Source organism: Sorex fumeus, unplaced genomic scaffold, assembly GCF_029834395.1.
Source record: "Sorex fumeus unplaced genomic scaffold, SorFum_2.1 ptg000199l, whole genome shotgun sequence".
Taxonomy (NCBI): Eukaryota; Metazoa; Chordata; class Mammalia; order Eulipotyphla; family Soricidae; genus Sorex; species Sorex fumeus.
The window spans coordinates 1,100,625-1,238,223 of record NW_026606256.1 but is presented as its reverse complement, the minus strand read 5'-3'; the positions used below and the strand labels follow the sequence as shown (position 1 = coordinate 1,238,223).

Sequence of the window (137,599 nt, the reverse complement as noted above, 5' to 3'; positions counted from 1 at the left end):
TGTTCCCCCTGGCCCCGTGGGGATCCCTGCAGTGCCACATCCCTTGCCCAATGCGAACGCTACCCACATCCTGGTACCTCTAGGTTCCCCTGCCCACCAAGTGTGGGCCACATCGCTCCCAGACTTGCCACCTCTCAAACCTCTGGCCACCTGGCCTTTTCTTCCCCCCACTCGAGGTCCCATGGTATTGAGAGGGACGTGTCAGTATTTCCGGATTTCTGTCATCGGCGGGGCTGGACGACCCGCAGGCCTCAACCACACAGAGCACCCAGTCCAGCAGCAGTGACGGTCACCGGTGGAGGGTAGGGCTGTGGCTCAGACGCACAGTGCTTGTAGGTGTGAGACCCTGAATTGGATACCCCATACTGCAAAAAAAAAAAAAAAAAAAGACAACGTGTGGGGAACCCCCCAGACAGTGGAGAGGGTGTGAACCAGGGGGCTGGGATGGAAGCACCACGCAAAGAATAAGGCAGGGAATAGTTACAGCACCCGGGCAACACAGAGGGTGGCCCGAAGAACAATCGTGGCCAATTCCACGCCAGAGTGGCAAGAGAACCATAGTTCAATATTGCTTTGCCATATTAACATATTAACCAACTTACCCAGAAACCACCCCAGTGCTCAGTTTTCCCATTAGGATATCTCTCTAGTCCGGCAATAAATACTCTTCATTAAGTATCATGGGCGGAGGCGATGACATTTTGAGTCGCGGAGGTTGTGGCAGGCTGTAATGTAGCCTTGAGACCTTGGATTAAACCCCCAGCACTGCAAGACCCCACAGTACAGCTGCGTCACCCCGGTGGCCCCCAAGTACGGCCCCAGTAGCAAAAAAAAAGAAAAAAGAAGTTCGGAGGGGCCAGGAACGGAGCTCAGCATTTGCACACTTGACTTGCCCAAGAAGGTTCGCCGTAGGCCCACATCATTTCTTTGACACATTCTTACAGGGACCCAATCCCAGACCACACATTGGGCAGAGGGGCGGGCAGGTAGGCGCGACCGGATTGGGCAGCTCGGCGCGGGGCGGTGCGGAAAGGCGCGACCGGTTTGGGCAGCTCGGCGCGGGGCGGGGCGAAAGGGCACGATCGGATTGGGCTGCTCGGCGAGGGGCGGGGCTGAAAGACGCAACCGGATTGGGCTACCCGGCGCGGGGCGGGGCGGAAAGGCACGACCGGATTGGGTTACTCGGCGTGGGGCGGGGCCTCGTGGGGAGGCGGGGTCTCCGGAAGCCGGCGCCGCAGTTGCCAAGGGAGATGTCGCGGGGTGGCGGAAGGGGCCGCGCGGCCGCCGGGCCGACCGCGCTGGCGGCCCCCGAGCCCCGCTGTCGCGGCTGGTTCTTCATTCCCGAGGTGCCTTCCGCCACCTTCTTCACCGCGCTGGTCTCCCTCGTGGTGTCCGGGCCCCGCCTGCTCCTGATGTCGCGGCCCTTGGCGCCCTCGAACCTCTCGCTCAAGATCGAGGCGCTGCGCAACTGGCAAGGTGAGTGGGTGGGGGGCGGGACCTGGACCCCCAGGCCTCTGGGGCCAACCCGGGTTTCACCGCCGCCACCCCGCGCCCTCCGTCCGCATCATCGCCAGTGCCCCCTCCTCCAGGACCTCCCCAGAGCCCCAGACTCGTCATCCCTGGCATCCTTCTTGCGCCCGGTGTGCGCCCCCCACAGACCGGTGCATCGCTGGTCAGCCAGTTTCATGCGTCCAGCCTTCACCTCCCAGCCAGCCTTAGCACCAGCCGCCACTGAAAGAATTAGCTCCCTTGCCTTCCCCGGGGACACACTCACACCTCGGGACCTGGACATTTCGCATACGGACACGAGTCCCAGAGTCCCAGAGCCCCAGCAGGGCATCTGGGCTTTGCAGAGCCTTTTGCTTGCTCTGGGGGAAAGAAATGTTTCAGATCAATTCAATATAAACATCTGCTCAAGGAAGACTCCTAGTCACCGATTCTCTCCAGGGGAAGGGATGCGGGGGAGGGGGTAAGGGAAATTGGTAGCGTGGTTCCGGCATGACCTGTGCACACCTGCTGGGTGGCCTTTGATTAATGCCCATGAGGGAGAAGAAGCTGGGGCTGGATTAGGGGTGCTGGAAGGGGAGGCTATGAAATCCAGATTCTCTTTTCAATTGCATGATATTCCGGATTGGGGTGTATGTAACCCACGCTTCTAGAATGTTCTCAGAAGTCTTCACTTTAGGGAAGGAGTTAACCACTAGTGTCGTGAATGGAAAATATTGAGGCCTTGCAGAGAAGGCCTGATGAGGGGTGGCTGGCTCACAACCTGTGACCCTAACCCGAAGCTGCCCCCACCCCCACAGCCACCTTGAACTGACATACAGCTGCACATTGACTCAGGCTGATGCAAAATGCTTGTGGAAGGCCACAGCCACTCACAGACCCTTCAGTGACCTTGGGGAGGGAGATAATCCTGTTTCTTTCCACTGAGGAGGCCCCTTCCCCAGCCCTTTAGGTTGCTGAGTTCATAATTTCTGCCACCTCTCTCTTTCTCTCTCCCTCTCTCTCTCTCTGCACCCCCCCTCCCTCCATCCCTCCCTCCTTTCATATAGTGCCCTGACCGCACTGTAGCACTGTCCTCCCGTTGATCATCGATTTGCTCGAGCGGGCCCAGTAACATCTCCATTGTGAGACTTGTTGTTACTGTGTTTGGCATGTCAAATACATCACGTGTATCTTGCCAGGCTTTGCCGTATGGGCAAGATACTCTTGGTAGCTTGCCAGGCTCTCCGAGAGGGGTGGAGGAATCGAACTCAGGTTGGCCAAGTTGGCCGCATGCAAGGCAAACGCCCCCTCTGTGCTATCACTCCAGGGCCATAAAATATACATCAGAAATAACCACTTGAGAGGCTGGAGCGGCAATACATCACATAAACTGCCTGCCCTGTACATGGCTGACTGTGGCTCAATCCCTGGCACCCCATATTGTCCCCCAAGTCTGCCAGGAGTATGCCCTGAGCAATGCTAGGATGGCCCCCAAACAAAACAAAACAGAAAAGAAAAAGAAAAAAAAGAACCACTTGAGGGAAAAGACCATTTTCCGGTTTGAAAGGCCTGCCTCCACTTGGAGGTCTCACTAAGACTCAGGACATCTATCTGAGTTGCCTCTATGATTAGCCTCAGTTCTACTATCTGTAGAGTTGCAAGGTCATTAACAGTCCCTCTTTTCTGCTCCTGAACAGCCACTATGGAAGGAGGGGCCGGGATTACCGCCAAGGAGCCTGGCACACAAGACAGTTAAGTGACACCTCTCAGTGCAGCCCTGACGTGGTTAGTATTAATTAACACTCAGACTGCCAGGTGAAATAGGTTAGTATTCAGACCAGAAAGCCGCCGGGCCCGGCCATGGCTCGGTAGGTGCATGCCTTGGCCTGCCTTGCATGCATGCATGTCGCATGCAATGAGGCCCCAGGTTCAACCCTCAGCACCACAAAGAGTGGTGAATCTGCTTAATTTCACGAAGCAGATTCAGAAACCATGGCGTGCGCAGACCACCTCATCTGTTTTCCCCCTGGAAGTGGGCTCCGGGTCTGGGAAAAAGGGCTTAGACATTCAGGCCTCAGCACTGAGCCAGGAGTCCTCTGTGGCTGGCATCCCCTGCCAGTCCTACTGACTTCTGTCGGCGCCCAGCTCTGTCCCCTGGGCACCGCTGCAGGGTGACCTGGTCCTCTCCCCGAGCACCCACTGCTGCCCGCAGGCCTCTGACCAGTTCTTTCTGCAGTTTACAGGCTGGTCACCTACATCTTCGTCTATGAGAACCCGGTGTCCCTGTTCTGCGGGGCCGTGATCATCCTGCGCTTCGCCGGCAACTTCGAGAGAAGTGTGGGCACCGTCCGCCACTGCTTCTTCACAGTGGTCTTCACCCTCATGACTGCCATCATCTTCCTGTCCTGTGAGACCATCTTCTCCCTGGTCGAGCTGGGTGAGCTGGAGGCCGCCATCGGCTTCAGCCCAGTGGCCTTCGCCATGATGGGCGTCACTTCTGTCCGCAGCCGGATGCGGAGGACTGTGGTGTTGGGCGTCTTCGTGCCCACGGTGCTGATGCCGTGGCTGCTGCTGTGCGCCTGCGCCTTCATCCCCCAGACCTCCTTCATGGGGAACTTCTGTGGCCTCTGCGTCGGCATCGCCTGTATCCTTCCCCCCGCGGTGGCCCCAGAGGCCGGTCCGGCGCAGGGCACAGTAGACTGTGTGTAGGGCTGTGTGTAGGCTGGCCCGGTCACAGGTCACAGGGTGCCAACTTCTGATTTGACACCATCTGGGTGGGGTCTGCCCTTTTCTCTAGGCACAGATTCCCTCCTCTGGAAAAAATCGGCAGAGTGCTGGGGGCTGGAGCAATAGCACAGCGGGTAGGGCATTTGCCTTGCATGCGGCCGACCTGAGTTCAAGTCTCAGCATCCCATATGGTCCCCTGAGCACCGCCAGGAGTAATTCCTGAGTGCAGAGCCAGGAATGGCCCCTGTGCATTGCCGGGTGTGACCCAAAAAGCAAAAAAAAAAAAAAAAAAAAAAAAAATCGGCAGAATTCCAATATTCTGATGAGATTTCTTTTATTTTTTTCTTGTGGTCTAGAGTATGAACATTTGACTAATGACGATGAGTTTGTTGGAAGGCCCTGAAGTACCCATTAGCCAGTGATGTTCCCTGGAAACACTAGGAAGCAGACTGATTTGGTTATTGGTTTGGTTTCGTTTGATCTTTTTTATCAAGGTATTTTTTTTTTATATATATATATATACAATTGAGTCTGGCGCCTTAGACCATTCGGCCATCCTGACACCCTGGAGCGATAGCACAGCAGTGGGGCATTTGCCTTGCACACAGCCAACATGGCTGACCCGAGTTCAATTCCTTTACCCCTCGGAGAGCCTGGCAAGCTACCGAGAGTATCTCACCCACACGGCAGAGCCTGGCAAGCTCCCCGTGATGTATTCGACATGCCAAACACAGTAACAACAAAGTCTCCAATGGAGACGTTACTGGGCCCACTCGAGCAAATCGATGAACAACGGGAGGACAGTGAACAGAATATACAATTGAGGCCACAAAGGTAGGTTATAAACATAAATTTACCATCAGAGGCTTATCAACTCAGACTGGAGACTTTACACAGATTTGGGCGATTAGGAAAAATAATTCTAACATACAAAGTGGGTTATGTTTTTTCACTTTTCCTTTTTTTTTCTTTGCCTTAGGGGCCACATGTGGCAGTCCTCAGGGGTTACTTCCAGTTTGGTGCTCAGGGGTCACTCCTGGAAGTACTGAGGGGAACGTGTGGTGCTGGGCTTCACCTGAGCTGCCCACTTGCAAACCCTTTGAACCACTTTCCTGGTCTGCGGGTTACTTTTTTTTTTCTTTTTTGGCTTTTTTGGTCACACCCAGCGATGCTCGGGGCTTACTCCTGGCTCTGTGATCAGGAATTATTCCAGGCAGGGCTTGAGGGCCATTTGGGATGCTGGGGATTGAATCGGGGTTGGCCACGTGCAAGGCAGATGCCCTCCCCAGTGCACTATAGCTCCAGCCCAAGGATTACTTTATTAAACATCAGAATTGATAGTGTTGTTGGACAAGGTATAGTCCTAAATCTCTCCAGTAAGTGACCCTGATAAACTGTCAGAGTAGCTAGTAAATCAGTCACATAGCTCTGTGTATCTCATTTTAAATTTAATTGATTTCAAGCCTTTTTTGTTTTTTGTTTGTTTGTTTTTTGCTTTGTGGGTCACACCCAGCAGTGCCCAGGGGTTACTCCTGGCTCTGCGCTCAGGAATTGCTCAGGAATTACCCCAGCGGTGCTCAGGGGACCATATGGGATGCTGGGAATTGAACCCCGGTCGGCCACGTGCAAGGCAAATGCCTTACCCGCTGTGCTATTGCTCCAGCCCCCTCAAGCCTTTTTTGACTAATTAGAAAACTGAAAGCTCTTAACGTCCCCATGAGCAGACAGTTAAGCTGCTTCTTACATGTTTTGATAAGCTGTTTTCATTATCTGGCAAGCCACCCGTGATGTATTCGATATGCCAAACACAGTAACAACAAAATCTCCAATGGAGACGTTACTGATCACTCAGTTTAAAATGTTTTCTCGTTGTCATGGGATTTCATTTTTGATCCAAAGGTAATTCATAAATCACTTGCTTATTTTCCACATGCTTGGCGATTTCCCCATTTCTTTCCAGTTTTTAATTATCACCAATTTTATTGATGTGGGAGAGAGAAGATGGTAGCACTGCAGCACTGTCCTGTGGCACTGTCCTTCCATTGTTCATCGAGTTGCTCAAGTGGGCACCAGTAACGTCTCCATTGTGAGACTTGTGGTCACTATTTTGGCATATCGAATACACCACGGGGAGCTTGCCAGGCTCTGCCGTGTGGGCAGGATACTCTTTGTAGCTTGCCAGGCTCTCCGAGAAGAATCCAACCTGGGTTGGCCACGTGCAAGGCAAGAGAAGATGGTAGTCTTAGAAAAATAAATGTAGCAGGGCTACATGAGTGATAGTATAGCAGGTAGGGTCCTTGCCTTGTATGTGGTTGACTGGGATTTGATCCGCAGCACTATATATGGTCCCTCGAGCTGGCCTCTTAGTCTCAGGACTCTGGGGTGGGTGACAGGACCAGCCCCCCACTGCAGAGGGGAATTGGGGGCCCACGTTCTCTAGCTGTGCCTCATTTTACTTAACCCGCCCACCCCAGACGGCATCTCCTACTGCTACTCAATTGATGTCTCTGAGCGCATGGCCCTGAAGCTGGACCGGAAGTTTCCTTTCTGCCTGATGAGGAAACTGTCCATGTTCAAGTACATCTCCAGCAACTCAGCAGAGAGGAATGCCGACAACTGCAGGCGGTGAGTCCGGGGAAGCGACGTGGACAGGACCCTGAGTCCAGGCGAGCGGAGTGGGGAGTGGGGCAGCCGTCGGGGAGATGAGGGAAGGGGGGCTGAGCCTCCTGCGTCCCCCCACCTTTCCCTCCAGGCCACACGCATGGTCAGGGTCTCACTCCCTCCCGCACTGCCCTGGGCCTGGGCCCTACTGAACTTGGCCAAATGAGGGATGGAGTGTGGAGATGCAGACGCTGCATCTGGCCTGAAAATCACGAGCAGTCATTCCTGGAGATTCACTGTGTGGGCGACAGCCAGAGCTCAGGGGTATTGCGCCTGCCTGGCTCCGGACGGTGGTTCCCGGAACCCAGGGAGGGTCTCAGGGGCTCGCCAGCTCCTCAAAACGGATGGTGGGCATCACCCCAGCGCACGCCCTGGGGCACTGGGAGCCCCCTCTCCAAGGCTGGCAGCCTCACACCCACGTGCGGCTCGGGCGGTTGGGGGGGTCTTCCCTGCTGCCTGCCCCCTCAGACCCCACTGCCTACGGCAGGCACGTAAGACTGCCGGGGTGTTTCAGAGTAGGGAGGAGTGGGGGTCCTCAGTGGAGCAACCGTGCTTGCAGGGGCATCAAGAGGTCTGCCAGGCACTTCTGTCTCCTTGCAGCCTCTGGCCAATCTCCCAGGAGGCCCAACCCCCGCATTAAACCTAAAGATCCCCAGACGCACCTGACTTCAGTGTCTGGCCGTTCTTCCCCTGCAAGGCTACTTGGTGGTTGGCTTTTGCAGTGCTGGAGCCAGCCCAGACCCCACATCTGACAGGCAGGTGGTCCACACCCAGTCCCCCCCCCCCCCCGTGGCCAGGTGTGTCCGTCACCTAACACCAGGGCTCCTGCTGTCCTATGCGGAACGTGGTCCAGTGGCTTGGAAGAGAAAACACATAGATAAATGCGCCTGTTCTGGCACAGACACCCCCACAGCTGCAGGGGGGCTCGGGGCTTTGTGGGGAGCGTGTCGGAGCAGCTCAGGCTGGCCCGAGTCCGTTTCTCCTGCAGGTCCTGCCCACAGAGTGGCCGGGCTATGGGGTGTGACTGGCCACACACACCTGTTCTGTAGGGGTCTGGAGACCCCATGTGCAAAGCTGGGGAGAAAGCAGCCCTGGGGGGCGGGGCCCTCCACACAGCAGGCTCTTCCCCGGGTTGAGAGGACGCCCTGCCTTTCCCCGTTCCACGCAGGGGGCTGCATGCCTTGTGATCCCTGATTGACATTCTGTCTCTTGTTCTCTTGCAGGCTCAATCCCCCCCCTGGCTCCTACCCCACGCAGAGCAGCTGCTCCAGTGCGCCCCTTGGCTACCCGCTGCAGGCGCAACTCTCCAACGGGGCCAAGGCTGCCTCCCTTCCGGTCCCCGTTCCCGGGACCATGCCCAGCCTGCCTCCCTACCAGCCTGCCTCCAGCCTGTGCTATGTGCAGAACCATCTTGGCTCAGCCCATAACCCCTCGGGGGTCCACCCAGCTTCTGGCGGAGCCTCCCTGGGGGTGCAGCCCCCTGCCCCCCTCAACTGCCCTGGTGTGGTGCCTTCCCGGAATCCGGCTGCTGCAGGGGCTGCGCAGGCTCCAAGGAACATTCCAGGGCTGGCTGTGATCCCCTGAGCCACTCCCTGGGGCCCCCGCTGCGCCCCCTGGGGGTCCTTGACCGCGTTATTCTTGGGACACATCTGTGCCATGCCAGCCCCTCCTCCCCTGGTCCCCTCTGTCTCAGGACCACTCTCGTGGGGGACAGGGACACCTGGCACTGTGACTGTGGCTCGCGTCCCCTCTGTTGTGTGTTTGCACTGCTCAATTCTCTCTCTGTGCCTGTGTCTGTGCCGCCCGTGTGGTGTTTCTCCTGCACCAGCTGGGCCTGGTGTCTGAGACCTTTGTATAAAGAGACTGCGTCCTCCACTAATGTCCATGTCTGTGGCCGGCCACCACTGAGAGGGCCCTGGGAGGGGGCTGTGGGTGCTAAGGGGAGCCGCTGGGGTGCTTAGGGGTGCCCGGGCTGTGAGCACTGCCCAGTGGCCTGGAAGCAGGAGACGAGAGCAGCCCCAGCTCTGCCCGTCTGACCCCTGGACTGGGCTCACCAGGATCCCTGGGGCAGGTGAGCCCAAAAAGTATCGCCTGGGGTTCCCTCCCCCATACCATGGGCTCGACAGGAAACACCCCGAAGGTAGCCATAGCGCTGGACCTTCCTCTCCCCCAGAGTGGGGAGTCCCAGCCTGACTTTCTGGCGGGTCCCAGAGTTTGGAGATGCTGAGGGCCCCAGTACTTAGCACACCAGCCAGGTGGGCCGGAAGGGACAGAAATCCGGGGGGGTGTCTCACTGGGGCTGGGGATGAGGATGAAAGGGGGCCTCTCCCCGAGGTCCCCAAGTAGCCTGGCCTAGGGGTGCTCAGAGGAGAGTCAGCCCCGACACTTCCACCAGCATGACTCTGGGTTCCAGGGCATGGGATGAGTGTGGGGGGCCCTGCACCCTGAATCTGAGTCTTAGCCTATGTCCTGGATGTCCCTGGGTGGGTCCCCAGCTGGCCCGTGGAGCCCACTGAGGGGATGCTTTCTCCCAGCTGCAGTTCCCAGCCATGGCCCATGCACTTGTTCCCAGAGCCACCAGGTTCTCAGGCCCCGAGCCGGAGGAGCCAGCGGCTCCATGAGCTGGAAGCTGGTTCCCCATAAGTATCTGTCACATGAATAAAGGGACAGGTGTCCCCTGCCCCGGGGGTGAGGGACGGAGAACTGAACTTCATAAGCGCCACACAGTGCTTAGGGGGCGGCCAGCTGGGCTTGGAGAGTGAGCAAGCTGGGGGCAGTGCACAGCCGGAGCTCTGCCGGGATGGAAGGAGGAACAGACCAGTCGCATCCTCTGGACACAGCACGTGAGGCTGGAGGAAGAGCTCCACTTTCTCCCCACAGGCTTCGAGCCTCCCCTAAGTACCAGGCAGGCAGGAGCTGCTGGGCCAAAGAAGTTTCCAGAGCTGGGGCTGGAGCGATAGCACAGCGGGTAGGGCGTTTGCCTTGCACGCGGCCCACCCTGTTCGATTCCCAGCATCCCATATGGTCCCCCGAGCACCGCCAGGAGTGATTCCTAAGTGAAGAGCCAGGAGGAACCCCTGTGCATCGCTGGGTGTGACCCAAAAAGAAAAAAAAAAAGTTTCTAGAGCTATTCCCATTTCACGGTTTGGCCAGCAGGGGGCAGCAGAGACGCGGTATCGCGCAGCATTCCCCCTCATCCTTTGCACTAGCTGCGATGAGGAAGAGGAGGGAGCCCCAGCTCTGCTTGGGATGCCCTCAGGGGGCCTGGCGTGAAAGGGGCCCGCCTGGGAGAGCCAGAGGAGAAACGGGCTTCCTGGAAGGGCCAGGAGGAGGAGGAGGAGGAGTGGGCATCTGGGCCCAGGGGCCCACTGGGAGCACAGCAGGGAAAGAGGCGGCTGCTCCCAGGAGCGCAGGGTGGGAAGGGCAACCCTGCAGGATAAGGATCCAGAGGTGGGCTGGCCTGGGGGGCTGGCCCGGAGGCTCATCTAGGTTCTCCCTCCTGCCCCTGAAGCTTGGCTCCTTGGGGACCCGCACGTTACCCCCAGATCTCGCTGGGACCCGCTTCCTCCTGGGGGTCCAGTTCCAGCCGCAGAAGAGCCAGGGGCCTGGAATGGGCAAGTCCAAGCGGGAAAGCGGAGCCCAGCTGGCCCCGGGGAGCAGGAACCGCAGGTAAACCCACAGCTACCTGGCACAGGCAGCACTTGACGTTTCGGACTCACCGAGCTGGGTGCTCGCCTCCATATCCATGCAAGTTCACGCAGGCGACTCACCTCCAGGTCGCACTCGTGCGGGAGGAGGACACACGCCTACGTGCCTGTCTGCACACAGCCACGCGGTCGCACACACCTGCGCATGCGCACACACACCCCCACGCACCACGAGCGTGCGCAGCGAGCTGAGGCCGCCTCCCCTCTGACCCAGCCAATCTCACACCCCACCCCCTGCCTGCCTTTCCCCCAAACACAGTCCACATGTGGCCTCGGGAAGGGAGAGGTGCAAAGGGTCAGTCAGCAGCAGGTGGCTGGCCTGCTTGGCGGGTGAGAGGTGAAGGAAGCCCTCCGGGTCCGAACATGCCAGTGCAGGGACCCGCATGGGAGACAAAGTTGGAAGGGTGTGACCCTCCCGCATCGGACAGGGACGGCAGGGCCCGGTTGGCCTCTGGGTGGCCAAGTGGCGCTATCTCATGGTCAAAAGCCAGGAGCCCAAGGAGATCCTACCTCCACTTCCATCTCCCCAACCCCACCCATTGGCTGGCCCTCTCCCTGGTCAGCCCACCTGCAGCCCGATGCCCCGAGAGGAGAGCAGAGAGCATCCCTTCTATCAGCCTCCCCTCTGCCTCTCACCTTCGCACTCCTGCAGAAAACACGCCCTCTGCACGATTTCAGTGAAAGCTCACCCTTCCTCCCTCCTTTCCTTTTCCTTCCTTCCTTCCTTTCTTCCTTCCTTCCTTCCTTCCTTCCTTCCTTCCTTCCTTCCTCCCTTCACTCTTTTCTTCCTCCCTCCCTCCCTCCCTCCACTCCTTCCTCCCTTTCTTCCTCCCTCCTTCCTCCCTTCCTTCCTCCCTCCCTCCCTCCCTCCATCCCTTCACTCCTTCCTTCCTTTCTCCCTTTCTTCCTCCTTTGCTTCCTTCCTTGCTTCCTTCCCAAACTAAGGATCCAAACTATGGGCACAGAGGAATGGTCCCTCTCAGGAACCCCAGCCTGCTCCTGGCCTCACACATGCCAGGGCAGGCAGTCTGAGAGCCCAGGTGACCAGCCAAGTTCCAATCCCCCACCCCCACCCCCACTGCCCTGATCATCACAGCACCTCCCTGTGCCCTTTGATCAACAGACTAATGGGGCTTGCAGGGGTCACAACTGGGTGTTTTCATGTGCATGCAAGATAAGCAGCCCCAACCTCCAGGCTGTCTCCTCGGCCCCTGCAGAGATCCAGCCAGGCCTGGGTGGGTCTCCCCCTCCCAGAAGGCCACTTGCAGGGACCCAGGGACACAGGCAGGGAGAAGATGACCACAAGACAGAGACAGAGACGCAGGAGAAGTGGGACAATGATGCATCCACAAGCCAAGGACACGCTGAGCTCGGTGGAGGGCCCCGAAGGAAGGAGGGATGAGGATGGTCCTTCCCTCTTGTCCTCTGAGAGAGGAGGGCCCCCACCACACTTCAATTAACACTTCTGAGCCCCAGATCAAAGTAAGGATCAGCTGCCCCAGCATGGGGTGCCTTGTTCCAGAAGCTTCTCCCAGCAGTCGCATTCCATCAGTGCTGGAGCTCAGAGCAGGATGTGGAGAAGGGCGTTCTGGGGTCCCCAGACTGAGCCAGCAGGTGTGTGGCCTGGCCAGGTGTGAGTGGGGTACAGGAGTATGCAAGAGAGGGGCTGGAGCGATAGCACAGTGGGTAGGGTGTTTACCTTGCACGTGGCCAACCTGGGTTCGATTCCCAGCATTCCATATGGTCCCCCAAGCACCACCAGGAGTAATTCCTGAGTGCAGAGCCAGGAGTAACCCCTGTGCATCGCCGGGTATGACCCAAAAAGCAAGGAGTGTGCAGGAAAGGCTGAAGGGGCCCACTACAGGAGTTTGGACTCGATCCTGCAGACGGTGGACACATTTCCATGGGGTCCCTGCCCTTCTTACTGGCGGGGGGCCTGCAGGGAGTGAGCAGGGTGGAAGTGGGCCTCCCGGAGCCGCCCTGGACATCACCCGGACCTCCGTGTGCCTGAGGTGCATGTGGAGCAGGGGTGGCTGCCACGTGACAGGCTGGCTCGTGGCCGCACGCTGGGCCGGGGGCATTCCTGTGGTCAGCAGATTAGGAACCTGAAACTCCCCAGCCACCTGTTGGTACTTTGTTGTTCTCTGCCCCTGGGTGTGTGCTGGTGTCTCTGGCTCCAGGTGCACAGAAGGTTCCCTGCCAGGGGTGGGTGAACCCGACACTTTCACCCCAAGGATGCTGAGTCTGGGCTCCAGCTTGCCCCAAGGCCATGCCCCAAGGCTCTGCCATCTGGCCTTGAAGCCCAGCGCACCTCCCTGTCCTAACAAAGAAGGCTGCAGTCGTCACATCCCCTCCCCCCCACCCCCCCACCCCCCCATCCGCGTCCCCTCAACCCTGGGTTGCTGGTAGGAGGGAGAGGGATCAGGATTCCAGTGGGTTAGGGGAGCCCCCGAGGGATGAAGACTCACTGTTGGGGGAGGGGTGGGGAGGGGAGGGTGGTCTGTTCTTCCAATATGGGCATTAGGTGGGAAGCCTGGAGGGGCCACTCAGCATCAGCCAGAACAAAGGCCCTTCTGCAAGGTGGCGGACCTGACCCCTGAGACTGTCCTGGAACGGCCTCCTGGGGTACTGAGATGAGGGTGCCAGCCACGCCCTGCCAACCTCCAGTCCCCATGCAGCCCTGCACTGGTCTCTGTCCTTCCTGGCGTCCAGCAGGGCCCCGACAGGCTGGGGGAGCTGCCCACCGTGGGCCCACTCCCAGGCTTGCCGGAGGAAGTCTGCCCTCCCTTCACCTGCCCCCCCTCCCCCCCACCACACCTCCACCCGTCCCTCCTGGCAGGGGTGAGGCTGCTTCCCTGAGAACCAGGCTGGAGGGGTCGGGTTGCAGGGAGGGGGCTGGCTCAGGTTACCCCTGGCCCCGGGAAGTGGCTCAGGTTAGGTAACTGGCAGCAACCTCAGGGGACCAGCCCCAGGCCTGCTGCTATCCTGCTAAGCCACCTCAGGAACAAGGGGCCTTGTCCCCTCACTGCTCCCCTCCCCCCCCCCCCCACCTGGCTGTGTCCCCAGGCCTGTCATTCTGCCTGGGAGCCGCAGCACAGGATCAAGCACCTCCTTAGCCCCCTGCTCTGCCTGGGCCAGGCCTGTGTCCACGCGGCTGCCAGCAGAGCCACGTGTATCTGCGCCTGTGTGCTGGCGGGGCTGTGGCTCGCATGTGCAACTGTGTGTGTATACAGTACGTCAGTCCACACAGACCATGTGCACATGTGTGTGCCTGAATATGCGTACCTGCCCGTGTGTGCACGTAAGCCTGTGTCTATGCATGTGCACATGTTGTGTGTGCCTGTGTGTGCGTGTGTGTGTTCATCTGTGTGTGCATGTGACGATACGTTGGTGCAGTGTGTGCTGTTCCATGTATACCAGTCTGCACACATGTGATGCCGTGTGCATGCATCTACTGCCTGTTCATCCATGTGCACACATGAGTGCTTCCGTGTGAATGTTCATGTGTTTCTCCATCCATGCGTGTACATGTGTGCATGTGAGTATACTGTGTGTTGTCTGCGTGTTCACACGTGTGTGTGTCTGTGGGGTGAGGGCCGGGCTCCTTGTGGTCCCCAGGAACCCCGGCCTCCCTCTCCGCTGCACCCCTTCCCTTAGGAGGGGCCCTTCAGTCCAAGGAAGGGCCATACTCCACAGGTGCACATGTAAAACCACCGTCCCTGGCTGTCCTGGGGGCCACCAGCCCCCACCAGTGCCTGCCTGCCCCCAGCCTGGTCTATGGGGAGCATTTGTGCAAACTTCCCAGGAGCCAGACATCTGGTGACCCCTGTATTGTCACAGAAATGACTGCTGGGTCCCAGACAGGGCTGTTGGCTGCAGGACACTACCCAGGCCAGAGCGTCAGGGCCAGCCAATGTCCCCCAGGAGTGCTCACCTGCAGGTCCAGCTACAGAAGTGAACTCCCTTCTGCTCCTCTGTGAGCCCTCGTGAAGGCCTGATCAGGAGGGGACACACTCCTCAGGCCCCGGAAGGCACCTCCCAGCTGTCCCTGGAGTTCACCTCCTGCTTCCCTGTCCCCTCAGAGGTACCTACGGGGTCCCCCCAGGTGCAGAATGGCTCCCAGGCCCTTGTCCCTCCCTTCCTCTAGTCCTCACACCCCTTGTCAGCCACCGCCAGGCTTCCCCTTGTGCCCAGAGCGGCCCAGGTTCTTCATGCCCGGGCACAGGATAGGTGCCCAGCCTTGGTTGGTAAACCTCATGCCCAGACCCTGCTCCCACGCAGCTAGGCCGAGGCCAGGGAGCTAAGCAAAGATTCAACTCCAATTGGGAAGAGAGACCGAGGGTAGGAGCTATAGGACAGCGGGGAGGGCGTTTGCCTTGCCTTGAAGGCGGCCGACCCAGGTTCCATCCCTGGCATCCCACATGGTCCCCCAAGCACTGCCAGGAGTAATTCCTGAGCATCGCTGGGTGTGAGCCAACAAAAAAAAAAAACCTTTAAAAAAAGCTGTAGGTTGAGCCTGGCTGGCTGAGCCCCAAAGCCCCGGCTCCTGCCACAGCATCTCAGCTGTAGGCCCAGGAGCAGAATGGTCCTGGGCCCTGGGCAGACCTGCACAGCCATGGCCCCGGCCCCTATCTGGACTGGGTCACTTCCAGCCTCCTCCTCCCCGGGGAGCTCATGTGCACCTGTCTGCACACATGTGATGCCATGTGCCAGCATCTACTACCTGTTCATCCGTGTTTCTTCATCTTTGAAGATGAAAGATGAAACTTACTCGTTTCTAAGATGGGGGACTGGGCCCCAAGGGTGCACCCAGACAAAAGGAAAGGGCATGGGGAAATATCTCGAAAGCACCCCACACAGCTGTGGGAGGGAAAGGGCCAGTCAGGCCCAGGACAGAGGCAGGACACAAGCCCTGGTGCTTGACAGAAGCCCCCTCTCCCGCAGTGAGAGTGTGTGCATGTGTGTGGGTATGTGTACACATGTGTGTGAGTGCATGTGGGTCCATGTGCATGGGTATGTGTGCACGCATGCGAGGGTGCATGCATGTGGTATGTGAGCACGTGTGTCAGATGCATGTATGTGTGTCTGCATGGGTGCATATGTGTGCAGTGCCTGGTGCATACATATGTGCCCACCTGTTTACACATGCATGTGTGTGCACAGGTGTCTGTGTAGGTGTGCCCGCGCATGTATAGTGAGTGGAACCATGTGCATTGCTGTGCACGCAAGCATGCACATGTGTGTGCAGTGTGCACGTGTGCTCCCGGGAGTGCTGCCAGGAGGAGGCGGCTGAGCCCCAGGCACTGCAGTGGGGGGCACTCTGCTTCTCTGAGTGGTCTTGGCCTCCAGCCATCAGCTCAGCTCATGGGTGGCTCCAGGGTTTCTGCTGGCACCTCCATGGGCCTTCTAGAAGCTTCCCCCACTGCAGGGCAGAAGAGAGCAGCGGCAAGGGCGGAGGCCACATGGACCAACTGTCCATCCCTCTTCCTGGCACCCTACCCCAGTGTCAGGGACCCCAGTCCAAGACCTCTGGGGAGGCCACAGTCAAGGGGAATGAGGACTGCTCAGCTGGTGGACAGCTGCGGGAACCCCGTTTCAAAGATGAAGAAACTGAGGCCGGGAGGAGAAAGCGACTCCCTCAGGTTCACCACCCACAGTATGGGGGGGTTGACAGTGTGGGGGCCCGCTCAGGTCACCAGGGTCCAGCTGCCCCTTTGGAGCACCCTGACAGGCTGTCTGACCCTTCACAGGCTCCTCTTCGCGGGGCTGGTGTCCTGATAGTCCTGATTCCTCAGTCCCACGGGGAAAAGAGCTTCTGGGCCACTTCAGTCCAGGCCCACTCTTGGGCCCGGGGCCTGGCTTCCTCCTCCAGAAGCATTCCCTGGTCACTCTCTGCCCACAGCCCTCAAGGGTGTCTTCCTAGTTGAGCCCCTGCAGTATTGGGTGCCCAGACTCCATGTAAGGTTGGGGAGGGGGGTGCGATCCAGCATCCAGAACCAGCAGTGTCAGCGTCACCTAAGAGAAGTGGGAGACCCTGGGTAGAAGCAGAATGTTCTGTGGACAAGCCCCTAAGGCCAGTGCTCAGGTCAGAGGAACAACAGACTCCAGGCCCAGAAAATTCCCAAACTCTCTGAGTTGGGGCAGAATTTCAGCAGATCTCAAGTCTCCCTGGATCTCATCTTTGTCCTGGGCATCACCCCCAAGTGCTCAGCCCTGGGTCAGAGCAGTAGCATAGCAGGGAGGGCACTGGCCTTCCATGTGGCAGACCCAGGCTCAATACCCGGCACCACATAATATTCCCTGAGCATAGAGCTAGGAGTGAGCCCTGAGCACCAAAAATTCAAATCCAAGCAATCAGGAACTCTACCTTACCTTGGGCTGGAGCGATTGGATAGCGGGGAGGGTATTGCCTGGCATGCGGACAACTTGGTTTCAATATACAGTATCCAACAGGGTCCCCAGAGCCCACCGGGAGTCACTCCTTAGTGCAGAGCCAGGAGTGACCCCTGAGCATCGCTGGAAGTGGCCCCCAAACAAACCCCCACCCAAAAGAAAGAACGAAAAACTCTGCCTTATCCAGAAGGGAAGGCCATTCTCGGGGTCAAAGTTCTGTTAAAACAGGGGTCTTCTGGGGCTAGGGGAGCATCTCAGCTCTCTGGCCGCAGAATGGGGTGAGGGACCCTGTTCCCCAGGATCAATATCCTCTGCAGTGAGGGCTGCTGGAACCCCTGGAGGGGATGGGAGCAGGGACCAGGCTCTGGAAGGGGGGAACCGCAGCTCACACACCCCAACACCCCCCGCCCTTCTCCCCTGACCTTTGTGTCCCCTCAGGGTGCCCCAACCCTAGCCTAGCCTGGCATGAGGGCTGGAAGTGGGGGGTGGAAGCCTGAAGCCAGGCAAACCAGCCTCCCTGCCTGCCCCCTGTCATTTCCGGAGCTTTCTGGAAGCACAGGAGCAGCTCTGAACCACCAGGGACCCCCTCCGCCCCCCCTCCCCCCCTGCTCCCAGGCCGGGACTTGAGTCCCAGTAAGAGAAGCTGTTTCGGGACTAGATCGATAGCACAGCGGGTAGGGCGTTTGCCTTGCACGCCGCTGACCCGGGTTCGATTCCCAGCATCTCATATGGTCTCCCGAGCACTGCCAGGAGTAATTCCTGAGTGCATGAGCCAGGAATAACCCCGGTGCATGCCGGGTATGACCGCTGTGGGGAGTTCAGCCATCTGGCCGCCCTTGGGCTCAGCGCCTTTGTTCTGGCCAGACCCAGCAGTGAGTAGCCCTGGATCATTCCCCGCAAATGCCACGGCCGTGGCACATCCTTGATCTTTGCAGCTGCAGCACCATCTGGTGACCTGCCAGCAGCTGCCTCTTGGGAATCTCTCCCTGTGAGCTTGGCAGCCCCCTCGGACGGCTCCTACGCTGGGTCCCTCCCTCGAGTCCTCCCATGCTACGAGGGACGCCTGCTGGTTTAGAGCGCCCCCCCCCCAGTCCCACCACTGACAGACCACATTATCTTGAGCAAGTCACGCCCCCTCTGAGCCTCAGTTTCCCCTCCATAAAACTGGCTGTTTGCAACTATGGCCTGGACCTGTGAGCCACAGAGAGATGGGGCAGAGCATTTTGGGGTGGGATTTTTTTTTTTCCTGCAAAAAGTTTTACTTGTGGGGCTGGAGCGATAGTACAGTGGGCAAGGCGTTTGCCTTGCATGCGGCCGACCTGGATTCCATCCCCCGCATCCTATATGGTCCCCTAAACACTGCCAGGAGTAATTCCTGAGTGCAGAGCCAACAGTAACACCTGAGCATCGCCAGGTGGACCCAAAAAGAAAAAAAAAAAGTTTTACTTGTGTCCATTGGGCCTGTGAATGCAGAGGGGTTTGGGGTGGTTAAAGCACTGCTGGGGGGTGGGGGTGGGGGGAATGAGTGAATTAAGCAGAAACCCTGAGCCCAGGGGTGTCTTGAGAACACGCCCCTGCAGCCCCTGGGCTTGCCGAAGCCTGTCAGAGACCACCTTGCCCACCTGAGGTTTCTCCTGGGATCTCCAGTCAAAATGGGACAAATTCTGGGTCCCCTGCTTCGGGGACCTTCAGCTGCAGGAATGAAACTCCAAATCTAAGTGGCTTCCTGAGCGAGACTGTGACCTCCCCGGAAAGCAGAGGTGGGGGGGCTAAGCCTGGAGCCTCCAGAGTTGGGTATGGGGGGGCATACCATGCCCCCTGGGAGCTGGCACCTCTTAGGCGGGACCTTGCCCACTTGAGGTATTTCCTGTCCCTGCGCCCCTTCTCTGCTGCCATCCCCAGCCCTGGCCCTCACTCCTGTGGCCACATTTGGGATTTCAAGGCCATGGGGAACAGGGACTGTGAATCAGCCAGAGGGACTTAGGGACACGGGCTTACACGATGGGCCTGGAGACAGGACAGCCCTGGGGTTGTCTGGGTGAGGTAAGCAGAGCCCTGGGGGAAGGAAGGGCGGAAGGGCTAGTTGAACAGTCATCTTTCCGCTCGTTCACTCCCTCACCCATCCACCCATCCGTCTGTTCATCCATCCATCCACTCATTCATTTATTCATTCCTCTATCGTCTATCCATCAACCATCCATCTGTCCAACCTTCATCCATCCATTTATCCATTCGTTTTCATCCATCCCCCATCCATACCCCACCCATCCAACATCTTTCCATCCCCCATCCATTCATTCCCCCATCCATCCATCCCTCATCCATCCATCATCCTTGAATCATCCATCCATCCATCCATCCATCCATCCATTCATGAGCACCTGAGTCAATCTTGGAGCGAGGGTTAGGATTGTTACAAGGAAACTGAAGCACCCTGAACCGCTGTGCCTGAGTAAGTGGGGACTGTCCTCTGTCTGGCTTCCCCCACATCCCAATGCCCCAAAGAGAGGCCAGCTGGGGTGGCCCAGCATCCCAAATGGGCCTCACTCCCTGATCCTGACCAGGTCATCCCCTGTCCTTTCCCCTCTCCACCCCCTCTTTCGCTCCCCATTTCATCCTCTCACCCCCGGCCCCATCTTTCCCTGCCCTCTCTTCCTCAACCCTCCCCTCTTCACCCCTTCCCTCCCCTCCCCTCTTCTTCTTCTCTCTCTCTCTCTCCCCCAATCTCACCCTTTCTTTTCCTATTCTCCTGTCTTTCCCTTCCCTCTCCTCCCCTCCCTCTCTCCCCTCCCCACCCCTCCCCTGCCAATCACCCCCTCCTCCCCTCCCTTCTCCCCTGTTCTTTGACTGAGATGGGAAGTTCTGTGAGCCTTAGCCAGAGGCTTCTGTGGCAGCAGCTCCCAGCTCCCCTTCAGTGCTGGGGAGACGCCTCTCGCCTCTCGGACACCCCATGCACACCCCTAATCCCTCTCACCACGCCTCTTGGCTCCATAAAAGGCCACCATGGGGCTCCAGCCCTGCAGAGCCGGAACAGTCACCAGCACTGCTCCTGTCTGGGCACCCACACCCTAGCTGCTCAGGTGGGTGCCTCCTGAAACACGGGCGCAGGCGGGGGCAGGGGCCACAGCAGGCGGGACAGAGGGGAACAGCCGCTGCTCACACCAGCCAGCCAGGCCGAGCTGGACCCTGAGGGCAGCTGGGCCGGCAGGGGCTGGGAGGGCTCTGCCAGGCCACCAGGCCTCTCAGCTGCAGCCAGGGGTGGGGGAGGAAGCAGGAGCACCTGGAGGGGCAGTGAGAACCGTCACAGGAGAAGGGAATGGAAAGTGCTAGTCCCAGCCCTGCCCTCAATTTGCTGTGTGACCTTGGGAAAGTGTCTCAGCCTCTCCAGTTTGAGTAGTTCCTGGTAAAACGGGGTGCTTGTGGCTGCTGATCTGTTTCCTCTGTGCTGACAAACTCTGCTTCCAGCCCTTTGAAATGTTCTTCTCCACATTTGCCGCCTCTTACCACATCCTGCTATCATTTCTGACTTCTGCTTCCAAGCTCCCCAGTCAAGGACTGACCACCCTCCAGGGGCCTTGTGGGGGACATCCATCTTCCATCTGGCCTGGGGGCAGGTCAGACATGTGCTTTCTGAGAGAAGTGGAGTGTATGGCTAAGGCCAGGGGGCTCCGGCAGCTTATCACGGACAGTGGAGCCAGGGGCGGCTCCAGTCCACCCTTTCATTTCTCTGGCTCTGCACATCTTCCTGGTGCTTCCGCAGGGTGAGGATCTTTGTGAAAACGTGTTGGTTCCTGGAGGCCAGGGCGGGCACTCCAGAGCTAGGGGACAGACATGGCCGTTGGGAGCCCAGGATCGATCGTGGTACCTTCCTCTCCCCTGCGTCCCCAGGAACAGCCTTAGCAAAAGCAGAAACTAGTCAGACCCCAACATGACTGGGGTGGCCCCCATACAATGCAAGCCTAGGTTGGCTGCTCCTTGTTTCAGATTTATTTTGGGCTTGGGGGGCCACACCCAGTGATGCTCAGGGCTTACTCCTGGCTCTGCGCTCAGGGATCACTCCTGGCGGGGCTCTGGGGACCATATGGGATGCCGGGAATCGAACCCGGGTGAGTCTTCCCCTTTGCTCTCTCCCCAGCAGCCCTTTGTCTCTTGAGTGGACCCTGTGACACAGTGCTCAGGAGCTCCTCAGCTTAATGAGGCTTGGGGATAGGTGTAAGGGATCCCTTCTCCAGGGCAGGGGTGCAGAGGGGGGCAAGTCTTAGATGGTGGGCCGGCCGCCAGCAGCCACCTGCTGCCAAGAGTGAGGACCCAGGGGCTGGAGCGATAGTACAGTGGTGGGGGCAGGGGGTTACATTTGCCTTGCACGCAGCTGACCCGGGTTCGATCCTGGCATCCCATATGGTTCCCCCAAGTATCGCCAGGAGAAATTCCTGAGTGCAGAGCCAAGGGTAACCCCTGAGAATTGCTAGGTGTGATCCAAAAAGAAAAAAAAATTTAAAAAAGAGGGCAAGAGGGCGTAGCCAAGACTCTCAAGAGTGTCTCGGGAGGTGGCGGTGGGTCACGGGTGGGAGCCCAGAGTCAGGAGTAGGCACAGGGGTCACAGTCAGGGATTACTGATCCCTCCTGAAAAACATGTTCTGGGGAATGAGGCCAGAGTAGTTTCCTGTTGTGTGGCAGCCCTGGCTCCTGGCAAATCTGGCAGAGCCCGTGATGCCAACCATGATGCCAACACAATGAATTAATCCCTCCCCACCCATCTGCGTGGGGGGCCCGATTGGGTTTCCTTCCGTGTGGACTCTTCCCCAACCTGAAGCTAAGTCAAGTTCCTCCAACAATCCTCGGGGCACCGGGGGCCTGAAAATACTGTCCTGAAAGTCAAAAAGAAATTGAAGAGATCAGGGACCAATGTCTCCCACCAGGGTGCTGAGCTGGGCCTCCTGATCCACTTTCACACTTTTATTCAGCTTTGGCTGGAGACAGCTGAGCGGGGGTGCACTCTGCACCCCGCCCCTGTCAGAGCATTCCCCGCTCCCTCCCATCCCCACAATCTTCCTGCATTACCAGATTTGTTCATCTTTATTATTTTGCTTGGGCTGGAGCGATAGCACAGCGGGTAGGGCGTTTGCCTTGTAAGTGGCCAACATAGCCGACCCAAGTTCGATTCCTCTGCCCCTCTCGGAGAGCCTGGAAAACTAACGAGAGTATCTCGCCCGCATGGCAAAGCCTGGCAAACTCCCTGTGACGTATTCGATGTGCCAAATGTATTCGATATGCCAAACACAGTAACAATTGTCACAATGGAGACGTTACTGGGTCCGCTCAAGCAAATCGATGAACAACGGGAGGATAGTGACAATGATTATTTTGTTTGGGTTTTTTTGGGGGGGGGCACCCCCAGCAATGCTCAGGAATAGCTCCTGACTCTGCTCTTGGCTGCGTGCAAGGCACCCTCCCCACTGTCCTAGCGCCCCGCCCCAGATCTGTTCAGCTTTAGAACTCAGAGAATGTAAGAGCATCAAGGCAGACAGTTCCTCTCTTTGGTTCATTCAATCCTCAAACCACTATGTATGTTGGGGTTGTGGGGGGTGGAGGGTAGCTGGTGAGCTTTCCCCGATTCACAGACGAGAAACTGAGGCCCAGAGCTGGTATTGCCAGCTTGCGGTCAGTGGCCAATGACACAGGGTGGCAGAAGCCGTGGGATTTCCATTTTCTGCTCCCAGTCACTGGCATGTGGCCGTTCAGGTTAAACAACACGACAGTTTGGCCAGTACAAAAAAACAAGAACAGGGGCTGGAGCGATAGTACAGCGGGTAGGGCGTTTGCCTTGTACGCAGCCTACCTGAGTTCGATCCCCAGCACCCCATATGGTCCCCCAGCACCGCCAGGAGTAATGCCTGAGTGCAGAGCCAGGAGTAACTCCTGAGCATCGCTGGGTGTGCTCCCCCCGCGCGCCAAAAAAAAAAAAAAGGCAACAAAACAAGACCCCCCCCTCCTTCCTGCATAATCAGATTTGCAATATCAGATTTTTTTTTTCCTCCAAAAGGGTCTTGAGGCCCATCAACCCTCCCAAACCCTGTTTGGGTCCTGCCAGGGCTCCCTGGAAGTGCAAGGCCAGATGTGAGGCCACCCTTCATGATGCGATGTTTCTCCTTAGCCCCTCCTGGCTCTTTCTGCCCCAACAGGCCTTTGCCCCCACTCCTAGAGGTGACAGGTCGATAGGTTTGACCAGCTTGGCGTCTCTGTAAGTCGGGGGGGTGTGGGAAACGGTCGGCTTAGGCTGCCTGGCTCATTCCCTGCACATCAGTCTGATGTTTACTTCTGTTCAGGGTATCAGACTCAGTCCCGTTGCCCTGGGCACATGTCCGCTCCTTCAAAGCTGGTCAGAGATTTGGCACTGGCACGCATGCCCTGAAACCACAGTGGCATCCGCTGGGAGGAGGCCTGTGCAGGACCAGGAGCAGGCCCTGGGGAGAGGCAGGGCGCTGGAGTTGGGGCAGGGTGGCAGGAGAGAATCCAGAGCGCAAGACACTGGCCTTGTGTGTGGCACACCCCAGTGTCATCCCTGGCACCGTGGATGACTCCCGGAGTATTGAGCACAGAGCCAGGAGTCAGCCCTGAACGCCACCAGATATGGCTCCTATCCCCTTCCTCCCCGCTCAAAAGAGAATCTGATGTGGGTTGGGATGGCGCTCATCCATGCAGGTCACTTGCAAGTTATGATACCTCGGCTGCCAGCCCAGCACCATATATATCCCCAGATTAGAAGAAGACTTTGAGATGGGGGTGGGGGGGGAGGTGTTCAGGCAGAAGGTTCACAAGGTGGGAACCTGAGAATCTGTGGGGGTTCGGGATGGGGGCTGGGAGATTCGGGGGTTTTGCTTTACGTTTGGGCCACACCAGGTGGGGTTCAGGGCTTATTCCTGGCTCTGAGCTCAGGGATCATCACTTCTGGAGCCCTATGGGGGTCCTGGGGGGGATAGGAAGTCTGGGTGGGGCCACTGTGTCCACTCAGCACCTGATTCAGGGGTTCAGGGGTCCAGGGCAGGCACCCACCTCCTGCCCCCTGGCTCTGCACCCAGGTGTTCCTGTTCAGAGCCCCTCACATCTTCCTTAAGCCCCACACCCTGGGGCTGTAGGAGGGGGAGCTGGGAAGTCCCCTCCCCCCATGGGGAGCACTGTGACCAGGGGTCACGTTCTGCTGTTGGGCCCTGAGAGTGACCATCTCCTCATTTTATCACCAGGTTCGAGGGGACTCAGTCCCCAGAGTGACCTGTGGGTCCAGCTGGTACCCCCCCCTCCCTGTCGGTCAGTCCCTGCGTCAAAACAGGGCAGAGTCCAGGTCCCCACCCAGCGTGGGACCGTCACCCCTTGGAGGTGTCTGTGGGGCTGAAAGGGGTCCCTGGCCCTGGCCCCAGCCTCGTGCCTTCAGATTTCAGGGGGGTTGTCTCTCCCAAGAGCTTCCGGTTTGGATTTAGGGGCCTCGGGGAGGTAGGATGAGGGTAAAGTGCCTCCCTTGCTTGTGGCTGACCCGGCTTTGACCCTGGCACCCCGTGAGTGCCCTCCCCCAGCCCCCCCTGAGTGATCCCTGAGTGCAAAGCCAGATTCCCAGCACCCTGGGGTGCTCCCCAGAGACAAACTAAAGGAGATTTGGGGGAACCTGAACTTGGGCCTTGGCTCACTTACGCAGTCCTGGGGACACGGGGGAGATGCACTGTCCCAGCCCAGCTGGGCTCCAGAGACCATGGCGCCCCCAGGCCAGGGCAGGCACTCTCTGCTCCGTGCCCACCTGGAACAAGGGCACTGGGTCGGAGCTGCTCACGGGCGCTCCTGGCACCTAGCAATGGTGGCAGCTAAGTGGGTTTGTCCCCCACGCAGGGTCCTCCCTGCACACACAAGGGTTGGAAACAGGGCGGGTTGCCATGGCAACAGTGCAGCATCTGCGCCCAATGTGGTACTCTGCAGGTTCTCTGCAATTTTTTTTTTCAGGTCACACCCGGCGATGCACAGGGGTTACTCCTGGCTCATATACTCAGGAATTACTCCTAGCGGTGCTCAGGGGACCATATGGGGTGCTGGGAATTGAACCCTGGTCGACCGCGTGCAAGGCAAATGCCCTACCTGCTGTGCTGTCACTCCAGCCCTTCTCTGCAATCTTGAGGAGGGCAAAGGTCTGCATTTGGCAGTGCTTAGCTGGGTGTGTGGAAGGAGGGAGGGAGGGAGGGGAGGGCTTGCCTTCCCCGCCTGCTCCTTCGGACACGGACATGCTATTGGCCCTGGCAAAGCCAGAAAGAACTGAAATGTTGGTTGCATAACAGAGAAAAGGAACAAAGAAGGGGGTGGGGGTGTCCGGGTGATTCAGGGGACAGGAAAGAAGAAAGGATCAGGTCCCTAAACCCTCCTCAAGTGCATGAACCCCACAGACTCGCCACTTCCAAGGGCACATGGGACGCCCTCCAAGGTGACCCAGCTGGTGGGAGCTTGGCAGAGCCCAGATTGAAATTGTGAAGTGCAGTTACCAAAGGCCTTGCTGTGTTGAACTCCCGACGCAGTTCAAGAGGCGCAAGAGTCTGGCGGGGTGCCAGGGCAGGGGAGCGCCGGACGGTTTCGGACCCTCCTCTTCGTCTGCCTCTGAGCCAGGCTTCCAGGGCACTGGCCATACCCCACTTCGGGTCGCGTTCACCCCAGTCAGATGGGTGATGCTTCTGGAAACAGTTCAGTTGAATACTGAAGCTTTTGTTCGTTTCTTGTTTGTGTGGGGGCCACACCGGCAGTGCTCAGGGCTCAGTCCCAGCTCTGTGCTCAGGAATCACGCCTGGTGGTGCTGGGGGGGGGGGGGGGTCACCCTATGGGATCCCAGGGGTTGAACCTGGGCGGGCTGCATCAAGGTTAACACCCTCCCCGCAGGACGATCACTCTGGCCCTGGGAATTGAAGTTCCTCTCAAGGTTCTCTTGTGGTCTGGATTCTCAATTCTGATCTGGGGGTTGGGGTGACGTTCTCCCATTGAACAGTATCAATGTGATTGACGTCAGCAGCGCGCCCCCCTCTTCCCCCCTCCACCAGACTGCCCTTTGAGACGTCAGCAGCGTGCCCCCCCTCTTCCCCCGCCCCCCACCAGACTGCCCGGAGAGGCAGTAACCCTCCCAGCTCAGGGCACCTCCCAATGGATGGGGCCGGGTCTTCAAGGCCTCCCCACCCCACCGCTGGCCAGCTCCCCCTGTGGCCACAGCCTCTGTCTGCTCTCCTGGCGCTGAGCAGCAGCTGAGAATGAAAACGGGCACATCTGGGAGCTTCTGCAGGGAGATTCGAGCAGGGACTCCAGCTCTGGCGAAGAAACAGTCTTTGTTCCTGGGGGCCACAGCCAGAGGATTCAGTCCTATTTCCTCGTCTGTAAAATGGGGCAAGACTGAGGCCAAGGGGCTGGACAATAGTATAGTGGGTAGGGCGTTTGCCTGGCATGCGGCCGACCTGAGTTCGATCCCCAGCATCCCGTATGGTCCCCTGAGCATGACCAGCAGTAATTCCTGACTGCAAAGCCAGGAGTAACCCCTGTGCATCGATGGTGTGACCCCCTGCCCCTGAAAAAAATAAAGCAATAAAAAAAAAAAGACTGAAGCCAAGTGCTCAGGGCCGACTTCAGATGGGAGGCAGAAGTTGCCACCAGAGGGACTTAAAGACCCCAGAGCTGGAGCTGGAGAGATAGCACAGCGGGTAGGGCGTTTGCCTTGCACGCAGCCGACCCAGGTTCGATTCCCAGCATCCCATATGGTCCCCTGAGCACTGCCAGGAGTGATTTCTGAGTGCAGAGCCAGGAGTAACCCCTGTGCATCGCCGGGTGTGACCCAAAAAGAAAAAAAAAGACCCCAGAGCTGTGTCTCCTGGGAGCACCGCCCTCTGCCCCCATCTGTCACCCTCCTGTGATTGTCAGCAGAGACTCTTGAGAGAAGTCACAGAAACAGGATTTCCTCCCCCGCCCCTCCCCCTGCTAGGTACTAGCAAAAAAAAAACGAATTTCTTTTCTTCTTTTTCTTTTCTTTTCTGGGGGAAGGGGCACCCGGGCACTGCTCCGGGCTTGCCGCTGGGGCCTCCGGGGACGGAACCTGGGTGGGAGCCCTACCTGTTGTTGCTCCAGCCCTTGGAGACTGATTTCTTAATCCAGCAATTTGGCTAAAGCTCTGCTCTGGATAGTAGTGGATGAGGAATTTGTCCTTTGATCTCCAAAAGAACATTTTGTCCTCTGGTGACTGCCTCTTTGGGTCTCTTTACAATTGGAGCCACTGGCAGGGGGACAGAATCTGCAGACTCATTTCCCCTGCAAGCTCAGGGAAAACTTCCCTGGGAGAGGGCTGGCGCTAGGCTGTGGCCTGCAGGGCAGATTGCCGGAGCGACAGGCGTTCCCCTCCACCCCATCCCTCTTCTTCTCCCCCTCTCAGGCACCAGCTTGGCTTTTCCTTCTACGAGAGGACCGAGAGGACCGTCAGCCTTTGCAGGCATGCATGGAGGAGGCATGCCCGGGGCTGGGTTTCCAGTGGCCTGAAAGACTTTACAAGATCCTGTGATGGGGCTGCAGCAATAGTACAGCCAGGAGGGTGTGGGCCTTTATGCAAGGCCAATCCCGGTTCAATCACCAACAACCCATATGGTCCCCCCAAGCACCGCCAGGAGGAGTTCCTGAGTGCGGAGCCAGGAGTAACCCCTGGGAGCATCGCTGAGTGTGACCCAAAAGTCCAAAACCAAAAACAAACAAACAAAACCCCTGTGATATTAGAAGAATAAGTTAGAAGAGAGTGCCAGGGGGATAGTACAGCAGGTAGGGCATTTGCCTTGCATATGTCTGACCTGGTTTCAATCCTTGGCATCCCACAGGGTCCCCTGAGTTCCAGCAGGTGTGATCCCTGAGTGCAGAGCCAGAAGTAACCCCTGAGCACCGCAGGGTGAGGCCCCAAAATGGGCGGGAAAAAAAGCTTCATGTGTAGGGATGGAGCCACTGAAGAGATAGTACAGTGAGTTAAGGCAGTTGCCTTGTATGTGGCTGACTCTGGTTCAATCCCGGCATCCCATATGGTCCCCTGAACACCGCCAGGAGTGATCCAGGAGCACAGAGCCAGGAGTCAGCCCTGAGCACCACTGGGTGTGGCCCCCACACCAAAATAATTAAGTAGAAGCAGGGCCCTGTCCTGTGCTGTCCCTCTGCCCCGTGTGTCATGAATCTGGGGGGTGGGGTGATGTAGGTAGGGGGGTAGTGTCTGCAGTGGACAAGCGGTCTATTTCCCGGTGGACCCTGCTGTCATTCGGGGAGTGATTTCCCAGTGGACCCCTTCCTTAGGCCAATAAGCCTCAAAAGGTTCCTTAACTCAGCTGCCTGACCCCCACATGAGACCAGCTTCCTTCTTTCCCGGGCAGCGGCGCCAACTGCCACCATGAGGCAGGCCATGGACAGTGCTCAGCAATCCTGAGCTGAAGGGCACAGGGCAATGTCATGCAGTGACCCTGGCCCAGCCCTCCCCAGTCCCTGTCGTGCCATCCCACAGGCACAGTTCCTGATTGTCATTCAGTGATTCCCTCCTGGTGGCCGTCACGGAGGGGCTGAAGACGTCATAAGCAGGAGATGGTCTGGGCCTTGGGGCCTGCCTGAGGATGACAGTTTTCTTTCTTTCTTTCAATTTTTTTTTTTTTTTTGCTTTTTTGGGTCACATCTGGTGATGCTCAGGGGTTACTCCTGGCTCATGCACTCAGGAATTACTCCTGGTGGTGCTGGGGGACCATATGGGATGCTGGGAATCAAACCCGGGTCGGCTGGTCGGCCACATGCAAGGCAAACACCCTACCTGCTGTGCTATCGCTCCAGCCCCAAGATGACAATTTTCTGGGGACCGCACAGAGAGGCTATGGCCTGTTCATGAAGAGCTGGTGCCCATGGAAGAGGCCAACGTCTATGACGGCTCAGAGGGGGAGGTGCCCAGGGCAAAGGGAGAATCCTGTCTCCTAGGATGGAAACAGAGAGAGTGAGGAGAAAGACCCTCCAGGTCAAGATACATACAAAGCTATGCCAGGACCACGGTGCTCTCGGCCCGGGAGGTGCCCCCAGCCCATGCTCTCTGTCCCATTCCCCTGCTCTGAGAAACGCAAACACGGGGAAGAAACACCTGCAGCAGAGGCCCAGGGGGCGGTTCTGGGGGGCCTGGGGAGCACGAGGTCCCAGAAAAAAACAAGAGGTTTTTTCTTTCAAAGCAGGTCATAGGAAGGAAGGAAGGATAGTATAGTGGTTAAGATGCTTGCCTTGAATGTGGCTGACCAGGGTTCGATCCCCGGCACTCCATACGGTCTCCTGAGCACTGCCAGGAGTGATCCCTGCTGGGTGTGGCCCCCCGCAAAAAATATTACAAAAACAGAACAATGAATGGAAAAGTCGTGATTCCTTAGCTCCTAGGAAGCCAGGAATGTTTTTGTAGCCGGCGCCAGTTGTTTGGATAAAAGGTAAAAGGTAAAGGCCCTCCCGTTGATCGTTGATTTGCTCGAGCGGGCCCAGTAACGTCTCCATTGGAGACTTTGTTGTTACTGTGTTTGGCATATCGAATACTCTCGGTAGCTTGCCGGGCTCTCCAAGAGGGGCGGAGGAATCGAACTCGGGTCGGCCATGTTGGCCGCTTGTAAGGCGAACGCCCTACCGCTGTGCTATCGCTCCAGTCAGGATGGCCGAGTGGTCTAAGGCACCAGACTCAAGTTGTTTGGATATTAGAAATATATTTATGGGGGCTGGAGCGATAGCACAGCGGGTAGGGCGTTTGCCTTGCACGCAGTCGATCTGGGTTCAATTCCCAGCATCCCATATGGTCCCCTGAGCACCACCAGGGGTAATTCCTGAGCACAGAGCTAGGAATAACCTCTGAGCATTACCGGGACCCAGAAAGATATATATGCATGTATGGGATTTAGATTAACAAAATGGAAGATGAGGAGGGATGGAAGGAGAATGTTCCAGCCTCTTCCTTTCCAGAGGTCCCACGCACAGGCAGCGACGCGCATTCTCACTCCAGACAGATTTCCGCGCCCCTCCCTCTGCTCTGCTCCCCCTCCCCTGCTCTCTTCCCCTTCTCTCCCTTCCCTGCTCTCTCCCTTCGCTGTCTTGGCCAGTGCAAGTGCTCAGCTGTGTCTGGTGCTCATGGCTGTGGTCAGCTGGAGCGCACCCATTCCACCCTCAGCAGGGGGTGCTGGTGCCAGAAGGGAGCTTGCAATCTCTTACCTGCCGGCACTGTACTGGAACCACATCCGGGATGCCTAGATGTCTGGCTGCACCCACAGTAGCTCACTCTCCATTCTGCCTACATCTCTGTTTATCTCAGACTAGAGCGATCAGTCCTGGGCTTCCTTACTTATTGCTCCTAGACGTGGCAAGCATCAGTCACTGTGACTGTTTCCACGAAAAAATATCACCTCTGACATGTTGGGTCATTTTTTTTTTTTTGCTTTTTGGGTCACACCCGGCAATGCTCAGGGGTTACTCCTGGCTCATTCACTCAGGAATTACTCCTGGCGGTGCTCGGGGGACCATATGGGATGCTGGGAATCGAACCTGGATTGGCCATGTTGGCCGCGTGCAAGGCAAACGCCCGCCCTACTCGCTGTGCTATCGCTCCAGCCCGGGGTCATTTTTTTTTTTTTTTTTTGGATAAGGAAAGGGGTTGGGTGACTCCCAGGAGCTCAGGGGCTACTCTTGGCTTTGTGCTCAAAGATCACTCCTAAAGGTGCTTGGGGAACACGTGAGGTCAGGGATGGAACCAGGGGTCAGCATGTGCATGGCAAGGGTTTTACCCCCATCCTTTCTCTCCAGCTCCTTGATCAAGCTTTCATGCCAATTCAGCCAAGTTCCACTAAAGTGTGAGCGTGAAAGAGTTTCCATTGATTATATTGTGTTAATGTGTTTCCCCTTTCTGGGAACTAAGGGGTCCTTCCCTTCTTTCTCCCATCTGTGTTTGTCTTCTTCTCATCATTTTTTTCTGCCAAGGAAATCATTAGGTTATTTTTTTTTTTTTTGCTTTTTTTGGGTGGGTCACACCCAGCATTGCACAAGGGTTACTCCTGGGTCATGCACTCAGGAATTACTCCTGGCGGTGCTCAGGGAACCATATGGGAGGCTGGGAATGGAACCCAGGTTGGCTGCGTGCAAGGCAAATGCCCTACCCACTATAACTCCAGCCCCCAGTCCTTAGGTTATTGAATAAGCATGAAAATTTCCTCCGAGTTTGTCATTTGTTATTAACAGGTCTGTCGCATATCAAGTTGGAATTTTTTTTTTTTTTGCTTTTTGGGTCACACCTGGAAATGCACAGGGGTTACTCCTGACTCATGCACTCAGGAATTACCCCTGGAGGTGCTCAGGGGACCATAGGGGATACTGGGAATCGAACCCGGGTTGGCAGCATGCAAGGCAAACGCCCTACCTGCTGTGCTATTGCTCCAGCCTCTCAAGTTGGAATTTTTATGTTTGTTTGGGGGCCACACCTGATTATGCTCAGGGTGACTCTTGGGTCTGTGTTCAGGGGTGTCAGGGATCAAACCTGGGTCAGCTGCATGTACTATTGCTCTGGCCTCTGGTTATGGAAGCAGTTCTGGCTTCCGGGGTTTGTGTCAAAACTCAAAAGCATCTTGAAGAGTATGAACACAGATTCTCCCATAAGTTGTCGTACAAGTTTGAGGTTTCTTTTTCTTGTGTGTGTGTGTGTGTGTGTGTGTGTGTTTTGGGTGCCATACCTGGTGATGCTCAGGGGTTTGTCCTGGCTCTGCATTCAGAAATTACTCTTGGCAGTGCTCAGGGTATCATATGAGATGCCAGGATTGAATCTGGCCACGTGCAAGGCAAGCACCTGCATCCTACTCACTGTACTATTGTTTCAGCCCTTTTAAAAGTATTTAACTTGGGAATGGAGCAAAATAGTACAGCGGCCGACCCGGGTTCTATCCCAGCAGCCCATATGGTCCTCGGAGCTCTGCCAAAAGTGATCCCTTAGCACAGAGTCAGGAATAATCCCTGAGCACCTCCGGGTGTGGCCCAACCCCCCCAAAATTAAGCTATTCTCTCTCACTTCTCTTCTCTATGTATCTTTCTCTCTTTCTTTGCCAGGGAGTCACACCCTGTGGTACTCAGCTTAGGGATCACTCCTGGCAGTGCTTGGGAGACCATATGCAGAGTCAAAACTATGGTTGAGGGCTGGAACAATAGCACAGTGGGTAGGGCATTTGCCTTGCATGCGGCCAACACGGGTTCGATTCCCAGCATCCCACATGGTCCCCTGAGCACCGCCGGGGGTAATTCCTGAGTGCAGAGCCAGGAGTAATCCCTGTGCATCTCCGGGTATGACCCCAAAAGAAAACAAACAAACAAACAAACAAAAAACTATGGTTGACTTCGTGCAAGGCAAGTGCCTTACCTCAAGGACTAGCTTTTGAGCCCTCTAACCTAATTTTCCCTCCGGAGCTGGTTGGTGTACATTGAGGGGGCAGGGGAAAGGGAAAGAAACGAAGGGCAGTGACCTACCTTCTGCCTAAGTCGGGCACAAGGGAGCCTTCATGGTCAGTGGGTGGAAGGGCATCTGCAGGTGGCACCCACAACCCAGGTCTGCCCCAAGTAGGGAGATATGTCCACGCCAGGGTAGAGATTGTATTTCTTCCCAAAGCCTTGAGAAGGTGGGAGGGAGCGTCAGAAATCTGGATGAAGGATCTCTCCACCCACTCTCCAGATGTCCAAGGGAGGAGGAGGTGTGCCCCACTCCAAGGACTATTACATTAATCAAATCTGGTAGAGGGACTGGTTTGATGGGGTGGATCTCAACTAGCTCCTGGGCATAGGAAGTGTAAAACTGGGGCCACTCAGAGCCCCCCAGCAGCCACTTGCTTCCACAATCCAAAATCCCTGCCATCTCCCTGGCTTGACTCCACTGTCTCAGGACGGACCTCGCCAAAATATAATCTGCTGAAAATTCTGGTATGCAGGTATTGTGACTGAAATATCCACGCTTTCTTGGGGTTGGGATGGGCTACCTCCCCCCCCCCATCTCCCTGTACTTCTGGAAGCCTTGGCAATCAGAGCCACACCCCAAAGCGGCCACCCAATTGAAAAGCTACTCCAGCTTTACTGTCCTGATAAAAATACTGAATGCCCTGTACAAACACCATGACCTCTTAGCACCTGTATTGCAAACCATAATGCACAAAAGGAAAAGGATAGAGAGAGAGCAAGAAGGAAAGTGCCTCCCATAGAGAGAGGCGGGGGATGGGGGTTGGGAGATGGGGGACATTGGTGGTCAGAAATGTACACTGGTGGAGGGATGGGTGCTAGATCACTGTATGACTAACTGTATGACTGAAATCCAACTATGAAATGCTTTGTAATGGTCTATCTCATGGATATCCAATTAAAAAAAAATTTTTTTTAAATGTAATATAGGGCCTGGAGCAATAGCACAGCGGTTGGGCATTTGCCTTGCACGTGGCCGACCCAGGTTCGATTCCCAGCATCCCATATGGTCCCCTGAGCACTGCCCGGGGTGATTCCTGAGTGCAGAGCCAGGAGTAACCCCTATGCATAGCCGGGTATGACCCAAAAAAAGCAAAATAAATAAATAAATAAATAAATGTAATGTAGGGCTGGAGAGATAGCACAGCAGGTAGGGCGTTTGCCTTGCATGCGGCCGACCCAGATTGATTCCCAGCATCCCATATGGTCCCCTGAGCACCGCCAGGAGTAACTCCTGAATGCAGAGCCAATAGTAACCCCTGTGCATCGCCAGGTGTGACCCAAAAAGCAAAAAAAAAACCAATGTAATGTAGGAGTTCATGCCCAATTCAATCAGCTTAATCAATGGCTGAATAAATAGCAGTACTCCTACATTCACACTGTCACTGTCCTCCCGTTGTTCATCGATTGTCTCCAGCAGGCCCAGTAATGTCTCCATTTTGAGACTTGTTGTTACTGTGTTTGGCATATTGAATACTGTCACAGATAGCTTGCCAGGCTTTGCCATGCGGCGAGGTACTCTTGGTAGCTTGCCGGGTTCTCCAAGAGGGGCGGCGGAATCTAACCCGGATCAGCCGCGCTGGCTGCGTGCAAGGCAAACACACTGCCGCTGTGCTATCGCTCCATCGCACTCCTACATTAAAAATAAAAAAAAAACTGGGGCCACCGAAATGACCTATGACCTGACCAGGGGAGGCCTTGACTACTGTCCAAGTTCTTCCGTGGTTGCGTTGTTCTTGTTTTTTTAATGATGTTAAGTGGATTGTTAGAGAACTGAGTTACATTGTGATAAAAACAATAATGATGGTCATGCTGACAATCCAAGGCCGGGTATTTCTAAAAGGAGATAAATTTCAGGAACTCGGGGTGCATCACCTAACCCTCATAACTCTATCAACATCATCACAGAAGGCGGAGGGGGGCCTCTTTCTTTCTTGCAGAGGCTGGGCAGTGCGCTTCCAAGCGGGGCCCAGGAGGTCCAGGGGCGACCACCAACCCTCCGCCTGCCAGTGGGCTCCAGCCAGGCGGTTCCCGAACCAGCCCGGAGGTGCTGGGGAGCTGGGCTGCTCGGGGACCGAGCAGGCGCCAGGACTCGGCCCGAATCAGGCGCGTTTTCAGGGGCGCGCCTCAAACCCCGGTGCCATCTCACGGCCCTCATCCTGGAGTTTTCAAACACACTCGACCTGCAGCTCCGGTCTGCTCCCGGTTCCGCCACTTCCCCGCCCACCGGCACTGCCCCACCTGAGCCGGCCCTGAGCCGGCCCGCATTCCATCCTGTCCTCCCGCGCGGCGCCGGGAAGGACCTCGGCGGCCAGTGGCCTGCGGCCCGTTCATCGTCGGGTGAGGGGGGCCGAGGGGGGGGAAGAAGACGCCGCGGACACGCTCGATCGCCCCCTCGGAGGCCGAGGCGCAAAGGCCCGAGGCAGCGGCCGAGAGAGCCGGGCAGCAGTCGGGCGGGGACCCGGACACGCCAGCGCGCCGAGTAGGACGTGCGGACTCGGGCGGCCGCCGAGGGGCGTGACCGGCGCAGCCGGGGGGCGTGGCCTCCGCCGGGGCTGTACCAAGAGAGCGGGCCGTGGGGGCCGCCGAGCTCCGGGCGCGGCGCGCGCAGCCTGCGGGCGCGGGGTGGAGCCGCGGCGGCCCCGCCCCCACCCCCGGCCGGCGAGGGCGGTGGTAGCGGCCGGGGGGGATCTGGGCCTGCGTCCTGCGCGGGGCTCGAGAGAGCTGCCCGGCCGCCCGCGGTGAGTGTACGCGTCCGCGGGCGCCCGGGCGCGGGGCGGCTGGGTTCGGGGCCCGGCGTGCCGGGGGCGCCGGGGACGGGTGGGCTCCCGGGCTGGGCGTGGGGATGGGTCTGCTGCGCGGGTCCCGCCTCGGTCCTGCCCGTCCAGCCCACTCCTGAGGCTGCGGCTCGGGAGCGCCGAGGATTCAATCCCCCGCCCGGCAAGGGCCCCTGGGCCTCGGCTTCACCATCTCCGAGTTCTGCCGCTGTGCCTCAGTTTCCCCGCAGGAAGCTTCCTGTTGCCGTGGACGCGCGTGGCGGGTTCTGGGGACTCGCTCTGCGCCGTCGGGGGCGACCCGGGGCTGGGGGGTGGTGACAGGTGCCTTGGTGGCTACCGCCTGGTCTTTGCCTGACTAACGTCACCCTTAGGTCCCAGGAGGTCACCGGGTAAAAGGTCGCGGTCCCCCGGGGAGGTGCGGGGTGCCGTCCAGGAACTCGGCCTTTGGCCTTTGCTCTCTGCGGCCAGGCCCCTCCTCTGATCTGGACTGGAGCAGGGGGCCTTTCGGGGAAGGGAGCGGCCACCTCTCTTACGCCCATCAGTTTCTTTGGGGGTGGGGTGCTGCTGGAATGTGGGTCGGTGGACCCCTTCCCGGGAGTAGGGCGCGCACCGCCTGTGTACCCCCAAACGCTGAGGGTCTGATGCTTCAGTGGGAGTTCCTTTCGGGGGGCGCCTTTCAGGGGGTCCCCTCTCCAGTGGCCCTCCGTGCGTTGCTGCCGGTCCTGGGTGCTCCTGTCTGAACCATCCCTAGGTTCTGCCTGTACAAGTGGCCGGGGTGGCCATGGGCTCCTGGTTGATGTGTCCCCCTACTCCTTCTTCGGGCTTCTCTAACGCAGTCGCGCTGTGCTCTTGAGAGAGGGGCCAGGGGTCCCCCACATTCCATGGTCCCTGAGGTAAAAAAACTCTTGGCACCTTCGGCGTCCTCACGTGTTCTGGGATCAGGATCCGGAGTAACAGCTCCCGGCTACCTGCGGCCAAAATTCCCCAAGGGGTTCCCAAAATTCATCCTTTCTGGCACTTGCGGAAAAACACCTCAGGGAGGAGGCAGAGATAAGGGGAGCCCCAGGGATATCCTTCAGCGCCTGGAAGTGACCCCATCAGGCCTGAGCAGGCCAGCAAGCAGGACCTGCTGGTGACTCGGGATGAGTCTCCTTGTTCTTGAAAATCAGGCTGAGTCAGATCAGTCTGTGTTCTGGGGAGGTAGGACTAAAGTCAGGACAGTTAAACCCAGGGAACTTTCAGGTTAGTAAGAACTTAGCTTTTCTGGGGCTGGAGTGATCCTTACTTGCCATGCACACTGTCCACCAGGGTTCCTTCACCGGCACCCCATATAGTCCACTGAGCTCCGCCAGGTGAACCCTCCACTCGCCTCTAAAAAAAAAAAAATTGAGTTTTGAGTTTTTAAAAAAAGGGGGGAATTTAAAAAAAAAAAGAATTTAGCGTCTCAGCAACTTGGTTTTGCCCCTTGCCATGGAAGCCTCTTAAGTTCTGCTACCTTTCGTGCTCCGTGGCGGAAGACCCTCCAATCCTGGCTTTGCGCTGCCAGCCTGGCATGCACCCTGGCACCCCGGACTTGGTGTGTGTCAGTTCACTTCAAAACCAAGATCAGTGCCCAGAGCGATAGCACAGGGGTTAAGGCCTTGTATGGGGCAGGCCTGGGTGCAAATCCTGATATCACACGGGGTCCCCCAAGCACCACTTGGAGGGATCCCTAGGCACTGCCAGGTGTGGCTCAAAAACAGAAGATCAGGAAAGAGTGAAATGAAAAATGACCGGATTTATGAAAATGTACATTTTCTGTTTGTGAAACTATTAAGTGCTCATATATATACACATACATATGTATATATACATATATGTGTATATGTACATGTATACACATATGTACTTTCGTACACATGTATATCCAAGTTATACATACAAGTTTTCTTTATGTTTTGGGCCACACGCGGCAGTGCTCAGAGTTTACTCCTGGCTTTACTCTCAGGGATCACTCCTAGTGGTGCTGAGGGGATCCTATGGGATGCCAGGGATTAAACCGAGGTCATTCATGTACACGGCAAGCACCTTACCCTCATAACTATCCCTCCAGCCCTCAGGTGCTCAATATTTTTTTTAAATTACAAAAATATAGAATGTAGTGAATATCCTGCATAATCCCTTACAGTGAGACCAGAAAAAATAATCCTTACTGGTTGTGAGGACATTTTCGAGATATCTTTGGTCACATATAAAAATATTTTTTATTACTCACTTTTTTCTTTTCCCGAAAATTAACAATCACTGTCACTGTCATCATCATCATCGATTTCCTCGAGCAGGCACCAGTAACGTCTCCATTCGTCTTCGCTCTGAGATTTTAGCAAGTGCCACATTGGAGGCTCTTTCAGGGTCAGGAGATTGAGACCCATTATTGTTACTGGGTTTTGGCATATCGAATACGCCACGGGGAGCTTGCCAGACTCTGCCGTGCGGGCAGGATACTCTCGGTAGCCTGCCGGATTCTCTGAGAGCGAGAACTAGGCCCGAAAATTCACAAACATGAGAAAATTAAAAACAACATGAGGGGTGCATAGGGTGGGTGTTCAGGGACTGTTTCTGGGCTCTGTGCTCGGGAGTGATCCCTGGTGATGCTTGGGTAACCATATATGCTATGCCAGGGACTTTGAATCTGGGTCATGCATGGTTGATGTAGCTGTGTGCAAGGCCTTACATGCTGTATGATCTCTCTGGCCCCTCAGACATTTTTAATTCAGTAAACTTTATTTGGCTTTTTGTTTGGTTTTGTTTTGGGGCCACAGCGGGCAATGCTCAGAGGTTACTCCTGACTCTTCACTCAGGAATCACTCCTGGTGGTGCTTGGGGACCTTATGGGATGCTGATCCAGCCTGGGTCGGCCGCGTACAGGGCGAGCTCCCTCCCTGCTATGCTATCACTCCGGCCGATGGGGCTGCTTTCTGTTACCTAACATGATGTCTTCCTGCATCATGAAGGAAAGACGCATCCCCTCTCAAAGGAAAATAGTTACCAACAAATGACAGAATATTTAAGTAACCAAAATGTTTTGGTGGGGGAAATGCATGTAATTTGCGTTTTTTTTAATTCTGCTGCAGTGAGTATATTCTAGAAGTACATGAACTACACAGCGGATATCCTCCCTAAGCTTGCACTTAGATCTCTCTGTGGAGGAAAATCCTACAGAGAAGAGCGTGTGTGCAGAAGTGGTGTGATTAAATGGCAATAGATTGACCAAACTCCCAGCCAAAAAGGGTACTTCTGGCCAGAGCCATAGTTCAGCAGGGAGGGCCCTGGGTTCAGTGCCCTGCACCCAGATGGTCTCTTGACCCCCTCGTGAGTGATCCCTGAGCACAGAGTCAGGAGTAAGCCCTGAGCACAGTCAGGGGTGGCTCTCAAACCAAAAAGACCAAAACCAAAAAGGGTATCTTGCTTCATGCCCCCCACAGAGAGCATCTTGCTTTGGTTTTTGTTTTTGAGTCAGACCTGGCGGTGCTGGGGGCTACTTCCAGCTGGACAGTGACTGGGACCTGAGCGGTCCTGCATGTAGAGCAAATGACCCAGTCTGTTGAGCCACCTCCCTGGCCCCAGGATTGTTTAGGAGGAGGGGTTTGAATCACTTGGAGGTGCTCAGGGCTGACTTCTGGCTCTGTGCTCTGGGGTCACTCCTGACCGAACTCAGGGGGCCCTGTGGAGTGCTGGGAATCCAACCTCGATCAACAGTGTGCTAGGCAAGTGCCTTAACCCCTGTACATCTCCAGCCCCCTAGAATCATCATTGTGGATTCAGAATTCTAAGGCTCATGCTGAAAACTAAATGGTCCCTGCAGGGATGCTCGGATTTCAGGGAAACCTGTGTTAAGTTTCGTGTGTCATGTGTGCAGTACCCTCTGTGTGCACTTTTTCAAGTTCTGGTTCCCCCAGAAGACTGGTTTTTCTGTGTCCCCTAAGCAGGTGGGGAGCATTCTCCCGAGTGTTCTCCCCAGGTCAGGCTCTGGGGCTACTGCTCACAGGACCCCCTCTCCCCCCCGCGGTGTTGGCTCTTCTGAGTGCCAAGGATTCTCGAGCTCTGAAAGGGAAAATTCCCAGTTCACAAAATCACAGATTCACCTGTGTGTTCCTCCTGGCCTGCGCTCAACCCTCGAGGGTTTCTGTGTCTCTCCTGTGGGTCTCGCTAGACATTGCGTCACATACAAGAAACCTCAGTGTGGGGCTGGAGTGATAGCACATCAGAGAGGGCGTTTGCCTTGCAAACGGCCTACCCAGGTTCAATTTCCAGCATCCCATATGGTCCCCTGAGCACCACCCGGGGTTATTCCTGAGTGCAGAGCCAGGAGTAACCCCTGTGCATCTCCGGGTGTGACCCAAAAAGCAAAGAAAAAAAAAACAAAAAAGAAACCTCAGTGTTTGACAGAGGACACCGGCTCCCTGTGACCCTTTTTTTGTGGGATGGGGGGATGCACACCCAGTGATGCTCAGGGTTACTCCTGGCTCTGCACTCGGGAACTACTGTTGGTGCTCTGGGGACCATATGGGATGCTGGGGATCAAACCCAGGTGAGTCATGTGCAAGGCCAGTGCCTGCCTGCTGTCCTGTCTCTCTGGCCTTGACCCGGGACTGTTTTTATAGAAAGGCTGCAGCACTCGGTATGCTCCCCGCCCTGTTTTTATAGAAAGGTTGCAGCACACGGCATGCTCCCTGCCCCCATTGCTCATCGTTTTGTCCACTGGTGATTCAGACAGAGAGCAGCGGGGAGAAGTGACCCCATGCCAGTTAACTGTCATTCAGGGGCACCGCCAGTGCTGGCCCGGCCCAGTCCTTGTTTTCTGTACCAGTGAAATGGGGGAAAGAGCCCCGTTCCCTGGGGTGTGGCGCTTCCACCCTGAGTGGTCCCCGTTGTTGGTGACTCTTGTCCCTGACGAATGGCACTTAAAGCACGTGTGTGGGCCTCGGGGCCCAAGTGTCTGCGGCAGGCGCGTTCCGCCACTTGAGAACCCCCGAGAGGAGGGCGCGGGCGTCCGGGGGAGCTGAGGCGGCCCTCGTGTTCTCTACAGTTCGGGGGGCCTGAGAGGCTCTCCCGGGAAGGTGACATCTGAGTTGAGTGGAGGAGGCTCAGGAGGAGGCCATGGCACCCCTAGGCGCCGGCCCCCAGCAGGTTGAGTTGTGGGTACTAAGAGGTGCATGTCCTTCCTTCCGGAGGCTCAGGCGCCTGTCTCCAGGCGCCCCCCTCAACCCAGGGGTGCTGTTCATGGTCGCATATGTGTCTAGGGGGGTGGCAGGAGAGGAGGCCGCCGGGGCAGGCTGATGGAGATGCAGCTTTGGGTAAGGGTGGGAGGACTCGCCTAGAGCTGGGCCCGTGGGGCAGTTGTACCCACTTCAGGTGTCCAGCTCCTGCTGAGCTGAATCTGAAGGAAGACAAAGGGCTGCTCTGAGACCTCCCGCCGAGTCACGGCGACCTGGTAAAGCACCTGTCCACCTAGGACACACAGGTCTGGGGCGGGGCTGACCAGCTGAGACTTTGCCTTGGTTTAGTCACTGTTTTTAATCTCCTGCAGTTTTATCTTCCGGGCCTGGTCCCACGGCCCCGCCACCAGACGGACCCCACCTGTCCGCTTGGCCCTCCACGTTGCCGCTGGTGCTTATTATGCAAGTGCTCCAGAGCCTGTTCCGGGCCAGGCTGGGCCTGTGCAAAGGTTTGAGGCTGAGCAGGGACGTGTGAACTTGCGCTCACCTCTGAACCCAGACATATTGACTCTGTATCTGTATCGGGAGCCCGTTAGAGCTCGGTTTTCACTGCAAACAGGCCTGGCGGTTCCGGGATGCCCCGGCCAGGCTCCAGCCAATAGTGCCCGGCCGCTCTCGGAGGTGGGGTTTGGGTTTGGCCGGGACACTAGCCAGGCTTTGGAATTGTTCCCATGGGGCTCTGTGGTCTCATGAAGAGCAGTTTCTGGTTTGCGGTTGTTTAAGAACAGGACACCGGTCCCTTACATAACACCCTTTGTCAGCCCCAAAGGTCGCGAGACCCGCCCACCTCCACCTCCCTCTGCTTCTCCCTGGAAACCCTGGGGAAGGTCTTGCCTGCTTGTGGCCTGGCCCCCAGCCCCATCCTCTGGGTCAGGAAGCTCCAGGCCCCACCCCCGTCCCCCTAACACTTCCTCCCCTGACCCCCCAAACTTTCTCAGCTCTGTCCATGGTACCATCCACGGTCAGACTGAGCTCAGAACCCTTGCTGCCAAGTACTTTCTTGCTGTTTTGTGTCGGATTTTGGTCTGTTTTCTTTTTTGTTTTGTTTTGTTTTGTTTTTGAAATTTTTTTCTTCCTCTTCTCCATCTACATATACAAAGGACATGGAAGTGTTGCTTGTGACAAAAGAGTCTCAGAGCTGGGGAACTGGCTCAGAGAGTCAGAGCACTGTCACTGGCTGTCCGCAGGAGACCCACCCTCCCCACCCCACCCCCGAAACCTGGCCCACCCTCAGCCCCCATGTGAGTTCCTGGGTGACATTGGAAGGGCCCAGAAAGGTAGACAGGAGGCTGAGATAGGGGCTTCCCAATAGGATTTTTCTTATCCACCTGTACATGAAACTTCAAACATTTTCACTTCCTACTACCATTGGTCATTTATTCGATAATGACAAAAAATCAGTTTACAATGGAAGAGAGAGAACTCAGGTCTTCCCCACCAATCCCAAGCAGTCTGAATCTGTCTAGCTCTGTCTGCAGCAGTTGGTTGGGTTATGGGGGGCTGGAGAGCGGGCCCAGAGGTTGCAGCACACAGCCTGCATGCAGGAGGCCCGTATCATCCCAGCACCACATGGCGCCTGGTGCCCTGATCAGGGTGGCCGCCAAACCAAAACACTTAGAATGAAATATGTGCAAGGACGCTGAGCTGACCTGTGAGTGTCTCGTGTGTCAGGGCCCTGGTAGCGTAGTGACCTCGGTGTCCTGTGGTCACCGAGATGTGGGCCACAAAGCACTGAGAACATGCCTTAGAACCTGGCCCTGCACCAGCCCTTCTGGGCTTTGTCTGGCCTTGGAACCATGTCCGCACTGCCTTCAAGGCCTCTGTTCTTCAGGGTTCTGCTGGGACAACCTGGTGATGATCAGACCTTACTCCTGGCTCTGCACTCAGGGATCACTTCTGGTGGGCCTTTGGGGTCAGGACCCTATAGGATGCCAGGGGTCAAACTCAGGTCAGCCACTTGCAAGGCAAGCAACCTACCGGCTGGACACTGGCTCTAGCCGCTCTGCCAGATTTTGAGTGTGTTGGCTTTCCAGACCCACGCTCTCAGCAGAGCCAGGAACCTGTTACAGAGCCGGCCAAGACTCATCACTCATAGATGTTGATGTTTGTGTTAATCCAGCCATATCCAAGTGTGAGCCACCTTTGACATGCGCAGTTGTGTCAGTATGGTTTTGGGGCCACACCTGGTGATGCTCAGAGGGTTACTCCTGGCAGTGCTTGGGGGATCATATGGGGTGCTGGGGATTGAATCCAGGTCGGCCTTGTGCAAGGCAAGCGCCTTCCCCGCTGGCCTGTTGCTCCGGCCCTGGTTCACCGTGTTAAGAGAAGGGTGTGGTGCTCCATCGTACTGAGCTGTTCGAGTGCAGCTGGGCCGTCAAGCGTGCTGAAGGCACGGCTAAGCCAGGTGGGGCAGCAATGCAGTGACCAACCCTTGGCCTTAGGATTTCGAAACCAAGAGGACCGAGCAATAGCACGGGTGAGAGGGAGGGACCTAGGGGTGGACTCAGGTGACTCAAGGACAGTGGGGGAGGGTCTTGGGCACATCGGTGGTGGCGAAGGTGCAGTCTGTCCCTTGGTATCTCAAAACCTGAAGCCTCAAGGCGCTGGTAGCCAGGTTACCTGAGGTACAGTAAACACAGAGAACCAAAGAGGATAAGAAAGGTAGCTCAGAAAACAAAGGCGGGCTGCACAGCCAGCCTCCGTGGACGAGACGGCCACCGCGTCACTGGGCCTCTGCAAAGGCCACAGAGCTCAGGCCGTGAGCCGTGTCACGCTCCTGTGTTTAAGGGGACACGCCACAGAAAAAAGGCAAAGAGAGAGAGAGGTGTTCAGGGCCTGGGCTCGGAAGAGCGAAGCAGGTCTTTCAGTAAGACTGTTTCTACAGAGGGCTGGGTAGTCCAGTGGGGAGGGTGCTTGCCTTGCATATGATCAACCCAGGTTCTATCCCCAGCACCCCTTAAAAAGTCCCCCAAACACTGCCAGGATTGATTCCTGAAAGCAGAGCCAGAAGCAACCCCTGAGCATTGCGGGGGGTGGCCAAAAATAAGTAAATAAATAACAAAAAAGACTGTTCTCACTGCCTGCCCTCTGGGCCACCACCTGCACCCATGAACCCAAACTCCATCCCTTTGTAGCACGCCGTGAGTTTTCTGCCAATGTCTCCTGTCCCTGGCTGCGCTCCGGGGCCACACCTACTAAACGTGCTCACGTCTCCTCTACCGCCTCCTACCCACGCAGATGTTTTCTCAATTGGAGTGAGGGTACGCAGCCGGGGCAAGAACACCCCTCCAAAAATGGGTATTAATGGTGGATTGTTGTTGCTTGGGGCTTTGTTTAGTGTGTATCCCCTGGCATTCTCCCTGAGAAAGTGACTGTTTTTCTCTGCGGGGGAACCTTGAGAACACATAAATCCTGTTTCTCCTGGGATTTTTGCTCACTAATTTTTTAACGCATGATGGTAGGTCTGGCGCCTGCAAGGAGAACACGGGCTTCTCCAGAGTGGAAAAAGCAGGTAGAGAGATAATATGTCTCCTTAACACTGTGCATGGTCTTATGTAACTTTTTCTTTCTCTCTCTTTCTCCCCTCTCTCCTTTCTCCTCTCTCTCTCTCTCTCTCTCTCTCTCTCTCTCTCTCTCTCTCTCTCTCTCTCCCTCTCTCCCTCCTCCCACTACATTTATTTGTGGGGATTTTATGGTAAGAAAGAGCTGCTTGCTCCTTTCTCCTTCTTGATTGTGTCAATAAGGACTCGGAGTGGTTGTTTTATGCTGTGGCTAAGCTCATATTATTCGGCTAGTGGGAGGAAGAGGAAGCTAAGGAAACTTTCGATGGCACCAAGAAGAAAAACTTGGGAATGAACAAGGAGGTGTAAAACTTTTCAGGCTGCAGATAGCACACCATTGCTAGAAGGAAATAGAAATTGCCTAATGGGTGGGGAGACTTCACGGGAAGGTGTTACTGTCCCCCAAGGTGAGATCCAGACTCACCCGATCCCTGATCCCTGATGGAACCACAGTGGCACTGTGGGCAGACCTGGGAAGGCAGGTCTGCAAACTCCTCTGGAATCGAAAGAATCTGCAGATGGCCAAGAGCAGTCTGGAAAAGGAAACGCCAGTTTGACAACACAGCTCCTGATTGTGAGACGCTCTGTAAAGCTGCATAAGGACTGAGAACTGGGAGTTTCCAGACAAATGCATCAGCTGCTTCCTTATGAGGGGTCACACCTGCCGTATCGTGGTGCCACTCCTGACTCAGTGCCAGCTGGCAGCACTCAGTGCCCCAGGGTCACCAGAATGGCACCCAACAGTGCTCAAGGGCCACCAGCGCGACATCCGCAGATACAAAGGGCGCCTTGTAGTACAGGGACCAAACTCCAGGCCTTGCCACTGGGCTGTCTCCCCAACCCGACTTGGTCGTTAGGGAAGTGATCTTTTGCCAGCAGCACCAGGAGAGCTGGATCCCCACATGCAGAGAATGAACCTGGGCCCCGCCTCCCCGGAGAAGGACCAGCTCAGGGACGAAGAACTGATTGTAAGAGCCAGAGCCCCCCACCCTGAGACCGCGCAGGCGTGCACCCGTAGGACGTTGGAGTTGGTGGTGATTTATGACTGTTACACTTAAACTAAGCCTCTAGCGAAAGAGTGGATAGTTACAGGATGGATGTTTGCGTTCCCCTAAAATTGACAGTTGAAAACCTTAAACCTTCACCTGAGGGTCTTTGGTGGGACCTCGGAGAGCCCGGCAAGCTACCGAGAGTATTCGATACGCCAGACACAGTAACAACAAAGTCTCCAATGGAGACGTTACTGGGCCCGCTCGAGCAAATCGATGATCAACGGGAGGGCCTTTACCTTACCTTTACCTTTGGGGGTGCTTAGGTTGTGAGGGTGGAGCTCATGCTAGGATTGGTGTCCTTAGAAGAAACGGGTGAGTTTGTAAGTCTGTAACTGTATCTCACAGTGATTCATTAAAAAATATATTAAAAAAAAAAGAGAAGAAGAAATGGGTGAGGGGCCAAGGTGATAGTATAGCAGATAAGGTGCTTATCTTGCACACAGCCAGTGGCTGACTTGGGTTCGATCCTCAGCGTCCCATATGGTCCCCTCGACACTTCCAGGAGTGATTCCTGAGTGCAGAGCCAGGAGTAACCCTTGAGCATCACAGGGTGTTGCAGACAAACAGAAGACAGGTGAGCTTGTTTCTCTCTATGCTCTCTGCCCGTGAGGCCTACACTGAGGACAGAGTTCTTTGTCCACTGCCTATTTCTCCTGGCACTGGACCGCAGGTACCGGCATCTATGCTGTTCTATGAGAAATGGACATTTCTGACTCTAGCTCAGTACCCTGCAGTTTGTTATAGTAACCTGAGCTAAAATGTGGATGGCATCAAACTCTCTTTAAAGCTTTTGTGCCCCGAAGGAAAATACCAAGAGAGTGAAAGCCAGAGAGTGAGTATCATGGGAACACGAACTCTCAAAAAATGCAAAACCCCCGAGTTAAAATTGACGCAGAGTTGGACTAGGGAATGTGGCTCAGTGGTGAACTGTAGGCTTTACATGATTGAGGCCCTGGGTCCAACTTTGGCACCGCCAAAATAATCAAACCATACCAAAACAAAACCCCACAAAACCCAAAACAACAAAGCAACAACGGTGGAATAGATACCTTTCCAAAGAAGGTATAACTGATCAAGCACAGGACGAGCAGCTCAGCCTCCCTAGTTAGGGAGATAAGTACCACTTCTTACCCTCTTGGATGGTTATTTAAAACGAAAACAGTCAATAATGTGGGGTGAGGGTCTGGCTGTGTGGGGAAAGCCATGCCTTATGGGAGAGCAGAGTTCACTGGGGGCTGGAGAGAGATGCTCACGGGGCTGGATCGCTAATCGGCCTGGAGCATGTGGTTTGCTTGCTGGATGCCTGGCTTCTGTCCCTGGCACTGCGAGGTCCCCTGAGCACTGCTGGGTGTGGCCCCCAAACCAAAAATAAGTAAACAGCGCGGGTGTATTTGCTGTGGAAAAGTTTGGCATTTCCTACATTCCTTAAACAAAGAGTGGCCCGCAGATCTGCTTGTTAAATACCCAAGAGAACCGAAAACAGGTACTCAAGTGATTGGCACGTCATTGCATAGCATTATTGATCACAAACCGCCAGTGGAAACAGTGCACAGACCCTTCGCTGGCCAGTGGGTCCATCAGAGGAGTGTTTGTGAAGTGGAGTAGAGCTCCCATCTCTGCAGGGTTTCCTCACACCACTGATGCTACCTTTAGCACTGAGTGGGGACTAGCCCCCCAGCACTGTGAGGTGTGTCCCCTCCCTCTTTCCCCCCAAAGAGCACTGTAGCACTGTCCTCCCATTGTTCATCGATTTGCTCGAGTGGGCACCAGTAACGTCTCTATTGTGAGACTTCTTGTTACTGTTTCAGCATATTGAATGCATCATGGGTAGCTTGCCAGGCTCTGCCGTGTGGGCGTGATACTCTCGGTAGCTTGCTGGGCTCTCCTAGAGGGGCGGAAGAATCGAACTGGGGGCGGCCCAGGTCAGCATCGCAAAACAAATTTTGAATCCATTCTGCAGAGCCAAAGAGGTCACATTTGCATGATAAGTCCCTAACCTTATACAACCCTGATCAACTCTGACTGTCCCTGGACAGAGGAAAAGGGGATTCTGGCCCGCTTGGCTGGACACATGTCAGGAACCGCTTTTCCTTTGGGGTGATGCTGCTGAGTGTCTGGAAGCAGAGTGGCATGCTCAAGGCAGCATGGCGATTCCTGACTGGTGCCAGGGGAAGTTTTGTTTTCCGTGGTCTCAGTGCTGTCAAATGCCTCTCAGCAGTGACTGTCTGGCTCAGGTGTAGCCGAAGCTAGTGGGAGCCCCACTGTTGGGAGCCCAGTTTTCCCAAGCGCTCCCTCCATTGGTCACATCACAAGGTGCTTCAGACTCTTCCCTGGCTTCCCTTGTCCCAGCCCTCATCCACAGTCTCTTTAAGAAGCCTGGTTCTACCTGGACTTCATCCGCGGTAGCCCACTGGGTTCCGCTAGGCCCCGTCTATGGTGATCCTGGAATCTGAGCTCAGAGCCAGTAATAAGCCCTGAGCACTGCTGGGTGTGAGCCAACATCAGAAAAAGTAAAAAAGGACCAGGGAGATAGTACAGAGGTTAAGGTGTTTGCCTTGCATGAGGCCGACCCAGGTTCCATCCCCCGGTCACAGGCTCTGGAGAGATGGTCCAGCAGGTAAGGCAATAGCCTTGCATATGGCTGGCCCAGGTTCAATCCCTGGGCACTCCATATGGTCATCTGAGCCCATCAGGAGTGATCTCTGAGCAGAGCCGGTTATGCCTCCACCTGTCCCCCCCCCCCCACCCCCCCCCCCCCCACAAAAACAACCCAAAACGATGAACAGTTGGGCTTATGGTTTTGCAGGCCTGTGAGTGTCTCTGTCCCGGTGGCAGCATTTCCTGACTCCCTTGATGGGGTCTGGGTTCCCCTGCATCTCGGCCAAGCCCTCCTACACAGTGCTGCCACTCCCCGTGGGTGGGACAGTGTCTGGAGGAGGCCTTCCTGCCTGTCCCCCTCTCACCCCCGACCTCTGCCATTGCCCATGGTGTGTCTCTCCAGCAGAAAGCCCTCCCAGCCCACAGAGGCTCCCAGCCATGACCCAGCGCCACCCTCTCCGGTGCTCTACTCACAGTGGGGCTCACCTGCATCCCAATGTCCCCACGGCATCTGGCCCCCCTGGTACAGGACACACAGCATCCTGGGCAGAGGGCACGCTGAGTGAACTGCCTGCCTCATGGCAGGCCTGCTGTGTGTGTGTGTGTGTGTGTGTGTGTGTGCACGCATGTGTGTGTCGCGCACGTGTGCCAGGGCTCACACTCACGTACATGCCTGCCCAGCTTCTGCCCAAAGCTTGAGCAGTACCCGGATTGGGGTTCCCCAAACCCCACCCCTTCCCGGCTACTGATGTTGTTTTATAATCTAGTGGGCTGCAGAGAACACTGGGGTTTGCTTTGCTCCCCTTGATGCCAGGTGGCCCTGTCCTGAGTCAGTGGACGATTTCCTCCCTTTAGGAATTGGGGTGGGGGAGACGTTTGAAAATTTGACAGAATGCTATTCGTGAGCCTGACCAGTGAACAGGTTGCTTTTCTTGTCGGCTTTTGTTTCCTTGGCCAGACTGGAACTAGTCGGGGTCACTTGGCATGCCAGAGCTGAGCTGTTTGCATTAAGGTGCCATGTTTTTCCTTTGAGGGCCAGGGAAATGTATAAAGATAGCCCATGTGGACGGTCCACTGGTGCTGGGCGGTCGGACGGCCATGTCTGGGCTCAGCCCCATGTACATAGTCCTGGGGGCCAGTGGCCAGGGGCCAGGCACGGCGGCCAGGTGGGTCATTCCATTCCTCTGATGTTAGATGTATTTTATAATAAACGTGGAAAAAGGGGTAGGACAGAAGTAAGTGGTGGACATTTGGATTCTGTTTCATGGTTATTGGTTTTTTTTTAATTTTTTTTTTTTTAATTTTGCAGATTTTCTTCAGTGGATTTGCATTTTTGTTTGTTTTTGATTTGGGGCTGCAGCCAGCATTGCCTAGGGGCTATTCCTGGCTCTGTACTTAGGGGTTGTCCTGCAGTGCTCAGGGGTTATCCCCACCCCTGACGTGTCGCTGGGCCTTGAACTGGCCCTTGAACTGGCCCTCCCGCATGCAAAGCGTGAGCTCAGCCCCTCGGGCTGTGTGTCTGGAATGGATTGTAAACTTCATTTTGAAATGCTTTCGGATTTTCAGAGAGTGGCAAAAACAGTGCCACATTTCCGTTCTCTCTGTCTTTCAAATTCAAGGACATTTCCTTTTTTCCTTTTCTGTATTTGGGCCACACCTGGTGGTGCTTGGGACTCTCTCCTGGTTCTGTGCTCAGGGGACCCAAGGTGGTACTGGGGATCAAAGGGGGGCGCAGCCACACAGACACATAGAGAGCCAGTGCCATGTCCCTGTACTGTCCTCGTGACGCCCTGTGCCATTGCTCAGTGTGTTCGGACTCTCCAGGTCCAGGCCCGTTCCACTGTGGCCATCCTCTAGTTCCCACTGGCAGTGGATCACTTCTCGTCCCTCTCTCCGTCTTTTCCTGAGTCTGGACAACATCCCTCGCTTTGGAACGACTTCCGTTCCCTCAGGGATGGGGCTCCGGGCCAAGTTTGGGGCAGAATATCCCTCCCCGAGAGGGGACGCTGTGGACCGAGAGTGGCAGCGTGGGGTGCGGTCACCTTCTGTGGCATTGCTCTGCTGCGACCAGGTTCCCCCGGTGGAACCAGGCTGGGGGGCTTTGGTTCTAGTCTGAAACCCTTGTCCTGTGGTGGTCGCCAATCGCTGATTCTCTGAGGTCTCTGCATCCTCCCCTTACACAGCTGGCCCTACTCTGTGCAGCTGGCCCTACTCTGCGGAAGAACTTCCCACTGGGTCTGTATCCACGTCAGCCTTATTCATTATTCTTTCAGTTGTAAATGCATTTATTGATTTTTTTTTACAGGAATAATCTTTATTTATTTTGATGTTTGGGTCACACCTAGTTGTGCTTAGGGCTTACTCCTGGCTCTGCGCTCAGGAATCACTCCTGGTGGTGCTCAGAGAACCTCATGGGATGCCAGGGATCGAACCCGGGTCTGCCACGTGCAAAGCAAGTGCCCTCCCCTCTGTCCTATTGCTCCGGCCTCAAAAAGTCTCGATGCTTAGGTTGCCTGAGAGTCAGCCACCAGGAACCCCCGCGGAGCCCCCCCCCCCGGGAAGTGGACTCCTTTATGTTTTGACATGTTCCCATCATTCTTGGAATCCTGGTTCGTCTCCGGCAGAGCCAGGGTCCCCACACCCACCCCATTTCCTGTCTGGTTCCAGAGTCCCCCCAGATCCCTTCAGATGAAGAAGGGAATTTGGAAACCAAACCAAGGCCCAGTGGAGTACTGTGGACTCGGCGTGGTCCTGAGCACCGTCTATGTGACTTCACAGCCCAGATCCGGAGAACCCCAAGATATAGGTGCAGGTCAGCACCTTGTTTCCTGGGTCTTCTCACTTCTGGGCCTCTGGGCAGAGCTGCTCGCTAGAGGGCATCCCCTGACCAGTGCCAGGAGCAGCCCTGGACATGGGAGCCCGGAGTTGTCCCTGCACATTCCCCAACGTGACACACACACACACACACACACACACACACACACACACACCCTCCCCTCTGTGTGTTTGCAGAGCTGTCCTGCACAGCTGTGGGCCCTGGCTGTTCTCCGCGCTCTTTCTACCCTCACAGCGCCTTTCTTCAGCAGTGACAAAGCCAGCCAACAGAATGGTCCTTCATTTTCTCATGTGACAGAAAGACTGGCCAAGGCTGGGGGCCAGAGCGATAGGACAGTGTGGAGGGCGCTGGCTTTGCACGTGGACAACCTGGACTTGATCCCTGGCACCTCATAGGGTTCCTGTCAGGAGTGACACCTGAGTGCAGAGCCAGGAGTAAGCTCTGAGCACTGCCAGGGTGGCCCCATAGCCCCCCACATCCCCCAAAAGACTAGCCACTGTTTCACAAAAGGACAAAGTAGAGGCCCCTTGTTAAGGCTTCACTGGGGCTGGAAAGAGAACAGCGGGGAAGGCGTTGGTCTTACACTTGGCCAACCCGGGTTCGATTCCTGGCACCCCCTAGTGGTCCCCTGTACCCCGCTAGGAGTGATCCCTGAGTGCAGAGCCAGGAGTAATCCCTGAGCACAACCGGGTGTGGTCCCAAAATGGAAAAACAACCAAAACAAAACCAAAATTTGAAAAGCTGCTCCCTAGAGGAAATCAGTTAGTCCTGTCTTCTGCATTTGTTTTCTGGAGAAATACAGAATGCTTTGATTTTATGAATGGTTTCCTAATGACCATCTAAACCGTTTGGATTTTCTTTCCTTTTTATGTAACGCGCGTTGGCAGCTTAAGTGCTTCACAACATTCCGTTGATGGGAATAGAAAACATAAACATCCAGCTCGGGGCTGGTACACGCCGTGCTGCCCTGCACAGGTCACTGGGCCAGCAAGAGGCACATTCCAAGATGATAATCACTGGACCTGAGGGCCTGGGCGCATTTTCCTTTGAGAAAATATAGAAAAATAGATTTCTGGGAGCCAGGGCGGCGGGTCAGCAGTAGGACACAATGCTTCCTGTGTGTGAGGCTTTGGGTTTGGTCCAAGGCACCACATTAAAATGAGACCCTAGGGCTGTGTTCTGATGGCGACCCCCGTGGCCTCGGGAGGCACTTCCTTTCTTTCCTCCTTCCTTCCTTTCCTTTCGTTTCGTTTCCTTTCCTTTCCTTTCCTTTTCTTCTTTCTCTCTCTCCCTCTCTCCCTCCCTCCCTCTCTTTCTTTTTCTTTTGCTTTTTGGGTCACACCTGGCAATATTTGAGGCTTACTCCTGGCTCTGCACTCAGGAATCACTCCTGGCAGTGCTTGGGGGACCATATGGGATGCCGGGGATCAAACCTGGGTCGACTGCGTGCACAGCAAATGCCCTACCCGCTGTGCTGTCGCTCTGGCCCCCTATCTGTTTTCTGAGTCTGGTAGAATGAGTGTCATTTCTTCTAAAGTGTTTGCTGGGATTCACCGGTGATGTCACCTCTGGAACATTGCTTTTTGGTAAAGGTTCTGGCTGCTAGCTGGATTTCTTTCTGAGGATACTCCAGATTTGCCATTTGTGAGTTCCCCGGAAGAGCCGAAGAATTGGACGAACCGAACGAGGTATCTGTCAGACCTGGAGCTAGTTAATCGTCCTCTTTTCTTTTTCCTTCCCAGTCTGGCTGGAGATGGAGCGTATTTGGAGACAGCTTACGTATTAGAAGTCTAAAAATGCGAATCTCGTGGAGGCTGGGTGGATAATTTTGTGGTTGTTTTGAGGTCACATTGGGCATTCTCAGGAGGTACTCCTGGCTTGGTGCTTGGGGGTAGTCTCGGGGGTGGCTCGGAGGGACCATGTGGTGCCGGGATGGAGCCAGGGCCTCCCCGTCTCAGAAGGTTGGGGATGTTCGGGGAGAGAAACGTGTTCCGTCTGAGGATGCCTGACGCTGTGGTCAGGATCGCCCCTCTCAGCTGTGCGGCTCAGGAGACGGGTCCGAGTCAGTGTCACTGCTGTGTAGAGCAGCTCAGACACCCAAGAAGTGTCACCGGCCCCCTCCGTCGCTGAATCTGGTCCCCACCTTCCACTGAGGGACCGCACCTCTGCACAGTGGCGGGACCATCTACGGCAGCCCTGCTTCTCACCTGCCCAGGCCTGCTGCCTGGGTCCCTCCTTGGCGTCGGGCCAGCTCTCCTTGGCCGCTGTTTCTCAGGGACGGCTCCCTCCTGGGAACACAAGCCAGGGCTGTGCCCTTGGTGCACGCTGGCTTTGGGGAGGCCGGGCTGGCTTTGGGGAGTCTGGGCTGGCTTTGGAGAGTCCGGGCTGGCTTTGGGGAGGTTATGCTGGCTTTGGGGAGGCCGGGCTGGCTTTGGGGAGGCCAGGCTGGCTTTGGAGAGTCCGGGCTGGCTTTGGAGAGTCCGGGCTGGCTTTGGAGAGTCTGGGCTGGCTTTGGGGAGATCGGGCTGGCTTTGGCGAGCTATGCTAGCTATCCTAGGATGGCCCCTTCCCACCCCCTCAAGTCCCCAGGAGGGGTTGACTGACCCCACCACAGACTTATGTAAGTCGGGACCAGAGGGTGTGGTCCCCACCCTGTTCTGGCAGTCCCAGGTCTCCCCCCACGCTTGCTGCTGCTGAGAGTGAACAAGCCCGTGCTCGGCGCGTTCCTTTCTCTTCCTTCATCACACCCAGCGAGGATCAAGGCTGCCACTCAAGCGGTACAGTATTGAGAACGACACCCCTACTTGCCCTGGGCATTGTGCCGAGGGTTCAGGGGAGCAGCCAGTCCACCCATATAGAGCTGGGTGGGTGGACGGGGTCTCACTGAGTTGGGGAACTGCCACCTGTCTGTGTGTGTCCCCCCCCACCTCATGCACACCACTCCTCAACCCAGGGCCCTGCTGACATCGCTCTCTGCAGCGCGTCTTGGCTCTGTGGTTGCCACCAAGGCCTTTCATCTCTGTTATCTTTATTTTAAATCATTTATTTAGGGGGGTGGATAATTCCTGGGGACCATACGGGGCTCCCACTTTGAGCCAAGCCTGCGCTGGCTCTCGGATGCCTGTCAGTCTTGTCTCTGGGGGTGGGGAGCATTCCCCCTTCCGACCCTCCTTCCCCGGAGCCCTCATTCTCGGGCCCCCCCACCCCCCATCCGACCACCAGGAGACCTAGCTGAGAATCCTCAGGAGCAGTCTGACCTGGCCCCTGAGTACTACTTGGGGGACCCCCCCACTCCCAAAGTCTCACCTCTGCTGTGCTGCTCCTGTCCACACAGCAGCTCAGCCCCGCCTCGAGGCCCCCGAGTCCATGACTTCTGCTCTTTCCTGCTCTGAGCCCAGGTGCCCGCCCTGGGGTCTGGAGTTTCTCTTGCCTCCATCTGTGGGGGCCAGGGGGTGCCCGTCTTTGCTGTAGCCCCACCTGATGATGGCTCATGGTGCCCCATTCTGTGTCTCCCTGAGTTCGCCTGACCTCTCCGGGGATGATGGCAGCAGTCAGCCCTATCCCAAGAGCCGGGCTTCATGTTAGGGGGTAACCGCCGCTCACCCAGGGGCCAGGGAGAAGCTGAGTAGAGAGGCAGCCTCAGGGCCAGCCCCGAGGGCCACTAGGTGATGAACCATACCCTTGGGAGAGCGGCCATAGGGCATCCAGCTGGAAATGGGCAGCAGATCGAGCGGGGGCTCAAGTGAGCGGCTCTGGGCAGGGTGGCGGCTGGGAGACTGAGCTTGAAGGGGGCGCGCGGGTGCAGTCACAGTGACCTGAGGCTGCAGCACAACAGGGAGCTGGCTGAGGTCACACGAGCTGGTGGGGAGGCAGGGCAGCGCTGGGAGGAATGTGGCTAAAGAAAGTTCATGGACCTGCAAGTCTAGATGAAGGGAGCGAATCTCTGACCCAGAGAAGTTTCCACCAGCCCCTGCGGGTTTGTCGGAGTCTGTGGGGGCCTGTAGCTGGGGCCACGCTGGGGCAGGGGGAGTTTTCCCGGAGCCTTCCCCCTCCCCATCTCTCCTTTCCCCTTCCCACTCTGTCTCTCCCTGTCCCTGCCTCTCCCCGCCCTGAGCCCTGAGGCAAGAATGGGCTGTTTTCTGGGCGTTTTCCCCCCTCATCCTGAAGCCACTGAACCTGAGCAGCGCTTTATGAACTCTCTGAGCCACCGCCCAGCCCCCATCAACACAGTAGGGGGAAGGGATGTCGTCATCTGGGCCATCCCGGCGACACTCGTGCCCCAGCTTCCTTCCTCCTGCCTGGCCTGGTGACCTACTCACCATGAAGTCAGCATCAGATCCATTGGCCGACCTTGCTTACATCCAGGAGGGGTGGACGGTAAATGCAAAGACACGAAGACTTCCTGGAGGAGGCTTCCTGCACTCGTGTGTGGTCATTAGGGAAAGTGCCCTTAGGTTCTGCCTCACCTGCCCTTTCTAGCGCAGGAGGACTCCTACTGGTGCCCGTGGTCTGAGGGCCTGCCACAGGCCCACCCTGCTCTGTAGTGTGCCGGGCTGCAGATTCTGGCAGACTCTAGCATCCTGTTTTCTCTGTTCCCTGGTCTGGGGTTTATTTGTTTTGGGTCACACCCAGTGGAGCGATAGCACAGTGGGTAGGGTGTTTGCCTTGCACGCGCCGCCTATGTGGTCGACTTGAGTTCGGTTCCTCTGACCCTCTCAGAGAGCCTAGCAAGCTACCGAGAGTATCTCGCCCGCACGACAAAGCCTGGCAAGCTCCCCGTGACATATTCAATATGCCAGACACAGTAACAACAAGTCTCACAGTGTCACTGGACCCACTCAAGCAAATCGATGAACAACGGGAAGACAGTGACAGTGACAGGGTCACACCCGGTGGTGCTCAGGGGTTATTCCTGGCTCTGCACTCAGGAGTCACTCTGGGTGGTGCTTAGGGACCCTGTGGGATGCCGGGGATGGAGCTTGAGTCGGCCACGTGCGAGACAGACGTCCTTTATGATAGAGGAGAGTACGTGTGCTGGCCCAGTGGGGTAGATGCTCACGTCAGCGTGCTCCACACACACCCTGGGAGGTACTCCCTATCCTGAACCCAGTTGTACAGTTGAGGACTTTGGAGGCGCCTGTGGGTGAGGGAATAGTGCCAGGACGTCCGCAGGGCCAGTCAGCCTTGGCTCAGATTCTCTCCCCAGCACTGCCCTGCGGCCCCCCCACGCCCTGCCCCCCAGAAAGCAGAAGTTGCTCCTTCTGGTTCTGTTTCCTCCTTTCACTGCCCATGAGGAGGGAGGGCTCAGGCTGAAGGCACTTCCTGCCCACTCAGCGCCCCGACAAGGACAGTCTCTGAGGCCTGAGTGGAGAGGAGGTCCAGACGGATTTGGGGGGGGGCTGCAAGGGTTGAGGGGCGCAGCCGAAACCCAGCATGTTGCTTCTCTTGGAGGTGAGGGAGGGATTGGGCAGGGAGGGATGACTGAAGGAGTGGACCAGAGAGGTGACCGCGAACCCCTCTGGAACAGGACCCCCACCTACCCCCTGATGCGTGTCTGTCACGGCAGTTATGTGTTCCTGAAGGCTGGGGTCTCGGGGGTTCCCCAGCACGACGCTCCTCCTTCTCCTGGACACTTTCTGCCCCGTGCCACCATGGTGGCCTCCCCTCCCTGGGGTCCAGCAAGGGGCAGGACACGTGTGATAGACCCCAGCTGGGTCTGTGCTTGTGCCCCCACAGAACCCTTTGCTGCTTCCTCTTGGGCTTCCCATGTTGGCCAAGCAGTGATTCGACAGGACTGGTTCTTCCAGAACCTTCCACCGCTGTCCTCGCCTCCGACTTTGTGGGAGTGTGACAGATGACACATGGAGGTTTCCTGGAACCAGGGATGGCAAAGGGACATAAGGGTGACCGTGCCCAGTGCCTGAGGCGCGGGGCCATGACTGAGTCTGGGAGCCCGAGGGTGGCAGCCGTGATTGCAGAGGGGGGTGACATGGGTTCCCCGTCGGGCCTGCCCTGCCATGTCTGGCTCTCCCCGCCTGCCCACGGCCTGTGCGGAAGGACCAGGGGAGCCCCTCTCCAGGGAACTAAGGCGATGTGTCGGGGGTCCCCTGAGACCACCCTCTGGTTCAGTGGCTCCCTAGGACCCAGGCCAGGCAGCTGTCTCATTTCAGCTTGTGGTTGGTTCCAGCTAAGGAGCGAACGCCCCAGAACAGAGCCCAGGGGATCCCCAAGTCACGGGCCGCAGGGTGGCAGCCCCGCCCGCTGAGCCCCCGTGCCCGAGGTTCTGTGGGGAGTTGGAGCACTCACATCCGTAAATGATGCAGTGCTCCTTCCCCAGTGCTCAACCTGGAGGCTTTGGACAGCCAGCCACCTGGTGCGGGGGCAGTTGTCTGCACCTGATCTTCCTTCGCTGTCTCCACGGTGTGGAGGATTCTGGATGGTTCTGGGAGCCTGCAGTTGCCAGCCCGGTTCTGGGGCAGCTGCATGGTGCCTGCCTCTGCCGTCTGGGGGCCCCGAGGTTCCGGCTGGAAGCGGGGGGGGGGGGGATGTATCCTAGCACCTCCCTGCTGAAGTCTATTCTCTCGCTCTCTCCCCCCACAGTGTGTGACCAGGATGGGGGGGTCCAGTGTGGACAGCGGCGCGCCGGACGCAGGGGCCGAGGAGGTGTCCCTCTTCAGCACCACGGACGTGGTCCTCTTCTCACTCATCGTGGGCCTGCTCACCTACTGGTTCCTCTTCAGGAAGAAGAAGGAGGAGGTGCCCGAGTTCACCAAAATCCAGCCAGTGTGAGTCGCACCACCCCACCACCGGCCCCTTCAGCCCCACGAGGCTGTGCGAGACAGGGACGGACAGACAGATGGACAGGACAGGCCGTGCGGAGGGTCTTCTCGTGTCTGCTTCTTACAGGGCCTCCATACCTGTGTCTGCCTTGGCCTTGGCGGGGGGGGGGGGGGCTGTGGGGAGCAGAGGCAGGGCCAGGGCTGTTTCTCCCTGGGGCCCCCGGACCCTTTGCCGTCCCAGCACCTGCTCTTTGCTCGTCTCCGGCTGGAGCACACGCAGCTTCCAGCTGGATCTTCCCCAACAGATGGCCGGGGCTGATGGTACGAGGGAGCACCAGCTCCTGGCCATACTCAGTGTTCACGCTGGCTCGTCTGCTGGGGGGGGGGGGGTGGGCGGGGGGGAGGGGGCGTGGTCCGTGGTCCTGACTCTGCACTCAGGAATTACTCCTGGCGGTGCTTGGGGGATCCTATGGGATGCTGGGAATTGAACTCGGGTTGGCTTCGTGCAAGGCGAAGGCCCTACCCGTTGTGCTATCGCTCCAGCCCCTCTCTGAGAGCTTTCGATTGGGATCTTCATCGTCATTTTAGTGCAACAGCCGTGGGTAAAGGGAACGTCACTTCCCCTTCCCGGTCTGGCTTCTTGTCGTTTCCCATCACTGTCTGACTGCTCTGACGGACTTTCACAGAGGAGAGAAGTGTCAGCGGCCGGGTCTTGCTCCCGATCTTGCTGGGAAAGCTTTGATTTTCCCTAGTGAAGGACAAAGCGCTGCACACCTGCAGTTCTGCAGCCTTCATTATGTCGAGGGATGTTCATGCTGTCCCACTTCATCAGAGCTTTGTCCCGAAGTGGACGTGCCGGGTCTTGTCGGGTGCGTCTCTGTGCCCACAGAGATGCCCGCGGCCTTGGCTGCCCCCACTGTGGCAAGCACAGACATGGAATTGTGCGTGTCGGCCTGGCTGTGTCCACGAGGTTTGGCCCCCTCAGCCGTGAAATTATCATCCAGGATGTCCCCGGGTGAATTTTTCCCTCCCTCGCCTTCCTTTGAGAGGGGGGCATACCCAGCAATGCCCCGGGCTTACTCCTGGCTCTGTACTCAAGAATTTCTCCTGGTGGTGCTCTGGGCCTCTGGGATGCCGGGGATGGCACCTGGCTTGGGTCCCCCTGCCCCGCTGCACTGTCACTCTGGTCCCGGGTCTGTTCACAGTAGAGAAGCGTTCATTCCGGTCCCAATCCAGTCCTTGGCAGATGGTACTTTTCCCAAAACCGACCCATCTCTTCTAGATCACCAAGTTTACCTCTGTTTTTCCTGTGAGCCAGCTCACAGAATAGCCTCATCCTGCCACCGCGTCCCCCTCCTGATGCTGTGGTGACCGGGAGTGGCACTGGGAGATTGTGGTACTTTCCGGGACAGCTGTGCTCCCCACTCGGCCATGGTGCTGCCCGGAGTCCCTGGCACTGGGCTCTGGCTGGCACCCCTGCCAGACTGTAGCACCGAGGCCCCACGTGGCAGCCGGCTCCTGGCCGCTCCCCTGGGGGGCACCGCTCTCTCCTGTGACCCTCTGTCGGCTTCAGGTCTCATGGCTTTGGCTCTGCTTTCCATTCCCATTCTTCCATCTTCCAGCTTTTGACCTTGTTCTTTCCCAGGGGCAAGGCTCCAGTGTTCCTGGGAGGTTTCTGTTTCTCTTGGGCCTGAATTGCTCATCCCGTCCCTCTGAGTGCCCGGGCCCATCCCAGTGGTTCTGACCATTATGTTTTTGTTTTCATTTCTCTCCAAGTAGTTCAGCTCCTTGTGGGACCCAGTGAGAGCTGGGAGCGTGACCTTCGGTCTCCGGGACTGAGGCTTGCCCAGGGCTGCTGTGTGTGGTCGACTTCTGGTTTTTGTTTGTTTGTTTGTTTGGGGGCCACACCTGGCGGTGCTTGAGACTTACTCCTGGCTCTGTGCTCAGGAATCACTCCTGGAGGAGCTCGGGAGACCCTTTGGGGTGCCGGTGAGTGAGCCCGGTCAGCCACATGCCAGGCAGATGCCCTCCCGCTGTCCTTGTTGCTCCAGCCCCACAGTCTTCATTCGGTTCTGACGCTCACATCCCAACGTTTTGTGTGCGCCTGAGAAAACGTGGTGCCTCTTCCCATTGTTTACCTGTTCTCGAGTGGTGGGTGCCGTATCTGCTTCGCCCATCTGGTCGTTCTTTATTTTAGTCTACGTTCTTATTTATTTTCCTGCTCGGGGTGTGTTTGTGGTTGTAAGTGGGGTGTGAAATCCCCTTGCTTTGGCTGTCGCGCTGCCAGGGCCGCCCTGTCGTTCTGTTACCGCTGCTCCGTCTCCGTCATCTGCAGAGGCTGAGTTAGCAGGTTCCAACGTCATGTTCTACTCAGCCCCCAGCTGGCCCGTGATGCGCAGCCCTCTCCGCTAGCTGGAAACACATCTTACCCCAAACCACTGTGGCCTTTGTCCGGTCGCGGCCACCGAGTGCTGTGAGATTGCCTCCGTCCTCTGTCCTGGGTGTCTTCCAGGGTCAGAGATGTCAGACAAAATGAAAGGACCGCAGAGGACAGACTTCAAGCCAAGCTGGGGAAGCCGGAGCAGTAGCACAATGTGGGGCATTTGCCACGTGGCAGACCTGGATTTGATCCTTGACATCCCACAATCCCACAGGGGCCCCTGGGCCCCGCCAGGAATGATCCCGGAGTGTGGAGCCAGGAGGAAGCCCCCAAACCAAACAAAACACAAAACCGGGGAAGGTAGAAATGCAACAGAGCTCGGCTATTCACCCAAAGGGCCTGGAAGGGGCCATGCTGATGATCTTCGTTGAAGTAGGGGAAAAGAATTGAACAAAATCAGCAGGGACAGGGCAATGGTTTGAACGTTCGAACAGGAGCTCAGGGACACCATCACTGCCTGGAGAGCACGGCCGAGAGGCTGACACGGGCAGCCGGTTGGCCACCCAGCAGCCCCGTAGGAAGGAAGAATTAAAAAGGACAAAACTGGGGCTGGAGCTATAGCACAGTGGGTAGGACGTTTGCCTTGCACGCAGCTGACCCGGGTTCGATTCCCAGCATCCCATATGGTCCCCGAGCACCGCCAGGAGTAATTCCTGAGTGCAAAGCCAGGAGTAACCCCTGAGCATCGCCGGGTGTGACCCAAAAAGCAAAAAAAAAAAAAAAAAGGGACAAAATTTGGGCTAGGGAGATGGCCCACAGCGACGCTTGGGGGCTCTACCTGCCGGAGGTCAGGGTGGAGTCCCAGCACCCCTGGGAGCAGCCCTGAGCACTGCCAGGTAAGCCTCCACCCCCCAAAATCACAAAAGTAGGTAAGAACTTTGGGTAAAGAGATATCACATCCACATCTCACCCGTGGGTCACGGAAGAGGCGAACACAGGAACACTCAGGAGGAAAGGGACAGGGTTAAGGGATGGGGAGGTGGGGTACGGCTCCGATGCCCCCTCCGGGCGCCCCTTTCCAGCCCCTCCACGCGCTTACCCACTGCAGCCCCCAGCCTCTTGTAGATGCTTCCTGCCATTGGCCTGAAGGGCCAGTGGGGGCTAAACTCTGTCCCCTCTGCTGGGGGCTGGGAGGCGGGGGGTACCCTGGCACAGGAACAGGAAGATTCCAGCCTGTGGACTGAGCCAGGGACCATGTGACCTTGATGCTGTGCTTCCTGTCTCTACCGTGAGGTGCACCCCCCACCCCAGACCCCCCGTGGGCCGGGGCCAGTGAGGCAGCCTCCAGCCTCCTTTCATCCGGACTTCGGCCCTACCCATCCACCCTCTGACTGGGAGAGCCGGACCTGGCTGCCAGGGAGTCCCAAGTGTCCCATGGCCGGGGAAGGGCCCTCTGCCCAGTCACAGCTCCCAACCTTGGTTGCCCCCACTCTCCAAGGGCACAGGACATGCCTCGGTCTCAATGAAGTTGTCCAGTGGCGTCTGCCAGTGCCTTCGTCTGCTCGCAGCCGTCACGTCGGCTGTGGGCAGGAAGCGATTCAGGATGTACCTTGCTGGCTTGTAGAGGTTCAGAGTTAGCGTCCCTCCCTCCTGCCCGTCTATCCCTCCTGCCCTTCCCTCTCCTTGCAGAGAAATGGTGGCAGCGTTTGCTACAGGTCACTGAAGGATATGTGTGGGCTGACGAGGGTCGCCTTAGCCCCTAGCCCTCCAGGACCCTAGAGCGAGCCCCACGCCCTGTTTCTTGCCCACGGCCCTTGGTCTCTGCACACAGGACTGGTGCCCCCCTTCTGGGGAGGGGAGCAGGTCTCTGACTCGACCGTGCTGGTGTCCAAGACCGCGCCAGGGCCAGTGGGTCACACGTCACTCTCTGTCCCCTCTGCCAGTGCCCGTATGCTGTGTGGGGCCGGGGGGACACAGCTCTGACATGCTGCCCAGCCACCGTGGGGATCTCCGTCCCCTCCCGTCCCCGCTCCTGCTGGGGTTTTTTTGTCCCTGGCTTCAGCCATTTGGGGGCCCCAGACGCATTGTGGTGTCCTTGTGTTTCTCTGCTCATCTGAAGTGCTGGTCTTGCCTCCCCCACCCCCACCCCCATCGCTGACCTCATAGGCTCGTCAGGGCCATCACATCTGCACAGACCCGGCTGCCCACCCCCGTCCCCTTGAACCCAGTGGCCAGCCAGGGCCTCTCATCCACGGCTCCGGGCAGCAGTACCCCTGCCACTGCCTTCCCGAGTTCCCCGCTGGGCTCCCTGGCCAGCCGTGGGGGGCCGTCTGTGCCCCCGCTTCCACGAATCCCTCCTGAGCACCAATGACCTCTCAGAGCCCCGTGCCACACCGCCTGCCCACGTCTGCACCCTGCTCTCCGTCCCTCCCCCCACCTCTCCTTCTCCCTCCCTGTCTCCAGCCGCTGCTCTCTCTTCCGGCTTTGTTCTCTCTCCAGGTTCTCTAGCTTTGGGGGCCCTGACCTGGCCTGTGAACGTCGGCACCCGTGTGTCATCATCCACTCCAGGGCCCCCCCCACTGGTCATTGCATCTGCAAGTCAGTCAATTAACTGGCATCTGACCCTGCGCCTTGCTCTCCTCCCCGGCGGCCTTTGGAACTGTCCATAGTGACAGCGCTGGCCTGTCCACCCCCATGTCCCCAACAGGCTCTGCCCCCACACCTTGAGTTGAGTGACCCAGCAGAGTGTGAGGCCACTGGAGGCCACGCTGTCAGCCGTGCCCGCTCCTGCACAGCCTGTGGGCCAGCAGGGCTCAGCCTGCACTCCTGGCCCTGGTGGGGAGGAGGGGGTTGCCTCGGGGTGCCCCCACCCACCCAGCTTGGCACTCGCCCTGTCGTGTTCAGGTCCTGAGAAGGCTGTTGGCTCTGGTGCGGGTTTGGCCCACATCGTGGTTGTTGTTAAATGTTTAATGAGCGCATTGAGAGGCCGCCAGTGCCACGGGAACACCCAGACCGAGGGCTGGGCACAGGCCAGGCTGGCACCGGCTCCATGTCTCGGCCCCAGCACCACATGGTGGCCTCCTGAGCATGGCTGACCACCGGCGCATGCGCGCACACACATCACACACTAACAGACGCGTGTACACACATTTACACTTCACACTGCTGGAGAAGATTATCCCAACACCTTTGCTCAGCCCCCCACACACACACCCCGCTTCCCTCTGGTTCCGCCCAACCCCCCAGCCTCCCCTCCCCCCCCACACACACACACAGCCTGAGCACACCTTCAGGGAAAACAATTCTTTCTTATGCAACTTTTCTTTCTTTCTTTTTCTTTTTTTTTTTTTTCACTTCTTGGGTCACACCCAGTGATGCTCAGGTATTATTCCTGGCTCTGCACTCAGGAATTACTCCTGGCAGTGCTTGGGAGACCATATGGGATGCCGGGGGTCGAACCCGGGTCCGCCGCGTGCAAGGCAAACGCCCTACCTGCTGTGCTATTGCTCTGGCCCTTTATGCAACTTTTCAAACAAACCGCCGTGCTCAGGAGTGACCCTGTGGCGGGCCGGCTGACGCATGTCCACTGCTGCTAGTCTGGCCAGCCTTGGCACCGCTCAGAAGCCGCATGAAATCTCATGACGTCAGGAGATTTGGGAAGGTTCCTGGAAAAGGGGTGCCATCTGGAACATGGGCACATTCTAGTCCCCCAAAGGGCAAAGGGCCTCTTTCCAGCCTGCTGTGCCCCACTTCCCCGGGGGACCCCACGAGCGTCCAGCACAGTGTCTGGGGGCTTCCGCAGTTGTTTTGGTTCAGGAATGAGCAGGGCCGCGCGCTGTGGCTGACCCCTTGCAGGCCGTGACCCCATTTCCCTACGCCCTTGGGGGATGTGGCCATGTGTCCCCTCCCAAAGCTGCCCCCACAGTGGGTCTCCTCCACACTGCTTCCACCACCGGACCACCCTGTCCCCATGTCCCAGCCGGGTGAGCTCAGCCCAGCGTGAGGTGCCAGCTCCTTCCCATCTCCTGCCGCCTCTCCTTGGTGCCCATGGCTCGCCCACTGCCCAGCCTGTGGGTGCATCCTTGGGCTGTGGGCGCCCCACAACTCTCCTGCAGCTCTGCCTCATGACTCGGGGGCCCCCAGCTGGCCTCTGAGCGGGTCTACTTGCAGCTCGGGGGCCCGGCAGCTACGTGGCTGGGGCGAGGGGAGCCACACGCTGTGCCGGGTCTGTGTTTTCTGCTCCCCCTGGTTCGACCTAGGAGGGCCTTTGCCTGCCATCTGTCTGTCTGTCTGTCTGTCTGCTGGGACGGGTGCTGCCCCAAACCCCACTGGCAACCTCAGGACCTCATGACTCCAGCTCAAGGCACGCTGCAGGTGTGAGGGTGGAGGGGGGCACTGGGAGGGCGGAGGGGGCACCCCACCATTGAGGTCCCCCGCCCACTGGACCCCCAGAGACGCACAGGGTCCCCGAGCAGAACCTGGATTTGTCCAGGCTTGCAAGGAAACTGGGCGTGGGTGTCAGACTTCGGGTCTGTTGTCGCAGTCACTGGCACACTGAATGACCTGGGTACTGGGCCCCCAGGGCCACACGGGAAAGGGTAGGAGCCAGCTGCAGGGATCAGTTTGTGTCCCTCACCCGGAGGGTGAACACTGAGAACTTCGGGGTGGAGGCAGGAGGATGTGTGGTGGGGACTGCTCAGACACAGGGCGTCTCACCCAGTCCCCTCACACCTGCTGGGCTGAGGGGCCACTGCAAGGCTCACGTGGTGACGATGCCTCCGAGGCTGTTTCTGGGGCCCAGGTGGGCAGCACGCCTGTGCCTCAGAACCCACCCCTGGTGGCAGGCCTGGGCAGAGAGATGCTCTGTGATGGCCCCAAGGACCCCCGGCGTCAGGCAGAGGCGGTCAGCTTGCCCAGGCCACGGCTCTGTGAGGGACACGCCTGAGAGGGCTTTGTGCGCAGAGCTTGTCAAAGCGGAAAGAAGGGACCTTGACTGTGGCAGTGACCCGTGTACAGCGGGTGCCAGGTGGGACCCTGCCAGGTGCTGAGCCGTGGACATTGGGCAACAGTGCCCAGTGAGCGGCTCTGCCTTCTTTCTCTGACCGGCCTCCCTCACCCCTGCCTTTCTCCCATAGAGCCCTTCACCTGCCTTGCTGCAAGGCCTTGCTCGATCTCACCCACAGAGCCAGGCCTGTAAAGCATCCCTGCTGGCCGGGGTGGGGGGCGGGGGGACAGACCTGCCACTTCTCACTTGGTCTAGCCAAGCACTCGGTCCCCACTGAAGGTGGCTTTGCCCAGCCCACAGCTCTGGACCAGCCTGGGGAGACACACAAACACACATACACACACAAACACACACACACACACATACACCTGGCCAGGTCTGGACCAGCCTGGGGAGTCACATTCTCTCTCTCTCTCTCTCTCTCTCTCTCTCTCTCTCTCTCAATCTGGGTGCCCATGACCCTGGGGTGGGAAGGGTCACCTGGAGTGGGGTGCAGAGGTGCCCTGTGCAGATAAGGAAGTTGAGGTTGTTCCCAGAACTCCTGCCTGTGGCCTGGCCTGGGGCAGCAGCCAAGCGACTGGCCCCGTCTCAGCGTGACTCAGCAGCAGACGCCTCCCTAGCCCAGGCCGCCTGCGCCCGCTCCACTCCCTGTTAGCAGCCGGAGCCCTAATTGGAACCTTTTGTGCTGCCCGCAGGAGCACGGCCTGGGCAGCTGCCGAGGGGCCGCGTGCGCAGATGCCTTGGAGGGGGGTTTTCTGTTCAGAGGGAATCTCTCCACCGCCCCCACTCCTGCCCCGAGGAGAGGGGGTCCCCCAGCAACGCGGGAGCACCGCGGCCCGAGCCATTCAGCTGTCCCTCACTTCCTCCCCGGCTTGCGGGGGCAGGGCGAGGGCCGAGACAGTTGCCAAGGAGACCCAGTGGGGCTGGAGAGGCCGCTCAGTCCTGGTCCATACGGCGGGGGCGGGGTGCGCCCACACGCAAGGGATCACGGGAGCAGCCAGCCTGGACTGCCCAGATGTTGCTGGTTCTCGGCCGCAGAGCGTGTGAGGGGCTGCGGGTGGCCGGGGCACCACGCGTGGAGGATGGACGGAGCCCCCCACTTCCCAGCTGCTGCCCCCCGGCCCCTCCCCTAGAGCTGGTGTGGGCAGTGAGGGCCATGGGGTGCACATACTCCTCTCCACGGGACGAGCTCCCCCTGAGAAGGTCAGTGCTGGGCACTGGGTGCCCCGAACCACAGACGGGTGGCAGGGGGCGGAGCGGGAAGGCACTGTGTCCCCCTCCAGGGCCGGGACATCGAGAAGCTGCACGTTGGGGGGCTGGAACTGGAAGCTGAAGGCTCCCCTCGACTCCCCATTTTCCTTCCCACTGAGGGACCCTCCTCTGCCTGGATCTCTAGACACTGTCCCAGGCCACGAGGAGTGGCCACCTCCTTTCCTGAGGCCGCAAGAGGCCCTTCCTCTGGGTAGGGGGCTCGCCAGGCCTATGGGGTTGCTCTCCCCCGGGAGGCCAGTGGGACCCTCACCTGGCACCACCATAGAGCTGTGCCTCCCCTGTTCCTCGGGGTCTCTCTCCACTCGCCTTCTCTCTGAGGGGCTGTTCTGTACACTCTGTGCTCTGGTCCCTCTGGAACCCCGGGCGGGTCTTCTCCTATCCATCCTGTGGCCTCAGCCCCTGCCCCTGGAGCCACAGGGGGTCCCGGGCGCATCCTTCTTGCAGGGAAAGATGCTTCTTTACCGCAGCTGTTGGGGACCCAGGAGCATGTGGGGGCCTAGGATTCTGAAGTGCCCTTTTCAGTCTCAGGCTGATTGGGGGCAGAACCTAGGCATGACCCAGACAGGACCCCCAGTTGTTGCTCATGGTGTGTGTCCCCAGTGGCCCCACCTGTGAGTCCCAACACCTGTGTTTCTGCGGGCCACTGCTGGCCATAGCATGTGCCTGTCCTTTTCGTCAGCCAGGCCTTGAAGCCACCTCTAGATGTTGCTTCTCTGCTGGTGAGAAGAGGCAGATGCCTCCATGCTCACTTGCCCAGTGACCCAGTGTTTGGGGGAAGGGCCGGCGCTCTGATAGGGCATTTTATGTGGTGTCTTGAGGGATAGGTAGGAGTTCATGGGAAGGAGGAAGGACCTTCGGGAGAAAGGCTGGAAGGAGCCAGGGACATGCTGGACTGGGTGCGGGCTAGGCTGTGGGGGGTCCTTTCTTCCTCTTCAGAGGACCTTCTCTGTGCTGCCACATCCATCCATGCGTGTGTGTGTGTTGTGGGGTAGAGTGGGGCCTGGGCCACACCTTGGCTCGGCTCAGGGATTGCTCCTGGCGGTGCTAGGGGGACCATATCGGATCCTGGGGATGGAACTAGGGTCTGCCCAGTGCAAGGCCAGCACCTTCACTCCAGGGCTCTGTCTCTGGGCCCCCAACATAAAGGCGCAGGGCCCAAGTACCAGAGCATCGGCCTGGCACCAAATTCTAGGCCTGGTACTGCCTGGCTCCCCACATACCAGCAGGGCACAGCCCCTGAGCACAGCTGGGTAGAACTATGAAATTCTCAATTAGAAATAAGAACAATTTCCTTTTCTGTTGGTTTAATTTTGGACCACACCTGGTGGTGCTCAGAGGTTACTCCTGGTTCTGCACTCGGGAATCACGCCTGACAGTGCTTGGGGGACCCTGTGGGACCCCAGGGAGCAGGGACCAAACCCCAGTTGGCTGCCTGCAAGTCGAGCACCCTCCCTGCTGTACTGCCCCGCTGATTTCTGTCTTCAGTGTCTGTTCTTACTGAGAAGTGTTGTGTGTTTCCTGTAGGGAACCGAGGGCCAGGCATGTCATAAACATCCGTGGGGAAAGGAAGCAAGGAAAAGCCCCACAGCCCAGTCCACCTGCCCGACCCATCCTGGGACACACAGAATTGCAGCTTCTCTCATGTGAGCTGTGTGTGCCCTGTGACTGGGTCACCCATGACTGGGGTTGCCCGTGACTGGGGTTGCCCGTGATTGGGTCGCCCCGTGATGGGTCCGCTGCTTCACGTCTTTAAACCTTTGCATTGCTGCACCCTTGCAAACTGACCAACCATCCTTTTCATGCTGGAGATGACGTGGCTCAACAGATGTCTCGGCGGCCACCACACCCCCTCGCTCTGGCCTTCCGCTGGCTGCTGGGCCAGCCTGCATCGTTGCAGACAATCTTCCTCCTCTGCGGAGGGTTCACTGCCAGTTGAGCAGACGTGGGAGGAGGTGGGAAACGGTCACGTCTGCCCCTGGCGGGTGGCCTCTCCACTCTCCTCCGCTTCCTGCTCTCCTTGGTGGTGCCCATTGGCCTTTGGGCAGCCTACTCTGCGGGATAACGCCTTGCTGATCATTGCCACTCCTGTACCCAGATGTTATTCCCACCCCCCCTCACCGCCAACTCTGGGCTGGCCTTCCGGCCCCTTCCTGGCCTTGCCGTTTTCCCTTAGTTTTATTGTACTTGAGTTTGTTGTCTGGAGGCCACACCCAGTGGGGCTTGAGAAATCTTGCAGGGATCAAACTCGTGTTCTCTCGTGCCCTGGAACCTCATGCGATGCTCGCCCGTAGCAGACCTGAAAACTACCGTGTCCCAAGGGCCATGCCAAGGAAGGCCCGCAGCCCCGCCCTGGCTCTGAGCGGAGAACCCCAGCCGTGCTCTGGGAGGGCCGGAGGATGGGGTGGGGTGGGTAGCGGGCGGGTGCCATACTTTGGGGGGGCTCTGGAAAGTGCCAGGGCCAGAGCGGGAACAGAGTGGTGGGGCCCCGTGGAAGGCGGGGGCACTGGCTGTGCTAGAGGGGCTTTAGGGGAACAGGGGTGCCTGCTGGGTGGGCAGTGAGTGGAGTTTTTGACAGGACCCCCAGGGGCCCGCCAGGAGGGCGTGTCGGTTGCAGGTGTTGGGGGTGCAGATTCCGATGGAACTCGTGCACCCTTCTTGGGTCCTGGGTGCCGTCATTCAGGGGTGAGGGGTGGGGATGGGCCGCTGAGGGGCCTCCCAGCCGCGATGTGGGCAGCGAAGTGATGGGAAGGGGAGGGAGGGGGGCGGGGGGGGGTGGGATCCGTGCAAGCTTTTGCATGTTTGATGTACAGAAGGAGCCTGTGGTCCCCTCACCAGCTGCGCGCCTGTTTTGCAGGTCCACCTCTGCCAAGGACAGCAGCTTCGTGGAGAAGATGAAGAAGACGGTGAGTTTCCGGCTGCCCGGCCAGCGGCCCGAGACAGGAATAGAGGCTCCCTCCCCCTGCTTGGATCAGCTGCACACTGGGGTGACCTCTGCAGCAGGGCCAGGGCGCAGCCGTCCCTGGAGAGCCAGCTCACCAGCGGACTGTGTCCAGTGCTGGCTGAGAGATACTCAGTCCTCCTGGGTGAATCCCTAGCCCTGGGGCGTCTCTCCCTGTTCCTGCCATTTAGGGCTGGTATGGAGAGTTCTAGAGCCATTTTATGTCTGTGTCCTCCCCAAAATAGCAGATTCTTTATTTATTTATTTATTTATTTTTTTGGCTTTGCTTTTTGAGTAACACTCAGCAGTGCTCAGGGCTTGGTGCTCAGGGATCACTCCTGGCGGGGCTCAGAACCAGGTGGGATGCCTGGGATCAAGCCCTATTCAACTGTTTGCACGGCCAGGGCCCTGCCTGCTGTACTATCCCCCCACTTTACATGTGGGGTTTGGGGATTGTTTGGAGGGAGGGGCACCTTCCTAGCAGCTCTTGACTCAGAAGTGCCAACTGAGAGCCCCAGGTTGCAGCACAGCTCCAGTGTCCAGGGGCCGGAGCAGTAGCACAGTGGGTAGGGCATTTGCCTTGCACGCGGGTTTGATCCCTGGCATCCCAAATGGTCCCTTCAAGCACTGCCAGGAGTAATTCCTGAGTGCAGAGCCAGGAGTAAACCCTGAGCATTGCTGGTGTGACCCAAAATGCAAAAAAGAGAAGAGTTGTGTCCATGGATGCTCCAGGGACTGTGTGGCCGTTAGGGGGCTTCTGGGGACCGAGCCGTGCTCTTGTCTTGCCCTGAAGAGAATCCCCCCACCTCACCATGGGGCAGATGCTTCTGTGCAGAAGTAGGGCCCCCGGAGCTAGCAAGCTCCTTCTCTGTGTCCTTTTCCTCCTCCATCTGGTAGGAGCAGTTCACTGATCATTTGCCAATGCTTTGATGGTTGAGAAGTGATCTTCGGGGCTGGAGAGATGGCAGAGAGGTGCTTGCCTTGGGCATGGCTTACCCGGGATCAGTCCCTGCTAGAGGGGGTCCCCCAAGCCCAGCACTCCGCTGAAAGTGATCCCTGAGCACTGCCAGGTGTGGCCCCATTTCAGAGGGAGCATAATTGACATTTTTAAGATCTTCAGGAACTCTGAAAGATCTGAGAGCTGGTGGGGCGACGGGAGGAGCAAGTGCAGGAAACGGCTCCATGCGGATGTCTCGCACCGCTCACCGGGTGCCCGCGTCAGAGGCGACTAGGGGTCCGGGGAATGGTTTGGGCTTCTTGGTAGCTGCCAGGGAAGTTCCTGGAACAGGCGGAAACAGTGCAGGTGGTAGGAACTGCCCAGAACGCACTGCAGTGGCAGAATTGGCCAGAAAAACTCACCCTTAATTGCCCATTCAGGGACCCTGGGTTTGTTTTTCTCTGGTCTTTCTCCTTTGGCTGAGTATCTTCTAAACTTTGACACAAAGACACTCGACATCCAGACAGGAGCATGCGCAGACCTGAGCCCATCCTCTGTGCCCTGAGCCTCCAGGTCTCCCCCCAGGAGCACTGCCAGGGAGGCGCCCCTCCAAATGCAGCGGACCTGGCTGCAGGGAGCCCCTGGCCCCAAGGAAGTAGACCCTAAGGCTGGCAGGACAGTGCAGGGGGAGCCTGAGACTGCCCCTTGCTGGCCGTCTCTGCCCCTCTCTAGCCTTTGCTGACCCCCATGTCTGGCTTCCCAGGGCAGGAACATCATCGTGTTCTACGGCTCCCAGACGGGAACTGCTGAGGAGTTTGCCAACCGCCTGTCCAAGGATGCGCACCGCTACGGAATGCGGGGCATGGCCGCAGACCCCGAGGAGTATGACCTGGTGAGCTCGCCGGCCCCAGATCTGTCCAAGCACTGGGCCATCCTTGAGGGCCCCCGTGTGCACCCCAGGACGCTGTGGGGTGGTCCCGTGCAGGGTGCAGGGTCTGAGGGCTGCTGCCCCGGTCCTGCCCCTCTGCGCCTGCCAGACCCAGCCCTCGGAGGCCAGTGCCCTGCCCCCAGGCCCTGGGGAGGTAGGGAGCTGTCCGAAGGGCATCTCACTCACTGGCTGGGCCCACACTGCCCCCAGGCCGACCTGAGCAGCCTGGCTGAGATTGAGAACTCACTGGCCGTGTTCTGCATGGCCACCTACGGCGAGGGGGACCCGACGGACAACGCCCAGGACTTCTACGACTGGCTGCAGGAGGCGGACGTGGACCTGTCAGGGGTCAAGTATGCGGTGAGTCCCCTGAACCCGGGCCCTGGAACTGGAGGCAAGTGTCCGGCTCTTTGCATCTCCACCCAGTGGGCAAGGGTCCGGATGCGGCTCTGCAGACTGAGCCTGGTGCCAAGGCCTCCTCAGCTGACCACCCGGCCAGCACGGAGTGGCTCCAGGTCACCTGCACTGGTCCACTATGGGCACCTGCCCAGTCACCTCAGACATGTCCAGCAGCAAGTGGCTGGACAGGGGTTGCCTGGTGGGAGCCCGCCCCCCCGGCCAGCTCACAAGCGGCCCCCTGCCCACACAGGTGTTCGGCCTGGGGAACAAGACCTACGAGCACTTCAACGCCATGGGCAAGTACGTGGACAGCCGGCTGGAGCAGCTGGGCGCCCGGCGCATCTACGAGCTGGGCCTGGGCGATGACGACGGCAAGTGAGTGTCGGTGCCCTGCCATCCGAGGCCTTTACACACACACACACACACACACACACACACACACACACACACGGGTGATGGGGCTATGATGACGGCAAGTGTCAGGGCCCCACCACCCGCAGCCTTCACACACACACACACACACACACACACACACACTCAGCCCCGACTCCGCTCCAAATCTCTGCACACATTTGAGACGTTTCCTGTCTGAGCTCAGGGAGAGCGGTGAGCAGGCCTGGGGGCTTGGCTCACTGTCCCCCGCCCCCTTACCCACAGCCTGGAGGAGGACTTCATCACGTGGCGGGAGCAGTTCTGGCCGGCCGTGTGCGAGCACTTTGGGGTGGAGGCCACGGGTGACGAGGCCAGGTGAGTGCATGTGCAGGGGAGAGGGGGACAGGGTGGGGGAGTGGGGACAGGCACCTCCTCCCTCCTCACCTCCCACCCCCCTCTGCAGCATCCGTCAGTATGAGCTGGTGGTCCACACGGACATGGACGCGGCCAAGGTCTACACGGGCGAGATGGGACGCTTGAAGAGCTACGAGAACCAGAAGCCGTGAGTGCGGGCTACACCCTGGGACCCCGGTCTCTTCTCTGCTGCATGGCAGGAAGAGACGCTGCCCTGTGTGTGGCCCCGTGGACGCCAGCCAGAGACTGGCCTGTGCCAGGGTGGAGCTGCAGAACTTTGGCCAAAGGCTCCCTGAAACCTGCTCAGTCTGTGGCCTTTGGGGAGCCGGCATGCTGCAGCCTGTCCAGGGCCCAGTGCCCTCACTATGTTCGGGCCTCCTGGCATCTGTGCGAGGGGCCAGAGTGCCAGCTCTGCCCGCCCTGGGGGGGTCTGGGGAGCCCCTCTGGCTACTGCCGTGTCTTCGTGGCCACCAAGGCCAGCTCCAGGGTGCCCGGTGTGTGTGACCAGAAGGGCACCGGCAGCCACTGACCTGACCGTCCCCTGCAGCCCCTTTGATGCCAAGAACCCCTTCCTGGCCGCCGTCACCATCAACCGGAAGCTGAACCAGGGCGGGGAGCGCCACCTCATGCACCTGGAACTGGACATCTCGGACTCCAAGATCAGGTGCGCCCCGTCCCTGGCTGACCCCACCGGCGGTCCCCCACGCCTCCACCCCTGACCCCTGCCTCTCCCCCTCCAGGTATGAGTCTGGCGACCACGTAGCCGTGTACCCGGCCAACGACTCTGCCCTGGTCCAGCAGCTTGGCGAGATCCTGGGGGCTGACCTGGACGTCGTCATGTCCCTGAACAACCTAGATGGTGAGCCCCCCACAGCCATCGCCTCCCACCCACCCCCGCTAGGTCTTGGACCCCTTGGCTCCCCAGGTGTCCTGGAGGCTGTCCAGCAGGACCCACCTCAGGTGCTGGAGCAAACGGAGCCTCTAGACCTGGCCTGGAGGAGGCGGGGGGTCTGGGGAAGCCGCAGGGGAGGGGTCTGTGCCCCCACCTCAGCAGCACAGTGCTCAGGAACCAAGCAGTCTCCTCTGGCCTCACGAGCCATGAACCCCCCCTTTAGTCTGGGCCCAGCACTGCCTTGTGGGGTGCAGCGGGGTACAGTGGCCATGCGCATGCGGCCTCTGCTGGGGGCTCCAGGAGGCTCAGGCACAGTGCTCCCCACCTGTCCCCGCCTCGTGGGGCCCCTCAGACGGCACTGCAGGGCCGGACGGTTCTTCGACACTGCCCCGAAGTAAGGCCTCTGGGGACCCTCCCAGGCCTGGGCCCCCGAGAGCCCTGACTCCAGGGCCCCCTGCTGAGCCCCCTCCTGCCTACCTCCCTCCCCCCAGAGGAGTCCAACAAGAAGCACCCCTTCCCCTGCCCGACCACCTACCGCACGGCCCTCACCTACTACCTGGACATCACCAACCCGCCACGCACCAACGTGCTATACGAGCTGGCGCAGTACGCGACCGAGCCGGCCGAGCAGGAGCAGCTGCGGAAGATGGCCTCGTCCTCGGGCGAGGGCAAGGTGGGTGGCCCTCCCAGCCCCCCCCCCGCACCCCCACGCGGTCCTGCCCCCCGCCCCACTCAGCCCCTTCTCTCCCCAGGAGCTGTACCTGAACTGGGTGGTGGAGGCCCGGCGCCACATCCTGGCCATCCTGCAGGACTACCCGTCCCTGCGGCCCCCCATCGACCACCTGTGCGAGCTGCTGCCGCGCCTGCAGGCCCGCTACTATTCCATCGCCTCCTCCTCCAAGGTGGGCCCAGCCCAAGCCCGGCGCGGGGTGGGGCGGGGCCCAGCACATGCCCGCAGGTGGCCGTGGCTCCAGTGACGGGTTCTCCCCGCCTCCCAGGTCCACCCCAACTCCGTGCACATCTGCGCCGTGGCCGTGGAGTACGAGACCAAGGCCGGTCGTGTCAACAAGGGCGTGGCCACCAGCTGGCTTCGGACCAAGGACCCCGCGGGGGACAACGGGCGCCGGGCCCTGGTGCCCATGTTCGTGCGCAAGTCCCAGTTCCGCCTGCCCTTCAAGGCCACCACGCCCGTGATCATGGTGGGCCCTGGCACCGGCGTGGCCCCCTTCATGGGCTTCATCCAGGAGCGGGGCTGGCTGAAGCAGCAGGGTGAGTGGGGGCCGTGGGCTGGGCGGGGGGGCACCTGGGGGAGGCCTGGCCAGGCCCCTCGCTCACCCCAGCCCACGGCCCTGCAGGTAAGGAAGTCGGGGAGACCCTGCTGTACTACGGCTGCCGCCGCTCGGATGAAGACTACCTGTACCGCGACGAACTGGCCCAGTTTCACAAGGATGGCGCCCTCAGCCGCCTCAGCGTGGCCTTCTCCCGGGAGCAGCCCCAGAAGGTGAGGGCACCGCTGCTGGCGGGGCCGGGCGGGGGGCAGGGTGGCTCCAGGACCCCTGCTCACGGGTACTGCCCCACCCAGGTTTACGTCCAGCACCTGCTCAAGAAGGACAAGGAGCATTTGTGGAAACTGATCCACGAGGACGGTGCCCACATCTACGTGTGCGGGTGAGCAGGCGGGTGCCCCGTCTGGGTGCCAGGGCTGGGCAGGGGTGAGCAGGTGCCGGGCGCCCCGTCTGTGTGGCTGGAGGGAGGCAAGGGGCACCCCGTCGGGTCTGGTCCCCGGTGTCACCTCCTTCCTGCTACAGGGATGCCCGGAACATGGCCAAGGATGTGCAAAACACCTTCTACGACATGGTGGCCGAGCTGGGGGCCATGGAGCACGCCCAGGCCGTGGACTACATCAAGAAGCTGATGACCAAGGGCCGCTACTCCCTGGACGTCTGGAGCTAGGCCCGCGCCCGCCTGCCCCACAGACTCGCTTGCCCACCCGTATAATTGTCTTTTCCTCGCGCCCTCCTGCCAGCATCCGGGGGTCGCCCGGTGACAGAGACTCCTCCAGGAGGTGCCACTGGAGCCCCCAGGGCACAGGGCCACACCAAGTGGCCCCTGCTTGGCGGCCACCTCACTCCCCCACGGCCGCTCGAGGTTTGACTCTCAGCTGAGCTGGGGCCCGGCCCCCTCCAATGATTTTCAATGAGTGTAAATAATTTTAAATAACCTTTGGCCCTTGGAATAAACTTCTGTTTTCTGTACTCGTCTGGTTACTGCCCAGGAGATCTGGGGTACCCCTGAGTCCGCAGTCTTGGGGACCAGACCCCTCCCTCAGGAGAGCACACACGAGGCATCCCGTCCTCTCTCTTTATTGAGGCCTCCGCCTTCCGCTCCCCGCGCGGCCTGGGGACACAGGCCGGCTCATCCCCAACCCCCGGGGAGCCGCCTGGACGAGGGGAGCCCCAGCACTCAGCAGGGGGCTCAGTCCGTCTTGCTGCCGTGCCGCTGGCTATGGAACTTCTGGTGCACGACCCGCAGTGTGGTGAAGAAGTTCCCGAGGAAGAGGAGCAGGAAGGGGAAGCCGCACATGAGCACCTGGGGGAGGAGATCGGGGGTGAGACTCGGCTACGGGTCCCCCAGTGCTCCCCCCGGGGGCGATGGCTCACCTGCCACTCCTTGCACTCGGGGTCCCGGGCCAGGTTGAACAACGTCAGGGCGTTAAAAAGCTGCCAGAACTGGGGGGGGGAGGTGGACGTTACACGGGATGGGGCCAGACCTGGGGGGAGGTGGAGGTCCAACGGGAGGGGCCCAGCGCCAACTCACATGTCCGAAGAAGAGAAAGGGCAGCAGGAAGGTGAGGCCTCGCCACATCCACGACTGGAAGCCCTCTGCGGGGGGTGGGGGGGTGGACAGGTGGGCAAGGGTAAGACGGGGCAAGGGGCACAACCGCATCTGGCCAGCCCCAGGGTGCCCTGACTCACCCACGGTCAGATCCATGGTGTGCCGCTGGCCCAGGGCCCGCAGGCGGTAGAGACAGCCGCTCTGGTAGTAGTACTGCAGGAATTGCACAAAACCTGGGGAAGTGGGAGGCGGGGAGGGGATGGCCGAGTCACTGAGTCAGACCCACCACAGGCCCCCCTCACCACCCAGACCCCCAAGGCTCTCACTCTGGTACATGGAGAAGGACAGAAACTGGTTCCGGAACTTCTGGTACATGAGACCATCGGGCCTGAGGCAGAAGGCAGAGCGAGGTGGGTGCGTTGCCCTCCCCCGGCCAAATCCCCCATCCAAGGCCCAGCTGCTCACCATGTCAGCATGACTCCGGACAAGAACGTGGACACGTAATGATGGAAGACCCACCAGCCTTTGATCCTGTATCAGGAAGGACGGTCACTTCTGGCCCCTGGGGTGCTGACAGGGCTGGGGGTGGGGCCGAGGTGGGAAGCAGCAGACCCGCCCCTTTCCTGCTTCCCAGAGGCCACGCCCACCCTCTGGGCGCCTCTAGGGGTGCGGGCTCGGCTCCCACCCCGCCCCCTGAAGCTGGCCCCCTGCGCTCACACCTGGAGCCATTATTGATAAGAATGCTCTCCCGGATGGTCAGGGTGCAGTAATACCACACGAGCAGGAAGTTGAAGGTAGCATCTGTTACCCTGCGGGGGCGGGTACAGAGAGTGGGTGCTCAGGGGCCTGGACCAGGTGCAGGGTCCACCCCGAACCGCGCCGGGCTCACCTGGAATTAAGGAGGAAGCGGCAGGTGAAAGAGATGAGGATGAGGATGATGGTGAGGTAGAGCTTGAACTTCTCGTACTCATCTTTGTAAGCAAACCTGGGTGGGCAGATGTGGGCAGAATGGGGGCCAGTGGGAACCCCCTCAACCAACCTCCACCCCACCATGGGCTTTTGCTTCTGAGAGCAACCCCAGCACCCCGAGGCGTGGGGGGGCTTGGACGGGGCACCCCCACTCACTTGGCCTGCTTGCTCAGGAGCGTCACGTTGATGTTGCCCAAAACCAGGCTCAGGTACAACCTGGGGTCGGGGGAGGGGGGCACAGATGAGCCGGCGTCCACCTGACCCTGTCCCCCGCCTGCTCCCCCACTTCCGCACCAGCAAACCAACCCCTCCCTCCAGTTCCCCATTCTGCCTCAAGCCCCCTCCCCACACATCAGGACCCCACAGGGAGCTGGCTCTCCCCTCACCCCTGCAGAGCTGGGCACCACCAATCCCACGGCAACCGCCCACCCCACTCGCTACCCCCAGCGCCAGGACCACCACAGCCCATCTCCAGCCACTTGTCCATGCGTGCGCACACACACTCACACACACCCACCACCACCACCACGGCCCGCCATCACAGCCACCTCTCGGCTCGCCCCCAGCTTCTCTGGCAGCCACTCCCCGAGGCCCAGGAAGCCACCGGCGGCGTGGACAGGGCTGTACTTGGCTTCCGGTTCAGCCTGAGCCCTGGGCCGCGGCCACCCAGCCACAGTCCCTGCACAGCCAACAGCTCTCCCCCAGGCTCCGTCCCCAGCACCGTGACGGCTCCCACCCAGCCCGGGCTCCCTCCTCCGGCCTGTCTCTCTGGCCCCCCTGACCTGACTCCACCAGTCTTCCCAGCAGAAGTGACCATCAGCCCCTGGACCCCAATGCCAAGTGCCAGTTCCCACATCTCTGCGCTCAGAGCCCAGTGCGAGAGCGGCCAGCCGTGGCTGTTCTCCCAGGGCCTGTCCCCCAGCACCGACGGCCCCTCCCCAAGGGTCCTGGGGAGGGGTCTCTGGCCACTCCCTCCTGAGGGGCTGCTGGGCCAGCTCCACACTGGCATCCCCTCTGCTTCCACTCTTGCATCTGCTCTCAGGACCCAGGTCCGCAGGACCTTTTCCTGCCCAGCACTGTCCCTGCCTGTGCTCCTGGGCTTCAGCTGCTTATCCAAGTGCAGGTGGCCTGTCCCTCTGCCCCGGCTGCCCCTGCTCTCACCTCCCTGCCCCACCCCAGGGCATCAACCCCCTTCCCTGGCCCTCCCGACTGGCTCATGGAGGAGAGGGGAAGCTGTCGCTGCTATGTCAGGGGCCCTCATCCCCCAACCAGGCGACCCTCCCCCCAGCCTGCCTGGAGCACCTGAGGAGGAAGCCCCGCTGGGAAAGCAGGTGGGCGTGGGGGGTCTCACCCGTTCTTCTTGGGCAGATACGCCTCCATGTCAAAGAAGAGCCCCTGGCGTTCCTTGATCTGGTTCTCCAGCTCCTTCGCGGCCGCCTCGGCCTCTGATGCAAGAGAGGGTCTGCATCTGCGGGGGGGGGGAGGGGGCCACAGGAGCCAGTCAGGGGGCTCTAGGAGGACTAAGCCATGGGCACTGTGGAGGACCCTAGGGGGCAGGGCATGGGGCAGAGCAGGGGCCCCGGGGGTCCTAACTTCTTCAGGACGAGGGCCAGCTCCTGCAGCCGCTTCCTCTGCCTGGCGATGGAGCCGGTGCAGCTGTTCTGCAGCTCGGTCAGCTCCTCCAACTTCAGGCGGTACAGCCGGTGGGTCTCCTGAGCAGGCGGGAAGGCACGGCGGGGGTGTGTCCGTGAGCCCGGGCTGGAGGCACGGGCTGGGGGCCCCTCAGGAAGGTCAGAGGCAGAAAGGGGCAGGAATGGCAGCCCGCTCTCCCAGGATGGCAAGGACACGGGAGTGCTGGGTTCCTGGGGGGCTGCTCGCCACACCCCCACAACCTTTCTCCAATCTCAGCCCTTCCACTGCATGTCCCACCCTCCTGCCCTTTCTGCATCTGGACAGTCACAGATGTCTTCTGACCAAGGGGGCTGGGGGACTAAGGGGCACTCCCAGGTTAAAGGTCACCAGCTTGAAACCCTTGGAGCTCCCCTGCACCTTTGGCCCAAGCCTCCTTGGAGCACTTTGCCCTGGTGGCTGAGTCCGGGAGCAGTGGTGGCCGGAAGCGGGCAAGGGGCACTGTGAGTGAGGAGGGCGCAGGGCCCGGGCCAGACTAGGAGACGCTCCTGCCTGGGCTCTGGGGAGGAGGCACCCGGCTAGCCTGGACAGCAGGAGCCTGTCCGAGGGGGCCGGAGTGGTGCCTGGCCCCGGAGGGGTCTCCACGCACTGTGGCACGGCTGCCCCTCCCAGCCACGTCCTCGGTCCCCGGCTGGCTCGCCCACAGGCCGGGTCCACCCCAGCCCCCAGCCCCCACTCGAAGCGTTTCTCTTCCTGCTGGCCCCGGGGCCGTCCGACACCAGCCCAGTCCAGGGCGCGCGGCTGCCCGCGGCGCTATTTGCCGAATGACTGGGCGAGCCGGGCGGGCCACCGGCGCCAGGGCTGCGCCCCCAGGAGGGGCCGGGTCGGGGCCGGGTCGGGGCCGGGGTCGGGCGCCGCCTTCCCGCCAGCCCGGGGCGCGGGCAAAGGTTCGACCCGGGGGCGAGAGGCGGACCCAGCAGGGGACACCGGGTCCTCGCGGTTCCGAGAGCCACTCCAGGGGTCTCCTGGCCCCAGAGCCCCTGCAGCCTGGCCCGGGGCGGCCCGAACCCTTGACCCTGGGCCAGGGTGACCTGGGTCGGGGCCGAGGGGCACTCGCCGCGGCGCCCGCTCACCTGGATGCTCTGGAAGTCCCGCTGCAGCTCCTCCCAGTCCCGCAGGCAGTCGCTCAGCGGGCCCGGGGGCGGGGGATGCATGGCTGCCGGGCCACACGCCGGACCGGCCACGAGTCGAGGGCAGCACGGCCACCCGCGCCGTCCCCAGGCCCCTCCGCCGCCGCCGCCGCCGCCGCCGCCGCCGCCGCCCCCGTCCGCTTCCGGGCTCGCGCCGCCGCGCCCACCAATGGGAGACGGCCCGGAGCGGCGCGCGCGCTGGCCCCGCCCCCTCCGCAGCCAATCCGGCTTCAGGGCGGGGCCGGGGCGGGTCTTCGCGGCGCACGGCGGTCGCTCGGGTCCGGACAGGGACGCGGCGGCCCGCGACCCCCGCGCCCGCCGGGCCCCGCCGCTCGTGCTCGTGCCGAGCGCGGAGGACAGCCCGTGACCGCTCGGGGAGTCGGGCTGGGAGAGAACAGGAGCCTCGGCTTCACTTTCGTCCGTGGAAAGCTGCCGCGGGTGGAGGGTCGCTCGGGCTGGAGTTTCCCAGCGGCCCACCGGGTCACGGCCCCCGGCCCGGCACACCCGCCGCTGCTCCTCCCTGTCCGCCAGGAGGTCCACGGCTGACCGCGGCTCCGGCTCAGCAGGAAGTCCCACGGCCTCCGGGACTCTGCGCTGCGTGCTCGACTCCCCCACCCCCCTGCAATCTTCTGAGACCAGACAGCCGTCAACGCCCAGCCCCCTCCCACCCGCAGGTGGCAGGTTTTGTGTGGGGCGCCCCTAAGTCGCCCCCCCCTCCGCGCTGCGCTGAGTCCAGCCTGGCTCCCAGCTCAGGCACAGGGATTGGGACACTGCCCTGAGAGACCCAGAGTCGCTGGGAAGGAAGCAGGGCTGGGTGAGTGCAGGGGGAACAGTGCCAGACAGGGATAAGCAGTGATGTGGTGGTGGCAGTTCCAGCCAGGACTGTGTGTGCTCTGTGCCTGCTGCCAGGCCTCTGCCAAGGGCAGGGGTGGGGATCCCCACCGGCGGGCATTGTGACACTCCCAGATGCACTAGCCCGGGGTAGGAGAACCGCTGGGGCAGCCTTAGAAATGCCATGGGGATGACCAGGGGGTTCTCTCGGACCACGAGGACACCTCTTGTGGGTGTGGACCACGAGGTGCCGGGAAGAACCAAGGCAGGAGGCAGATGCAGGCCAGGACAGCAAAGGCTTTATCCCGCCCTGTACATCTCCCCTGGCCCCTGCCTCCCGGGGAACCGCAAAGTCACTTCTCTGGCACCCAGAGGTGGAGTGTGGGGATCAGCAAAATGGCTCCTGGATGTCTGTGATGATGTTCCCGAGCACGACCTTCTCCCACTGCGACAGCTGAACCACCAGGCTCCGGCTCAGAATCATGCTGTTCTGGCAACTCTTAACAGAGGCCCAGGACCTCTGCACGGAGGCAAGCAGAGAACACGGGTTAGGCTGTACCGGGCTGGCCACCTGGCTCAGGGACAGCTCTCCAGGGCAGGCAGGCATCTGTCCAGGGGTCAGCCACCAAGGCTGAAGGGCTGGAAGGAGGTGGCAGCAGCCAGGAGGGGCTCTGGAGACCCTCTGCCCCAGTCACGGACCCTGGCCCCGCCTTGGGTCCCTCTACCCGTGTTTCTGAAGTTGGGGATGCAGCCCAGCCGAGCACGGCAGAAAACCCTGACTTCCAGACACAGCTGATTTTTTTTTCTTTTTAGGTCACACCCAGCAATGCTCAGGGGTTACTCCAGTTCTGCACTCAGGAATTACTCCTGGCGGTGCTGGGGGGACCATGTGGGATACTGGGAATCGAACCCAGGTTGGCTGCGTGTAAGGCCAACACCCTACCTGCTGTACTACCACTCTGGCCCTGGCCCTGACACAGCTGATTTTGAATTTGTTTTGGGTCCTGGTCCCCTCAGCTGCCTCTCACTGATGCCAGATATCCCGCGACCCCCACACTCAGATTTTATTTGGGGACCACACCCAGCAGGACTCAGGGCTTACTCCTGGCCTGCACTCAGGGATCACTCATTTGGCAGGGCTCGGAGGACTCTATGGGGTGCTGGGGATTGAGCCCAGGTTGGCCACGTGCAAGGCCCTACTCCTTATACTGTCTCTCAGGCCTGCGACCCCCACACTCAGTGATCCGACCCCAACCCACAGTGGACGGAGTTTTGAACAACCTGGCATGGGGTGGGCACTCTGAGAGGGCCCTGAGTTAGTTGATTTGTCTGGGAGGGAGATGGCTTCTGGGTAATGCTGACTACTGCCTGGGGGCTGACTGGCCCCTTTGACCCACTCCCTGGCCTCAGTTGCAGTCCTGAGCCTTACAGGCCCTCCCCAGCCCTCTGAAATTGGGTCCATATTGTGCCATGCTCCCCGCCCTCCCCTGGGGCAGGCCTGAGCCTTGAAGTGTGGGCAGGGCAGGAAGTGTGAGGCCCAGCCTGAGGGTGGGGTCCTGCTGCTCTCTGCACTCTGCTGGGGAGGGGAGAGGGAGCTGAGGGCCTGGAGGACCAGTCAGCCCAGTGCTAAGTGGCCAGTATGCCCCCCCAGACACAAAGAGCAACAGGGGACGCACAGATGGGGCTTGTCCAGCCTAACCCCGGGGACTGCCTTCGCAACCCGCCTCCAGCCTGGCCCTGGAGCCTACTGAGGGGTAGGGAGGAGGTGAGCCAGCCCTTCCAAGGCCCCGGCCCCAGCCCGCCCACTGCACACCTTCAGCGACTGCGAGTGATAGTGCATGAGGAAGGCGATGGTGGCCGCGCAGCTGCGGTTGATGCCCCGCGTGGAAAAGATGAGGACGACGGAGTCCAGCTCCAGGTGAACCTCTGCGGGGGGGAGCCAGGGCTGAAGCTCTCCTAGAGCTCGGGACCAGCACCCCAGTTCCAGGCACGTTCCCCCTCGGCTCCAGGGCGTCCACAGAGCCGGCCTCGGTTCTCCAGGTTCTCCAGTGTCTTACCGGCAAAAGCTTCCCTTGGCTCCTCCAGGCTTCCGGCCCAGGAAGCGAACCACCTTCCAGGGAACACAAGATTCCTCCAGAGCAAATGCACGGAGACGCCCAGCTTGCTGGTGAGCCTGGGACCCCACCCCCCACCCCACCATGTCTGACCTGGTTCCAACGTGCCTGAGTCGCACTGAGCCGCCTCTGAGGAGGCCAGCAAGGCGCAGGTCCCAGCCCGGCTGACCCTGCCAAGTGCTGGAGCCCTGGGGAGCTGTGTGCAAGCTCGGTGGGTACCCAGGCCGGTGGGAGTGCAGCCCCTGCCCCTCATATCACTGACAGTGAAGCAGGAGGAGGATGGGGAGGGGGTGAACACAGGTGGAAGCAGAGAATCCTCCGTCTTTAAAGTGCCTCTGAGGGGCACCGCCAGGAGTGATTCCTGAGTGCAAAGCCAGGAGTAACCCCTGAGCATCGCTGGGTGTGATCCAAAAAGAAAAAGAAAAAGAAAGTGCCTCTGAGGGGCAGAAGCCATAGCACAGAGGGGAGGGTGTTTGCCTTGCACATGGCCCACCCGGGTTCGATTCCCGGCATCCCATATGGCCCCCTGAGCACTGCCAGGAGTAACCCCTGTGCATCACCAGGTGTGACCCAAAAAGAAAAAAAAAAGTGCCTCTGGGGGGCGGGAGCCATAGCACAGCAGGGAGGGCGTTTGCCTTGCATGTGGTCGACCCCGGTTTAATTCCCGGTATCCCATATGGTCCCTTGAGCACCACCAGGAGTAATTCCTGAGTGCAAAGCCAGGAGTAACCCCTGTGCATTGCTGGGTGTGACACAAATAGCAAAAATAAATAAATAATAAATAAATAGATAGATAAAGTGCCTCTGAGGGGCCGGAGCGGGGAGGGTGCTCACCGTGCACACAGCCCACCCGGGTTCCATCCCCAGCATGCCATAGTGTCCCCAAGCACCACCTGGAGTAATTCCTGAGCAATGCCACATGTGGTTCCCCTTCCCCACCCCCCAAAAAAAAGCCTCTGAGGGGACTGGAGCAGGGCTCTTGGCTTGCACGGGGCCAACCCAGTCTGAATCCCCAGCACCCCATATGGTCCTCTGAGTTGAGCACAGAGCCAGGAATAAGCCCTGAGCACCTCCAGGTGTGGCCCTGTAACAGAAACAACCCCCAAAAGCCTTCTCGGGACCGCACGCAGCTTGTGAGCAAACCGGGTCGTGTGGCTCTGGATTCCATCCCGCACCGTGGAATGAGGAGAGGCCAGGCTGGTCCTGACCCCTAAGGACAGAAGATAAATGTACCACGTGGGACACCCATGTCGGTGTGAGGGGAGGGTGGTGGGGAGGGCGAGGGGCTCAACTGACAGCAGCTAAACCCTTGTCAGGCGGCTAAGGACACAGACCTGAGCTCAGAGCCGCTAAACTGGCCGCCCAGAGGGATTCTTGGTACCACCAGCGGGGGGGGGGGGGGGGGGGGTGAGGGGGGGAACTCTGGCACCCTGCAGAAGGACGCAGGGAAGGTTCCATCTCAGCCCCGGGCCCAGCGGCCATCTCTGAGGCAGAGTAGCCACTGTGCCCAGTACCTGGGAGCCTGGCCTCGAAGATGACCCTGCCTCATTCTCCCTTGAGCAAGCCTGACCCTGGTGTGGGGCGGGGGGACAGAAACAGCCCTACGGGGGTTAGATCTAGGCAAGTAATCTGGGGGCTGGGGGGAGATGGGGGTGCGGGGCATGTGCCGGGAAGAGTGGGAGTCAAGAAGGCTGGACTCTTCTCCCCCCTCCCCCCTCCCACCCATCACTCTTGGTGAGAGCAGGAAAGTGAAGGGCCAGAGCATGAGGACAGCGGGGAGGGTGTCTGCCTGGCATGCCACCATCCCAGGGCCGCTTCCCGGCACCCCACTTGGGCCCCTGAGTCTGCCAGACGCAACCCCTGGGTTCAGGGCCAGGAGTAAGCCCTGAGCACAGCAGGGCGTGGCCCCAAAACAAAGCAAACAGGCCGATAAGTGAGCTTTATCTTGGGGTCCCCAGAGCCAGCCCAGAGTGGGGCTCTGCGCCCGGTGGGCCAGCACCCCCGTTCATGACAGACACGGGGTACATACAGGCCCCCAACCGCCAGAGCCGCTCACACAGGTCTCTCCAGGTTAGCTGAGGGTGCTGACCCCACACTCTACTCCTCTGCTCTGTGGATTTGCTCCTCCCTCCCTGCCGGGGCTCCCTAGAATGGCTGGTGCTGAGATACAATATCTGGGGTTCCTGCCCATCTCTCCTGAGCCCCGAGCATCACAAGTGTGAAGAGGCAGAGTGGCCCTGCCACCCGGCCGCCATGCCTTACCAATGAAGTGACAGAGGAGACGGAGGAAAGGAAAGAGGTTGCAGTCCACGGAGTCCCTCACCTGGATGTGCAGGAGCTTGTCTGAGTCACCCACAAAACTGCAAAAGAAAAAGCCCAGGGAAGGAGTGGACGCACCACAGCCACAAGGCAGGGGGGGTGACAGGCAGCCCCCTCGGGAATCGGGGACCCCAGGTGCAGCAGCACCCAGCCACCTGGTGAGGAAATCTGGCGAGCAAACCCGCTGGGCTGGCGTGGCTGCGGCCGGGACGGCTTTGCGGGGGCTTCTGTGGAAATAGGTGGGTGGGGACGAGGGAAGGCGGTCCAGAAAGAGGGGCTGAGAGTCCCAAAGCCCAAAGGGGCAGGAGCTGAGTGTGGCCGAGAAATGAGGAGACAGAGGGGCTGGAGCGATAGCACAGCGGGTAGGGCGTTTGCCTTGCGCGCAGCCAACCGGGTTTGATTCCCAGCATCCCATATGGTCCCCCGAGCATCGCCAGGAGTAATCCCTGTGCATCACTGGATGTGGACCCCCCCAAAAAAAAAGCAAAAAAAAATGAGGAGGCGAAGGGTCTAGACCATATGACGCATGAGGGGCCCGGAGCAATAGCACGGTAGGGATGGCGCGGCCTTGCGCACGGCAGGCCCGGATTCAATCCCCAGCAGCCCGCATGGTTCTCCAAGTCCCCCAGAAGGGACCCCTGAGCTCGGCTGCGTGTGACCTCAGACAGAAACAGGCAAAGCAAGGCTCAGAGGATACAAGCCAGGGAGGAGGACGTCGGACAGGAGCAGAGGGAGTGGAGAAGCCCCTATTCGGGGTCATGCTGTCTCTAAGCCCCCTCAACTCTCAGCTCGGGCCGGGAGTCTGAAAGGAAGGAGCCAGGCCCGGAGGCAGCAACGCCTGCGCTACTCACAAGGGCGTAGACTCTGTGGAGATGTTGACGTGAGCTTTGATTTTCAGATCCTTCTGGATTTGAGGGTCACAGGCTTGTGCAAAGTTGCCCAGGTAGATCTGGCCTTCTAGGATCTCAAAAGGGTACGGTTTAAAGGCGTCCAGCTCCTGCGGGGCGGAGAAGGGTCACTGTCTCAATGCACGTGTTCCACATTTCCGGGACAGCTGACAGTCCCAGGGAAGAAGTTGGTTTGGGTTTCTTGTTTTATGGATTAGTTGGGGTTTTTTTGTTTTGTTTGTTTTGTTTTGTTTTGTTTTAGACCACACCCAGCAGTGTCAGGGCTGACTCCTAGCTCTGCACTCAGGGTTCACTCCTTGGGGACTCGAGGGGCCTTATGGCGTGCCAGGGATCGGATATGGATTGGCTTCATGCAAGACCAGTGCCTTACCCACTGTACTGTCATCCTGGCACTGGTTTAGTGTGTATATGTGTGTGTGTGTGTGTATGTGTGTGTGTGTGTGTGTGTGTGTGTGTCTTTAAATCTGACTCAGGGGCCGGAGTAATACTGCAGAAGGTAGGGTGAGTGCCTTGCATGCAGCCAACACGGGTTCAATCCCTGGCACCCCATATGGTCCCCGAGTCCCACCTGGAGTGATCCCTGAGCGCAGAGCCAGGAGTCAGCCCCGCGCACCACCAGGTGGAGCCCAAAACCAAATAAATCTGACTCATCAAATAAGCTGGAGTGATAGCACAGCGGTAGAGCGTTTGCCTTGCACATAGATGACGTGGCCAACGCGAGTTCGATTCCTCCGCCCTTCTCAGAGAGCCTGGCAAGCTACCAAGAGTATCTCGCCCACATGGCAAAGCCTGGCAAGCTCCCCGAGACACATTCGATATGCCAAACACAGTAACAAGAAGTCTTACAATGGAGAAGTTACTGGGCCCACTCAAGCAATCCTATGAACAACAGGAGGACAGTGCTACAGTGTTACATCAAATAAGCTTAGAAAGATAATTCAGAAGAGTGAGGAAGACTAGAATCCCAGCATGCAAAGAAATAGGCAGGTAAAGCTTGCCCTGGAGTGGCTGGGCTGACCAGGTCATCCTCCGGACCCAATCCCGGTCTGCCTCCATGATACCTGTGTGGGACCAGGTCGCACACAAAGCCCAAGGCTCAGGGCCAGAGCGACGGTACAGTGGGGAGGGCATTTACCTTGTATACAGCTGGCCTGGGTTTGGTTGCCAGCACCCCGGGCCCCTGCCAGGAGTGACTGCTGGGAGTCAGCCCTGGGCATCACTGCCCGTTCCCCGCCCCAAAATTTAAAATAAAGCTCCCACATGATGCCACAAACCGGGTCTATGAGCCATGCTGTGGGTGCACACAGAGAAGGAATAAGGGCAGAATCCAGAAGTGAAGTCTGTGCAGTGTCTTCCCAACACCCACCATGCGGAAAGAATGTGCCCTCAGCATGGACAAAAGCAATGTGATAACACACACACACACACACAAACACACACACATGCGCACGCATGCACTCACAATGGAACCCGCTACAACCATGAGAAAGAAAACCAAGCCACCTGCAGTGACAAGGAGGAGCCTTGAGGGCCTTAAATAAGCCAGCGCCAGACTGGAGCTGGAGTGATAGCACAGTGGGTAGGGCGTTTGCCTTGCATGAAACTGATCTGGGTTTGATTCCTGGCATATGGTCCCCTGAGCACCACCAGGTGTAATTCCTGAGTGCAAAGGAATAGTCCCTGAGCATCGCTGGGTGTGACCCAAAAAGCAAAAGCAAAAAAAAAGCCAGCGCCAAACTCAGTCAGGCATGGAGTCAGAAACAAAGCCAAACTCACAGCAGCTGGCACAGAGGGTGGGTAGTTCAGTGGCTGAGCACTGACCCTGCATACACCAGACCCTGGGCTCCGTCCTCAGCACATGGGCTCCATCCTCAGTACATGCACGCATCCCAAAGAGTGGAGTAAAAAGGGGCTTGCTGGGGGCTGAGGGAAGGGAACAGACTGGGACCCTCACGTACAGCCCAGGAAATTCTGTGCATTGCTAAGAAAGTTCGGAGCGCACCAACAAACAGTGTGGGCGTGCTGAGTAACTGCATGCACCAGACCATCAGGATGGACGTCCTTAAGTTGCAGGACATGTGCCAATCCCATCTCAGCAAGGCTGCTCACTCCACAGTGTGATTGTTCCAAGAAGGGTCAGAAGCCTGCCAGCCACGCAGCCAGGACGGGCGCCATCAACAAAGGACACCAAGCGTGCAGATGGGGGCTGGAGCAATAGCACAGTGGGTAGGGTGCTTGTCTTGCATGCAGCCGACCCGGGTTCGATTCCCAGCATCCCATATGGTCCCCTGAACACCACCAGGAGTAATTAATTCCTGAGTGCAGAGCCAGGAGTAACTCTTGTTTATCACTGGGAAACATCCATGACATTGGCAACTATCGCCCGATCTGCCTATTGTCTGTCATCTACAAGTTGTTCACTCGAGTCATCCTAAATAGGATCGGCAGAACACTAGATGAAGGACAACCATGCGAGCAAGCCGGGTTCCGCAAAGGATTCAGCACCATCGACCATATCCACACGATAACCAAGCTCACTGAGGTTTCTCGGGAGTTCAAGGTGCCGCTCTGTCTAACGTTCATTGATTTAAAGAAGGCCTTTGATTCTGTTGACACAGAAGCGGTCATTGAAGCCCTAGCCAATCAGGGCATTCAAACTCAATACATCAAGATCCTCCATGAGCTGTATTACGGATTCACTACCAGGATCTCACCATTCTAAAAGAAGTAATCATTGATGTCAAGAGAGGGGTTCGGCAGGGTGATACCATTTCACCGAAACTCTTTAGTGCCACCCTCGAGAACATCATGCGACCACTGGAATGGGAAGGAATGGGAGTGAAGATAGATGGTCGGCAACTACACCACCTCCGCTTTGCTGATGACATTGTTTTAATAACACCAAACATCAGCCAAGCGGCACAAATGCTGGCCGACTTCAACCGTGAGTGTGGAAAGGTCGGACTACAGCTGAATCTTACGAAGACAATGTTTATGAGAAACAGCCTCGTTCCTGATGCCCCATTCGCTCTCAATGGAACGACCATCTCCGAATGCAACAGCTATGTGTACCTAGGTCGAGAAGTAAACATGACAAATGACCTGGCACCCGAGCTGCGCAGGAGGAAGAGAGTGGCTTGGAACGCCTTCAAGAATGTGGAAGAAATAGCTAAGAGGAAGAAGAACCTCTGGCTCCGGGCACATCTCTTTGATTCCACTGTTCTTCCTGCATTAACATATGCCTCAGAGACCTGGGCCCTATGCAAACAGGATGAGAACATTATTCGGGTCTCCCAAAGAGGAATTGAAAGAGCTATGCTTAGAGTATCACGTTTCACTCAAATGAAAGAAAGAATCCAGAGTTCTGATCTCCGTCAATGATCAAGAATCAGGGACGCTGTCTCGTTTGCCAAGGTATCAAAAATCAGATGGGCTGGTCACATAATGAGATTTAAAGACCACCGCTGGACCAGAGCTGTTACCAACTGGATTTCATGGAATGTCAAAAGACCGCGTGGCCGCCCACCTACCAGATGGTCAGACTTCTTCATCAAGATCATGAACGATCGGTTTGAGGCTCTTCATGTTCCTAGAGCGAACAGATGCCATTGGGCTACACTAGCACGCGACAGGGACAAATGGAGACGTTACTGGTGCCCGTTCAAGCAAATCGACGATTAACGGGAAGTCAAGTGATCAAGTGATCACTGGGAGCGACCCAAAAAGCAAAAACAAACAAACAAAAAAACACACGTGCAGACAGCAGGGACAACCTGTCAGTCTGAGATTCTCCGCCTGTGCCCGCAAAGCCAAGAGCTGACAGGAATCTCCCTCAGATTCCTGAGGCTGAACTCAGACAGTAAAAGATTGGCTTCCTGCTTCTTCCTGGCACAGGCTAAAAATTCCCTCGTGCTGTTGAGTCAAACCGAACCTCGGCAGAACCACAGGCCGGAGAGAAAGTCAACAGCAAGTCCCAGACTGTGATGTGTCTGAGCAGAGACCCGGGCCCTCGCTCCTGCACCGGCCCAGGTGAACTGCAGAGGCCAAAGCCCGCTCTGAGGTTCTGGCTCCAGGTCTGACTTGGGCCACGCTGTGTCGGCTCCTGCCCTCCCGAGCCCTGACCTCAGCACTGTTCTCTCCAGGAGCCCACAGCCAGCCCGCGTGCTTCCCAGGCCTGCAGGTCGCAAGGTTTGCAAATGAGTTCTGGGACCTTGCTCCAGGCAGGCAGGGCTGCAGCAGAGCCTCCCCTCCCCCCAACCAACTTTGGCTGCCCGCCCCTCACCCCAGATGCTGAGCCTGAGGAAATCCGTTGAGTTCCGTTGGAAAGTTCTCATCTGTGGGCCAGACCCCACCGTGAATCTGTCAGCATCTCTCTCCTTTCCCAATCCCGCTTCCTCTTGGGTGTTTGGACGGTTCCAGGAAAGAGCATGCGGCCTGATCACACGGGGCCCCGTGTTCTGCATCCTGGCACCCTTCTGAGCAGATATCAGAGCCCCGGTGTTGCATATTAACCCTAAGTGTTTTAGGCTTCACCAGTGAATTGCCCTTATCCTCCTCCCAGAGAAGCTTACAGTGCTCTTTCGAGCATCCCTAATCCCCTGAGTTTATCTTTAATCTTTCCTTTCTGTTTTACCTCTCATTGCCACAGTCCCCCAAGTAAGTCTTGGTTTCTTATAAACCAAAACTTTCTGGTAACTCTGGATTTTTGTATTTGTAGTGAATTACTTGCTTTTCTATATCCCCTAGAGTCTTTTTATATTTTACTCTAGAGTAATGTTCTTTGCTTAAACACAGAAAGACCACTAATGCTGTGCTCCTTATATTTGGGAGTTGATTGACTCTGAAATATATCTACTCCCGGACTGTCACTGTCCTCCCATTGTTCATCGATTTGCTCGAGGGGGCCCAGTAATGTCTCCATTTTGAGACTTGTTGTTACTGTGTTTGGCATATTGAATGTGTCACGGGTACCTTGCCAGGCTTTGCCGTGTGGGCGAGATACTCTCGGTAGCTTGCCGGGCTCTCTGAGAGGGGTGGAGGAATCATGTTGGCCGCAAGCAAGGCAAACGCCCCACTGCTGTGCTATCACTCCAGCCCTGACAACCATCATAATTACTTGATTCAGGATCCAGTTGCCATAGTTCCTAACACCCCGAAGGAAGTTCCTGCCGTGGGACTGGGATGGACCTGGGGCAAATGGCGAAGCTATCCTGGCATCAAAATGGGACAGTCTAGGAAACATAAATGCATGATCCCTATGCAAGCTGCTATGACTTAAGAGACAGGACCCCTATGGGGGAAGGACAAGCTGAACTGGCCTGAGGACTTAGTATGGGATTTATGGTAAAATCTTTGCTCGCTCCCAGAGAACTAAGGGCCTAGAGAACTAAGTTTGGGATCTTTATCTCTTACTGTGTTTATCCAAACAACTGCAAGTATTGATAAGAAGCTGACTTAAGTGGAGTTCATGCCCAATTCAATCAGCTAATCAGTGGCTCAATAAATAGCAGTACTCCTACATTAAAAAAAAAAGAAGCTGACTTAATTGTTTGATTGTTTGAGTTAATTGTTTGATATATAAGACTAGAGGGAAAGAGAAAAGCAATATATATGTCCCTGGGAGACAGAGCATCTCCTTGAGTTTATCTCCCCAGAGAATTTCCTCTGTGGAAATGTCTCACCTTTGTAAATCACATGGACATGCGGTCCTACACCTCTGATCCCCTCAGATGTGCTATAAGGATGCATTAAACAGGCCCTGTCTCTGGCTCTCTGGAGAGGCCATTGAATGTACAAGTCTCACAGCACCTGTGCCATGTGAACTCACAACCCGGCTTCTCACAGGACCCGGTCTGGAGAGCACCAGGGCTGAGGTCATTTCCCTCAACCTGAAACCATGCCTGCACCGCCACCAGGCTGGTAGGAGACCCTGCTCCCCTGGGTCTGATGAAAGCGCATGTGCCTGTTCTGCCCTTGCGGGTCCTCCCCCTCCACTCCCACCCGTCTCCCTAAATCCGTCCTATTCCTCTGAGCCAAACTGACTTTTCCGGGTGCGCCCTGGCCCCCTCCACCTGGCCCTTGCCACAGTCAGTGGCTCGTCACCAGCTCTCCCAGGCGAGGGTCTACACCAGCTTTGGACCAAGAACCAGGACGTCACCGAAGAAATAGAAAACTCGAAGGTCATACTGTGCAAAAATCTATGCTTCCCACCTCCTCCGGGGAGCAGTAGGGATATCCCTGCTTAACAAGAGCAGGTGACAGAACAGCTAGCAGGAGGTGCAAGGAGCTTTCACCTGTACCCTGGACTAGGACAAGTTCCCAAAGTACCTAAATGTATTTGCTTGTTTTCGGGCCACACCAGGCAGTACTCAGGGGTTACTTCTGGCTCTGTGCTCACGGATCACTCTTGGTGGTGCTACTGGGACCATATGGGATGTTCGGGATGGAACCCGGGTTGGTCACATGCAAGGCAAACGTCCTCCCCTATCCACTGCACCATCTCTTCTGCGCATCTGAATGCAAAGAAAGAGGCCAGCAGACCAGTCAGCCCAAGCCTGGCAAACGGGCTCTGTCTGCTCATTGCTGCCACCTGGTGGCTGTCCTCAGCACTGCCCCCTGCTCTGCTCCCAGCCGGGCTTTCTCCCTGGGGTATGGGGGTCCCACAGCCCCTGCCCACTCACCTGCGCCTCCTCTGCACCCAAGTCTGTGGGACAAGTCAGCTCAAAGCGTGGGAGGACGCTCCTGCCAGGTCACAGACGCCAGCCCTCTGCCCCAGCCCCTCTTCAACCCCATGCTGCTTCCGGCCACATCTGACTAGAAGTCTGTCCTCAGAGGAGTGACTCCCTGACTGCCCCTGGCCCAGCCTTGGCCTCCTCTGCCGGCTTCTCCGTGTGAGCCCTCCTGCTCCCTTGCAGCCCCCAAGTCTCACCTGTGGCATCCAGATGATCTTCTGCGTCCGGAAAAAGTGGTACATGGCGGAGAAGAGCTCGTAGCCTCCCTTCAGGATGAGCACGGGCTGGCGGGTGTGTTGGCTCACGACTCGGCCACACTCTATGGCAGCTCCGCAGGGCAGTCCTGGGAGGAGAGCAGAGAGAGGCCTGTCCTGGAGCCCCCTCGGGGCAAAGTTGCGGGAGGGGGCAGCATTCTGGAAAGGGATTACCTAGAGAGTGGAAGCAAACGGAGCTGAACGTGAAAGTATCACTGTATCACTGTCATCACGTTGTTCATCAGTTTACTCAAGCGGGCACCATTAGTCCCAGCCCTGAGAGTTTAGCAGTCTCTCTTTACTCTTTCCCAATGACTGGAGGCTCTTGTAGGGTCAGGAGAATGAGACCCATCATTGTTACTGTTTTTGGCATATTGAATACACCACAGGTAGCTTGCCAGGCTAAGCCATGCAGGCAGGATACTCAGTAGCTTGCTGGGCTCTTCGAGGGGCATATATACACTTTTTGTTATTGTGTTTGGCATATTGAATACTCTGGTAGCTTGCCAGGCTCTCCGAGAGGGGCGGAGGAATCGAACCCAGCTCGGCCGGGCTGGCTGCACGCAAGGCAAATGCCCTACTACTGTGCTATCACTCCAGTCCTCATATATATATATATATATATATATATATATATATATATATTACTGTCACTGTCCTCCCGTTCTTCATTGATTTGCTCAAGCAGGCCCAGTAACGTCACCATTGTGACAATTGTTACTGTGTTTGGCATATCGAATACATCACGGATAGCTTGCCAGGCTTTGCCGTGCGGGCGAGATACTCTTGGTAGCTTGCCAGGCTCTCCGAGAGGGGCAGAGGAATCGAACTCGGGTTGGCCATGTTGGCCGCTTGCAAGGCAAACGTCCTACCCACTGCTCTATTGCTCCAGCTCATATATATATATATATATATATATATATATATTTCCCTCTATGATTTTTTGCCTACTGTCTGAACCCCATCAAATATGGTGTAGTAATTATGGAAAATGGGTAGGAAGTGTCTTATGATGTATGAAAGTAACATTTGATAAGTAACGCATTGGGAGCCGGAGGGATAGTACAGCTTACAGCAAGATGGGCGTTTGCCTTGCACGCAGCTGACCGGGGTTCGATCCCGGCATCCCATAGAGTCCCCCAGAACTGCCAAGAGTAATTCCTGAGTGCAGAACCAGGAGTAACCCCTGAGCATCTCCAGGTGTGACTGAAAAAGCAAAATAAGTCAAGAAAGAAAGAAAGAAAAAAGTAATGCAGAGGTTAGAGCAATGGCACAGCGGGAATGGTGTTTGCCTTGTATGTGGCTGACCCGGATTCAATTCCTGAGACCCCATAGGGTTCCCCAGCACTCCCAGGAGGGATCCCTGAGTGCAGACCCAGGAGTTGGACCTGAGCACTGCTGGGTGTGTCTCCACCCCTCCCCTGCAAATAAAAAAAGCAGAGCCAGAGCAATAGTCTGGGGGGAGGCCATTTGGCTTGCATGCTGTTGGCTGGGTTCGATCCCTGACATCCTGTATGTCCCGAGCCTACCAGGAGTAATTCCTGAGTAAATCCAGGAGTGAGAACATGTGCTGAGCACGTGCACCTGCAGGATCCTACAAACACGCGGCCTCTTCGCCTGCAGGTATTTCACTGCAGTTGCTAAGGTCTGTCTAATGCTCCAGCTGTCTTCCACAGCAAAGAAGCGACTCAGTCCTGACCAGCATCGAGTGAGTATGCCCCTGGCTGACTCCTGGCTCTGTGCACAAGGTCACACCTGGCAGGGCTCGGAGGAACCATACCTGGTGCTGGGGGCGGAACTCAGGACTGCGACATGCGGACTTGCCTCACCAGCGCCTTAGTCAATGCCCTGCTCTTTCAGTTCTCACTCCCCATCTCCTTATTTTTTTTTGTGTGTGGGAAGGGTTTGGGGTCACACCCAGTGATGCTCAGGGCTTACTCCTCGGTGCACACTCTGGAATCACTCCTGTCTGCTCGGGGGTGGGGGTGGGGAACCCTATGGGATACCAGGGATCCAACCTGGGTTGGCTGCATAGAAGACAACGCTGTCCCTTCCCTCCACACTGTCGCTCCAGCCCCTTTTCTGTGCTGGCTGTCCCGGTGAAAGGAAAGTGACAGCTCATTGTGGTTTTCACGTAAAGTTTGATCTTCAATGTCTTTATAGAGCTGTAAAATCCCTCCAGTCAGCCTGTGTGCAGAACAAGTAACTGGAAGCTTCCTCAGGCTGAGCCAGGAAGGCTGAGAAAACTTAACTGCATGGACGCAGGAGCAAGGAAGGGCGTGGGCCCTGGTTCTGATGCTGAAGCCCTGGCCAGGAAGAGGCGGCCTGTCCACAGGGTCTGCTGAGGACACGCAGTGGATCTCTGTGGAGGATCTGGAGGGTCTACCCTGGGGAGAAGACCCTGGAGCCAGAGGCCAGGTCACCTGGGGCCTGACCCAGAAGCTCTCATAGCCACCAGCTCCCTCCTGAGCAACAGTGGTGACTCGCTGTGGATCAGAGACCTGGGGGCAGTGGGGGACACAGGAGGGAGTTCTGGGCTGGAAACTAGTTGGCCACTCCCTGCTTGTGTCCCCAGACCTAGCAGTGGCTTATTTCCAGGGAACAGTGAGTATCTAGCAGAACGTCATGAACCAGGACTGGATGGGGTCAGCCTCCCGCAACAGGTAACAGGCAGCCCCTTACCACCAGGGCCCCAAAGACACGTGGACATGCAAGCCAGGGCTGCTCCTTGCAAGATTCTGCCTGGTTGTGCCAGTTCAGTGCTTGGACACCCCTCCCACGGGCACTGGGTCCCCCTCCAGTGGTGCTCAGGGGGCCATATGGACCTTGGGTTTCCACTCCTTCGGGTGAGTGGACACCACCCAGAATGAGAGGAGCACCGCTCAGCTGAGCTCTCTAGGTCACCTTGGTCTTTAGCCAGACCATTGTCCAGGGGATCTGACTTCCTTGAGCAAAGGAAACTCCCAAACGCCCCCAGCATCTTTTCACAGTGGCCCTGGATGTCCGTCAGGGACTCCCAGCCCCCTGGCTGTGGGCCGCGGTAAAGGACGATGACAGGAAGTGGGTGTGGTGCTAACAGAGTCCAAGGCAGAGAGCAGACGGGGCTCCCTAAGGTTCGGAAGCAGGGAGCCAGGGCAGAAACAACCCCTGGGGAGGGGTGAAAACCGTGCTCCCACTTTCATGAGGCTCCTGAACACTCCCCCCACAGTGGGGTGGGGGCGTCAAGGTCAGAGGTCAGAGGCTGGGAAGCCTCCACACCAGGATGCCGGCAGGAAAGCACCTGTTCTGAACTGTGGCAAAGGCTGCCTACACCCAGGTCGCCCTGGGTAACAGAGGAACAGAGAAGAAGGAAGTGGGGGGCTCTGTCATGCTCTTCCCCACGGAGAGGGGCCCTTTGTAAACGTGCATTCCATATGCTGTTCCATGCGCTGTGGCTGCGTCCTCCTGCCCCATGGACGAGCTCCTCAGCATCGTGCGGTCAGCAACAGATCGCGGACAATTTCTTTGTGGGGCACAGCTGAGCTACAGAACCAGCCTGGAGGATTGCGGGCAGAGAGGGAAATACAGACACAAAGGTTCCCCTGCGGAGCAGCTCGGGCCAGTGTAGTTTTATGACAGGTGGACGCCTGGCGCCCCCAGAGGCTGCTGGCATAAACGCCCCAATACCCAGACGCCCAGGTGGGGTCAGCCGCAGCCCCCAGGCTGCTGGGGCCTCTACGAGGTGGGTGGGAACTGCCGAGCTTAATGTCTGGCTCAGGACTGAGGAGTCCGCGCCAGTGGGCCCTGCCCCTGCCCACCGCCCAGCTCAACCATCACCAAGTTGCAGCTCAAGTGCAGACTCTGGCTTGTGTGGCCTGGGGTACTGTGCTGAGCCCCCAGAGTAGCAGGGGTTGTCTCTGTCTCTCTGTGTGTATCTCTGTTTGTCTCTCTGTGTGTGTGTCTCTCTCTGTCTCTGCGTGTCTCTGTCACTGTCTGTCTCTGTGTGTGTCTCTATCTCTGTTTCTGTCCCTCTGTCTGTCTCTGTCTAGTCTCTGTCTTTATCTCTCTGTCTCTGTCTCTCTCTGCCTCTGGGGAAACCACATCACACTAGAGGTCCCTGGGGTGAGGAACTGGGTCCTCCTGTCAGAGCCTAACAGAAGCAGAGACCTCTGGACAGAGACCAAAGGGAGTGACTGCAGACCACGCCCATCGTAAGACCACGCCCAGCGGGCAAGACCACGCCCATCCGGTAAGACCACGCCCAGCCCTGCAGACCCTGCCCTCCTAACCAGAGCTCCCACGGCTGATGAGATCAAGACTCCAGTCTTGGGGGCTTGAGGGGGAACTGCACCGGAAGCCCCGAGCTAAGCAACTTCTTAATTCCAGACCCCACAGAAGCTGAGATAAGCAATGTCTGCTATGGCAGGCCATGGAGTGTGAGGATGACTTTTTACAGGGCAGCAGAGAATTTACTAGGGCCCTCACAGTCACCCCACCTTTCCCAGCCCCCGAAAAATGGAGGTGCCCATTTTACGAGATCAATTCTAGGGTCTCATTTTGCTGTGTGTTTTTTTGCACAGAGCGTTGGCTTTTCTGGGATATTTACGGAACAAACTGGGGTGAGAGATTGAACCCCCAGAGCTGAGGCAGGCAGGCTTTCAGTCCATTATCAACAGTTCGGGTGTTTGGAGTTTGGAGTTCCCCTAAAACAAAACCCAGGGGCCAGAGAGACAGTACAGCGGGAAGGACGCTAGTTTGCATGCCGCCAACTAGGGTTCTATCCCCAGCACCAGGTGTGGCCCACAAAAAAAAATAAACACAATTTTTTTTTTAAATAACTAAAACCCAGGGGCCAGAGTGATGGCACAGTGGGTAGAGCGCTTGCCTTGCACATGACTGACCCAGTTCCATTCCCAGCATCCCATATGGTCCCCTGAGCACCGCCAGGAGTAACTCCTGTGCATTGCCGGGTGTCCGGGTGTAACAGAAAAATTAAAAAAAAAAAATAGCTGTTCACAAGGGTTCCCGTGAGCACCCAGACGTGAGGTCCCATGGTAGGAACCAGGAGCTGGTGTCTCAGCTGCGCTGTGAGAGCAAATCCTCCCTCTCCCGCCTGCGCCCACGGCATCATGGCAGGCAAATGCCACCTTGCAAGGAAGGGCCTGGTTCAGCCCCTGCCAGTCCGCCCTCCCAATGCAGAGGAGAGGACTCTGCACATGCCTAGCGGAGGGAGCATTGGGTACAGCTGTGACCCGGGCCAAGACCTTCAGTCGCTGACCCTTGTCCTCGCCCTGGTGGAAACCCACCGTCATCTTCGCTTTCCAAGTCCTCAGAGTTTTCGTCCTGGACTTTCAGGGTCGCGTCCAGGGTGAAGGTGTTGCTGTCGTACACGACACAGTAGCGCACACACTCCAGATCCACCGACTCGGGGAGGACGTACTGACCGGCCTTCTAGAGAGACCACACGAGCGGCTGTTGGCGGGCAGGCAGCTGAGTGGAAGGGACCCCGCCCCCCCCCAGACACCGCAGCACGGGCAGACACTGGCCACCTGGGCACCTAAGGAGTCCAGCCTCGCATCCCGCGCAGCCTGGCCTCAACCGGCCGGGACACAGTGGCCTTGCTGGATGTGGCACAGAGCATCAGAACAGCGCCCTCTGGTGGCGGCGCCGGATCCAACTGGCCTGTAAAGAGGCCGGTAAGGAGAGGGACCGGAAACCACCAACTTGGGTCCGGCTTTACCTCACTAATGGACCCCAGGCTTCAAGATCAATGTCCCTAGAGGCTAGAGCGATAGTACAGCGGGTAGGGCATTTGCCTTGCACGCGGCAGACCCGGGTTCGATTCCCAGCATCCCATATGATTCCCCGAGCACCGCCAGGAGTGATTCCTGAGTGCAGAGCCAGGAGCAACCCCTGTGCATTGCTGGGTATGACCCAAAAAGAAAAAAAAAAAAAAGATCAGTGCCCATATCAGGACAGGTCAGAACTCGGGTAAAGGAACAAATGGGCCAACAGGAGCTGTCAGACCCCGCAGGTGGAGCCTGGGAGTGGCCCCCAAGGGGGGAGGATGGGCTCATCCTGAGGTCTCTGGGTGGGGTTACTCTGTCTTCCCTTGTTCCCCGGGGACCCTGAGCCTGACGCCACCAGGGCTGGACGGGGTGGACTGGACGTTGGAGAGGCCCCCACAGAGGGGGTCAGTGAGAATGGTGCCCGGAACCCCAGGGCCTCAGGGTCAGCGCAGGCATCTGACCTGGCGGCTCTTCCATTTTGGAGGCAGAGCTGAAGGCTGGCGGGTTGTAGCTTGGCCAGAGAACATCCACCCTGCATATCTGATCTCCACACACACTCTCAAAAGGGCAGTCTTTTTTTTTTTGTTTATTTGTTTTGTATTTTTTTGCTTTTTGGCTCACACCGGCATTGCACAGGGGTTATTTCTGGCTCTGCACTCAGGAATTACTCTTGGCGGTGCTCAGGGGACCATATGGGATGCTGGGTATCAAACCCCGGGTCTGCCCCGTGCAAGGCAAATGCCCTACATGCTGTGCTATTGCTCCAGTCCCTCAAAAGGGCAGTTTTTATCATGCAAACATGAGTGCCCTTCCTTCTCTGGGCTGGCAAGGGCGAGGGGGGAAGGGGAGTGTGCAGAGACAACGAATGAACCAAGAGCCTCAGGACCCAGAATTAAAAATTAAGCAGATGGGGTTTTTATGGGGGGGAGGGGGAGGGGTGCGTTGAATTTGGGGGCTACATCTGACAGTTTTCAGGGCTTACTCCTGGCTCTTTGCTCAGGGATCACTACTAGCGGGCTCAGAGATTCTGGGATAAAACACAGATTAGCCACACCCACAAGAACCCTACCTTTGTACTATCATTGGCTCTGATGTTTTTCTGGTTTGTTTGGGAGCAGCACCTGGAAGTGCTCAGAGGTTACTCCTGGCTCTGCACTCAGGAATTATGGGGGCGGGGAGGGCTGTGGAGGACTCAGGGGACCATATGGGATGCCAGGGATCAAGCCTGGGGCAAGTGCCCCAGGCAAGTGCCCTTGCCACTGTCCTATCATTTCAGCCCTGATGTCGTCTTCTTCTTCTTCTTCTTCTTCTTCTTCTTCTTCTTCTTCTTCTTCTTCTTCTTCTTCTTCTTCTTCTTTTTTCTTTTTGGGTCACATCTGGAGATGCACAGGGGTTACTCCTGGCTCTGCACTCAGGAATTACTCCTGGCAGTGCTCAGGAACCTGAGTCGGCTGCATGCAAGGCAAATGCCATACCCGCTGTGCTATCGCTCCAGCCCCCCTGATGTCTTCTTAATAAAGGTATTGACTCTGGGGTGGCACAGAGGGATGGGAGCCCTTCAGGAATCTGGGGAGGTCCCGCAGGGTGCATGGGGGGCTGGCCTGCTTCACAGCAGACTCAGACTCTACCTTCTTCACACGGTGGGCGGTGATCACGTGACTTTCGTCATAGTCCTGCTTGGGACGCACATCTGCAAGGGAAAGTGTTTGGTGAAGGGAAGTGTTTGGTCTCAGTCAGGGAAGGTTCCAGAAATGACATCTGCTTAGAGTTGGTACCTTTGATTTGGGCAAGTATTCTTTTCTTTCTTTTTCTTTTAATTTTTGGGACATGCCCAGCAGTGCTCAGGGGTAATTTCTGACTCTGCACTCAGGAATTATTCCTGGCAGGCTCAGAGGACCATGGCCGATACGAGGGATCAAATCTGGGTCCACCCCATGCAAGGCAAGCCCCCTATCCACTGTACTCTCAGGTCCCTGGGGGAGTTTTCTGAGATCCAAAAAGACAGGGAGGGACTGGGCTGGAGAGATAGTCTAGCAGGTAGGGTGCCTGCTTGAAAAATAGCCAGCCCGGATTCTATTCCCAGCACCCAAACCCCAGCAGCAGTGAGCCCTGAGTGCAGAGCCAGGAGTTAGCCCTGAGCACAGTTGGGCTGGGTGCAGCACTGAAACCAAAATTAAATAAAATAAAGGCAGGAAGGAGAGAAAGGTGAGAGCAAGGACATATTCAGTCCTGCGGGAGTTGGTTTTTTTTTTTTTCTTTTTGGGTGACATACGGCGATGCTCAGGGGTTGCTCCTGGCTTTGCACTCAGAAATCACTCCTGGCAGTGCTCAGGAAGACCATATGGGATGCTGGAGATCGAACTCGGGTCGGCCGCATGCAAGGCAAACTCACTTCCCGCTGTACTATTGCTCCAGTCCCAATCCTGTGGGAGTTTTAGACACAAATTCAGACTCTGAAATGTGCAAGCCGAGGGCCTCATTTCCAGCCAGAATGAATGGGTGAGGGATCGAGACTCCTCAGACTCGATTGAATAAGAAACTGACACGATCCCCTCTGCCTGAACCCAGAGGGGATCAGGATGCAGCCTGCAGGGCCCAGGGTCCGAGGAGGAGATTGCACAACAGGGAGGGGTGTGGGCTTTGCATATGCTGAGACCCCCATTCCCATCCAAAGCCCATCACCACAGGATTCTGAACACTGCAGGCTACAACTGTGGAGATGACACCCCCAGGTCCAGGTCCCCGGCACTGCAGGAGCTGAGGAACACGGCACCCTGGGGCCCAGGCTCAAACCAAATGTACAAGTTCTCTGGGACTGGGCTGGAGCAATAGTACAGCGGGGAAGGCGTTTGCTTTGCACGCGGCCAACCTGGGTTTGATCCCCAGCATCCCATATGGTCCCAAGCACTACCAGGAGTAATTCCTGAATGCAGAGCCAGGAGTAATCTCTGAGCATCGCTGGGTGTGACCCAAAAAGCAAAAAAGAACAAACAAACAAACAAGTTCTCTGGGACTGGCCCCCAGACTCCCTGACCACAGCCTGGAAAGCAAAAGTAAATTAAATAAATAAATAAATGAAAGGATCAGGGATGTATGTGGTTCTGCAGGTGTGAGGTTCTTGAGTTCAATCTCTTGCACCACCACAACCTACAAAAAAGTGCAGACACATGTAGAAAGACTCTTATCACTCCATTACTGTATAAGGAACAGCATGAACACACACCTTATGGAAGACATACACATGACCAAAAGCACATGAAAGAGGTTCAACATCAAGTATGTCCACAGGAAACCACAGTTACAATGAGACACACACACCCATCGGAATGCTCAGAAATCCCTTATGATCCCCTGAGCACCGTCAGGAATGATTCCTGAGTGCAGAGCCAGGAGTAATCCCTGAGCATTGCCAGGTGTGACCCAAAACACACAGAGAGAGAGAGAGAGAGAGAGAGAGAGAGAGAGAGAGAGAGAGAGAGAAAGAAAGAGATCCCAGAGTGACACCCCTGAGCACTGAGGAAGCAAAACGCAGGCACCTGAGTCACTGTGGGGGATGGGGGGGAGGATGAGGGTCTCATAGGGAGAAATTCACTGTTTCTGGATTCCTGCTGGGGGCTTTCGGTTTGCGGGTCTCATTGTTCCTGGGGAAGATTATTCTCACTTTTCCTAGGGGTTCCCACTGTTGCTGGGGAGATAATTCTCATTGGGGGTGGGGGTGGGGCAAAAACAAAAGGAAGAAAAAAAATAAAGCAAGGAAGGAAAAATAAAAATAAACAAATTAACTAGATTTTTTTTTTTTTTTTTTGCTTTTTGGGCCACACCTGGCGATGCACAGGGATTACTCCTGGCTCTTCACCCAGAAATTACTCCTGGCAGTGCTCGGGGGACCATATGGGATGCTGGGAATCGAACCTGGGTCGGCCACATGCAAGGCAAACGCCCTACCCCCTATGCTATCGCTCCAGCCCCTAAACTAGATCTTTTTGCAAAAGAAGAAACTCAAATATAGTTTTGGTGTTTTTTTTTTTTGTCTTGGGGCCCCAGCTGACTGTTGATGCTCAAACGGTCATCTAGGATACTGGGCATTGAACTGGGTTGGCTGGGAGTGCGTGGCAACCCTCTCCTGGCTGTACCCTAAATGTGAATGGAATCCAGGAAGGTGAAAGTGCCACGTGGGTGTGAGGAAGTGCAGCAGAGGCCATGCTCAGGCTCTGAATGTGCAACATTTGGGTTCCTGTGTTAAGTGCTGGATACATAGTGTTTATTAGTGTTACTACAGCCAGGATCCAAACACTTTCACTGAAAAGAGTTTCAGGAACAGTTTCCGGAACAGACTCACTGGTGATCTTTCGGGGATTTCTATGCTTATTCTGGGATGGTTTCCAAGACTGCTCCATTAGCAGTGGCATTTTGAGTTTTGTCTCCCAAGCCCAACAGTTTTCTTAAGTGGCTTGTTTTCCCCAGCCCGGGAAGTTTGTTATTTTATCAGAACAAAAGAAAAGTCTGTGGGCCAGGGTTGTTGCTCAGTGGAGCGCCTTTCTTGGGTGTCTGAGGTCCTGGTTTCCGTCCCTGCCATCAATCAACTCATTTTCCTCCTCGCCTGATGTCAGGACACTGTTGTCACCCTATGCTTCTGAAGGGACTTACCCAGCAGACAAAGGTAGTTGGGTTCAGTTAATCTGGAAAGTTTTGTCACTTGGTTCAAGATGTTGTAAAGCTCTTTTGGCTCACACAGTACCAAACCCGCCATCCTCCGGGGAAGAAGTGAAGACACACCAGCCTAGCCCAGCTCTCCTGCTTCAGACAGATGCCCTCCAGAGGGTCACTTAAATTCTTAGAAGTACCTTCAAATCAAGATGAAAATCAGCATGTAAGTGATCAGGAATGCTTCAGGGAAAAAAAAACACAGAAAACACAGCATAGCTGGAGCAATAGTACAGCGGGGAGGGCATTTGCCTTGCACACGACCAACCCAGGTTTGATCCCCAGCATCCCACATGGTCCCCCAAGCATCACCAGGAATAATTCCTGAGCACAGAGCCAGGAGTTACCCCTGTACATTACACTCCCAGGTATGGCTTCCCCCAAAACAAAAACAAAACATAAAACATGGGAGCCAGAGAAATAGTTCAACCGGTAAGGGGTTTGCCTTGCATGCAGCCAACCTGGGTTCGATCCCCAGCATCCCATAGGGTCCCCTGAGCACCACCAGGAATAATTCCTGAGTGCAGAGCCAGGAGTAACCCCTGAGCATCACTGGTGTGGTCTAAAAATAAATAGAAAAATACACAGTAGAATGCATGCAGAGGAGTGGAGCAGACACATAGGGAAACCAGGAAGGCTGAGGCAGCCGGGGTCCCCTGGTAAGCATTGTGGGACTCCATGTGTCCACTGGCCTTACTGAGATGGACAGGAAGCAACACCAGAAGCCTCCAAGGAAGGAGCCGGGTGTGGCCATTCTGGGAGGTTGCCAAAGGCTCCCGTCAAGGCTCCTGAATCTTGTCCAAGATGGTCAGGTCAGCAGCAGGTAGAGATTCTGATGTGCACTGACCACACTGGCCACTGGACCCGGGGTCTGGCTGACAAAGGCTCCTGGGGCCAACCTCAAAGACACTGAGAGGCAAGGGCAGGGCCTCAGTGGCAGTCCTACAGGTGGACACTGCAGGAGAGCCCAGCGGGCCTTCGAAGGTCAGCAGGGATGCTGGGGGAGAAGTTGAGTCCAGAGGTCACTATTTTTCACAGACCATTTCCCAGCCAAGCCCACCTCACTGCCCTTTCCAGGCTCTGGAGCCTTCTGCCCTCCTCAGGACTTCCGGTTCAGCCTCTAGAACCCACCTGGCTCTTTTTTTTTTTTTTTTTTTAGCTACACTTGGTGATGCTCAGGGCTTACTCCTGGCTCTGCACTCAGGAATCATGGGAACCCTATGGGGTGCCGGGGATAGAACCCAGGTCAGCTACAAGCAAGGCAAATGCCTTCCTCGCTGTACTATCGCTCCACCCCCGAACCTGGCTCCTTCTATGGGCCTCTGCCCTTCTCAGAAGCCTGATTTCTCAAAAGCCCGATTTCTCAAAAGTGTGGGCTTGACCCAGCCCCTTCTTCCTGTGCACAATGATGATGGCTCTAGAGGCTCAGCTCAGCCTGAACTCGAGGAGGAATGAGCTTTTCTGAGCCCTGGCAAATTCTAGCCTCTGTCAAACAGGGTCGGGACTTCTGCAAAACAAGAAACAGATCCTGCACACGGCCGACGCAGGTTCGCTGTTCCACACAGATTCAATATTCCACACCACATTTGATCCCTTGAAACCATCAGGAGGGATCCCTGAACCAGAGTCAGGAGTCAGTCCTGAGCACTGCCGGGTGTGGCAAAGAACCCGGCTACATGCCGGGTCAAGGGAACTGCAGAGACAGTGGAGCGTGGAGGAGCAGCTGGGTGCTTGTTAACTGCTTGAGCCCCAATATTTCCCGCCCCAGCAGATCACAGAAACTGCTTTTGTCAAGGCTGCTGGCAGCGCCTCTTGGCCAGATATGTCGGTCACTTCCTTGTGGGCTCCACTCCCGGGGCCACTTGGCACAGTCCGCCCCCGTCAGCTTTCACTCCCCAAATCCTCTCCCTGCACCAGGAAGCCTCACACCCCAGTGTACCCCGCCCCACTTCTCCAACTCTTCCTGCTCACTCTAGCCCATGCTTTGCACACGAGGTGCCCAGATTCAATCCCGGGCATGCATGGCACATATTGCCCCATGCACCGCTGGATGTGTCTTCAAAGAGCAAAAAAAAGAGAGTGTCCTTGGGCATTGTCACCCTCTTTGCCTCTGCACTCCCTCTCTTGGTGCTTCAACTTCAGACCCTGGAACTTTCTCTGTTGGGTGCTGACCTTGTCCTGAAGTTCCTGCTTTGGCCACTAGATGTCAGTAGTAAGTCCACATACAAGTTCAGAACCACTGAAACCTCTTGCAGATATTTGTTGTCCAAAGAGGACAATACCGCCAGAGGCACTGGGCAGTCAGCATCTAGAGGGTCAGGGGCTGAGGGCTGGAGTGATAGTACAGTGGGTAGGGCGTTTGCCTTGCACCAGTGATAGTACAGTGGGTAGGGCGTTTGCGGCCGACCCAGGTTCGATTCCCAGCATCCCATATGGTCCCCTGAGCACCGCCAGGAGTAATTCCTGAGTGCATGAGCCAGGAGTGACCCCTGTGCACCGCCGGGTGTGACCCAAAAAGCAAACAAAACAAAACAAAACAAAGAAGGTCAGGCTCAGCACAGTGGGGAGGGCGTTTGCTTTACACGCAGCCGACCTGGGTTTGATCCCTGGCACCCCTCTTGGTCCCCTGAGCACCGCCAGGAGTAAACGGTGAGTACTACTGACTGATGCTACCCACCCATCAAAAAAAAAAAGAAAGAAAGAAAGAAAAGAAACTGGTCTCTAGAATTTGGGGCCCTGGGGCCTGGCATTGTTTTAGAATGGCCTGAGTCTTATTGAGACTGGAGCCTTAGTACACCAAGTGGGGTGCCTGTCTTGCAAGGGATCCCCGGCATCCCACCAGGAATAATTTCCAAGTGATCCCTGAGTAACCCCTGAGCATCGCCAGGTGTGGCCCCAAAACCAAAAAATAATTACTGATGCATCAGTGAGCCCCTGGAAAACACTAGCATGCCAGTGAGTGCCCAAAGGTGGACCAGCTTGCTCACTGCCCAGCTTGACTCCATTTGGACACCTGATTGGCATCGCCAATATTCCATGGTCTAAAGGGGCCTTTAAGGGGCTGGAGCAGTAGCACAGCAGGTAGGGCGTTTGCGTTGCACGCAGCCGACAGGGGTTCGATTCCCAGCATCCCATATGGTTCCCCCTGAGCACCGCCAGGGGTAATTCCTGAGTGCAGAGCCAGGAGGAACCCCTGTGCATCACTGAGTGTGACCCAAAAAGCAAATAAAATAAAATAAAATGTCCTTTAATTCGTGCTGCCCGCACGAGAGTCCTTCCAGCCCAGTCAACTGCACCGTTAATACTCAGATCCTGCTCCCTGCTCCCTCATTCCCACTCCCCTCACAGCCCCTCTGCCAGCTCTGCTAACTTAAATGCTTCCCCAATCCGCTCCCTCCCTCCCTCCTCCACTGCTAACATCCTGGTCCAGACACTGACTTCTCTCTGTCTGTTGCACCTCCCAGCGGAACCTTACGCCTCTCGCTTTACTGGCCCTGACCTCGCTGCTGCAGTACAGGTGCATCCTGACTCTCGCCCCACCAGAATTCAGGGCTCGAGCCGGGGCCCTGCCCGTCTTCCTCGCTGCAGTGTCCTCGGCCAAAGGCAGAACTTGGGGCACAGAGTCCTGCTCAGAGAGGCCCATGGGGAGGACACTATGGTCAGTGGCCCTGCCTGCTCCCCAGTGGACCAGCTGTGTCCACGGCACCCTGCAGGCAGATCTCTCCAAAGGGCACCCCTGCCCTGCTCCAGCAGCCCCCAGTCCTCTTTCTCGAAGAGTCCTGCCTGCCCCCCCCCAACATTTCAGAACTGGTGACTATGGGGACAGGAGGACAGGCTGTGGGTCTGGTCCCACCACTGGGGGAGGATCAACCCAAAGCTGGCTCCTAACCCCCGCGATCTGCAGCTACACCCTCCCTTCCCCCTCCACACCTAGATGTTTCTGAGAAGCCAGTCCCGAAATATTCCAGCAGGGGGCGCCCTCCAGCCAAGGAAGGCACCCCCCCCAGCCCCGCCTCTACCGGACACTGCCAGTTCAGGGGGGCTAAGAACAGTCCTGAGCCTAATAGCAGGCCTTGAGAGGGTGCCAGCCTGAGAGCCCCGGATAAGGTTGGGGTGCACCAGCTTGCGAGGGCGGGGTACACCAGCCTGGGTGAGTATGGGACGAAGACAGTGACACGCCTTTGGCACTGCTCCAAACACAAGGGCACTTACCTTGCACATAGCCAACCCGAGTTTGACCCCGGATACTCTGGAAGGTCCTGAGTCTTGCCGAAAGTGACCCCTGAGCACAGAGCCAGGAGCACCGCTGGGTGTGACTCCCAAAGAAAACCAAACAAATGTTCTACTACTGAGACCTAAAGACTATTTTGATAGTCAGGGGCGTGGGGGGGGAAGAATATTTTGATATTGAGCTTTTAAATGACAACACTAAAGTCAAATTAATGTTTCTCCCCATTCTCTTTAGTGAAGCCAATTTCACTTTTTTTCCCCCTACATTCGCACTTACCAATTCTATTTTTTCTCTTCACTTACAGTTTGGTTAGTCAGGTGGTTCTGCAGAGATCTCAGGCTTTTCTGTTTTGTTTTTGGCACACACTCGGCAATGCTGAGGGCTTACTCCTGGCTCTACACTCACGAATCACTCCTGGGGGGGTTGGAGACCATATGGGATGCCGGGGCTCGAATCCGGATCCAGCACATGCAGGCAAATCCGGGTTGAGCACACGAGAGGCCAGAGCATTCTCCCACTGTCCTATCACTCTAGGCCAAGTCTTTTCCATGTGAACATTCCCGAAAGAACATGATTTCTCTTGTTTTTTGGGGTCACACCTGGCAATATGCAGAATTACTCCTGGAGGCGCTCAGGGTACCATATGCTGGGAATTAAACCCGGGTCGGCCGCGTGCAAGGCAAACGCCCTACCCACTGTGCTATCGCTCCAGCCCCAAGAACATGATTTCTTGATTCAGTTTTGATAACAAATTTCACAGAACAGGGTGTCATCTTTTTTGGGGGAGAGGGGAGGCTTTGGGGCCACACCACCAATGCTCAAGGCTTACTCCTCCTGGTGGCTCTGCACTCAGGAATGTCTCCTGGCAGGGTTTGGGGGAGGGGAATGCCAGGGACTGAGCCTGGACAGGCTGAGCGCATGATAAGCATCTAACCCATTGTACTATCCCTTTAGCCCCTGCACGAGTTGTGAGTTTCATTTCTATTATTTCTGCCAAAACGCGCGTTGTGTCCATGTGGCGAGTTGTGAAGATGCCCCTCCACCTTGGGCTCCTTCAGCAATGGCACAGCCCCCTGAAGAGGCTTTGAGGCACTTCAGCCCTTTGTCTTTGGGGGAGAAGGGTGGACAGGTGGGACAGGAGGCCAGGAGAAGCACCTTCTGGGGTGTGGCCCAGTGGGCTGAGAACAAGTTCCTCCCTAGAAGTTGGAGATGGTTCAGATTCCTGGGGAGAGGCAGAGCCCCCAGGGCCCAGCACAGGGCAGGCACACAGAATGACCCTTCACCCTCCCCAGGGCCTCTTGCAGAGTGCCCTGAGCAGCCGGAAGGACAGGGCTGTCCAGCTAAGTTCCAAGGATAAAAGCATCTACATCAGGGGGAAACAGCTGAAGGCAGGGACATTTTATTTCTTTTCTCTCTCTTGTTTTTGGGTCACACCCAGTGATGCTCAGGGGTTACTCCTGGCTCTGTTCTCAGGAATCATTCCTGCTGGTGCTGGGGAACCCTATGGGATGCCAGGAATCGAACCTAGGTCAGCTGCATGCAAGGCAAATGCCGTACCACTGTACTATTGCTCCAGCCCCCAAGGCCATTTTCTTAAGGGTCATCATGGCCTGAATCTGAGTGGGAACAGGGCCCTCCCTGTGCCACACATGGGGACAGCAGAGCGGCCGAGAGGGTGGGCCTGCACCCCAGGATCCACCACATCCCTCGTGCCCCTCAAACAACCAGGCCGTAAGCATCACTCTGTGCCCCTGTGGCCCAGAGAGAGGTCCAGACTCGAGCAAAAATCCACAGCCAAGCCTGTGCCCTACTTCTGTGGGATACTCGGATTGGACCAGGATGGCCCAGGTCTTCAGCTGGTGGTGTCATACAAGAGTTATTGCTGTGTGGACTTGACACAGAAATGGCACACGAGCTAGTGAGCACTGCACAGAGAGCAGGGAAAAAAAGCGTCTCGGGCAAAGACTAACACAGGAGTTGGCTAAGTTAATAAGCCGGCGTGGCCGAGGGCAGCCTGCAGATCAGGAATTCTGGCTTCCAGTGGGACACTAGTCTGGTGGCAAAACTGACCAAGTTGGAGCATCGAGCTGGGACAGGCCACAGATGTGGTCCAGAAATCTGTCTGAGTGTGGAGGGACACCGGGTTCTGTTGTGGGACCCTGCATGACTCGCTTCCCTGGCACCAGACTCCCAGGCTCCAAGGAGGTGGACTGGTGTCCCCAGGAGGCCAGTGGTTCTGCCGACTCCTGAAGGCGGTGCCACTGTGTCCGCCAGCTTCTAGCCCCTCCTCAGGCCCTGGAGCTGACCAGGTCCCCCCTTCCCTCACTCAGGCCGCTCTCAGGGCTGCAGACCTCGGTCTCCAATAAGAAGGGACTCAGCCAGAGAGAAATGTGGGGGGTTGGAAGCTTCCTTAGGGGCCAAGGTTGCTCTAATCTTTCTCAAACACAATTCGAGTGTCTCTGATGAACATGGGCTTCCCAAGGGATGAGGAACAAACCTTTGCGCTGACATTCCTGTCCTTGCATAATCTGCTTGTCCCCAATTGTTTCACCTCCCCCCCTGCCTTACCAAAAACCAATCAACTCTCCCCAAATTTTTAGTGCCCCCTCCACCCCACTCTCAGGCTGGTCACATGCTGGACAATGAACTCCAAGAGGAAAGACAGACTCCTCGGAAACAAGATGCTCTCAGCTCTACTGATAAGATAAAGGGGTAAATCATTGACCAGAGATAAGGAGAGGCTCATCCTCAAGGCCATTCCAATGGTCACTGTCCCCAGGAAAGAGGGACTTTCCTGCTGCTGGGCTTTTCTTGGGGCTCTTCTGTACCCTCGAAACAGCACACATGGGCTTGGGGAGATAGTACAGTGGACAGGGCACCAACCCAAGTTTCATCCCCGAAAAGCTTGAGACGGACCAGAAGTGATCTGTGAGCACTGAGCCAGGACTCAGCCCTGAGCACTGCTGGGTGTGACCCAAACACCTGTTGGAGTACAAGGAGTTTAGGATTATCTGGTTACACCCATCAATCTGGTTACACCCATCACAGTGCTCCTGAAGCACTTCCACTTCCATTGTGTTTATCTGTAAACAGTCTTCCCTATGCTCTCCTTCCCACCCAGTTAATCAGCTTTCCCCTTAATCAGACTGTTAATTTGTAAGATCAGTTTCTCAGAAATCTATGATTTTAGATATATGAGTGAAATATTGCCTTTCTCCTCTCCTTATGCCTTATGAACAGTTTACCTTAAAGTAATATACTTTTTGTATAGATACAGGAAGACCGTTAACATTATGCTTTGTAATTTAGGATTCAATTGGCTTTGAATATTATTCACTCCCGGGCATCTGCTTTCTCGATTTAGGCCTCAGTTGCCCTTAGTTCCTAACACCCCAAAAGCAGGGTCCCGACGAGGGACTGAATGGACCCAGGGCAAGCGGTGAGCTACCCTGGCAGCGAAATGGGCCAGGCCAAAGTGCCACAATTCTTAACTATAAATTAAGAGTTTGATCATAGACAAATGCTGTCATGATCCAAAGGTAACGACGAGACTAGGATCCTGCTAGGGGTGGGAAAGACTATCTGGCCTGAGCACCGTGGTCTGAGATCGAGATGGCCCTAGGAGAGCAATTCTATAAGTTTAAGATATTTCTTACTGTATCCATACAAAATGATTTATATTAAGGTAAAGGTAAAGGCCCTCCCGTTGATCGTCGATTTGCTCGAGCGGGCCCAGTAACGTCTCCATTGGAGACTTTGTTGTTACTGTGTTTGGCATATCGAATACTCTCGGTAGCTTGCCGGGCTCTCCGAGAGGGGCGGAGGAATCGAACTCGGGTCGGCCATGTTGGCCGCTTGTAAGGCGAACGCCCTACCCGCTGTGCTATCGCTCCTGCTTATATGCTTGTCGGCCAAGGAGAGGAGAGACACACCTTTGGGATTCCGCTCTAGGGTGGGTCCTCATGATGAGAGAGGATCTGTCCTAGGAACGGCCTTCCCTGAGGCTAAGATTTCTACCCCTATTAATTGTGACTGCACCTACGTGTAATTGCTTCCCCAATTCCTCTTGGAGAGAGATATAAGGAGACGGTAGATTGGGCAGAGGGGAGCAGAGACGAGGAGAGACAGAGAGAGACAGGAGCAGAGACAGATGAGGAGAGAATCAGAATAAACTACAACTAATACCTACCAGCCTGGCCCTCTTTCCTTCCTCCGCGTGACCATTGCCATCGACCTCTCCGGGGTGGGAGAGGGGTGAGACTACCGAACGCGGGTGGCGGGAGAGATAGAGCCACCGTCGCTGGGTGCTGTGCCCCTTTTGTGTGAGTTTACACAACACCAAAAAGGGAAAATATTTTATACTCTTCAAGGCCCAGTTTCTAGTACCCCTTAATCCACCACTGTGACACCAGCAAGACCTCTCTCCCTCCCTCCCTCTTTTTAGTCTCTCCTCCTTCCTCTCCCTCCATCTCTCTCTCTCCCTCTCTCTCTCCCCCCACCTCTCTGAGAATAGCACCCACTCTTTCAGCTGAGAGGTGTCACCCTCCTGAGAACGTCTCCCATGGTCCCCAGTCGGGCTGCCAAGCATCTTCTGTGTGGCCGCAGCCCTGGGGCAGTTCGCAGGTTGGCAACTGTTTGCTACTTAAGTAGCAGTTTCCCTGCCTCCCCCATAAGGCCCTGAGCACCTTGAAGACAGGAAGGCAGCTGGAGTTCAGCCCCGTCCAAGGGCTCCATAAACACTGGGAGAGAGGGAGGAAGCGAGCCAGTGACCACAACTTTGTGGGTATTTTGCTCGTTTTTTTTTTAGGGGCGCTGTGGGTGGGGGGCATTCACACCCTGCAGTGTTTGGGGGAATAGGGCCCAGAAGTCGGGCCTTTGAGGTCCCCAGTGGGTGCAGATATGTTCTGACTCTGGGGGGGGGGGGGGGGAATATTGGGGACAGGCCCTAAAGAAAGGGAATCATCAGTAGGGATGTCATAGGGGTGGCAGGAGGCCTGACGCCAGGATGACCCAGCATCCGTTATAACGCTTAGGGGTGTGCTGACTTCTTTTCACCCCCTACTTCCCTGACCACTGCTCCAGAAACCCCCCCACCCCCACGCCACGGCGGCGTTTTGTCTGTCCACCTACCAGGCCTTCGGAAGGCCCCACTTGCCGCTGACCCCGGAGGGCCGGTGGGCCCAGGAGACAGAGCGGGAGTGAAGGGAAACCGGGCTCCAGGGCCGTGGGACAACTAGCGAGCGCCCGCCCGCGGTTCCTATGGCAGAAACAAGCTTGGGTGACACATCTGAGCGTTGCCGGGCGAAGCTGCGGGCGCGCACGTGACCACCTCGAGCCCCAGCTCTCCTACAAAGCTCCTTGAACCGTGCTCAACTGCTAAATGAGGGGGCTCGGAGGCAGCCTGCCCCGCGGGGTCGTGGGGGCCCTAGGCTTCTGTCCATTTAGGGGAGATGATCCAGTGCGCCCCGAGGGTGGACGGCAGCGGCGGGGGGGATTGTCTGTGCGCGTTGGGGGGAGCAGAGGCGTTTGCACAGGAGTGATGGTTGGTTGCGGGGCCCGGTGCGGGTGGGGCTCTCGTTGCAGCATTTCGAGCCGCCTCCCGTCTCCCCGGGGGAGGGGGTAGGGGGTGGGGGACGCACGCCGCGACTCCGGGCCAGACTCGGGCCCCATCTGGATAACGAGCTCCCGTAAGGCTCGTCCCGAAAAGCCCGTCCTCGTCCAACCCCGCCGCCGCCGCCGCCGCCGCCGCCGCCGCCGCCGCTGCTGCCCGCGGGCCGCACGGAGCCGGCGCGCGCTAGGACCCGGTCGGCACAGCGCGACGGCGCGGCGCGCCCAGGGCCGGTCCCGCGAGATCGCGCGGAGGGGGCGTGGCCGGAAGCGCGGCCGCTCTCGCGAGGCCCGCGCGGCGGCGGACGGGGCCCCTGCACCGTGTGGAGGTCGTTGGAGTCACTCGTCGGCGCCCGCCAGCCCGCCCGCTCGCCCGCCGCCCGCGCCGCGCGCCGCAGCCATGCTCTCCGCCCTCGCCCGGCCCGCCGGCGCCGCCCTCCGCCGCCGCTTCGGCACCTCGGCCCAGGTGAGCCCGCGAGGGGGCTGCGTGGCGGGCCCCCGTGCGCGCCGCCGACCCCCGCCCGCCTCGGCCGGGGCCGCCGGGCCGGGGCCGCGGGGACTTTGCATCCCGATGCAGCTCGTCCCGGAGCTCCTCGGGGCGGCCCGGCTCTCCTGGCCGCCTCCCCGGCGGCGGATGTGCCCCGTCCCGCTGCAGACCCGGCTCGGAGCGCGCGGGCGGGGGGGCCTGGGGCTCCGCGCGCGCCCGCCGGCTCGTGCCCTTCCGCACCCCAGACGCCCCTCCGACGCCCCTCGCTCGTGGGCAGCGGGATTGGGAGGCCACAGCCGGCGCCGCGCTGGGGCTTTGTCGGGCACGTGCTTAGAAGTGACCACCCTACCCCACCCCCACCCTCGGTGGTGCTCCAGCGTCCATATGCGGTGCGGGGACTCGTACTGGGGGTCAGTTGCATGCAAGGCAAGCGTCTTAATCCCTGGAAAAGGCCCAGACCTTTAACATAAACGTGTCTTTTTCTCAATTATTGGGACCACGCCCAACGGTGCTCAGGGCTTCACTCCAGGCGGGCTCAGGGGACCGGATGTGGGATTGGGGGTCGAACCCTGAACCTCTTCGTGCAAGGCAATTGCCTTCTCTCGCTGTATTATCTCCAGCCTCCCTTGTACATTTTTTTTTTCTTTTTGGGTCACACCCGGCGATGCTCAGGGGTTACTCCTGGCTCATGCACTCAGGAATTACTCCTGGCGGTGCTTGGGGGACCATATAGGATGCTGGGAATCGAACCCGGGTCGGCCGCATGCAAGGCAAACGCCCGACCCGCTTTGCTATCACTTCAGTCCCCCCTTGTATATTTTTAATTGTTGCTGGTTTTTGGTGCTGGAGTCAAGCCCAGGGCCTCAGGAGTATGAGGCAAGCGCTGTACCCCCTTAGCCATGTCCCTGGACCTTTTGTAAGGAGCCATCCTACCCCCTTGATGTCGGGCCTGGCCTGGGACTCCTAAGCCTGAGTTATTTTTAGCCATCTTCTCAGCCCTTGGGTGGCCCATGCTGCTGTGTCAGAGTCACCTGGACGCCAGTGGCGAACACCTGGCACTTTCTAGCGTTACACGGCACCCCAGGTGCTTCTGACAGAGTTTGAGGACCCGGGAGATCCCACTTGGCCCCTTAGCATCTCCCTCAGAGAGGTGATGGTGGAGGCCCCGGGTTTGTAATCATGTTGCTTCTCCCCTTGAGTTTCCTGTGCCTTAGATTCATTTGGAAAAATAGATACAACACTGAGTGTCTCTCTGGGCTTGCAAGTACCCTGTGGGGCGGGTTTGCGGGTGCTGAGATGGACCTGGAGATGGGCCAGAGTTGAGTAAGTTTAGGGCAAGTGGAGGTGATGAAGATGGGGTGGGGGTGTCCTGTTCCCACCAAAAAGAAAACAGTGGGGTTTGCTGAAAGATGATCAGATGGTGGGGGGGGGGGTGTTTACATTGGAGCGGGGCCTGGAACACCAAGGCTGGTTTGGGCTTTGGAGGTGAGGTTTGCAGGGTTGGGCAGGGGCCAGCCGGATGCAGTGGGTTTCCAAGACCCATTGGACAGCAAGGTACAGACAGAGAAGGAATCAGTTCAACGCAGGAGCCAAACTGTGCGTTGTTCTCCCTTGGTGCCTCTGATCCCGTCCCGTGTCCTTCCTTGGAATGATGTGTTGGACACACAACTCCTAGTCTTCCTGGCCCAGAAGTTCTAACACATGTAAGATGTGGGAGTTTAGAAGCAACCCCATTGGGCTTTTTAAATTTAATTTTATTTATTTATTTGCATTTTGGGTCACACCCGGCGATGCTCAGGAGTTACTCCTGGCAGTGCTTGGGGGACCATATGGGATGCTGGGAATCAAACCTGGGTTGGCTGCGTGCAAGGCAAATGCCCTACTTGCTGTGCTATCGTTCCAGCCCTATTTTATTTTATTTTTTTAAGGTTTTACTCCTCACCTGGTGGTGGTCAGGGGAACCGGGGGTTGAACTGAGTTGACCGTACGCAAGGCAAGCACCCTCCCTGCTGTGCGGTCTCTCCTGCCCCAAATAGACTTTGGAAAGAGTAAGGAAGTGCTGATGTAGCTGCGAGGCACGAAGCTCATCTCTGATACTGAAGAGTTCTTTTCTGCCCCTGCAGGGTTGAAATCAGACAGAAACGGCCCCTTGGCACCCGAGTGCTTGAAGGCCAGCTTTCGCCCACTCTCGGTCCATGTTGGGTGGGACCTAGCACTCATGGGCCCTGCTGTGGACCCTTCCTTGGCAGTATGAGTCTTGATGGAGATGCACGTCTTGTCCTTTTCATCCTCAGTTCCAGTGGGGTGGGACTGTGCCCTCACAGCGGGCCCTCGGCCCTCCTTGGGCTTTGGAAACCACACTGTATTCCCGCCCTGAGGAAATTTGGGGGGATTTTTGAGCAAGGCGGTGAGGAAGGAGAGCTTGGTGGTAGAGCTAGGAACCTAAGTGAGATAAAGGGATGAAAACGAGCTGGTTGGGGAAGAGGTTTGAGGAGAGAGTCCTCGGGTTTTATTTTACTTGGGGCCTTGCATGGCAGTGTGCGGGCTTCTGTTTCTGGGCCCAGCCACCGCTCCTGGTGGTGCCAGGGATTGAGCCTGGTTCAGCCCTGTGCAAGGCAAGTGCCTTTGCCCTGTACTGTCTCTCGGCCCTATGTGCTTTCATAGGCATCTCTGACGAAGAGAGAGGGACTTGGAAGGATGAAGGTGCGATTCAGAACAGAGGTAGATGGGGGCCAGAGAGGGCGTTTATGTGCACAGGATTCAATCCCCGGCATCCCATATGGTCCCCCGAGCACCACCAGGAGTAATTTCTGAGTGCAGAGCCCTCAGCATTGCCAGGGGTGACCCAAAGCCAAACAACAGAGGTGGAGGATTCTGCATTGTGGGATCACAGAAATACCCAGCAGAAGAACTGGTGGTGGGGCGGGGGGTGTGCAGAGTTGGAATCGGGCGGACCGAAGGGTCAGGGCCAGCCCATCGCTGCCAGAGATAATGGAAACGTGGGTGGTTGAGACAGCTGCATCCGGGGTTCTGACTTGGTTAGGCCAGAACCTGTGAACTCAAAGACTAAGCTTCAGAGCCCCAGTTGGGTGTTTTTGTTTTGGGGGCCACATCAGTTGTACTGGTGGGTGCTCGGTGAGCTCCAGTGCACAGGGTTTATATCCCACCAGTTAGCTGTCTCTGGGCCCCTTATGACGCCAGCTTTATTTATTTATTTTTCTTTTTGGGTCACACGTGGCGATACACAGGGGTTGCTTCCTGGCTCTGCACTCAGGAATTATTCCTGGAGGTGCACAGGGGACCATATGGGATGCTGGGAATCGAACCTGGGTCGGCTGCGTGCAAGGCAAACGCCCTACCTGCTATGCTATCTCTCCAGCCCCCCCCCCCCTTTTTTTTTTGGTCATAGCCAGCAGTGCTTGGGGGTACATATGGGGTGCTGGGGATTCAACCTCCTGCAGTTCAGGCGCCCTCCCCCTCTGTGATACTGCTCTGGGATCCCAGCACCTACAAGGGAAAAAAGACAACAAATTCTCCCCTCCCCGAATCTTGGTTGTGGCCTTTTGGATAATGCATCCTTAAGCAGATCACACTGGGGGACAGGGGGCAGTTGGTTTTGAAATTTGAGGGGGCGGTTCCCTCTGGAGATTGGACCCAGGGCCCTCCTGCATGCAAATCCTCAGTCTACTACTGAGCTACATTCCCAGCTCCTTGATTTTGATTTTGGGGTATGTGGGTGGGAATTGGATCCAGGCCATGCATGTAGGTGCTATACTGCTGAGCCGCACCCCTCCATGCATGAGGGTTTGGGGATCACACCCTGAGGTGCCCAGGGCTTACTCCCAGCTCTGTGCTCAGGGGCTCAGGGACCACTCCTGGTGGACTCGCTGGATGCTGCGAGGCAAGCGCCCTCCCCGCCATCCTGTCTCTCCAGCCCCTTTTGGTTTTTGCAAATTGAGGTTCATTATTAGAGGTCTCAGTGGCATTGGGTGCAGTGTGTAGTGACATTGTGACCTGGTGGCCGCTGTGGGTGACACGGGGTGTTCTGGAATTCTCTGTCACCGTGCATCTCCCTGGCAGCTGCCTACCTGTCAGGAACAGAATGGATCTCCCTCCTTGTTTATAAGTTTTGGTTAGAAACATGCTTGCTGCTGACTGAAGGTTGTTTAAATATTTTTTAAACAACCTTAATTTCCCCATTACGGTTTTGGGGCCTCACCGAACAGTGCTCAGGACTTATTCCTGTCTCTGCCCTCGGGGATCAGAGACCATGGGGTACCAGGGATCGAACCTGGGTCTGCTGTGTGCAAGGCACACGCCTTCCCTGCTGTCCCATCTCCCCAGCTTGTAATTGGAGATTTTTCTTCTGCGATGCATGGGGGTTACTCCTGGCTCTGCACTCAGGAATTATTCTGGGCAGTGCTCAGGGGACCACAGTGGGATGCTGGGAATTGAACCCGGGTCGACTGTGTACAAGGCAAACGCCCTACCTGCTGTGCTATCGCTCCAGCCCCTGTAGCTTGGAGATGTTTTATGAGTCCCAGGGATACCCACTTAGGAGGGTTCATCTGCAGGACGGGGGCGAGTGTCTTCGGGCAGCTGATTGGCTTGTACCCCAGCTTCCCCTCAACACAGGTGAGGGCGGAAAGGAAGGCGGGGCTTTGGCCACTCCCCTGCAGACCGCAGTAACGGGCCAGTGAGGATTGGGTTCACTTCTAGTGTTTCCAGCTTGGTGATGGCCAAGGGTCAGGGTCTTCCCGTCTGAAGTCACGGGAAGCAGCCTTAGATTCATTACTTGGGGCTGTAGCGATAGCGGGGAGGGCGTTTGCTTTGCACGTGGCCGACCCGGGTTCTATTCCCAGCATCCCATATGGTCCCCTGAGTACCACCAGGACTAATTCCTGAGTGCAGCGCCAGGAGTAACCCCTGTGCATAGCCAGGTGTGACCCATAAAGAAAAAATGCATTACTAAGTGACGGTAGTGGCCTGAGGTCTCCATCGGTCTCGCCTTTGCCTCTTGCCCTTCCATCCCAGCGGTGCTGGTTCTTCTGGGCTCTGCCCTCAGTGACCTTCTTGCTGTTTGACATGGCTGTTGGGGTTCCCAGCCCTGAGCCCGCAGGACCTGCACAGGTGTGTGCAGACTTGACCAGCCCTCGACCTGCAGCTCAGCTCACACGCACACACACACACAAACACCCACCAGGTCCTTGAGTCCCACCTGAAGCATCACCACTGCTCTACTCCCTGACCCTGACCCCCTCGCAGACCCTCTCCCAGACAGCTTCCTGGCCTTCCCCTGGGCCCCTGCCCACAGGGGCTACTTCCTCTGTGCTGGGTCCCACCTTGCCCTCACGCCATGGGGAACTGTGGGGGCCACTTCCTCCCTCTGCAGCCTGGACACTGGCCCCTTCATGTCTTGGCCCAAATCACTGGCTGCTTATTTCAGTCTGATTTGAGGTCAGCAGGAAGCCACGCCTGGTGGACTGTAGCTGAAGCCTAACGCCGGGGCTGTCCCTGGGGAACGGCACGCAGCTCACCCGTGTCCCTGCTTGGCATCCACCCGACGGAGTGTCAAACAGTCACATCAAAGCTGGGCATGAATATTCAGAGCTGTTGGGATAAGGCAAAAAGCAGGGAGAGCCCGAATGTTGATCAGCTAGTGGATAAGCGTGTTTTGCCGTGGAAAGGCGTGTATAGCTGTACAGGGAGCCGCTGTGGGGTTGGGCCTTAGAAGTGTGCTGGGGGAGAGGGGACACTTGGGGTGTGATTCCACTTCTATATGACTGTCCAGGGAAGAGCAATGGGGACCTGGCGGGGGGGGGGGGGGGTCACTGGTGGTGGGTGTGGTTGGATTCTGGGCCCAGAGAGTTAGTTTTGTAGATCAGGTGCTGCCCTTGAATGTGACCTACCCAGCTTCCATCCCTGGCATGCCAAGCCCTGCTGGGTCTGGCTCACAAATTGGGGGGGGGGGGAATTTTTTTAAAACTGGAATTAGGTACACATGAAATTGTATCAGTATCTCACACCACCATCCATGTAAAAGTTCAGTGAGTTACTGTTGCCTGCTGCCCCGGCTCCATTCCAGACTCCCCAGATGGCCGCTGTCAGTGGAGCGTCCAGCACATGGTCACGGTTCCCCTGGACACGCAGGGAAGAACTGGAAGGGCCCTTTATGGTGACTCCCTGCAGACTTGCGGGGGTCTGGATGGAGGTGGTTCCCCACTGGGTGTCCCGACAGCCTTCCTACATATGATTCTGTGCATCCCAAGCTTTGAGCCGCATAGACAAGGGCCAGCCACTAGCAGGCCCCCAGGATATTCCAGGGGTGCCACAGGTAAGACTTAGGTAGATTTGGGGGCAACAGTGATAGTACAGCGGGTTGGGCACTGGCCTTGCACGCTGCAGACCCGGGTTTGGTCTCCGGCATCCTATACAGTCCCCAAGCATCGCCAGGAGAGATTCCTGAGCACAGAGCCAGGGGTAAGCCCTGCGCATTGCTGGGTGTGGTGTGGCCCCAAACCAAACAAAATTGCCCAAGTTGCGAGGAGATGGCACAAGACCGCTGGAGAGCTGGGCCCTGAGGAAGGAAGCGGGGCCCCAAAAGACTGAGAAGGCGGGCCGGGTGCTCTCTCCTGTGTGCTGTCACCTGGCTCCCAGCCGGGCCCCTGCTGCACCTCCCTGCAGTCCACTGACGTCTGTGTGGGCGTCGGTGGCTTTTCGAGCCCCTTTGAAGGGGAGCCGCTGGGTCCATGCCAGCCTCCAGGCTGAGCAAAGCCTGTCGGGCCTGTTTGAAGGTGGCCTGGCCCTCACCCCGTCTGCACACACTCGTCCAGGCTTTCTAGGAGGGCGGCTGGACTTTGGGCCCTCCGCGGTTCTCCCTGCCCACACGTCCTCTCTGCCTCTCCCCAGAGCAATGCCAAGGTGGCCGTGCTCGGGGCATCCGGAGGAATCGGGCAGCCCCTCTCCCTCCTCCTGAAGAACAGCCCACTGGTGACCCGCCTGACGCTCTATGACATCGCACACACGCCCGGGGTGGGCGCCGACCTCAGCCACATCGAGACCAGAGCCCACGTGAAAGGTATGAGTGTGGGATGCAGGCACCGTCTGTGCCCACCCGGGTGTTGGCACTGGGCACTCTGCACTGTGACGCCCTGGGGGTGCTGTGCCGTCCCCACAAGGCCCTTCATTGTCTACACCCACCTGTCACTGTCCCAACCTGGGTGGCCCCTGGGGCACTACTGCATAGGAGCACACGCATGGCAGGGTTCCAGCCTTCCCGCACGCTGCACGGCCACGCCGGGCCCTGTCCGGCTTCCCTGCCCTCCGTGTCCTGCACTCCCTCCTTTCCCCTGGGCTCTGCGGTGTTTCCGAAGGTTCCCGTGAAGTCTGTCGGGGACTGAAGGTGTCTTGCGGCCTCCACATAGGCCCGTCCCTCAGATGCGCCTCCCCACTGTCCGGCTCTCGGGCACAGCTCCTGTTGGGTGACGGTGGGGAGGGTTCCCAGGCTGTGCCGCCTGTGACTACTCTCCTTGGGCTTTTCTAGGCTACCTGGGACCCGAGCAGCTGCCAGACTGCCTGAAGGGCTGCGAAGTGGTGGTCATCCCAGCTGGGGTCCCCCGGAAACCAGGTGCGTGTGTGAGCCTTGCTCACCATGGGGGGTGAGAGCCGCGGTCTCCCTGAAAACAGCTTGGGGTCGGGACCCACCACCCCACATTCTGCTGTGGCTACTTGGTGCGGTGAAGGGTTTGGCTTGCCGGGGTCCCATCTGGAGTATGTGTCCTGAGGCGACTATCTCTGCCAGGCATGACCCGGGATGACCTCTTCAACACCAATGCCACCATCGTGGCCACCCTGGCCTCAGCCTGCGCCCAGCATTGCCCCGAGGCCATGATCTGTGTCATCGCCAACCCGGTGAGTGCCTATGGGGTGCGGGGGGCGCCTGCTCTGGCTGCTTCCTGCCGGTGGCTCCCAAAGACTTGGGGGCTCTTCTTAGTCCCCCTTTGTCTCCAGGACACACATGCTCTCGCTGACCGCCCCACACCCAGGGCTTGGGGGATCCCTCTGGTCCCTTCCTGGGCAGTGGGCTGGGGCTGGTCTCTGACCTCCCCAACCGTTCCTGGTTAAGTGCTGAGTTTCTCTGTCCCCTCCTCACAGAACAGCATTCGGACTCGAGGGGCAGGCCCGGGTGGCGGTGGGTGGCAGGGCTCAGGGCACCTGTGGTCACCGTGTAGAGTGGCCTTTCGGGCCATGGCTCTGCTGTCCACTCAGGCAGACTCATCAGGCCACTCCTGATTCACAGGTCAACTCCACCATCCCCATCACGTCGGAAGTTTTCAAGAAACATGGCGTCTACAACCCCAACAAGATCTTTGGGGTGACCACTCTGGACATCGTCAGGGCCAACACTTTTGTTGCTGAGCTGAAGGTAGGCACGGCCGGGGCGCTTGCAAGTGACCTGCCGGGTCCCGTCGGGGGGATGGGGGGCAGCAGATGGCAGCACCCACGAGGCACTTGGACTCTTAGGTGGGCTATCCCTGGGGGCAGCATCGTCTACTGCTCTAGGCAGCCAGCACCTCCCATAACTCTGGCCAGAGAGAGCCAGTTTGCCCCCCAGCCCCTCAGGGCCCCTGAGCACTGCAGGATGCAGGACTCCCACCACCCACCCCAAACAAAGCCCCCTACTGGAGAGGTTCTCAGTGTATTTCACCTCCAGTTGGACACACACCTAGCATCCGGCCCCGAATCACAGACTGCGAATCCCCTGGAATCATTTTGTAATCTGCCCAAACGGGGCCCAGGGGTCTGGCTGACCCGCAGCTGTCTGTAAGGCTTGTTGCTCCTTTGGGGGAGAGACAGTGACGCTTCACAGGAAACTCTGGGGGCAGCCTCCTGGCTCCAGGGTCCCGTCGCCATCAGGCCCGAGTCCAGGGGACACGGCTGGGCTTGGCTGGAGTTGGGCACTGAGGGGCCATTTACCAGGTTCTATGTCCTTGCCAAGCGTCGGTTCTTGGGTGGGTCAGATGTGGCTGATGCTTGAAAGAGCTCGACAGGTGAGACTAACTCGGCTTCACATTTTGATGGCCAGAATTTGGATCCAGCTAAAGTCAACGTCCCGGTCATTGGCGGCCACGCCGGGAAGACCATCATCCCCCTCATCTCCCAGGTGCGTGTTTCCTGCGGGCCGGGCATGGAGCCTCAGGAGGTTGGGGCGGTCCTGCCTCGGTGAGAGGGAGAGTGTGTGGCCAGAAGCTGCTGGGAAAGAGGTCCCATGCAACAAAGCTGGAGAGATGTGGGACTGTTCAGAAGGGGGCGGGCCCAGGTGAAATGCAGGGGCACCCCCAAATCCACAGCCCCTCATGCCCCGTCATCGGGGTGTTCTCTCCAAAAGCACAGATTGGGGGGCGTTGCAGGGTGCTGTGGGGGGCACCTTCCCGCAATGCAGAGCCCGGGGGGGGAGGGGCGCAGGGCTCTTTCCTCTTCGTCGCTGTGCAGGATACACAAGGCACTAATGTCCGGGGTGGCTCTCTGTACCATTGGTAGTGTTCTTCCGCATCTCACTAGTCGATTGCCCAGAACCCACCACACACCCATCAGTCGGCTTTCAACCAAAGGGCTTGTTTTCCTGCATCGTGGCATGCAGGTAGGCGGCGGGGGGGGGGGGCTCGCTGCCCCACTGACTCTGGCTGTGACTTTGCAGTGCACCCCCAAGGTGGACTTCCCCCAGGACCAGCTGACTGCCCTCACGGGGCGCATCCAGGAGGCCGGCACGGAGGTGGTGAAGGCTAAGGCTGGGGCCGGTAAGTCCTCAGAGGCGGCAGGTTTTAGGGTTAAAGACTGGCTGGGGGAGGGGGGGGGGCGGGGTGGAGCTGTAGCACAGCGGGAGGGCACTGGCCTTGCCTACGGCTGACCTGGGTTCACTGACCTGGGTTCACTGACCTGGGTTTGATCCCTGGCATCCTGTATGGTCCCTTGAGCACTGCCACGTGTGGCAAAAAAAAAAGACTGGCCAAGTCTTGCTGTTTTTCTTATGGTGCCACCTGGCTACATCATCACCTTGTTTGGGGGCCACTCCCAGCTGTGCCCAGGGTCAGTTCTAGCAGGGCTCACGGACCCATATGTGGTGCGGGGGATCTGGGCCAGTGGGGGCCAGGCTAGCTGAGCTGGTTGCTGACCTCCTCCCTCTAAGCAGCGGGCGGATACCCTCCAGCCTCCAGTGGGAGCTCGGGTGTCACGGCTGCAGGTCTTGGCCAGGAGGCTGAGCTCAGCAGGACTCCGGGTGGCTGCCCACGGGACTGAGCCCGTCTGTGCCTGTGTGTGTCATAGGCTCTGCCACCCTGTCCATGGCATACGCGGGCGCGCGCTTCGTCTTCTCCCTCGTGGACGCGATGAACGGCAAGTCAGGCGTGGTGGAGTGCTCCTTCGTGAAGTCCCAGGAGACTGACTGCACCTACTTTTCCACCCCGCTGCTGCTGGGGGTACGAGTGCCATGCCTGGAAGGGGCTTTCTCCTCCACCCTTGGGTCCCGGGAGCTTGGGCCCATTGTTCTGTGCGCGACCCCCAGTTCCTCCGTACAGGAGTTGGGAGGGTGTGTGGGCACAGCTTTCTGCTGCGTCCCCCATCTGCCTTCTTGGTGGCCCAGACCACTGGATGGGTGAGAAAAGGCTGTGACCACCGGTCCTCAGGCTGCCCCAGCCAGGAGCGCCCCTCACCCCACTCTGGAGGGGAGGGCTTACTCTGCTGGGCTCGGGTTGATTCCCAACATCCCATAGGCCCCGAGCTCTGCCTGGAGTAATTCCTGAGCACCGCTGGGTGTCATCCTAAAACTGAACCAAAAAGGGTCTTGGGGACAAGGTTCATTCGTGGAGGTTGCAGCCGCACATGCCCATGCTGACTTTGCCAGGACAGCATCGCTCTGGGCAGCCGTGTCCTGTGTTGGCCCTGGGCCCCTGGGAGTGCGCTGTGTCTGCGGGTGCGGGTTCAGGCCCCCCCAACAGGACATGCCGTGCCAGTGCCAGAGCCCGGCCCAGCAGTGTCCTGGGGGAGAGGGCAGAGCTGACCCCTTCCTCCTCCCTCCTGCAGAAAAAGGGCTTGGAGAAGAACCTGGGCATTGGCAAAGTGACCCCGTTCGAGGAGAAGATGATCGCCGAGGCCATCCCCGAGCTGAAAGCGTCCATCAAGAAAGGCGAAGACTTCGTGAAGAGCATGAAGTGAGCGGCACCGGCCGCCTCGGCTCCCTAACTTATTCACACATCATGGCCGTCCAGTCCCCCCCAAAACCCCGGCCCTGTGGGGCCGCGCCTGACCCCCCCCACCCCCCTATCACTGGCCGGGCTCCCGGCGTGTCAATAAAAGCCGTTTTTTGATGTTTGTGTCGGTCGTGTCTCTTGGGTGTGCTTCCTGTCAGGGCTGAGCTTCACGTCTCCTGACTCAGCTGACCCATGCCTGCCGCCGCCACCTCAGGAGGCTGAACTAGATGTTCCTGAACTACACTAAAATGGCAGCAGAGGCTTTGGACCAGAGCAGTTCTAGTTCTCAGCCTTCTGGTGTGTTTTTTTGTTTTGGGTCACACCTGGTGGTGCTCAGGGTTGACTTCCTGCTCGGCCCTCAGGGATCACTCCTGACGGGGCTCCAGGGACTCTATGGGGTGCCGCGGATTGAACCAGGTCAGCCATGTGCAAGGCCAGTGCTCTGCCCACCATTCGCAGCCTTTTTATACCTGTGCACTGGTTTGGGGAGCCTGAACCCACAGCTTTGGCTGGCAGCTGCCCACCTTTCTCTGCACCCAGCAGCCCCTCAGAGGGTTGTGTCCAGTGCATGATACCCTGCAGTGCCCTTTGACCCAAGGGGCCAGTGTCCAGCTGATGCCAGGCCAATGTGTTACATTCCTGGCTCTGTCCATAATGGAGCTGCCCTGGAAGGGGCCTCTGGCTACCCTGAGCACCAGCCCTTTGCCCTGGCCCTGACACCCAAGGACAGTGATGGCCACAGCCAGGGCTGTGAGGAAGTTGGACAAGGGAGAGAAGTGACCAAAAGACCAACTGCCCCAGGCCCCAGCCCAGGTGACGACTTGTACCAGCAGCAGGGCAAGAAGCGCTTGTGTCCACCCACTCATGGTAGACAGGACAGACTGTGGAAGGGTGTGTGTGTGTGTGCGCGCGCGCCCGCGCATGGTCATGCCCAATCACCTCACAGTCGAGAGACTGGAAGGATGTGTGTGTGTGTGTGTGTGTGTGTGTGTGTGTGTGTGTGTGTGTGTGGGCGCTTGCATTTGTGCCCAATGACTCATTATGTGTTTTACTTTTCAGCTAGAGCTAGATTTTATCAGGAATGCCATTGTTTTCATTACAAAATAATACATGTTCTCTTGAAACAGCCTGGGGGAGGGCTGTGGGTCAGGACTTTACCTTTGGGTTTGGTTTGATTTGGTTTTTGATGTTTTGAGCAATACCTGGGTGGTACCCAGGGCTCAATCCTGGCTCAGGGCACGCTATGGGTGCCAGATATCAACCCCTGAGTGTAGAGCAAGCGTCCCACTCACTGTACCATCTATCCAGCCCCGTGGGCACTTGCCTTGCACGTGACCAACCTTGGTTTGATTCTTGGCACCCCCACACAGCCCTCCAAGCCCCACCAAGAGCGATCCTTGAGCACAGAGCCAGAAGTAAACCCTGAGCAACACCCAATGTGGCCCGGACTCCCACCCCACCCCCGAAAAAAAAGCCAATACACCACCATCCAGTGGATTGAGCTGACAGGCTTTTGCAGGGGGAGGAAGCCTAGAAGTGAGAAGGGGGGATCCCCCCACAACCAGGGTCATTACAGGGCAAAAGCAAGTCCCAGAGAGACTTGGAGCGCTAAAGCAGAGGGAAGGACAGCTTAGGGACCTGGCAGAATCCCCCTGCACTTCTCTCGGATACCAGGAGAGGGAGCTGGAGGCCACGGTTGCAAAGCAGACGTTCAGGTCAGGGTGGAGAAGGCGCATTCCCCACCCCCGCCTCTCCCGAGAGAGCTGCGGACAGGGATGTGGGGGCCGGAAGTGAGTGAGGCTGGGCTCCCGGGTTTGGTGCTGGTCAGGGAGACAATACGGAGGCTCAGGTTGGGAGGCAGGGAGCAGGCCGGAGAAGGAAGCACCCCCATCTACAGTGAGCGTTCTCTAGAACCTGGCTTATTTCAATTTTATTTATTTTTGGTATTTGGGACACACCCGGCCGAGCCATGGCTTATTCCTGGCTCTGCGCTCAGGGATCACTCCTGGCGGTGCTTGAGGGAAGATAAGGGATGCGGGGGAAGGAGCTCAGGTTGGTGGCATGCAAGGTTAGCACATTACCCATTGTACTATCTCTCTGATTTGTTTTTGGGGGACCACACCCAGCAGTGCTCAGGGCATAATTATATCTCTGTGTTCAGGGATCACTTCTGGTTGGGGCATCAAAAAACATATGGGGTGTAGAGGATTTAACCCAAGTCAGTTATGGGCAAGACAAGCGCCCTACCCACTGTTTTGCTTTGGCCAGAAAAATTTAAATCTTTTTATGATTTATTATCAGTAGATGTTTGGTTTGGACTGGAGCGATAGCACAGCAGTAGGGCGTTTGCCTTGCACGCAGCCAACATGGCCGACCCGCATTCGATTCCTCCGCCCCTCTCGGAGAGCCCGGCAAGCTACCGAGAGTATCTCGCCCGCACGGCAGAGCCTGGCAAGCTACCCACGACATATTCGATATGCCAAACACAGTAACAAGTGTCACAACAGAGACGTTACTGGCCCCGCTCGAGCAAAATCAATGAACGGGAGGACAGTGACAGTGACAGATGTTTGGTTTATATATAGTACACTTCTGTCTATACCCAGTGTCCAGTAAGAATTCCTTTAGGGTTATAGGAGAGAGAGAGAGAGTATAGGACCAAGTGCTTGCCCTGCACATAGCCCACCCAGCACCCCGTATGGTCCTCTGAGCCCCGCCAGGAGTGACCCTTGAGCACAGAGCCAGGCATAAGCCCTGAGCACCACTTGGGGTGACCCAAAAAGTGGTGTCCCACCAAAAAATAAAAAGTTGAAGAAGAAAAACATTTTATTTGGGGTAGGACAGCGGGGGAGGTGGTCCCAAGTGGAGGAATTTTGAAAACTTTGCTTTAGAGGTCCAGTGTACCTCCTAATTTCCAGGTAATCTTGGGGTCCCCAGTGCCCTGAGAGGACAATCAGGATGGAGGTTAAGTGCCCAGGGGACAGATGTGGTCTGGTCAGTGGGGGCATCCCAGGCCCACAGGCCCCCCCAGCCCCCCCCAATTCCCACAGCATAGCTTCCCTCTACACAGCCTGGGCGTATCCTCTCGGCCTGGAGGTGACCATGTCCCACTAACCCGCCACCCTCTCATGCCCTGCCTGTGTGGGAGCTGGTATGGGGCTGAGCCTAGGAAGCAGCTGAACCAGAGCAACCAGAGCCCCGCCCTTCCCACCTCTTCCTTCTAGAAGCTTCCTTCAGTTTCTCCCACAGCCGAATCAGGTCACGGTGAATCAGATGTTGAAGGTGGGAAGGGCTCAGTCGCAGCGGCACTCCCTCTGCTCCCTCGGACCCCCAGATACCCTCCCCCCATGGGGTAACACCTGGCAACACTGTCCCTCCCCACTAGTGGTGAAATAGTCTAGCCCCTTTGGGGAGGGGGAGAGGTGGCCTGGAGAACCCCAATTCTGCTTCCAGCAGAGGCGATTGGGATAGGGGCCTCAATTGATGGTGGTTCCCCAAGACCCCAGCTAGTCAATGAAATGCTGTAAGAAAACAAAAGGAGATTGTTGGATTCTTGGTAAAGTGAGTTTCCTGTTTGGGGCCACAACCAGCGATTCTCAAGGGTTACTCCTGACTCTGTGCTCAGGAATTACTCCTGGCAGTGCTCAGGGGCGATCTGGGGTGCTGGGAATCAAACCCAGGCAAGACAAGCGCCCTCCTCACTGGACTTCAGCTCCAACCCGGATTCCAGATGAAGAGAAACAAGCCAGCTCCAAGAACAGTGAAAAGAAGTCAGTGAGTGGAAACTTCTAGAATGAGGAAGGGACTCACCCTTAGGGGCAGCTGCTTGTAGGGGGTATTTTACCCTGTAGGGAGCTCTTGGTATTTTACTCTAAACGCTGTCAGTGGTTGAATGGTGTCCCCCACAATTCCCATGTGGAAATGTGGGGATGGAATTGGGACCACGTCTATCCCTCCTCCCCCAGTTTCAGGATGTGACCTAATTGGAAATAGGGTCACTGCTGACGTCACTTGTTAAGACAAGGTCACCTAAACCAATACAACCAGTATTGCATTGCTGTGTCCCTATCAAAAAGGGGGGTTGGAAGCCAGAGAGATAAAGTAGCCAGTAAGGCACTTGCCTTGCACTAGGCTGACCAACGTTCGATTCCTGGCACCCCACTGGGTCCCCTGAGCCAGGAATAAGTTTTGAGTGCAGAGACAGGAGTAAGCCCTGAGCACTGCTAGGCATGGCCCCCCACAAAACGAGAAAATTAAGTAAATAATTAAAAGGTGATACCATTTCACCAAAACTCTTCAGTGCCACCCTCGAGAACATCATGCGACGACTGGAATGGGAAGGAATGGGAGTGAAGATAGATGGTCGGCAACTACACCACCTCCGCTTTGCTGATGACATTGTTTTAATAACACCAAACATCAGCCAAGCGGCACAAATGCTGGCCGACTTTGACCGTGAGTGTGGAAAGGTAGGACTACAGCTGAATCTTACGAAGACAATGTTTATGAGAAACAGCCTTGTTCCTGATGCCCCATTCGCTCTCAATGGAACGACCATCTCCGAATGCAACAGCTATGTGTACCTAGGTCGAGAGGTCAACATGACAAATGACCTGGCACCCGAGCTGCGCAGGAGGAAGAGAGCGGCTTGGAACGCCTTCAAGAACGTCGAAGAAATAGCTAAGAGGACGAAGAACCTCCGGCTCCGGGCACATCTCTTTGATTCCACTGTTCTTCCTGCATTAACATATGCCTCAGAGACCTGGGCCCTACGCAAACAAGATGAGAACGCCATTCAGGTCTCCCAAAGAAGAATAGAAAGAGCTATGCTTGGAATATCACGTTTCACTCAAATGAGAGAACGAATCCGGAGTTCTGACATCCGTCGACGATCAAGGATCAGGGACGCTGTCTCATTTGCCAAGGTGTCGAAAATCAGATGGGCTGGTCACGTAATGAGATTTAAAGACGACCGTTGGACTAGAGCTGTTACTGATTGGATTCCAAGGGATGTCAAGAGACCGCGTGGCCGCCCACCTACCAGATGGTCAGACTTCTTTGTCAAGGTCATGAACGATCGGTTTGAGGCCCTCCATGTTCCCGGAGCGAAGAGATGCCATTGGGCTACACTAGCACGCGACAGGGACAAATGGAGACGTTACTGGCGCCCGCTCGAGCAAATCGACGACTAACGGGAAGTTAAGTGATCACTTAAGTGATAAGTGAATTAAAAGGTAGGTTTGGAGACGGCCACACCTACAGGAGCATGTGACTTTGCAATGACAGTGAGGTCGGGGTGCTGCACCTCCACACAAGGACCAGAGCTCTGGAGAGTCCTTGGCAGCTCCCTCCCCTCCGAGGGAATTTGCAGTTCTGATCTCCAGTGGGAGACAGACAGTTCTGTTGTTTATTTATTTATTTACTTACCTACTTTTACTTTTTTCTTTTCTTTTTTGGGTCACACCTGGCAATGCACAGGGGTTACTCCTGGCTCTGCACTCAGGAATTACTCCTGGCAGTGCTCAGGGGACCACATGGGATGCTGAGGATCAAACCCGGGTAGGACGCATGCAAGGCAAACGCCTTATCCGCTGTGCTATCACTCCAGCCCCTATTTATTCTTATTACTATTTTTTTTTGTTGGGTTTACTAGGCATGCTCAGGGATTACTCCTGGCTCTGCACTCAAGAATTACTCCTGGTGGCACTTGGGGGACGACTGGGATACCGGGGATAGAACCCGGGTCTGCTGTGTGCAAGGCAAACGCCCTCCCAGCTGTATTATCACTCCAGTCCCTAGAGTTCTGTTATTTAGGATTTGGGACCACACTCATCAGTGCTCTGGGTACTCTGGGTGCCTGGGACCAGATCCCCAAACCCAGCCTTCTTTCAGTGTTTGTTCGCGTGTTTGTTTGGGGGCCACACCCGGTGATGCTCAGGGCATACTCCTGGCTCTGCACTCCAGAATCACTCCTGGTGGTGCTCGGGGACTGAACCCGGGTCGATCACATGCAAGAGCAGTGCCCTCCTCACTGTCCTGTTGCTCTGGCCCACAAAGTCAGCTTTCTGCATGTGAAACACACCACAGTAGCCCCCGAGTGTTCTCTCTGGCCCCTGTTTTTTGTTGTTGTTGTTTTTTAAGCTGCTCTGTTGGTTAAAAAAGTCTGTGCCAGGGACCCAAGTAAGCGAACACACTTTGAGTAGTTGAGTTGAACCCTGAGCCATAACGGCTCCCGTCAAAGGGGTCAGAAGGAACAAAATTGATGAGGAAGTGGGGGGCCGGGATGCGACTCAATAAGCTGAGCCAGCTTTGCACATGGATCCCCAGGTCAGGGCCCCTGCACTGCATGGTCTTCTGAGCACCACCGCTGACTTGCATTGGGAGTCAACCCCATACACCCCCATCACCCCCACACACTCCATTGCAAAAGGAAAACGGTCTCCATGTGCGTGCGCATGTACATATGTGGGCTGCAGCTGGTGAAACTCTGGGCTTAGTCCCAGCTCGGACTCAAGGATCACTCCTGATGGTATCAGGGGACCCTAAGGGGTGCCAGGATCAGCCGCAGGAAGACAAACGCCCTATCCACTATACTATTGCTCCGGCTCCAAAATACCTCTTTGGAAAGCCCCTCCTGAGCTAAGCCCACCCCTGGCCTGGCTCCGTGGATATATGTGTGGGTCCTGAACCTAGTCGTCACCCATAACTGCTGGGACACAGGAGCATGGCCAATGTCACATGACATGGGAGAGTGAGGCCCTCCCAAACCCAACCTTCCCCGCTCAGGGAGCTCACTCACTCCCAGCATCTGACCCCACCATGCTACAGACAGGGACCACCCACTTGCCGTGTGTATCCTGGAGGTCATGGAAGGCCCTTGCCCCACTGTCGAGCGTTGTCCCCACAACTAAACTTCATGCTGCTGCTTTTCTCTTTTTGCTTCATTCTCTGATTTGTTTTGTCTTTGCGATGCCAAGAGCCTCACCAAGAAAGGCAGGTGCAGGGCTGGAGAGATAGCACAACGGGTAGGGAGTTTGCCTTGCACGCGGCCGACCTGGGTTTGATTCCCAGCATCCCATATGGTCCCCTGAGCACCGCCAGGAGTAACTCCTGAGTGCAGAGCCAGGAGTAACCTCTGTGCATCGCCAGGTAAGACCCAAAAAGCAGAAAAAAAAAAAAAAGGGCGAGTGCCCTACACTGGCCAGGCTCCTACCCTGAGTCACTCTGGGTCTCAAACAACCTTTCCTGGCTACCCCGGAGACCCCTTCTGTGCCCGTCTGAGGCCCCCAGCCCCTCTCCCCCGCCACTGAGCGCCCCCTGATTCTCATTCTTCTGCAATTGGGGGTGAAGAGCAGAAGAGTGGTCCCGGCCCCTGCACAGAGGGCCCTCTTGGACAAGGGGATCCCCTGGGTGGGATCACAGGGGGTCACAGCAGAGGGCTCAGGAGGGAGATGTCCCCGGGCAGCGGGTGGGGGAGGGGCACCGATGGCCCCTGGAGAGAAAGATAATGAGGGCTTGAGCTCAGGCTGGGTTGACCCCCAGCACCTCAGCATCGCCTGAGCACCACTGGAAGCACCAAGCTGGGAATAGCCCCCAGATGTGCTTTATCTCCCCACCTACCTCCCCAGACAAGGCAGACAAGGAAACACTTCTCAGAAGGAATGTCCTGGCCTGCTGGCCTGCAGGACCTTAGGGAACAGAGGGCCTCAAGCCAGCGTGTGGCCGAGAGCAAACGCAGGAGACGAGGACCATGTCCTGGGGGTCTGCACCCATGACCCCTGCCCTCTTCACGGCCCGTGGGTGGGTCCAACTCCTCCTTCTGTCTACGGGGATTAGTGCTGGGATCACACAGTGGACAGGAGGCCGAGGGCACAGGGAGGGGCTGTGTCTGAGAGTCGGTGTCCTTCTGTGCAACTGTCCCTGCCGAGAGGTGTTGGCGGCAGTGCGGGTGCGAACTCTGAGGGAGGGGCCCCTCGGGAGAGCCCCAGCAGCAGCAACCGGCCCTCGAGAACCCACTGTGTGTGTCTGAGTGTGCATCGCACATGTGTGTTGTGCACAGGCATGTAGGAGTGTGTGTACATATGTGTTTGTGTGTTTCGGTGTCTGTGTGCACATGCATGTGTCCATAATTGTGTGTATTTGTGTTGTGTGTCTGTGTGTGCATATATGTATATTGTATTGTATCATGTGCTTTTGTGTGCATATGGTCACACATAGATTTGTGGGTTGTGCATGACGTGTGTGTTTAGATATATGTGCACGTTTGTATGTATTTTATTTATATACATATGACTATGTGTGTAGTGTGCATGTGTGTTGTATGTGTGTGCACGTGTGTGGGTGCACATGCCTGTTGGGAAACACTGACAGATGATCCCTCCTTCGCCTCTTCCCTTCTCTCCAGCTCAGGCCCAGCCTGGGGTGGGGGTCAGCTCTGGTGGGAAGTCCCTGCAGCTCCCCTTTCCTTCACCACACACCCCACTTCCTGGGAGCCCCAGGCCGGCTCGGTTCCTCACAGGCTGCTGTGCCCTGTCCATCTGATGGAGGGGGGGACCCACTGCCCCCGCTGCTCGCTCCAAACCCCACCTCTGGGCCTAAAAATAGCTCCACACTCTCCCTCCTGGCTCCCGCTGGCTCTAATATTCTCACAGCCAGACTGCGCGCCTGGTGGCAGGCAGACCATGGGCCAGTAATCAGGTTAACTCAAGGGACCCTGGGGAATACCGGGGCGGGGGAGGGGCCTGGAAATGCCATCATGGCGCAGAGGGCGGGTGAATGGGGGTTTGTTTGGGGTATATTGGGGGCGGGTGGTGTGTGTGTCTGTTTTGTGGGTGAGGGATGTGGGGGTATATCTGTAGAGTTTTCTGGTCTGTTGCATGTTGTCTGGGTGTATGCAGTAGGTGTGTGCCTGTGTGACATGTGTGGCATTTAAGAGCCTTCTGTACTCTGTGGCATAGTTCATGTGTGCTACTGCACTGTGTGGTATGTGTTGCATGCATATAACATTAACAAGTGGTATGTGGCCTACGTGTGTTGTATGATGTGGCATGAGTGTCTGGCATGTGGTATATGGTGTGTGGGGCAGCATGGTATGTGCCATGTTTATGTGTTGTGTGCACACAGCATGAGTGTAGAGTGTATTGTGTGTTGCATCATGTAGCATCCATGTACAATATACGTGTGAGCTATATCGTTTGTGTCATAAGGCTGCACGGTGTGTGCATATGTGTAGTATGGATTGTGGCAGGGGTGTTACATGTGTGTGGCATGAATGTATGACGTGGGTGGAGGACGTGTGTTATGCTGTGTACTGGGGTGCAGGCCCTGCAGCTCTGAAAGGGGTAGTGGCCTTGGCTGGGCCCTGAACCCCACTGACCCCTCACAGGGCTCCCAGGAAGGCCCCAGGTGACATCCTGAACCTTCCTGGGTGACCTGTGACACGGGGAAGACAGAGCTGGTCAAGCAGCCAGCTGGTCCCCACTGGGTCCCCACCTGGACAGCTGTGCCAGGCCCAGGGGTTCCGTGGGGACAATTCTTACACTAGGGCTGGCCTGGGGGACCCAGTGCTGAATCCTGGCACACGGGCAGAGCCACTGCCAGTGCTGCGGGCCCAGACTGGGATGCCCCCAGGGGCAGGCTGACCCCCACCAGCACCCGGGTAAGTGGCAGAAATGCCCACATGCAGCTCAGCCAAAGGCAGAAGGTGCTGGAAAGACGGCCACTGAGGAAGCATCATGTTGGCAGAGAAGGCTCTAGGGGAAGGAGTCTGTGGAGACGGAGCCCAGACTGGCGTGTCAGGGACACCTGCTGCCACATTAGCAAGCTGATTCTGCGCTTGCAATGCAATGGAATGTTCTGGAAGGAACTGTCTGGCAGGGCTGGAGGAATCTGTAAGGACAGTCTGAAAGAGAGGGCTGTGTGGGGCCCATGAGGAGTCACCTCATGGCAGACCCCGCCTGAGGGGCCATTGATTTTCTGCTTGGAGGTGAGGTCACCTCGTCATAGGTGGGAGGTTCTGCTTGCTCCCTGACCAGCCTAAAGAAGGGTGCAGGCCAGGCCCTGGACGCTTCCTCACTGGGCGTCAGGGTCCTCCTAGATCTCGGAGCGGGGTTCTGGTCTGAGGAGGCGCTGAGGTGAGCCACCTGAGTCCTGACTTGGAGTGACTCTGGAGCAGGGAGGTGTCCTAGAGGGGTTGGGACTCTGACACCTCGTGGTGTGGCACCCAGGAAGGCTGGTCTGGGGTTCAGGTCTCCCGCTGATCCTCACCCAAACCAGCCTGCTGGGGGCGCTGCGCTCCTCACACCCCAGCCCCTCCCCACTCCCTCTGCTGGGCACTTGGGAAGTTCTGGAAGGACATGGGTGGTCTGGCCATCTGTCCTCCCACGCAGGAGCCGGTGTCTGTGTTGGGGGAACTGCTGCAGGATCCTGGGAAGGCGCCTCAAGGAAGAGGGGGTCTGGGGTGGGACGTCCGCAGAACCCTCTGTGGGGGAGTCTGACTGGGGTTGCTCCTTGCAGCCTCTCCAGCCCTTGCGAGGAGACATGGGCTGAGGGGGCGTGGGGCTCAGTAACGGGGGCTCTGCAGGGACCGTGGGGGACACTGTGTGCCAGGGCGTGCGGGGTGAGAGTCTGGTGTATGTGCGTTTGTGTGTACAGAAGCCTGGTGTATGTGAGTCTGTCATGTGTGAGATAGTGTATATCTGTTAGGTTTGTGTATGTGAGAGAGTCTGGGGGGTGTGTCTGGTGTGTGAGTCTGGGTTGCATCTCAGGTGTGTATGTATGAGTATGATGCATGAGACTGGTATGTGTGTGTGTGTGTTTGTGTGTGTGTTTGGTGCATGTGTCTGGGGTATATGCGTGTGAGTCCGGTGTGTGTATGGTGCATGAGACCAGTGTGTGTGCATGTGTCCTGGGGTGTGTGCCTGGGGTGTGAGTCTGGGGTATATGTCTGGTGTGTGTGTATGGTGTGTGTGTGTTCGTGGTGTGAGTCTGGGGTGTGAGTCTGGGATATATGTCTGGTGTGCGTGTGTCTGGTGTGTGTGTGTGTGTGTGTCTGTGTGCGCGCGTGCATGCAGAACATTCAAATGCCTGGGATTTGTTCCCTGCAGACACTGCTTGCAGTGAAACTGGGTCACATCTGCCTCGCCGCCTCGGCTGTCACCCCCGTGCACCCTCCTCTGTTCGAGCCTGTCCCAGGCAGACCTGTGACCCCCGTGTGGAAATGCAGGTCTCTGAGGAGCGTCGCTAGCACCCCCTGGGTGAGAGGCCGGCCTGAGGGCAGTGCTGTGCCGCTGCTTGGAGGCTCCTGGGACCTAGTACACCCCAAGGTGGACTGGAGGGATGAAGTACCGGCGTCCAGGAAAGGGACATGTGTCCCAGGCCACTGAGGGTTGAAGCGGCAGCAACCTCTGTCATCATAGCCCTCTTTAGATGCTCTCCCTTTATTCCCATCCACTCGTCCTTCACCCCTTTCTCTCCTTACCTAAACCTGGGCATGACATTTTTTTTTTCTTGATACACCATACGTGGGCTGGAGCGACAGCACAGTGGCAGGGCATTTGCCTTGCATGCGGCCAACCTGGCTGACCCGGGTTCGATTCCTCCACCCCTCCCAGGGAGCCCGGCAAGCTATTGAGAGTATCTCGCCTATACAGCAAAGCCTGGCAAGCTACCCGTGATGTATTCGATATGCCGAACATAGTAACAAGTCTCACAATGGAGACATTACTGGGCCCGCTTGAGCAAATTGATGAACAATGGGAGGACAGTGCAGTGCTCCAGTGATACCACACGTGCAGAGAAAGTTTAGAAACCATCAATGGGCCGAAGAGGAAGTGCAAAGGCTAACGTGCTGGCCAGCATGTGCCTGTGCCTTCTCCCCACTGCACAGGGTGGGCACCGCAGGGCAGGAGCAGAGCCAGGTGTGACACTCTGAGCACAGAAAGGAAGGGAGGAAGGGAGAGAGGGAGGAAGGAAAGAAGGGAGGGAGGAAGGAAGGAAGGAAGGAAGGAAGGAAGGAAGGAAGGAAGGAAGGAAGGAAGGAAGGGAGAGGCATGGGAGAGGGAGGGAGCGCGGGGTGAATGGGTGCCCGGGCAGTCTCCAACAGTCTAATTCTGTTGTTCTGACAGTGAGCTCTCTCTCCTCCACTGATGAGGACCCAGGACCCTTCCATTCTGTCACCGGCTTCTCCCCTCCTTAGGGACACAGCGGCTTTAGCATCCGCCCAGCAGGTGGGTGGGATCTGACGTCACATCTGCCGACATTCCATTGCCGAGAGTAGAGCACGTGGCCTCGCTGCACGCAAGGCATGCTGGGAGATGTAGTCCGGCCACTACCCAGGTTACGGCAGCCCCTCCTCTCTGGGCATCTCTGCCCGGTGGGTCTACTGGGAAGGGCGAGACCCGAGAGAACAGTCTCTTTGTTCCTGCCCCTGCCTTTCCTGGCGAGCATAGTCCTCTGGCTGTCTGCTTTGCTTTCCTGAGTGACTTCTCACACATTTGTTCATTTGTTCCATTCATTTATAAATATATTCACTGAGTCAAGCATTCACGAGTTGGGGGTGGGGGCGACACAGCTTTGGGGGATTCAGGCTCTAGGATCCCCAAAGCAAGCGTTCTGGGTAGCCAAGCAGTTGGTAACTGGGACTGGAGTCTCCAAGGCTTCCTGAGAGATGGTCAGGAGTCTGGATCCTGCGTTCTGAGCCACCCCTGGTGAGTCTCAGCCCAACAGGACAGGCCTGATTGTATACCAGGCTACACTCAGCAATGCCCAGGGGCCCGGTGCATGCAGGGTGTGCTCCAGCCCTGGGGCTCTCTCCCGACCTGGCCTCTTTGAGCCCAGAAAGTCTCATGTCAGTGGTGAGGACTGGGCCCCGGGGGCAGTGGGAGGCCTTG

At 57.5% G+C, this 137,599-nt stretch overlaps 5 protein-coding genes across 8 annotated transcripts; 3 read left to right on the top strand and 2 right to left on the bottom strand.

Annotated features, from left to right (window-relative positions):
• The first annotated feature begins 1,211 nt into the window (after positions 1-1,211).
• RHBDD2 (rhomboid domain containing 2) lies at positions 1,212-8,635 on the top strand. The gene is made up of 4 exons (XM_056108221.1): positions 1,212-1,476; positions 3,725-4,132; positions 6,690-6,840; positions 8,100-8,635. The coding sequence occupies exons 1-4, from the start codon at positions 1,251-1,253 to the stop codon at positions 8,458-8,460; spliced, it is 1,146 nt and encodes a 381-aa protein (XP_055964196.1). The 5' UTR covers positions 1,212-1,250; the 3' UTR covers positions 8,461-8,635.
• A 26,487-nt stretch (positions 8,636-35,122) lies between these two features.
• LOC130017540 (NADPH--cytochrome P450 reductase) lies at positions 35,123-75,141 on the top strand. Its single transcript, XM_056108236.1, has 16 exons — positions 35,123-35,230; positions 57,171-57,355; positions 68,861-68,909; positions 70,645-70,773; positions 71,020-71,169; positions 71,459-71,583; positions 71,866-71,955; positions 72,044-72,142; positions 72,542-72,658; positions 72,735-72,853; positions 73,378-73,559; positions 73,639-73,788; positions 73,885-74,155; positions 74,242-74,387; positions 74,469-74,554; positions 74,695-75,141. The coding sequence occupies exons 2-16, from the start codon at positions 57,183-57,185 to the stop codon at positions 74,837-74,839; spliced, it is 2,031 nt and encodes a 676-aa protein (XP_055964211.1). The 5' UTR covers positions 35,123-35,230; positions 57,171-57,182; the 3' UTR covers positions 74,840-75,141.
• A 99-nt stretch (positions 75,142-75,240) lies between these two features.
• TMEM120A (transmembrane protein 120A) lies at positions 75,241-79,631 on the bottom strand. The gene is made up of 12 exons (XM_056108220.1): positions 79,453-79,631; positions 78,284-78,402; positions 78,042-78,158; positions 76,847-76,906; positions 76,611-76,706; positions 76,441-76,530; positions 76,187-76,252; positions 76,048-76,109; positions 75,862-75,954; positions 75,704-75,768; positions 75,547-75,615; positions 75,241-75,475 (listed from the first exon to the last, which is right to left on the bottom strand). Exons 1-12 carry the CDS (start codon positions 79,531-79,533, stop codon positions 75,362-75,364), a joined length of 1,032 nt encoding a protein of 343 aa, XP_055964195.1. The 5' UTR covers positions 79,534-79,631; the 3' UTR covers positions 75,241-75,361.
• Positions 79,632-80,650: 1,019 nt separating this feature from the next.
• STYXL1 (serine/threonine/tyrosine interacting like 1) lies at positions 80,651-103,184 on the bottom strand. Of its 4 annotated transcripts, XM_056108248.1 has the most exons (9): positions 103,082-103,184; positions 100,063-100,124; positions 97,952-98,096; positions 93,315-93,332; positions 92,610-92,755; positions 85,625-85,770; positions 84,717-84,814; positions 82,154-82,266; positions 80,651-80,860 (listed from the first exon to the last, which is right to left on the bottom strand). In XM_056108248.1, the coding sequence occupies exons 1-9, from the start codon at positions 103,182-103,184 to the stop codon at positions 80,729-80,731; spliced, it is 963 nt and encodes a 320-aa protein (XP_055964223.1). In that variant the 3' UTR covers positions 80,651-80,728. The 4 variants fall into 4 exon arrangements, with proteins under 4 accessions (XP_055964223.1, XP_055964222.1, XP_055964221.1 ...); XM_056108247.1 differs by lacking the exon at positions 93,315-93,332; XM_056108246.1 differs by lacking the exon at positions 93,315-93,332 and having other exon boundaries at positions 92,610-92,793; positions 97,948-98,093.
• A 10,102-nt stretch (positions 103,185-113,286) lies between these two features.
• Positions 113,287-124,831, top strand: MDH2 (malate dehydrogenase 2). Its single transcript, XM_056108218.1, has 9 exons — positions 113,287-113,442; positions 120,373-120,541; positions 121,007-121,090; positions 121,265-121,374; positions 121,763-121,888; positions 122,549-122,626; positions 123,161-123,260; positions 123,787-123,938; positions 124,543-124,831. Exons 1-9 carry the CDS (start codon positions 113,377-113,379, stop codon positions 124,672-124,674), a joined length of 1,017 nt encoding a protein of 338 aa, XP_055964193.1. The 5' UTR covers positions 113,287-113,376; the 3' UTR covers positions 124,675-124,831.
• Positions 124,832-137,599: the final 12,768 nt, after the last annotated feature.

Excerpts from the sequence above, each read along its gene's own strand:
- RHBDD2 (XM_056108221.1), top strand. The coding sequence starts at position 1,251 with ATGTCGCGGGGTGGCGGAAGGGGCCGCGCGGCCGCCGGGCCGACCGCG. Across the intron at positions 1,477-3,724 it reads GGCGCTGCGCAACTGGCAAG|TTTACAGGCTGGTCACCTAC; the intron begins GTGAGTGGGTGG and ends TTCTTTCTGCAG. Across the intron at positions 6,841-8,099 it reads AATGCCGACAACTGCAGGCG|GCTCAATCCCCCCCCTGGCT; the intron begins GTGAGTCCGGGG and ends GTTCTCTTGCAG.
- LOC130017540 (XM_056108236.1), top strand. The coding sequence starts at position 57,183 with ATGGGGGGGTCCAGTGTGGACAGCGGCGCGCCGGACGCAGGGGCCGAG. Across the intron at positions 71,584-71,865 it reads CTGGGCGATGACGACGGCAA|CCTGGAGGAGGACTTCATCA; the intron begins GTGAGTGTCGGT and ends CCTTACCCACAG. Across the intron at positions 74,555-74,694 it reads GCCCACATCTACGTGTGCGG|GGATGCCCGGAACATGGCCA; the intron begins GTGAGCAGGCGG and ends TTCCTGCTACAG.
- TMEM120A (XM_056108220.1), bottom strand. The coding sequence starts at position 79,533 with ATGCATCCCCCGCCCCCGGGCCCGCTGAGCGACTGCCTGCGGGACTGG. Across the intron at positions 76,531-76,610 it reads CGCTTCCTCCTTAATTCCAG|GGTAACAGATGCTACCTTCA; the intron begins GTGAGCCCGGCG and ends CCGCCCCCGCAG. Across the intron at positions 75,476-75,546 it reads CCGAGTGCAAGGAGTGGCAG|GTGCTCATGTGCGGCTTCCC; the intron begins GTGAGCCATCGC and ends CTCCTCCCCCAG.
- STYXL1 (XM_056108246.1), bottom strand. The coding sequence starts at position 103,184 with ATGGCGGGTTTGGTACTGTGTGAGCCAAAAGAGCTTTACAACATCTTG. Across the intron at positions 92,794-97,947 it reads GAAAGCGAAGATGACGGTGG|GGGGCTCCAGGACAGGCCTC; the intron begins GTTTCCACCAGG and ends CTTTGCCCCGAG. Across the intron at positions 80,861-82,153 it reads ATCACTCGCAGTCGCTGAAG|AGGTCCTGGGCCTCTGTTAA; the intron begins GTGTGCAGTGGG and ends GCCTCCGTGCAG.
- MDH2 (XM_056108218.1), top strand. The coding sequence starts at position 113,377 with ATGCTCTCCGCCCTCGCCCGGCCCGCCGGCGCCGCCCTCCGCCGCCGC. Across the intron at positions 121,375-121,762 it reads TCTGTGTCATCGCCAACCCG|GTCAACTCCACCATCCCCAT; the intron begins GTGAGTGCCTAT and ends CCTGATTCACAG. Across the intron at positions 122,627-123,160 it reads TCATCCCCCTCATCTCCCAG|TGCACCCCCAAGGTGGACTT; the intron begins GTGCGTGTTTCC and ends GTGACTTTGCAG.